The sequence below is a fragment of the Chiloscyllium punctatum genome, chromosome 6 (assembly GCF_047496795.1).
Source record: "Chiloscyllium punctatum isolate Juve2018m chromosome 6, sChiPun1.3, whole genome shotgun sequence".
In the NCBI taxonomy this organism is placed as follows: Eukaryota; Metazoa; Chordata; class Chondrichthyes; order Orectolobiformes; family Hemiscylliidae; genus Chiloscyllium; species Chiloscyllium punctatum.
The window spans coordinates 81,883,471-81,991,272 of NC_092744.1; the positions used below are offsets into that span (position 1 = coordinate 81,883,471).

At 43.0% G+C, this 107,802-nt stretch overlaps 2 protein-coding genes across 3 annotated transcripts; one reads left to right on the forward strand and one right to left on the reverse strand.

Moving 5' to 3' along the window:
• Positions 1-562: 562 nt before the first annotated feature.
• On the reverse strand, positions 563-80,310 carry LOC140479134 (serine/threonine-protein kinase PAK 2-like). 2 transcript variants are annotated; one of them, XM_072573084.1, is made up of 15 exons: positions 80,028-80,310; positions 36,528-36,737; positions 28,240-28,340; positions 26,670-26,814; positions 26,304-26,338; positions 23,920-24,027; positions 18,792-18,927; positions 18,442-18,505; positions 18,160-18,208; positions 17,446-17,558; positions 16,171-16,288; positions 11,150-11,249; positions 9,305-9,501; positions 6,009-6,146; positions 563-2,646 (listed from the first exon to the last, which is right to left on the reverse strand). In XM_072573084.1, exons 2-15 carry the CDS (start codon positions 36,715-36,717, stop codon positions 2,560-2,562), a joined length of 1,581 nt encoding a protein of 526 aa, XP_072429185.1. In that variant the 5' UTR covers positions 36,718-36,737; positions 80,028-80,310; the 3' UTR covers positions 563-2,559. The 2 variants fall into 2 exon arrangements, with proteins under 2 accessions (XP_072429185.1, XP_072429186.1); XM_072573085.1 differs by lacking the exon at positions 80,028-80,310 and adding an exon at positions 75,971-75,995.
• Positions 80,311-90,872: 10,562 nt separating this feature from the next.
• On the forward strand, positions 90,873-95,313 carry polr2d (RNA polymerase II subunit D). Its single transcript, XM_072573088.1, has 4 exons — positions 90,873-91,000; positions 92,096-92,276; positions 93,944-94,039; positions 94,866-95,313. The coding sequence occupies exons 1-4, from the start codon at positions 90,928-90,930 to the stop codon at positions 94,942-94,944; spliced, it is 429 nt and encodes a 142-aa protein (XP_072429189.1). The 5' UTR covers positions 90,873-90,927; the 3' UTR covers positions 94,945-95,313.
• The last annotated feature ends 12,489 nt before the right edge of the window (positions 95,314-107,802 follow it).

A 107,802-nucleotide genomic window follows, 5' to 3' on the forward strand; every position in this document is an offset into this window, starting at 1 on the left:
TGCTTACACATCACCCCTCTGTTTGCTGTTCTACAGTGTCTTAATACAGCAATGTATTAGTTTTGAAGTTCACAGGCTTAGGGCCTCACCTGTCCCCGTCTCTGCAACCTCCTTCAATCCTAAAGCTTCTCCAAGATCTCCATTTCTTCAGTTCTGGCCTTCTGCATATTTCTGATTTTCTTCATCCTGGTTTTGGCAGGTGTGTTATCAACCAGCTGGACTCCAAGATCTGGAATGCTACTTAAATCACTCTTTGACCAAGCCTTTGATCACTATATTTTGTGCCTTGATGTCAAGTTCAGTTTGATAGCACATCTAGGAAGTGTCTAAGAGGCATATTCATGTGAATGCAATTCTTGTTAGGCTTGGTTTCCTTCTTTTTCTGTGCACCAATCTCATGTTCAAACCTGTGTACACCAGTCTGTCAGAAGTTGCTCCAAAGTCAAAAGATATAACGTGCACTGACTTTCGCAATCAAAGTTCCATCAATCTACCAGATGTGAACTTGCTTCTATGACATTGCATTCTTACCAATGAAAATGAATGAACTCCAAAAATTGCATGTTTTTCTACAAATTTTATTTTTAGTATTAATTAGAAAAAAAAGAGTCCAAAACCTCAAATCTCCAATTGTATCAGACTCTACTGTTAGGCACTTTCAGAAATGTTTAGCCTTTTGTTAGACTTTCTTCTTTTAATACTGTAGTAACAAGCCACAGAATTCACTATCAGTCATGCTGTTTTGAGAACCATTAGTGAGTTGGGTTCTTTCAATTTGGCAGTTGTCACAATGTATTGAACAGTTGTGGTTGTGGCAATGCACACAGAAAAGGCAGCAGCTACACAAGCTCACGTGAGAGAGTAACTTCACAGGCTCTCCCCCAACCAAAATAATACCTCATTGTGGCCAAGTTCAAAAGTCTCACACCATAACTCTGTGGACACCATAATGCTGTGGCCCACTATCTACTACCACGCACACTTACCCCAGTACTACATTTCACTCTTGTGCCATTACGCCCAAGCACTATATAATGTGGTGACTGCAGTGTGCCTAATGCAGTGCAGTTTAAGGCAACAAGGTGCAGTACAGTGATAGGTTTGTAATGCACAACTACACGTGTAGGTTGAATGTAATGCAGAGTGGTTCAGCTATATGCACAGAAGTGCAACTGTAGACCATGCTAGGGGTATAGCTGATGCGGGGTATAGAAATCAGATGCTGCACAGATTAGGTATGGTGATGTTGTTGATTCATCCACAGAGGATGCATTCTACAAAAGACATGAAGCATTGATTCGAAGTTGACGGCACTTTCTAACATTCATGCTAATAAACTTTGAAAATAAATAGGTTTCTCAGGTACTGAAGGCCATAGGATTGTGCCATTCTGATTAGCACCTGCAGGCCCAATGAAAATACCGTTCTTTCCTTATACTGCTGGGAAATTCTGCTTAGTGTGTACAAGCCAGTTCACACACCAAAACATTCCACTCATTTTATTCGCAGAAGTCTTACTGGAACTTGGGAGTCAGTGAAGCAGTTAACAATGCATTTCAAATAAGACTGGAAATGCACTGTTGTGACTACAACACAAACAAGGTCCCAATGCAAAACAAATCACAACGTTCCCATGAATTGGGTCGCGTGTGTCTTAATGCAGGCCTGAATCCAGCAACACTCTTGGGGGATTACAAAGAAACAAAACCAGAATCATCAGTCAGCTCTGACTGCTGCTTTGAAGGTGCACACCAGTCAGAGGCGATTCGCTCAAAGGCTAACAACAACAACAAAAAAATCACACTGATCACAAATGTGGAGGAGGCTGCAGTCTCATTATCACAGAGCCTGCCACTGCAAGTAGCCAGTCAGAACTCCAGACTGTTAGTACAAACAATAAAAAGTTCTTTTTTCTTAAAAAAGGACAACTATATCAACTTCTCTCCTGAATTCTAACAATGCAATCTGCCACAGTTACATAATATACAAAAAAAAAGGCATCAAGCAAAACATCCCACAGCCCCGCTCACCCAGTACAGTACATAATGTCCATAAGAAGAGACAAGCAACGGGCAGAGCAAATCGCATCCTAGGGAGAGTCCAGATTCCACATTAGAGGCAGCTAGTTTGTCTTCTGATCTGCTATTCAAGTACTGAAGTGTATAGAGAGAGAGGGAGAGAGAGAGGGGGAAGAGGCGGGGGTGGGGGGAAAGAGAGAGAAAGAGAGAGAGAAAGAGGGAGAAAGAAAGAGAGAGAGAAAGAAAGAAAGAGAGAGAGAGAGAGAGAGAGAGAGAGAGAGAGGGAGAGAGAGAGAGAGAGGGGGGGAAAGGGAGAGGGAGAGAATGTATCACGGTTTCTTGAAAAATATATGAAAGCAGCATCGAACCTGCTTGCATGGTGGGCCGGCGACAGGGACAAGGAATTCCCCGACATGGGATTCCGCAGTTGCTCTGCCATATCAATGCAGACTGGGATACATGATTCCAATTTGTGGGGAGGCAGGGGAAGGAGGGAGGGAGGGAGGGAAGAAAAGAGCCGAGGGCTAAAGAAAAGGAGATCCTAGCGATTACTCTTCATTGCATCTTTGGCTGCCAGAATCAGCGGTGTCAAACTAGATAAGGGCTTGGCCAGCTTCAGGAACGGATGCTGCGAGAGAGAGAGAGAGAGATTAATGTATGAGCTCACAGACACAGATTGTAGTCAACTCAAAATAGCACCAGGTACCACACCATATAAGGACTAGGGGCAGGGGCAGGAGCAGGCCACCTGACCTTCGAGCCTGCTCAGCCAATCAATAAGATCATGGCTGATCTTTTCAGGGCCTCAGCTTCACTCACCCAACCTCTCACCCCACAATTCCTTTGCTGTTCAAAAAATTCTTAGGTTTAAAAACATCTTCTGAGGAAGCCTCAACCCACTTTACCGGACAGGGAATTCCACAGATTTACAACCCTCTGGGTGAAAATGTTCCTTCTCAACTGAATCCTAAATCTGCTTCCCCCGAATTCTGAGGCTATGCCCTCTTGTGCTAGTTTCACTTCCCTGTGGAAACATCCTCTCTATGTCTACCTTATGTATTCCCTTCATAATTTTATACGTTTCAAAAGACTCCCCTCTCATTCTTTTAAATTTCAATGAAAATAATCCCAGTTAACACAGTCTCTCCACATAAACCAACCCGCTCAACGCTGGAATCACAGTGAACCTCCTCTGCACCCCCGCTGGTGCCAGTACATCCTTTCTCAAGTAAGGAGACCAAAACTGCACCCAGTGTTCCAGAAAAGACAGATAAGAACTTCCAGTTGGTAGGTTATTTGCAAAACACAGCAGCTGGTCTTCACATTGAGAAGGAACAAGTGTGATGATCCCAGCTAACGGTAATGTTGGAACCCAGACAGGGGCCTGGTTTGATAAGACTAAAATATTTGTTTTGTTTTTGTTTGCCACGGAAGTGGTCAGTTACCAAATGCAGGCACGAGAAGCAAAAAAACTTTGACCAGAATTACTTTGAAATGGTCTCATTATAAATATCGAAAAGAATCAACCCTTTACCCTCAACAACCACCTCACAGATAGATAGTTTAATATGGAGACAGGGTCGCCATGAGGTTTAAGTCCTTTATTCAGTTGCCACTACTAACTGATTTCTGGAGCTTTTTTTAAAAAACAGACTTTGAAGTAACTTCAGAGCAAGTATAGGGGTTTTTGATCCACTAAGCTTCAGAGTGTGTTTTCTGGCTAATCTTTTTACTAGTTTAGCACTTCATCTTCAGAATGTCCAATACCCATAAGCCCAGATTCTGGCTTTTTGCACCTTTGTCTCCCACTGTCATTGGGTTGTTGGCCGATCCAGAACTAGAGTGGGCGGCACGGTGGCACAATGGTTAGCACTGCTGCCTCACAGCGCCAGAGACCCGGGTTCAATTCCTGCCTCAGGCGACTCTGTGTGGAGTTTGCACATTCTCCCCATGTCTGCGTGGGTTTCCTCCGGGTGCTCCGGTTTCCTCCCACAGTCCAAAAAATGTGCAGGTTAGGTGAATTGGCCACGCTAAATTGCCCGTAGTGTTAGGTGCAGGGGTAAATGTAGGAGAATGCGTCTGGGTGGGTGCACTTCGGCCGGTCGGTGTGGATTTATTGGGCCGAAGGGCCTGTTTCCACACTAAGTAATCTAATCTAATCTAGAGGATATAGTTTAGGGTGAGTGGGAGACAATATAAAAGGGACCCAAGGGGCAACCTTTTCACACAGGGAGTGGTGTATGGAATGAGCTGTCAGAGGATGTGGTGTAGGCTGGTACAATTGCAACATTTAAACAGCATCTGGATGGGTATATGAATAGGAAGGGTTTGGAGGGATATGGGCCAGGTGTTGGCAAATGGGACTAGATTAGGTTAGGATGTCTGGTCGGCATGGACGGGATGGACTGAAGGGTCTGTTTCCCTGCTGCATATCTCTATGACTATATCCATGGACAATGTGGGGAAAAAGACATCAAGGTAGTTAGCCAAGTTCTATTTGAATGGCAGAGCCCCCTTGAGGTGCCGAATGGATTGCTCTTATTTCCTGAGTTCACCTTGCTGAGACTGGTTGGGTGGTAATTGGCAGAAATGAAAACACAAATTGCTGGAAAATCTCAGCAGGTCTGGCAAGAGAAATCAAAGTTAACATTTCAGGTCCAGTGAGCCTTCCTCAGGACCTTTCCAGCAACTTCTGGTTTTGGTTCTGATTTGCAGCATCTGCAGTTTTTCTGGTTTTTATTTGGTAACTAGCAGAGTTGTTTCACTTTTCGCCGAAAGACATACCTGGGCAATTTACCACATTGCCAGGTTGATGTCATGTTGTAGCTCTACTGGCAAAGTTTGCCTAGTGGCATGGTGATCTCTCATGGTGCCCAGTTTTGAGTTGTTAGATCTATTTGAAGGCTGTCCCATTGTAACATGGTGGTAGTGCCACAATATGATGGAGGGTATTCTCAATGTGAAGACTTCATCTACAAAAAGACATTGGGTACTCCCAGTGATACTGGCATGGATGGTTACATCTGTAACAGGTAGATTGTTGAGGACAAGGTCATAGTTCTTTTCCCCTCCTCTTGTTAGCTTTTTACCAATTGCTGCAGACAGAGTTTAGCAGCTGTCTTCTTTAGGCCTCAGCCAGTTTGGTCCATGGTGCTGCTGCTGAGCCATCTTAACAATGGGCATCGAAGACCCCACCCAGAGCACAGCTTGTACCCATACCACCCACTGTGCCTCATCCAAGTGGTGTACTAATTCATCAGCTGGGAGGAGAGGTAAGCACGTGGCAATTTGCAGATTTTCTTACCCATGTTTGATCTGATACCAAAAGATTTCCTGGGGTCCAGCATCAATGCTGAGGACTCTCAGGGCAACTCTTCCTTTACTCTATACCACTGGGGCATTGCCTGTAAGGTCAGATTCCAGGAGAATCACTGCATCAGGCTGTTGCTTGATTAGTCTGTGGGAAAGCACTCCCAATTTTGGTACACAGTCCCACAGGTTGGTAAGGAGGTGGTTACCAGGTTGACATGGCTGCGCATGCAGTCACCATTTCTGGTGTCTAGGGTGCTGTGGAGATCCATTCAGTTCAGACTTTGTAGCGGTAGGGCTTGAGTGGCTCACTGGACCATTGCAGAGAACAGTTAAGAGTCAAACATGTTGCTGCAGGTCTGGAATCACATACAGGCCAGATCAGGTCAGGGCAGCAGACCTCCTGCCCTAAAGGACATTAGTTATCTGGGTGGAGTTTTACAACATTCAACATATTCAGCTGTGAGGATTAGGCTGGCTTTTTATTTTCAGGGTTCACTGAATTCTAATTTCACCGCAATGAAGCCACAGCCCCAGAATATTAGCCTGGGGTTCTGAATTACTAGACCAGCTACATTACCACTATGCCATTACCTGTTGTGAGTGTTAGAAATTCTCATGCAACCCTTGAACAGAGAAACCACAACATTCTGGAATTAGAAGTTGAGAGATAATCCGTACCTGCAGCAACTCTTTCCCAGATCCTCGTTTTTCCACATCCATCTCCAAGCAGCGGTTGAGAAAATCACGGAAGATCGAGGAGAGCTTCTCTGGGTTCTGCAGCTCTGGAGTACCATTAGTGGCAATCAGGTACAAGGCCTGCAATGATGGCAGATAAATGAAGCAGCAAAAAGAGTTGTGAGAGATCCAAGCTAACAATAAAAATGCCATGCCTATTCCTCATATTTACCAGGACTCCAATATGCTATGATCCAAAGTACATTTACACCTAGGTCCTTCTGTTCCTGTACACCCTCTGGAATTGTGCTATTTATGTTATATTATCTGTTAACGTTCTTCCTGCCAAAACGCAGAATTCCACACTTTTCCCGAATTGAATTGCCAACTATCTGCCTATGCCACCAACTTGTCAATTTCCGTTTGGAGTTATTCACTGTTCTCCTCCCAGTTCACAAAACGTTCAAGTTTCACATCTATAAACTTGGAAATTCTCCCCTGCAAACTAAGATCTCTATTTTCAGGACACATCAGGAAAAGAAATATTGATTCCTGGGGAGCTCGACTACAAACCTTCCTCCGGCCCAAAATAAATCCATTAACCATCATTCTCAGCTCCCTACAGCCCAGCCAGTTTTGTCTACACATTGCTACTGCCCATAACTTATAATTTTCAGCACAATTGAGGGGAGTGGTCTTGTGTAAAAACATCTTCTGGAAGTTCACATACACCATATCAACAATGTCAGCATCGAGTCTTTTACCTCATTAAAAAAACGGCAGCAAATTAATTCATCACAATTTCTCCTTCAAAAATTCACAATGGCCTTTTCTTATCAACTTAGCTTTTCCTATGCGACCACCAACTCCATCCCAAATAACTGTCTCTAGAAACTTCCCCATCACTGAACTGAAACTGATTGGTCTAGAATTTGTTGGGCATACCCTGTTGTGGTAAGAATGCAAGGAGGCTTCACTGCAACTGAAACAAATTGAGCGTGGGGGCAAACATAGCAGATGGAGTGCAGCCCGACTGGGCTGATATCAGGGATGGCAGGGCAATCCTATTTAGGAGAGATTGGTGCAACGGAGCCTGTACTGATAGGAGTAGAGAAGAAGGAGATGAAATCGGATTGGAATGTACAAATTTTTAACTGGGCTGGACAGACTAGATGTGGGAGGTGGGTTTTCCCTGACTGGGGAGGTTAGAACCATGGATCAAAGTCTCAGGATACAGTGCAGGCTATTTAAAACCCAGAGGAGATCCTTCTTCACTCAGAGGCTGTCAAACTGTGGAAGTCACTGCCACAGAAGGCTGCAGAGGAGGTTGATAAGTATATTCAATAAAAAGATTGATAAATTTTACGATATTAAAGGCATCAAGGAGTATGAGGAGAAAGTGGGATGATGGTGTTGAGGTGAATGACCATTTAAATGGAAGAGTAGGTGGAAGAGCTGAATAGCCTACTCCTGGCCCTAGTTTCGGTGTTTATGCTTACTGCTTTTCTGGAACAATTGCAGGACATTCTACAGTATTCTAGGGAAACAAAGATTAGGCTGGTAACCCTGTAATTTCCACTCTCATTTCCTTCAATACCCTTGGATGCATCTCCTCTGGTCTCAGTACTTTGTCAACCGCAAGGACGGAGAGTCCATCCAATACTGCTACCTTTCCAATTTTGAACCCTTTAGGTGATGGCTTTTCTTTTGCTTTGTCATCTTGGCTTGGGTACATCTACTTGCAAATCTTTTCATTTAATACCTCAACCAAACCCCCCCTGCCAAAGTGCACAAATCTCCTTTTTGGTCCCTAAAATTTTACCACTTTACCATTTACGTACTTAAAGATGAATTTGGGATTCCTCTTTATGTTCACAAGGCTTTTCTCATAACTCCTCTTTGCTTCTCTAAAAAGCCTTGGCACTTTCCCTCTAACTTCTGTGTTCAGCTTGGTTTCCATTTGCATTTGCGACCCAACACATGCCATAAGCACATTTGTTTTTGCTTAATCTTAATTTCCATCTCATAAGAAATCAGAGCAGGAGCAGGCCATTTGACCACTCAAGTCTGCCCTGCTATTCAGAGAGATCATGGCTGATCTGCTCCAGACCTCAGCTCCTCTTTCATGACTGCTTCTCATAGACCTCAACCTTCAACCAAGTTGAGAACAAATCGTATGGATGGAGGATTCCAAGCAATACTGGCAACTTGAAACACTGATCACACCCCTCCATGGCACTAGACATTAGCAATGAAGCAGATTTGATTGGAAATGACTGCCCAGGTTCTATAAAGAGCAGTCTTGGCCCCCCAGAAGCCCAATTTGAAGAAAATGCCAACCAAATTTGAGAGATCTTGGTTCACACTTCAAGGAACGTAGAGTAGATTGTAAGAATGCTCAGTTGGAAAATGATCTGCAATCCTTTAGCTAGGCCTACAGACAAACAACCCCCACAATCCTCCTAAATGGTTTCTAATTCTCCATTAGTTTTTCTGACACCAGCTGTCTCCACTACCTCTCTGTACAGTCTTTTCACTATATTTATATTCCTCTGATTAATCCAAACTGCACATTAATCTTGTTTAGACCTCCAACAATCATCACTAGTCATGGGGTGGCACAGTAGCTCAGTGGTTACAGTGCTGTCTTACAGCGCCAGGGACTCGGGTTCGATTCCATGCTCAGGTGACTGCCTGTGTGGAGTCTGCACATTCTCCCAGTGTTTGTGGGGGTTTCTGCTGGATGCTCCGGTTTCTCCCCGCAGTCCAAATATGTACACGATAGGTAGACTGACCATGCTAAATTGCCCATAGGGTCCAGAGATGCATTAGCCATGGGAAATGCAGGGTTACAGGAATAGGGTAGGAGGATGGATCTGGGTGGGATGCTGTTTTGAGGGTTGGTCTGGGCTTATTGGGCCAAATGGCCTGTTTCCACACTGTGGGATTCTATGATGAATCCAAGCAATGGACCATTTCCCTCCTCCCCCCACCCCCTTCCAATACTAGTTGATTCCGGCTTTGCTGGGACTCCTTGACGCCACACTCAATTGGATGAAGCATTAATATGGGTGTCACTTTCACTTCACTGCTGGAATTCAGCTCTTGTCCATGTCAGAACCATAAAGTGATGACACCTTTGTTTTGGAATATGAACAAAGCTAGCACATTGAAGAGACCTGACTACTTTTAATAATAGCGTTAGACCATGAAATACAGGCTCATCAATCACTTCATACCTTGAACCATTCATTTCAGACTCTACATGTGCAATGAAATTTGAGAGATTGAGGACTCACCCTCAGTGGATTCTCGTTTAGGTAAGGGGGCTCACCCTCCACCATCTCAATGGCCATGATCCCCAGTGACCAGATGTCAACCTTGGGGCCATACGCTTTCCTGGTGACCACCTCGGGTGCCATCCAGTAAGGTGTGCCCACCATGGTGCTGCGCTTGCTCTGCTCCGGTGTGATCTGGGCACAGAACCCAAAGTCAGCTATACGGACACAAAACAAATATGGCATCAACAGAGTGTTTACAAAGCTTCAACAATGAAGCTAGCACAAATGTGACAGATTTTAGAAAATTATTGGAAGCTCAACTTGGAGTTGATCGTTTTCACATGAGGTGGATAGTACACCCTATTGTTTCCTCTGTAGATGGGATTTAAGCACAAAGAGTGAATATAGGGACTGGGTAGGGCTACACATAAAGCTCATAACATGTCACTAGATTCAATCCAGAGACCCGAATGTTTTGGGAGATTAGGGTTCAAAATGGGTATCAACATGGATTGAAATTTGAATTCAATAAGATGTCAGATTAAAAGATAGTCTAATGACAACCATGTACCGTTGCTGATTTACATTAAAACCCACCTAATTTACATTCTTAAGCAATCTAGTCGACAATCTGAGGCAGCACAGTGGCTCAGTGGTTACCATTGTGGCCTCACAGCGCCAGGGACCTGGGTTGAATTCCACTGTCTGTGGAGAGTTTGCACATTCTCCCAGTGTCTGCATTGGGTTTCCCCCGGGTGCTCTGGTTTCCTCCTATGGCCCAAACATGTGGATTTGTAATGCTAAATTGCCTGTAGTGTCCAGGGTTGTGTAGGTTAGGTGGATTAGCCATGGGATATGCAGCGTTACAGGGACAGGGTCAAGGGATGCGTCCAGGTGGGATTGTCTTCAAAACTTCTGGTCAGTGTCGACAATGGCCAAATGGCCTACTTCCACAGTGTAGAGATCCTGTGAAGCGTAAACCTCCAGGCCAATAACAATGTAGTTGACTCAACTACCCTCTAAAATATATTAGAAGAGCCAATCTGCTCAAAGACAACGAGGGAGTAACAAGTGCCAGCTTTGCCAGCCCACATTCCATCTAAGAACATTGGATCAGATGGTAGTCTTTTAGCTTCTTCAGTCAGCCAATAAGATCAAGGCAGATCTGTAACCCAACTCCACAAGTCTATCTTTGGTCCACAGCCCTTAACAATCACTCCTCATAGTTAATTCTGAGTTCAGGTACCATTCTGGAAAATCTAAACTTCACAACCTCCAAGGCATGTTACCTAGAGTGTTCAGTGACTCTATATGTGGCCCAACAAGAGCTTTGTACAGTGGAAGCACAGCTTCTCTACTGTTATTTTAGTCCTTGAGAAGTAAAAGCCAAAACGTCAATGAACTACTGGCTAACTTGCTGCATGGGACATTTTAAATGTTCATGCGCTGAGACATCAAACCCTCCACTGCATCCCAAGGCTCTACTGACCTTCACAAATTTTCATCATTTACAAAAGGAGGATTTATTTTAGATTTACAGTTGATATCCTCATATTTGTCTACGTTGAAATCCATGGATTTACCCATTTGCTTAATCTGTTAACATGTATGTGCCTTTATTCTTTCCCTTGCATTTGCTGAAATCTTGATCTTCATTCAGAACTGCCAAAGTTGGCATCACTGCTTCATGTATCATACATCTCCTTACACTGGAGAATCAGCTAAATGCCACTTTAATTTTTTTTCCTCAAGTCACGATATTTTGTGTCAGCTACTAACAGTGCAGTTTATGAATTCTGCCTCAGTTTAATCACAGGAGTATGCAACTTTCAGCACAAGGGTGAGGGTAAAACTTTTACTCACTGAGTTTCACAGATCCATCCATGCCCAGTAGCACATTGTCGCTCTTGATGTCTCGATGGATGACCTGGTTTGCGTGCAGGAACTCCAATGCTTGTAAGCACTGCCAAGAGGAATAATAAAGATCGAGAAGCATTACACCAAGTAAGGAGTTAATTTGTTCAAAGTTCTGAAAAGAAAGGACTGGCAGCAAGATTTTCTAACATGCAGACACAGTCCTATTACGTTATGCATTTGAAAGAGCAAGCTATGGGGAATACTGACAACATTAGCAGCAGTAATGATGTCTGTGCAAAACCAGTGCTATACTCCAGAGTGAGACTGTTACATCACACAAACATGCAATCTTTTGTTACCCCCCCCCCCCCCCGCATCCACTTGACGACAGACTCCTGACAAGAGTACAGTTTGAAAGGCATCAGTTGCTTTCCAATTCCTGACCTGGGAAGTCACTCGACAAGAGCTTGGGTAGGTATTTTGACCAGCTTCAAAGCTCAGTGGGAGACATCATGACCAAGCCTGAAATTGTCCCCATGTGCTTTCCAGTAAGGGTTAGCTGCTAGCAGTTAGGAAGAGGAGCAGAGACCTGACTGATAATTACCATAATACATGCAGGGAACTGAAGACAAGTATAGCAGTTTTAATGCCATGTCAGTTGAGGTCAGGCATCAGTCACCATGACCTGGAGCATCAGGGAATGTTTTAGAAGTCATTTGCTTCAAAAGACTGCAGGGTTGTAACTGCTTACAGCACAAGCCCAGGGGTCAGTTAGCTGGATGGCTGGTTTGCAATGCACAGTGACTTCAAAAGCACAGGTTCAATTCCTACACTGGCTGATGTTACCATGAAGGGCTCTCCTTCTCAAACTCTCCACTCACCTCAGGCATGGTGACCCTCAGGTAAACCACCACCAGTTGTTTCTCTCTAATGAGAGCGCAGCCCCATGGTCCTCAGCAATTGCCCTGATTTTCAGGGCATATTATTACATTTAAAACTCTCCACTATTTGCATGGCACTACCACAGTTCCACAAACTCTGTTGACTCTGTCTGTACTCTTCACTTCATTACTGCTTCATCTCTCTTTTCCACCATCAGTGGCAGAAAGCCCTCAACATTCCGGGACTCTCCCACTTTCTACATTTAAAATTGTGCTTTGTTAGATTCCAACACGATGTTAATGGCATTATCAATGAGTCCTCCAGACTGAGACTGCCATAGCGTTGAGGGTTTAGATGGAGAGGAATTTGTAAGAGTGTACGAAAAAAATTTCTGATTCAGTATGTGGATTTACCTACTAGAGAAGGTGCAAAACTTGACCTACTCTTGGGAGATAAGGCAGGGAAGGTGACTGAGGTGTCAGTGGGGGAGCACTTTGGGGCCAGCGACCATAATCTTATTAGTTTTAAACAGAGATGGAAAAGGATAGACCAGATCTAAAAGTTGAAGTTCTAAATTGGAGAAAGGCCAATTTTGACGGTATTAGGCAAGAACTTTCAAAAGCTGATTGGGGACAGATGTTTGCAAGTAAAGGGACGGCTGGAAAATGGGAAGCCTTCAGAAATGAGATAACAAGAATCCAGAGAAAGTATATTCCTGTCAGGGTGAAAGGGAAGGCTGGTAGGTATAGGGAATGCTGGATGACTAAAGAAATTGAGGGTTTGGTTAAGAAAAAAAAGGAAGCATATGTAAGGTATAGACAGGATAGATCGAGTGAATCCTTAGAAGAGTATAAAGAAAGTAGGAGTATACTTAAGAGGGAAATCAGGAGGGCAAAATGGGGACATGAGATAGCTTTGGCAAAGAGAATTAAGGAGAATCCAAAGGGTTTTTACAAATACATTAAGGACAAAATGGTAACTAGGGAGAGAATAGGGCCCCTCAAAGATCAGCAAGGCGGCCTTTGTGTGGAACCGCAGAAAATGGTGGAGTTACTAAATGAGTATTTTGCATCAGTATTTACTGTGGAAAAGGATATGGAAGACATAGACTGTAGGGAAATAGATGGTGACACTTTGCAAAATGCCCAGATTACAGAGGAGGAAGTGCTGGATGTCTTGAAATGGTTAAAGATTGATAAATCCCCAGGACCTGATCAGGTGCACCCGAGAACTCTGTGGGAAGCTAGAGAAGTGATTGCTGGGCCTTTTGCAGAGATATTTGTACCATTGGTAGTCACAGGTGAGGTGCCGGAAAGACTGGAGGTTGCCTCACGTGGGTGCCACATTTTAAAGGAGGGCGGTAAAGACAAGCCAGGGAATTATAGACCGGTGAGCCTGAACTCGCTGGTGGGTAAGTTGTTGGAGGGAATCCTGAGGGACAAGATATACATGTATTTGGAAAGGCAAGGACTGGTTAGGGATAGTCAACATGGCTTTGTGCGTGGAAAATTATGTCACACAAACTTGATTGAGTTTTTTTGAAGAAGTAACAAAGAAGATTGATGAGGACAGAGCAGTAGTAGATGTGATCTATATGGACTTCAGTAAGGCGTTCAACAAGGTTCCCCATAGGAGACTGGTTACCAAGGTTAGTTCTCACGGAATACAGGGAGAACTAGCCATTTGGATACAGATCTGGCTCAAAGGTAGAAGACAGAGGGTGGTGGTGGAGGGTTGTTTTTCAGATTGGAGGCCTGTGACCAGTGGAGTGCCACAAGGATCAGTGCTGGGTCCTCTACTTTTTGTCATTTACATAAATGATTTAGATACTAGCATAACAGGTACAGTTAGTAAGTTTGCAGATAACACCGAAATTGGAGGTGTAGTGGACAGCGAAGAAGGTTACCTTAGATTACAACAGGATCTGGACCAGATGGGCCAATGGGCTGAGAAGTGGCAGATGGCGTTTAATTCAGATAAATGCGACATGCTGCATTTTGGGAAAGCAAATCTTAGCAGGACTTATACACTGAATGGTAAGGTCATAGGGAGTGTTGCTGAACAAAGAGACCTTGGACTGCAGGTTATAGCTTCTTGAAAGTGGAGTCACAGGTAGACAGGATAGCGAAGGCAGCATTTGGTATGCTTTCCTTTATTGGTCAGAGTATTGAGTACAGGAGTTGGGAGGTCATGTTGCGGCTGTACAGGACATTGGTTAGGCCACTGTTGAAATATTGCGTGCAATTCTGGTCTCCTTCCTATCAGAAAGATGTTGTGAAACTTGAAAGGGTTCAGAAAAGATTTACAAGGATGTTGCCAGGGTTGGAGGATTTGAGCTGTAGGGAGAGGTAGAACAGGCTGGGGCTGTTTTCCCTGGAGCGGAGGCTGAGGGGTGACCTTATAGAGGTTTACAAAATTATGAGGGGCATGGATGGGATAAATAGACAAAGTCTTTCCCCTGCGGTCGGGGAATCTAGAACTAGAGGGCATAGGTTTATGGTGAGAGGGGAAAGATATAAAAGAGACCTAAGGGGCAACATTTTCACACAGAGGAAGTGGTGGAGGCTGGTACAATTGCAACGTTTAAAAGGCATTTGGATGGGTATATGAATAGGAAGGGTTTAGAGGGATATAGGCTGGGTGCTGGCAGGTGGGACTAGATTGGGTTGGGATACCTGGTTGGCGTGGACGTGCCTAATACCATCAAAATTGGCCTTTCTCCAATTTAGAACTTCAACTTTTAGATCTGGGAGGGTCTGTTTCCATGTTGTACACCTCTATGACTCTACGTCACTTTGGGTGGGGGTTACCAGTGACCAGAAACTCAACTGAACTTGCCATACAAATACAATGACTACAAAAGCAAGTCAGAGGCTAGGAATACTGCACTGAGTAACACTCCCAGACCCCCCCAGAGCCTGTCCACCACCTACAAGGCATAAGTCAGGTGCGTGATGGAAAACTCCCCACTTGCCACAGCTCCAATGATACAAAAAGCTTGACATGAGGGGACTAAGTAGCCTCCCCGATTGAAACCACGTCGATAAGCATCCACTCCCTCCACCAAGGCTAAGCAGTAGTAAGATGTACAATCTACAGAGCTCCTTAACACTCAAGTTACTTAGACAGCATCTTCCACACCCATGATTACGTTCAGCTAGAAGGACAAGGGCAGCAAATACATGAAATCACCAGCAGCACCTGCAAATTCCCCTCCAAGCCACTTGTTTCCTGACTTGGAAACCATAACTTCACTGTCGCTGGGTCAAAGTCCTGAAATTCCCTCCCTCACAGCATTGTGGGTCAAACCACAACACATGGACTGCAGCAGTTCACCACCACCTTCTCAAGGACAACTCAGGACAGGCAGTGGATGCTGGACAGCCATGAATGGCCACACCTCGCAAGTGAAAATGAACAGCTCTTTGATATTTTCCAAATGTTCTATAAACACATGCAGTTCTTGCCTTATTTTGAGACTCTCTCACAAGCACATTTTCAAAATCAGAGTGGAAACCATATCCAAAATTCAGGCAACACGAGAAGGAATTTCCTCAGGTTTTTTCAATCTAGCAAATGTGTTTTGCTTTTCCATTCAGTCCAAAGCAGAGTACAAGGCAAAAAAACAAACTTCCACTGGTGCAAATTTGGGTGACAAGAAAGCTCAGACTCTACTGATGACAGTCAGTTAACAAGGCCTCACAAACAGGGATCATACAGATAGACAGATGTCCTGCAAATATAGTACCCCGTGGATTTTTGCAAATGTCAATGTCAAAAATTACCAAGAAAGAGAAAAATTAGTATCGAGAAGTGAACATGCCGTAAAAACAGGTGCGAATCAAACTCTATTTCAAAATGAGCAACCAAGGAGAGAAGCTGAACTCCCCAATGCAGGATTGAAGTTCTGATATAATTGTTCCCATAAACCTGCTTCAGGAAGCTGTCTAATCTGCCAACATTTGCAATTTCTTTCCCCACCACAGCGAAAGTGTATACAAACAAATATTAAATAACTTATACCATCAGTCACCGTACCTACTGGTGACAGCACAAATGATGAATTAGTAGGAGCTGGCAACCCACCCTGGCCAGAAGATGGAATATATGGGCAAATTGGAAGGGGCTTTTAGTTGTGCACTTACCTCCCTACATACTGCAGCAATCTGTGCTTCATCCATACAAGTTTCTGTAACAACATCAGTCAGTGAACCGCCAGCCAGATATTCCATCACGACACACAACTCATCACCCACCAGGTAACTAGGAGAAAATAAAAGCTTTGTACTTTACTTGTTTACAAATACAAGTAGGGAAAATTTATTACTAGATAGGTCAACACTAAGTATTGATCCTCTCTACCTTTGTGTGCACTACACAGGTGGGTAGTGAGGTGACAATATAGATTTATCATATTGGAAGGCATCACACCATTGACAATCATGTATTTTCTAACTGTTACTTTAAACATAAATGCCGTGCTTCCACACCCTCTGAAAAGGCATTTCTCCTCATCTTGCTCCCATCCACCGTCCTTGAAATTGTGACCTTGATTCCAGTCTCATCAACTAGGGGCAACATCTTAACATGCATCTATATTGTCTGTCACTTCAAATATTTTGTAGATTTCAATGAGAACATCTGTCATTCTTCAAAACTCTCTGGTTATCACTCTTTTGGACATGAAGAAAGTTTAAATTTATAATTGACCATGGACAACTCTGAGGATTTCTAATGAATATTTAAACTAATTTGAATGAAATGGATATGACAGAAAAGTGAAAGTTGCAGATATTCCTCGTGAGATAGAAGTGCTGTGGATAACAGGTTTAGCATATAGAAACACCTTTTGGAGGTGTACAAAATCATGAAGGTGAATAGCTAAGGTCTCTCTCTCCACACACACACACACACACACACACACACACCCTCTCCCCAAAAACAAGGTGGGGGGAGGGAAGAGTCCAAAACTCAAAGTGCATAGGTTTATGGTGAGGGGGGACAGATTTAGAAAGGACTGAGGGGTAACTTCTTCAAATAGAGGTTGGTGCATGTATGGAACGAGCTCCCAGACGAAGTGGTTGAGTTGAGTATAATTATAGTATTTAAAATGATATATGATTAGGAAGGATTTAGAGGGCCAAATGCTGGCAAATGGTACTTGGTCAGATTGGGATGTCTGGTCAGCAGGGACGATTTGGACTGAAGGGCCTGTTTCTGTGCTCTAAAACTCTGACTCTATGATAGAAAGCTAGTTCAAACCAGCAAGCAGAGAAGAGGTTAATGGCTTGGTTTCAGGGGAGGCCATTGCAGTAGAGTAGTCTCCAATGAGGAGCTCATTATTTACCAGGCTTTAATGACATGGATACATTGTCCTAAACAGTAGAGGAGCACAGTTGATTCTGAGCACGCCCAGTTACCTGTCCAGGAAGTTGACAATGTTGCTGTTCTTCAGCTCCTTCATCACCAGGATCTCATTGATAATTAGCTCTTTCTTTGGCTGTTTCTGCAGATTGATCTGTTTGATTGCCACCTGCAAGAGAAAACACACAACTTGCAAATACTGGTTCACCATCCCACTGCACCAGTTACAAATACAGGCAAGGTGTGCACTCCAAACTGATGACAACCGATCCCTCTCTTCTACCATCCATACATGATAACAAAAAGTAATAGATGGGTGTTTTCATCTTCTCACAGCTTCATTTTGTGAAATGGATGGAAGGAGACTTTGTTGTTTGGCTACCTAAGGGGTAAGAGAACATTTATGACATTTCCTGATTGGACTTCACAGAAATTTCTCAGAGTTGGAATATCGCAATGAGATTAAGCAGTTCTATGGTCACTTTGACTTGGAAACTTTGTCAAACTTGTCACAACCCCTCCATACAATCATTAGCCTAATTTGCTCCCAATGGGCAACAAATGAATTGTTACAATTACTGCCCCTTCGTCAAAGTGATGACAGGCACTGTCCAAGCCAAACACCCTTCCTGCACTTGCAACGCTCAGTTCATGAATACAGAGCATCTTCGTGCTCAGTAATAAACATGCCCATCGTGTGCTTGAAAATAGACAGCCCTCAAGTATTCAGTCAGACAGATCGCCAGGTTTAGTGTCTCTCAGCGACGTACCTCCTGTCCAGTTGCTACATCAATGGCTGTGAATACTGTCCCTGAAGCACTGTAAGGAAACACAGTGATAAAAATAACACATGACTTCTGTATCAATCATCACCCCTGTTCATTGCAAGATATAAAATGAATTCTGAACTGGAAAGGGTTTGTGCTAAAACGCGATGGTTGTCAGCCTTAGAGGAGAGATCAGCGTGTCAAAAATGCTGTATCCATATTCAAGCAGTAAAGCAGGACCTTCAAATGAATAATGATTCACTTCAGTGTTGAAGCAGCACTCACCCCTGGCCAATTTTCTCAAATCTGGTGTATTTTTTCTTTGGATCTCCAACACTCACAATAGTTCCTGAAAAAAAAAGATGTATAATGTAGTTATCAAACAGCTTTAGGACTTTCAGACAGATGACACAGATAGCTATGACAAACTGCACCATCTCCACCGAGATTCCCCACTTGATCTAACTCATACAATACTGGTATCAGTACCTGTGCTCAAAATACACGAAAGCAACAGGGGACTCATCAAAAATGTGTCATTAACAGTTCAACATTGCTTCAGACCCACACTTAACTACAGTGACAAGGTATTTGACGCAGAGGGTCTCTCGTACAGTTAACTACTGAACACTTACTCAGTTTTTCCATAATCTCGTCATCTGTCATCTTTGCCTTCTTTTTTGTTTTGTCCAAACCCTTTGAAGTGCCATCACCATCTGCTTCTCTGCTGGCAGGTGGAGGAATCGGATCAATCACAGATCGCGTGTAAACCTGAAGAAAATGGTACAACAACTGATGCTGATATACAGACACAGTGTACAATTATGCTCATGTGCCCTTGTGCGTGAGCAACATTATCCACATACACAATCATTCCTTTTTAAAAATTTCTTCTCATCACACTGAATATAGCCCATATGACTCCCAATACTGTATACATCATCTGAGTGAGTACTTTTCACCTATGATAGCCTGGTGTCAGGATGGCATAACAACAGAGGTTAACTCTGTCCTCTCCTGCTGCCCAACACCAATTACTGGATAATGAACAAGAATGGCAATCTAGATAGAATTGCTGTCTCCCTAGATCAGGGTATCGAGGCCAAATATGTTGCCTTTCATGCTGCTTCAGATAAAAGACTAACTCGTTGTGGTCTATGTAGATCATAAGACCATGAGATACAGGAGCAGAATTAGGTCATTCGGCCCATCTAGTTTGCTCTGCCATTCAATCATGGCTGATAAGATTCTCAACCTCATTCTCCTGCCTTCTCCCTGCAATCCTTGATCCCCTTACCAATCAAGAACCCATCTGTCTTACAAACTCTCAAATGACTTTGTCCCCACAGCCTCTGCACCAATACATTCCACAGATTAACTACCCTCTGGCTGAAGAAAATTCTCACCTCATTTCTGCATGGTGCCCCTTCACTCAGCACCTGTTGCCCTCAGGTCCCAGTCTCGCCTACTAGTGGGTATATCATCACCATGTCACTCTGTCAAGGCCTCTCAGTATTCTGTAAGTTTCAATCAGATCCCCCTTGTCCTTCTAAACTCCAAGTACAGACCCAGAGTACTTAACCACTCCTCACATTACAAGCCCTTCACCCCAGGACGATTTTTGCAAACTTCCTCTGGTCCTTCCACGGCAACATGTCCTCCCTGAGATACAGGTCCAAAGCTGCTCTCAATATTCCAAATGCAGTCCAATGAAGCCTTACACAGTCTCAGCAGTACATCTCTGCTCTTGAAATGAATGTTAGCATTACATTTGTCTTCCTAACTGGCAACTGAATGTTCATGTTATCTTTAAGAGAATCCTGAACTAGGATTCTCAAGTCCCTAGGTGCTTCAGATTTCTGAAGCCTTTCCCCTTTTGGAAAATAGTCCATGCCTTTATTCTTCCGACCAAAGTGCATAACCTTACACTTTTCCCACAACTTCGAGGCTGGGGCTGTTCTCCCTGGAGCGTCAGAAGCTGAAGGATGACCTTAAAGAGGTTTATAAAATCATAGGGGGCACAGAGAGGGTGAATAGCCAAGGCCTTTTTCCCCCCCCAGAGTAGGGGAGTCCAAAACTAGAGGGCCTAAGTTTAAGGTTAAAGATTAAAAAGGGACCCAAGGGGCAATTTTTCCCCACAAAGGATGGTGCATGTATGGACTGAGCTGCCAGAGGAAGTGGTGAAGGCTGGTACAATTGCAACATTTAAAAAAGGTATCTGGATGGATATATGAAGAGGAAGGATTTAAGAGGAATATTGGCCAAATGCTGGCAAATGGGACTCTGATGGGCATGGATGAGTTGGACCGAAGAGTTTGTTTCCATACTGTACAGCTCTATGACTCTATTATATTCCATCTGCCACTTCCGTGCCACACTCCTAGCCTGTCAAAGTCCTTCTGCAGCCTTCCCACTTCCTCATACCACCTATGTGTTATCTGCAAATTGAGCAATGACGCCCATCGTCCAGATCACTAACGTATAACCTGAATAGTTATGATCCCAGCATGGATCCCTGCAAAACTCCACTCGTCACCAGTTGCCATCCTGAAAAAGGCCCCTTTATCCACACTGCCAGCGTTCTGTCAGCCAGCCAATCCTCTATCCTTGCCAGTTCTTATCCTATTTAGCAGCCTCCTGTACAACACATTGTCAACTGCCTTCTGGAAATCCAGAAGCAATGCTGACTCCACCCATTTTATCATGTACTTCCAAATACTCTGCAATCTTATCCTTAATAATGGACTCTTAAAATCTTACCAATGTTCGAAGTCAGGCTAACAGGCCTATAGTTTCCTGTCTTCTGCCTCCCTCCTTTCTTAACTAGGGATGTTACCTTGGCTATTTTCCAGTCCTTTAGGATCCTGCTTGACTTCAGTGATTCCTGAAAGATCATCACCCACGCCGCCTCAATCTCCTTTTGAAATCTTAGGTGTAGTCCACCTGGTCCAGGTGATTTATCCACTTTCAGATCTTCCAGCTTCCCCAGCACCTTCTCCTTCATTATGGCCACTACACTCACTTATGTCCCCTGACTCTCTCATTGCTGATCAGGTATCCTGCTTGTATCTTCCCCTGTGAAAACTAATGCAAATTACCTATTCAGTTCCTCTGCCATTTTTGTTCCCCATTACTACTTCTCTGGCCTCATTTCCAATGGCCCAATGTCCACTCTGGTCTCAAATATTTAAAAAACTCTTGCAATTTTTTTTCTACTACTAGCTAGTTAATCTTAATTCTTCTCTCCCTTATTGGTTTTCTGGTTATCCTCTGGTTTTAAAATGCTTCCCAATCCTCTGACTTTCTGCTAATCTTCCTCACATTGTATGCTTTTTCTTTTGCTTTTATGCTGGCTCTGACTTCCCTGGTCAGCCATAGTTACCTCATTCTCCCCTTTGTACATTTCCTCTTCCTTGGAATGATTTCCATTGTGCTTCCTGAATTACCTCCAGAAACCTGTCATTGCTGCTCCATCGTCTTCCCTGCTAGACTCCCTTCAAATCAACTCCCTTATTCTTTACTCAATTGTAACACCATTACATGTCTGATTTCAGCAGCACGCTCTCAAACTGCAGGGTGAATTCTATTAGGATCATTGCCTTCTTTGGACTCCTTTAAGTTCCCAACACAAATCTGCCTCATTATCCACTACCAAATACAGAATTGCCTGTTTCCTGGTGGGTCCTGCCACAAGCTGCTCCAAAACAAAACCATCTTGCAGACATTCCACAAATTCCTTTCCTTGGAGTTCATTATTAGCCGGATTTTCCCAGTCCACCTATGTAATGAAGTACCCCGTGATTATTCTAACAGTATCTTGATAGATCATCTTCCCCACATCCTGACTACTGCTAGGATTGTACACATTTTTGTTTCCCATGAGGTGCTGCAACTCTACCCTGACAGATTCCACACTTTCTGACAATTTATCACTTCTTGCTATTGGTTTAATTTCATTTCTTCTTAACAAGATGATGCTGCACATCTATCAGGTCAGTCCAAATAGCTAGGCTAATAGACAGTCTGTGACTAATATAAGTGATAGCAATAATTCCAAATAAAAATGTACTTATCCACAGCCCTACTTGGACAGTAGTCAGATAGTGATCACCAGCTCACATCTTCATCTCACAGAGTCACCAAAGCTCCATTCACAACACTCCCAGCTACCCTTGAACATCCCAGTGATTACTCCACAAAAACAGGAAAACTATCAAGTGTTTAAAAATAAATCTGACATGAACAGGGTACGCTGGAAATGCAGCAGAAATTCTGATAATATCATTACCAGTCCTCCTCCTCCTCTGGAGCAGACTGATGGGTTGTTTCTCCAGCATTGACTAGTTCCTTCTCACCTGAAGAGCCAGATTGCAGACTGACAGTCACTACTGATTCACTAATACTTCTATGAAAATTTAGTTTTACACTGTCACTGCTAATAGCACAACTGTTTATAGTTCTAGAATCCCTATAGTATAGGAGGCCATTCAGCCCCACAAGTTGGCACCAACCCTCTGAAGAGCATCCCGCATTTACTACAGTTAATCCACCAAGCCTGCACATCTCTGCACACTGCAGGCAATTTAGCATGGCCAATCCACCTAACCTGCACTACTTTGGACTGTGGGAGGAAACCCATGCAGACACAGGGAAAAGGTGCGAGCTCCACACAGACAGTTTAACCCTCCAATCACCTGCTTCAGCAAGTTTTCATTCCTCGCAATATGGTCAACTCAACTTGGTTGATAAAACATGGAGCTGGAAAAAAAACAAAGCAGGTGAAGCAACATCAGAAGAGCGGGAGAGTTGATGTTTCGGGCAGGAACTTTCATCAGTCCTGGTGAAGGGTCCTGCCTGAAACGTCAACTCTCCTGCTATTCTGATGCTGCTTCATCCACTGTGCTTTTTCCAGCTCCACATTTTATCGGCACTGATTTTCCAGCATCCACACTCCTCACTATCTCCAATTCATATTTGTTGCCTTTTCTCAATGGCATTCACTTGATCACTTCGTTTCCACCATCCTGAGAGCTTGTTTATTCCTCATGTTTACTCCAAATAAGTCAGTCAATCTACTCTTCGCCAGAATCATATTTCACAATTTTCCTGACTTTGGATATCCATTTTCTACACGTCCACCTTTCAGGCCCAATATAACAAGACCCAAATCACAACATTGATAACTTTTTCCTTCAAACCTTGACTCATTCTTATACAGAACATTTCTTTTTATTTGGAAAATGAACCCTTTCCCATTGCAATCTTAGCTCAAATTTTTTTCGAGTGATAAGATTCTCCCAGATTCTTAAATTGAGATCGCTCTTTCAGTTGTTATTGATTTATTTCTTTTGGAATTGTAATTTCTTTCATTCTCCAAGACTCTCACCTGCTTTTCAATCATTTTCACCACTTCAATTCACTGAGGATTACCTTCTACTGTGGGTGACAAATCAGCCTACAAATTCCACTAACTTTACCAACTCACCTGCACCAATTTGTACTTAACTATAAACATCGGATATGGAAGCATTAGGGTATTAGAGAGACACAGTATCATGTTTGATATTCATATCAAATTTGATGTAGACTGAACTCAGTAATAAGAACATAACGGTCTATTTTTGGCTGACAAACACAAAGAAAGAAAAAAAATCTGAAGATAAAATGGAGAAAGACTTCAGGAAGCAATAGGGATGCGATATTGGAGGGAGGTTATCTGAGTGAGAAGCTTTTACGACATGACTCTGTTCCCATAATACTTACAGATTTGGTGCAATCTGGCCGTGGTGCGATGGCTGGGGGTGGAGCCTCATCATCATCCTCCTCCAGTACTGTTTGTACACTCGATGGCTCAGTGCTCTTTGTAATATGCTAAAGGCAAATATTTACACTTTAATCAACTTGCATACAAACTAGTGTAAAGACTGTTGGCTCTCCTTGTGATTTTGGGGACTGAAATAGGAAAAGAACTGCTGCATTTTGTAAAAACAAGTAAACCGATACTCATTTTAAGTACTGTTTACACAGTTGTTTGCCTGCCCAGCACTGCAGGTGAAGGAAAATGGAGCTTTGGCTGGTTGCAAGTCACGGGTGGATCTGTGGCCTTGCTGTCAGTGACCAAAGTGTTCTGCCTGCCAATACATACACAACTGGCTCCCAGGTAGCTGAACAGCTTAAGAGAATGAACAGTTGGGATAAGCAAATCAGACCTTTGGAAAGGAAGGAGCTGTTTCTTTTCTTTGCAAATAAAAAAAATCTTAAACCTCAAGAAAGCAAGTTTAGTTTTCCTTCAGCAGTGCTGTGAACTCTGGCCCTTAACTAGCAAGCTAGTCCAAAGCGTGAAGCAGCCACCCTGCCTATTCTATAAGTGGAAGTATCTGATGGAGAATCAAGGAATGGGTACAATCTGACAAACCAAAAGTACCGTGTCAGCAAACCCTCCAAAAACAGGGACCACTGAACTGTCTTCCAAAACTTTCCCTCTGCCCATAACACTGGTGCTTGAATGGCTTCAATCAGTTTCAGCTAGTTACGAGTTACATTTTTAGCCATATTTTAAAATCAAATGGGAACTAACAATATGCAAAGGCAGCCGACGAGTGCAGGAGCTGCAGTATTAACAAGATCTGAGTTCTGCCTTGCATGAAGTACAGATAATACTGGTGAAAACTGTGGAGGAACAATCAGTAAATAGTGCAAGACATCTGGACAAAGAAACTTGGGGATTGTAATATGTATAGTGTAATATTTTGTATGAAGCTTGAAGGTGTCTGTAAACTCAGCTTTATACTTTATGATAATAAGATTGGCTCTCCTTTAACATGCATAATTGTTTGACCTGATTTCAAGTCCTCTTATCAAATTGTTGAGTTGTCCAAAAACAAACAAACAGTCTGTGCGCATGCATGAACTGGGGTAAGTTTATAAGCAGGTTAGAATTTAACAAGTTAAGTCTTAATAGTTCACATTTGTTTACCTGTAGTTAGAAACTATTTGTTTAAAAGAAAGTCATTCTTGTCAAATACAAAAACCTGGTCTGTGCTTTGTCAACCTTGGTCTAAACGACAGGGAGCTGAGGAATTGTGCATACTTTTTAAAATCTTTAACTTTTTTGATAACCCCGAGAATAACGGACTTGATTCCCGGTTTGCCACCCAGTGAAACCTGACACTGCATTACATACGGTAAAAACAATGACTGCAGATGCTGAAAACCAAATACTGGATTAGTGGTGCTGGAAGAGCACAGCAGTTCAGGCAGCATCCAACAAGCACCTCTACCCTCATCTATAACATACAGACATATGTCACACAGTCTTCTCCAGTCTGTAGACTAGAGAGGAGTCTGCATCCTGCTTCCTCTTCCCTGTTTAAAATTCAGGTGTCAGAGGTTTCAACACTAGGTGATGTTACTCTTCAAGTAAGTTACATGATCGACTACCATAAGTTTGATTACTTTAGAGAGGGATCTGAGAGCACAAGTCTCAGTGTACAGCCTCTGCATCAGCAAAAACCCCTAGACTGACCCCAGCCAACCTGGCACTGCATGGATCATTCTGAACAGCAGAAGAACTGAAAGGGACTCCCCTTGCATAGAGATACATATGATCACTGATACGTGGCCACATCCTGACATTCATCAACCAGCTCCCAGCAAACGATCAACTAGAATCTGCCGAGTCTAGCCTGGAGAGTTAAAGGAATTTGAATGGACTTCTGTAGGTGGCTTGCAAACCCGAAGTAAGCACTTTTCACCAACTTGTGCAACCAAGTGGGTTCCAGGCACAAAGGGTCCTGCCTCTCCTCCGGATCCATGTCGAGGAAATACAGGGGCTGGGCAAATTAGTGTCTCCAAATCCTGTCCAGACCATGTAGCAACAAATACAGTCAACCAACATACATAATCTAAAACTTCCAACATGTTCCCTCACCTAATTAATACAAGGCCTTGTATCCGGACTTTACAGTGAATGTACAGCACTGCGTGGTCTTTGAATGAATCGTATCAGATCTTTTGTATCAGTCTCTCAAAGGCTGGACCAACATGAGGTCCATAAGATGCAGGAAAACATGCGAGTGGTAGTTGACTTGTTTAACACAATAAAAAGAACAGGATGCTACAAGCAAAGTTAAATATAAGATACTCACTGCAGGCGTAACTGCAGGAAACCTGTCTGGTTGCTCTGTTTGAAAGAAAGAAAAAGAATAAGTTTAAGTCAGAAGGTTTAAGATGTAGTCTAGGAGAAAGTGAGGACTGCAGATGCTGAAGATCGGAGCTGAAAAATGTGTTGCTGGAAAAGTGCAACAGGTCAGGCAGCATCCAAAGAGAAGGAGAATCGCGAGGAAGGGCTTATGCCTGAAACATTGATTCTCCTGCTCCTTAGATGCTGCCTGACCTGCTGCGCTTAAATGTAGTCTACACAAACTACTTTGGTCATTAAGTCAAGACTGCAACAGGAAACATTTTTTTTGAAGAACACATTCAGCCCACTGGTTTCTGCTCTATCGTCTTACCTGTGAAGCTCAGGTATTTCTGTTTCGCTGTATCTTTGGAATCGTAGAATTTGAGCACATCGAGCACAGCCTGAGGATTTTTCTTCTGTTCCAGTTTGGTGATGTTGGATGTCTGTAATAGTCGAGCCCATTGTTCGGGCATTCCCTATAAATACAAACACACCAGATTCAAGTAAACCAATGACAGTGGGAACTGAAATACGCACAAAGGTTGCAGCAAGACCATAAATTTAACTCTATTCAGTCAACACCACATTCAAATTAGAAGCAGGTGTAAGCCATTTGTTCCCAAGAGTGCGCAACCATTCAGAAGATTGCAGCTGTTCTGATTGCGACAATGTTCCCACTTGACAACCGTCCCCAATGATTATCAACTCCTTGCAAAGGTTGGATGTACCGCCCTTTCATTTGCTCCTCTCTTCCCTACATTGACAGAACTACCCTCAAACAAAAAAAACTCACGGAGCATCAAATAATCAAAAAGGCCCTTATCTAGGAGGCTGTTAAAAAAAAAAGGGGGACTGCAGCAATTCTTCACATGGAATCGAAACAAAGTTCTGTTAAACTGAAGTACTTGTTCAGTTCTGGACTCAGGGAAGATATACAGCCTCAGACGGAGGGGCAGTTTAAAATTGATCAGATTGAAATCAGGGTTTAAAGCTGGAGGACAGGTTCCAGAACCTTGCGGTGCATTCTGTTGTGTTTACTCTTCAAAAAAAAATGAAAACGAAAATACTCCTGCTAGGATGGTTGAAATCATAACCAGATTTTGTTTGCTAAATAAAACTACTTGCTCTGTTGGAAGAACAGTAACAGAATAAAACAATGGAAAGCATTCGGCCCATCTAGCCTGTATCATCTGAAGTAGGAGCTATCCTGCCTAATCTCATGTCCTAGCTCTTGGCACAAAGTGCATATACCCAAGTATTCAGATATGCATTCAGAGAGTTTTGTTCTGCCATCCTTTCAACAATGAATTCCAGACTCTACCAGCCTCTGGGTAAATACATTTCTCAACTTTGACCTTACCCTTTTCCCAAATACTTGAAATGTATGCTCTCTGGTTATTGATCTGTGAATAGAGATAAAGTAGATAGGATGGATCCCCCTGTCCCTCAATTTCACACTCCTGAATTAAATCAGCCCTTGGCTTTTAGCATTCCAAAGAAAATGACTCCAGTCTATCTAGTCTTACCATGTAGTTAAAACCTTCCATTCCTGGAAGCATCCCATTAAGTCTTTGTGCTCACTTCATGCTAAACACACCCAGAGTCAGGGTCAGAGTCAGAGGCCTTAATGGGTCAACAGGCTAGACACGAGAACATTAGGGAAATCTCGGATGGTAACGTGTAAAGTCTGCAGCAGCAAGCTTGAAACTAGCTTGGCAGGACAGCAGTACTCAATGGCTGTTACTGCAAACATCCCAAGGCAGAAGGCTGGTGACCCTTCCACAGAATGATGCACCAGGAGGGGGCCACCAACAAATTCACTGGAATAGGACAAATTCCAAATTGACCCACAGTAAAGCCAACAAAATAATTCATTGCAGATCATGGCATCACATACATACCGTGAATTCCCCTGTCACAGCATCGAACCCAACGTGGATCGTGTGCTCAAAGTCTGACGGAGGAGATATTTCTGGCCGTTCCTTTTCTCTCTTCTTATTTGCTGTACAAACAAAACAAATCCTGAACAGTTGTCAACCCATCAAAACAACAAACAAATGCAACCAATTCAAAGGAGAAAGGATTCCAAGTGATCAGAGGTGGACGGACAAATTCACTCTGAACTGACTCAAGACACACATTCCACATGGAACTACTGACAGAATATGACACAGCAGAAAGGGCATATGGCAGTGGTTAGAATCCTGAACTAAGGGCAGAGGGGTTGAAATTCAGACACAAATCCCTCATGACTAGATACTTGAAGTGCAAGCGCACAAATCTGGCACCAGAGGCCCAAAAACGCAAATGCTGAAAAGCCAAGTTAATTTTTATGAGCTAAGTGGGTGTTAGAACAATCAACCAAAACATTCCACCTCAGTCTGGTCAATATTTGACTACACATTACACGATTGGGAATCAATGCCTTCAAGCACTGAAGGATAAGCTGTGCACATGCCAAAAAAGAACAACAGAATGCATTGCAGCACATGACATATTCAGGTCATGCTGAGTCACAAGAATCATAGGCAACTCAGAGCCACTGCCCTCTTATGTACACAAGTAAATTCGATACCAACTAAATATGCAATCAGTTTTAAAACTGGCAGACTTGCTACCTTCAGCTTTTCCAATAAATCTGAAATAACTCAACCCCTCTTAATGAGTTTCACAGCCTTTACAGCAAGCTCAGACTCATTCTCAACAGGTTCTGAGTAAGTCAGAGTTACCCAGTACTTAAAACATGCCAAACAAGTATAGCAAATTACTGAAGAGTAGAGATTGTCTTACTGTCAATGTTAAAGCATCTAACCAACCCAAACCAAACCCAAGGTCCAATGCCTTTCCAGTTGATTTTCCATCACAATACCATAAAGATCTGCCATCTTTTCCAATCAATCAGCAGAAAGAAAATAGAGGGCTGAACTGATGGGAGTCTTTAAAAAGGTCATAAAAAGGGCTTTAGTAGTCTACACACTGTTCGAGAAAATATTTCCACTCCAGTCCAAACTAGGGTCACAAAAGGAAGCTTGCACGGAGTATAAAAATGCAAGCATGGAACATAGTTGGGCTGAACGGCCTGTTTCTGTGCAGGACTTTTATTGCAATTCCACGTAAAATCAATTGAAACTAGTTTCTAAATCTAGATCTCGATTTGAATTTATTTGATACCAAACATGGAAGCATCAATGTGCAGAAACGAGAGAGGGTCCCCTAAAAAGGGTCTTAAAAAGGAAGTCATCTGGGTCTAACTTAGAAATAAAAGAAAAGGCAATTACTTTGCTAGGATTATAGTACAGGCCTCCCAACAGTCAGAGGGAGATAGAGGAAATATATAGACAAATCACAGAAAGGTGGGAGAGAAACAATGTGGGGGAAAGAATTGTGGGGGATTTCAACTTTGTTAACATTAACCAGAATTACCTTAGTGTGAAAGGATTAAACAAGATGAAATGTTTAAAGTGCACCCAGGACAGTTTTTCGGTGTCAGTACATAGTTAGTCCGATTCGAGATGGGGCAGCGTTAAACCTAATCCTAGGGCATGAAGCTGGTCAAGTGGTCGAAGTTTCAGTGATTTTACATTTTGGGGATATTGACCACAATTCTAAGTTTCAACGCATTATGGAGGGGATGGCATAGTGCAGAAATTAAGAGTCTAAACTGAGAAGGAAGGAGGGCAACTTCAACATAATTAGACAGGATCTGACAAACAGACTGGCAGCAGCTATTTGCAGATCAGATAACATTTGGAAAGTGGGAGTCTTTAAAAGGTAGTAGAGTGAGAATTAGCCAGGCAAAAAAAAAGGAAGTAATAGAGTCATAGAGATGTATAGCACGGAAACAGACCCTTCAGTCCAACCCGTCCATGCCGACCAGATATCCCAACCCAATCTAGTCCCACCTGCCAGCACCCAGCCCATATCCCTCTAAACCCTTTCTATTCACATACCCATCCAGATGCCTCTTAAATGTTGCAATTGTACCAGCCTCCACCACATCCTCTGGCAACTCATTCCATACACGTACCATCCTCTGCGTGAAAAAGTTGCCCCTTAGGTCTCTTTTATATCTTTCCCCTCTCACCCTAAACCTATGCCCTCTAGTTCTGGACTCCCTGACCCCAGGGAAAAGACTTTGTCTATTTACCCTATCCATGCCCCTCAATTTTGTAAACCTCTAGAAGAAGTCTGGTTATAACTTCATAAAACATTGTTTGGGCCACAGAGGGAATACTGTGTGCAGCTTTGGCTGTCACACTATCAGAAGGACATTATTACACTGGAGGTGGTGCAAAGGAGATTTACCAGGATATTGCTCAGGATTGAGGAGAGATTGGATAGGCTGCGTTTGTTTTCCTTGGAGCAGGGGACACTGAGGGGATATCTGATTGGAGGTTTACAAAATTGAGAGAGGCACAGAGAGTAGATTGCGAGAACCTTTTTTGCTGTGGCAGATGTGTCCAACATCAGACGGCATAAACTTAAAGGTGAGTAGCAAGTGGTTTAGAGGGGAAAAAGATTTTCACTGAGGATGGTAGAAATATGGACTGTGCTGCTGGAGGGAGTGTTTCAGGCAGGCAACATTTAAAGCAGCACCTGGATGAGCACTTAAAATGCCAGGGCAGTGTAGGCTATGGAACAAGTGCAGGCAAATGGGATTAGTGTAGTTCGGTGTTTGTGGGCCAAAGGGCCTGTTTCTATGCTGTATGACTCTCATTAAGATTTTACTATAGAGAATTATTCCTGCCCCTTGTTCTTCACAGCCCTCGTTAGAGGTCTACCCGGTGAAGATATTTGTCTACGAGCAGTGAAAGATTTCACTCTTGGGATCAATCAGAAGCTCCAAGAGATGCAAACAGTCATAAAAAAGCACCCATAGTGGAGGGGACGCCTCCCTTCACAGAGGGTTCATTGGAGCTCAGACAACAAAGGAGAGAAACAATACAAACAGTACTTTGTCCCAAAATCAAGGGATCAGATTCCAGAACTGTTTAAAAAGCTGGCTGTTTGGGTGGTATGGCTGGAGACTCTGCCCCCACTGACCGCTGCTGAAAGCTCAACTTTGTACCACCTCTTACACAAGAGCATCACAAGAAAAACCGGAACACTGAATAGAGCCACAGAGATGTACAGCTACAGGAACAGATCCTTCTGCCCAACTTATCCATGCTGGCCAGGTATCCTAAATTAATCTAGTTCCATTTGCTAGTACTTGGCCCATATCCATCTAATCATATACCCATCTAGATGCCTTTTAAATGATGTAATTGTACCAGCCTCCACCACTTCCTCTGGCAGCTCATACCAAACATGTACTACCCTCTGTGTGAAAAAGTTGCTCCATAGGTCCCTTTTAAATTTTTCCCCCTCTCATCCTAAACCTATGCCTTTAGTTCTGGACTCCCCCATCCCAGGGAAAAGACCTTGTCTATTTATCCTATCCATTGCCCCTCATGATTTTACAAACCTCTAAGATCCACCCCTCAGCCTCCAATGCTCCAGGGAGAATAGCCCCAGCCTGTTCAGCCTCTCCCTTTAGCTCAAACCCTCCAACCCCTGCAACATCCTTGTAAATCTTTTCTGAACCCTTTCAAGTTTCACAACATCATTCCAATGAGGGATAACCAGGGTTGCACATGAAATTCAAAAAGTGACTTAATCAATGTCCTGTACAGCCGCAACATGACCTCCCAATACATATACCTGACGCACTGACCAAGGAAGGAAAGCATACTGAATATGCCTTCTTCACTATCCTATCTACCTGAAACTCAACTTTCAAGGAACTATGAACCTGTACTCCAAGGTCTCTTTGTTCAGCAACACTCCCCAGGACATTACCAGTGTATAAGTCCTGCTAAGATTTGCTGTTCCAAAATGCAACATCTCATATTCATCTAAATTAAACTTCTCAGCCCATTTATCCTCTGGTTAAGATCTTCTTGTAATCTGAGGTAACCTTCTTCACTGTCCACTACACCTCCAATTCTGGGTCATCTGCAAACTTACGAACTGTACCTCTTATGCTCGCATCCAAATCATTTATATAAATGACAAAAAGCAGTGGACCCAGCATTGATCCTTGTGACAAACCACTGGTCACAGGCCTCCAGTCTGAAAAGCAACCTTCCACCACCACCACCCCCTCATTCCTACCTTTTTAGCCAGTTCTGTATCCAAATGGCTAGTTCTCTCTGTATTCAGTGAGATCTAACCTTGCTAACCAGTCTATCATGAGGAACCTTGTCAAATGCCTTACCTGAAATCCGTATATATAATGTCCACTGCTCTGCCCTCATCAATCCTCTTTGTTACTTCTTCAAAAAAACTCAATCAAGTTTGAGATATGATTCCCCACTCACAAAGCCAAGTTGACTATCACTATTCTGTCCTTGCCTTTCCAAATACACGTACATCCTGTCCCTGAGGATTCCCTCCAATAAACTTGCCCACCACCGATGTCAGGCTCACTGGTCTATAGTTCCCTGGCTTGTCTTTACCACCCTTCTTAAACAGTGGCACCATGTTTGCCAACCTCCAGTCTTCCAGCACCTCACCTGTGACTATAGATGATCTAACTATCCCATTGAGGGACCCAGAAATCACTTCTCTAGCTTCCCACAAAGTTCCTGGGTACACGTGACCACGTCCTGGGGATTTATCCACCTTTACCCGTTTCAAGACATCCAGCACTTTCTCCTCTGTAATATGGACATTTTTCAAGGTGTCACTATTTATTTCCCCACATTCTATATCTTCCATATCATTCTCCACAGTAAACACCGATGCAAAATACTTGTTTAGTATCGACCCCATCTCCTGTGGTTCCACACACAGGCTACCTTGCTGATGTTGAGGGGCCCTAGTTACCCTTTTGTCCTTAATAGATTTATAGAATCCCTTTGGATTCTCCTCAACTCTAGTTGCCAAAGTTATCCCATGTCTCCTTTTTTGCCCTCCTGACTTCCCTCTTAAGTATACTCCTACTGCCTTTATACTCGGCTAAGGTATTCACTTGATCTCTGCTGTCTAGACTGAACACCTGCTTCCTTCTTTTTCCTAATCAAAACCTCAATTTCTCTAGTCATCCAGCATTCCCTACACTTAAAAGCCTTGCGTTTCACCTAACAGGAACTGAATCCACATTTGATATGTGAGAGGCTTTCAAAGATAGGTTGAAGATAGTGCAGAATAGGCATGTCCCTTTGAAAACAAGGGATAGGAAAGGCAAGATTCATGAACCGTGGATGACAGGAGAAATCCTGCGAATAGCCAAGAGGAAAAGGGAAGCATACATAAGGTCCAGGCAGCTAAGAACATAACAGGCCTTGGAAGAATATTGGGAGAGTAGGAGCAATCTTAAACAAGGAATTAAGCAGCCTAAAACCGGTCATGAAATAAGTTTAGCGAACAGAATTAAAGAGAATCCCAAGGCCTTTTATTCATATACAAGCAGCAAAAGAGTAACTACAGAAAGGGTTAGTCCACTAAAGGATAAGGAAGAAAGGTTGTGTGTTGAACCTGAGAAAATGGGTGAGGTTCTCAAATGATTACTTTGCATCAGTGTTCACTGAGGAGAGGGACATAATGAATGTTGAAATTAGAGATAAAAGTTTGTTTACTCTGGATCATGTTAACATCAGGAGGGAAGATATGTTAGATAGGCTAAAGGATATTAAGGTGGACAAATCCCCAGGACTGGATGGGATCTATCTCAGGGTGCTGAGGGAGGTGAGAGAGGAAATAGCTGGGGCCCTGACAGATATCTTTGTAGCATCCTTAAACACAGGTGAAGTGCCAGAGGATTGGGGGATTGCTCATGTTGTCCCCCTGTACAAGGGTAGTAGGAATATTCCAGGTAACTACAGACCAGTGAGCCTAACGTCAGTGTTGGGAAAGTCGCTGGAGAAGGTACTGAGGGATAGAATCTATTTATACTTGAAGAGAATGGACTTATCAGTGATAGGCAACATGATTTTGTGCAAAGGAGATCGTGCCTTACCAACTTAATAGAGTTCTTTGAGGAAGTGACCAAGTTGATAGATGAAGGAGGGCTGTAGATGTCATGTACATGGACTTTAGTAAGGCGTTTGATAAGGTTCCCCATGGTAACTTAATGGAGAAAGTGAAGTCACATGGTGTGCAGGGTGTTCTAACTCGGTGGATAAAGAACTGGTTGAGCAACAGGAGACAGTAGTAGTTGAAGGGAGTTTCTCAAAATGGAGAAAAGGTGATCAGTGGTGTTCCAGAGGGATCAGTGCTTGGGTCACTGTTGTTTGTGATATACACAAATGATCTGGAGGAGGGCATTGTTGGTCTGATCAGTATGTTTGCAGATGACACGAAGATGGGTGGAGTAGCAGAAAGCATAGGGGACTGTCAAAGAATACAGGAGAATATAGATAGACTGGAGAGTTGGGTGGAGAAGTGGCAGATGGAACTCAATCCAGGCACATGCTAGGTGATGCATTTTGGAAAGTCTAATTCTGGAGCAAACTATACTGTAAACTGGAAATGTTGATGAGCAGAGAGATCTGGGAGTTCAGGTCCATTGTTCCCTGAAGGTGGATAGTGTGGTCAAGGCGGCACATGGTGTGCTTGCCTTCATCAGATGGGGTATTGAGTACAAGAGCTGGCAAGTCGTGTTAAAATTGTACAAGACATTGGTTCGGCCGCATTTCGAATACTGTGTACCGTTCTGGTTGCCACATTACTAAAAGGATGTGGATGCTTTGGAGAGGGTGCAGAGAAGGTTTACGAGGATGTTGCCTGGTGTGGAAGGTCCTGGCTAGGAAGAGAGGTTGAGGTGGTTAGGATTGTTTTCATTAGAAAAAAGGAGATTGAAGGGGAACCTGATTGAGGTTTACAAAATCATGAAGGTTATAGACAGGGTGAATAGAGGTAAGCTTTTTCCCAGGGTGAAGGATTCAATAATGAAAGGTCACACGTTCGAATTGAGAGGAGAAAGGTTTAAGGGGGATACACGCAGCAAATACTTTCCACAGAGAGTGGTAGACACCTGGAACGCATTGTCAGTAAAGGTAGTGGAGGCAGGCACGGTAGATTCATTTAAGGTGTGTGTGGACAGATGCATGAGTTGGTGGGAAGCAGAGGGATCCAGCTCCTTAGGAATTGGGTGATAGATTTAGACAATGGATTTGGATTGGCACAGGCTTTGAAGTCCGAAGGGCCTGTTCCTGGGCTGTAAATTTTCTTTGTTCCTATACTGTCTCTAGACTTTGGTTATCACAGTTTTGAAGGCTTCTCATTTTCCAGCCATCCCTTTACCTGCAAACCTCGGCTCCCAATCAATTTTTGAAAGTTCTTGCCTAAAACCATCAAAGTTGGCCTTCCTCCAATTTAGAACTTCACCTTTCAGATCCTGTCTTTCTTTTTACATCACTATTTTAAAACTATTAGAATTATGGTCATTGGCCCCAAATTAATCCCCCTCTGACACCTCAGGAAATAAGGCAGGGCAAGTGACTAAGAGGTGGTCAAGTTTTGCACCTTTTGTCAGTACATTCACATACTGTATCAGAAAATTTTCTTGAACACACTTCAATTCCTCTCCATCTAAACCCTTAACACTATGGCAGTCCAGTCTATAGTTGGACCATTTGCCAGCTTGCTTGCACTTCTGGTAAGGTGAAGTCTGGAGCCAGTCAGCCCGCTGTTTACTGGACACAAGTGCATCACTTATTGTTAGATTTAATCCGATGATGCCAGCTTCAAATGTTTAACCCCCAAATAGATAGGCTTTATCTGTTCTGAGAATCACACCACAACCTTCAATCAGATAGTAACACAAGAAAACAAATCGCAACTCTGCCCAGATTTCCAGGGGAAGTCCAACAGCTATCAGCTTTGTTGGAAATTAGGGGAAGCAAACATTAAAAGCATTCTTCTGAAGGAAAAGCTTTGAAGACAATGAGTTGTGTATTGACTGCACCAGCCCTTATCCATCTCTCGCATAGTAAATGTAATACACACTAGCCCCATTGCTGTATCACATGCGTTATAACCGTCACATGCCCAAACACATCATTTCTTGCACAATTTCCTCATCTGCCTTGCTTTATGACAGTTTCACATATTCTTTCATCACTTTCACACATTCCACACCACCCTAGAATACATCTGATCACAAAATCCGTCCATTACTCCTTTGTTGGATCCTTTGCTTTACCTTTTTCTCCAGTGTTTGAGAAAATAGACTTGAGTTTTGTCCGCTTCTGTTTCTCTTCAGGTACAGATGGCAGTGGCTTGGCATTGTGGTTAGTCAACAGCGTGTCCTTGCTGCCCATTGGGAAACTAGTGCTACTCACACGTACAGGGGGTGCCGGTGGTTTGTCCTCCAACTCTCCGTTATTGGACATTATTCCAGGTTAAAACAACCCTAGACAAAGGACGCAAGAGTTAGCATTGAAAAGGCAACTCAACATACATTGGAAAAAAGCATTGTTGACTCAGTGTAGTGACCCAATACCAATGCTGCAGAGCTTTTCATCAAAAGGAAACCTATTATAGAAATCATGCCACTGAGTGATCTGCGATGAAGTGTTTTCTTTGCATGTTACCGGTGATGCTTGTCTTTATTGCCCATCCCTAACATTGTCCAGGGCAATTAGGGATGGGTGATCAAGTTGGCCTAGCCAACAAAGCCCCCATACCATCAAATATTACTACAAAGCTGCTCGACGGCTCTCTACTGACAGTAAACTCCAACATCCAGGAATTAATTTATATTCCAGCTGTCACAATACTACATTGTGCTGTAGTTCATTGTTGTTGCACAATCAGCCATCTGTTTTGGGGGTGTTAAATTCTTAAAGAAACATCATTCAAAAGTTAGCAAATTTTGCAAAAGCTGATCAGTCAGAAAGAAAATGAAGAAAAGCCCTCATCTGTTCCAGTATGGAATTCTTCCACTCAAATTCTGGGGTGAAATCCCATTTCTATTCTTCATAGCACAACAAGGCTGCTGTTAATTCTCAGTCATAGGTTCCCACATTATTCCTGGACATCAGTCAGCCAGAGGAAACCCAAGGACAGTTCAATCCATTCAAACGAGCTTAAATGTGAAAATTTGCACCATTTTGTTATCTTTTAATTTTCTTTCATGGGATGTGGATGTCACTGTCTGGGCTCCCATTAGTTACCTATCCCTAATTGCTTTAAAAAATGGTGGTGAGCTGCCTTCTTGCAGTCTGTGTGACTTGGGTACATGAACCGTGCCACGAGGCTGGGACTTCCAGGGTTTTAATCATGTTGCTCCCACTTCACAATGGCATACATCCACACACTGGATGACATAACCATGGTCCCCAGAAGTGCCCAGGGCACGTTGAAGCACAGCAGACTCATGCATGTCACAGAAAATCAATCTTTGTCCATTCCTCACGAGGGCTTTCACTCACAATATACAATAGGGGAAACACTTAGCGCAGAATTCCCTCACCCACTCTTGCGCACCACACAGCTCAGCCCTGATACAGCATCCAGTCTTCACAAACTCACTTTCCCCCAACACACACACACAGGCCTGCTGCACGCCACCTCAAACCAAGCAAGCTTAGAGCTCAGCACAAGCACGTCAACTTTTGACAAACACTCATAATATATCAGTGTATGGAGAAAGCACAAACTGGCACACAGTCACCCTTACGTTTGCAGCCAAGACAACTTCACTTACAGGAAGAATTGCAAGGTTCAAGGTTTAATGGTGTGATTGGCCAATTGGCATATACTTGAGGGGAAGATGCTACATGCACCCAGCAACCTATCAGTCAAAAAACTTCACGATTCACTAAACTGAGAGCTCACAGTTCCAAAGTACAATTTTATTTTCTAAATTCTTTCATGGGAACAAGCTTCGCTTGTAAGACCAGCATTTTCACGTCCAACCTCAAATGCCTTTGAAATAATTTCTTAGGGCAGTTTGGAGTCAGGAGTCACATGTAGGCGAGTCCAAATAGGCAAGGCAGAAACAGGATAATGATCCAGATAGGTTATGATATTCCACAATAGCCACGGTTACCATTACTTAAACTAACTTCAGATTACAGATTTTGTTTTAAAAAAAACCTGAATTGAATACAAATTCAACCAGTTACCGTCCTGAGATTTGAGCCGTTGTCCCCTTGGCACTAGTTTGGGCTTGTAGATTACAGTGACACTACCACGGTGCTACCTTCTCTTCCAGGTAAAGTCAGCCAATTTACCTCTCCAGAAATATCGACTGGAAACACAAAAAACTTTACCACTAAAAAGTCCCATGTCATAAAAACTGAATTTCACATTCGGTTGGTATCAATAAAAGTTCTGAATCACAGTCAGAGATCACAAGTACAGAATCACAGAATGGCTACAACACAGAAGAGACCATTCAGCCCACTGTCTGCACTGTTGCTTTTGAAAAGCAATTTACCCAACGCTGTTGCCTCGCCTTCTACCTGTAACTTGCAAATTCACTTTTCTGATTTTGATCGAATCCCTTCTTGAATGTCTAGATTGAACACTTGGGTATTGCATTCCTGATTGTAACCACTTTCACTTGGAAAAAGTTCGCTAGTGTCACCATTGCTTCTTTTACACGTTACCCTAAATCTGAGCCTAATGTGTTCAAAATGGTCGCTAAATGAGATCAGCTTCTCGCTCCCACCACTGCCCAGACTTTGCATCAAAGTATTCAAAATTGTGAAATCTACTCTCAAATCCCTGTCCTCCAAAAGAAAAAAATGCCCCAATTTCTCCAATTCTTAAAGCAGAATGTCATAACTTGATTCTGTCACCATCTGGTCATATCCAATAGCACCACACTGTGTCAGCACAGCTAACCCACTGGCATCTGCCCAGAATCAGTTTAAAAAAAGATGTTCTGCAACACGAGTCAAACAAATTGCATTTGTTGATGGGGAGAAAGGTCAAGATGACACTGAACCCTATCAGTGTTCCAACTTTCAATGGGACAAGATTAGTCATCAGTAAAACAAACATAAGTCAGAGGACCCAATTGAACCACACTGTTCACAGTCAGGATCTATTGACCAAGAGAACACTAAGCAAACACTTGCAGCTTCATGACACCATTACACACGTGTTTGTGTTAGCACCTTCTATTCAGTAAAATATTTTCAAGGACTTCATCGGAGCCCTATCAAATAAGCTTTGCCAACAAATTACGTAAGGAGCTATTAGGGCAAGTGTCCAAAAACTTCAGTCAGAGATAGGCTTTAAGAAAAAGGAAAGAAATACAGGCACCTCAATATGCTCAAGAAGTAGTAATTATTTTAGAGTACAATCACCACACTTATTTCTTGTTATCTGCTGATTTGCTATCCATGGATCTGGGTAATCTCAAGGTCAGCCCCTGACCCCTTTTTTACCTTTGAGTTGTCTGATCTGATCACGTGATGCACGAGTGTGTTACACAGAAGTGGCATCCATGTTTTTTGTTACCCAAAGGGAGTTGGATGCTCATTCAGATTTACCGAAAAGTCATTGCTACTCCAATTTCAGTTTATAAAGTACATCAATGCAATCTGTGTTCTAGCACAACAAAGTTAACAATTTCATCCAAACCTGGAAATGCCACTGACTGAAGGGGTGGTGTTATTTTCTTTTTTTGGGGGGATTGCAAACTTAAATGGAATTTGGACTGCGAAAACAAATACCAGGGAAGTTTTGCAATTTAATAATCAAATGCTGCATGTTTTTTGAGCTGTGTGATATAATGATGCCTTGTGAAGGGGGGGGGGTAGGTGTAGGAAAACCAAACAAATAAAAACAGGAGTCTTTCCAGTGATAGAAACACTGGCTGACAATAGCCTCATGGCAGTTTCAACACTCAATAGCTTAACTGAGAAGTGCCAGCGCAACACAGAAAAATTGAAATCTTACAGACATCTCACCCACTCTGTTTTTTGCCCACACAGAGGAGAAAATAGACTTTGAAAGAATTCTAAAAGATTTTGATTCAGTGGTTGATTGGGTCAACCATTACACTGAAAACATTGAATTAGAATTAGAATCCCTACCGTGTGGAAACGGGCCCTTTGGCCCAAAAGGTCCACACCGCCCCTCCGAACAGTATCCCACCCAGACACATTACCAAATATTTCCCGTGACTAATGCACCTAACCTATACATCCCTGAACACTATAGGTAATTTAGCATGGCCAGTTTACCTTACCTACACATCTCTGGATTGCAGGAGGAAACCAGAGTACCTGGAGGGAAATCACGCAGACATGGGGAGAGTGTGCAAACTCCACACAGACAGTCGCCTGAGGCTGGAATCGAACCTGAGTCCCTGGCGCTGTGAGGCAGCAGTGCTAACCACTGTGCCACCATGCCACCCATATGCATCATCAGTACTAAAAATTGCAAACGGAGACAATTTAACACACCCTTCAAGTATGGACTGGTAATTCTCAGAATATTTTTTGTCATGCCCATATTGCTTTTCCACCCTTTGTATTGGTGTTAAATTGTTTATCTTGTCTGTCTTAATTATGGTCGAGTGCACTCGAGAGTTTTTGAAGAGGTACGGTTTAAGATGCATAGTAAGAGCTTAGAAGTCTTCTTTTCTTTGCTTGTTGTTATTTAGTGTTACATTCAGTTTTATTTTGTTACTAATGAACCTGGGCATGCATTGCTTTTGTCTTGATTAAGTCAAAAGTATAGTGGTCTCATTTGTGACAACGTATGGAACAATGGGACACAATTAGCAATGCACTGTTTTCAGGTTGTCATAACATTGGAAATCTGAGGACTGATCAGCGAAAACAGCTGCTTCCTTGGCCTATGTACTCAAACTATTTAGTTAAGTGGCACTGGTTAGGGACAGAGTATTAAACATCACACTTCTCTCAAAGAGGTCAACATAATGTTCTAATCAGGCTGTCTTTGGCAGAATTGCTTTCCTTTATTGGTCAGAGTATTGAGTACAGGAGTTGGGAGGTCATGTTGCAGCTATACAGGACATTGGTTAGGCCACTGTTGGAATATTGCGTGCAATTCTGGTCTCCTTCCTATTAGAAAGATGTTATGGAACTTGAAAGGGTTCAGAAAAGATTTACAAGGATGTTGCCAGGGTTTGAGGATTTGAGATATAGGGAGAGGCTGAACAGGCTGGGGCTGTTTTCCTTGGAGCGTCGGAGGCTGAGAGGTGACCTTATAGAGATTTACAAAATTATGAGGGCATGGATAGGATAAAAAGACAGTCTTTTCCCTGGGGTCAGGGAGTCCAGAACTAGAGGGCATAGGTTTAGGGTGAGAGAGGAAAGATATAAACGAGACCTAAGGGACGGCATGGACAGGTTGGACCGAAGGGTCTGTTTCCATGCTGTACATCTCTATGACTCTATAATTAAGAAATGGAGCAAATCTCCATTCTCCACACAAAGTGACAGAAATATTGTGAGGGCATTTATTAAGATCTAGAATTCAAGTTTGTTGAGAAGCTGATTTTGTTTGGTAGACCTATTACTTGATGTCAGTGCCGATGATCACTTTAAGTAGATGATACAAATCAGATCAGTCTGAGCTGTTCAACATCTAGAAAACTGTAGAAGCTCTTAAAATGTGTTGCTGGAAAAGCGCAGCAGGTCAGGCAGCATCCAAGGAACAGGAGAATCTACGTTTCAGGCATCAGCCCTTCTTCAGGATGCCCGAAACATCGATTGTCCTGTTCCTTTGATGCTGCCTGACCTGCTGTGCTTTTCCAGCATCTGCAGTCCTCACTTTCTCCAACCGTAGAATGTCCCCAATCAAAAAAGAACATGTGGTTATCTGGCTTACTAGAAATATCACATCCTTAATGTGACAACTTTTTCTTCATCAGTAATTAAGATACACTTCATTATTAAATATATTTGTCATTTGGTTTCTGAACTGACATGCCTAGCATTCTATATTCCAGACAGCTATCGAAGATGCTTCTGACAGAGTAACTCTGCATTCAAAACCTGCTGGCAATAATAACCATTTTTAAAAACTGTCAAAATGTTTCATTTTTGTCATGCGGGATATATTTGGCTAGACTGTTAAAAATTTTAAATGGGACAATTTTCTTACCTCAAAACTTCCCATCACAAACACCGAGACTGAGGTTTCTCAAGAACGTTCATTTGCTCTAACCTTTAATGAATCAACTTCAAAGATGACACTTCTTATGTTCTTAACACAGCAACTTCAGAGGGGTGACATGCTATCTAAGTAACAACTAACAAAACATGGTTTCTCATCCCCTGCTGAGACAAAACGAAACAATGAAGAATGTTCTACAAAGCTGTCTCCCCAACCTCTATGACCCAAAGGCAGCAGGTTGTGTACAAATCATCTATTCTTTGGAATTTTCTTCCAGTATTACAGAGGTAAGTAAAAAGTCAGGAGGCTTTCAATCCAGGAACAGTGGAAATCACTCAAAAATAAAGGGCCTTCACCTCACTACCTTCATATATTAGAGATCATGTTTGCTACCTGAAAAATATTATACACTATTAAGCACCTGGAAAAACCCATTTCATGCTTCAGCTTAGGATGGGTTTTCACTACACATTTAGTGACAGTGGTAGACTTTGCACAGACCTCAGGATTTATTACAGTGCCAGCTTAGGGCTTCATGTTAAGATAATGCAGAGTGAAAATCTCTCCTTCAGGGAATTTCAACTCCACTCAGGTTTCAGAATGCCATTTCACATAACCAACATAAATTGGCTCCATCTTTACTTGGAGTATGTCCTTTATCTAATTGGAGAAACATGACTGGGCTACAGGTTGTATTCAATTCAGCCAAACCAGTGCCATGCGCAATGAGCATTTAATCCATGTTACACCAAGAATATACATGCATTGTGTTCTGTTTATAGCCAATGATCAATATGTTGCCCCACCACCACTGACTCTTCAACCCTGCCCAAGTTTCTCCATTGCTCCTTGTTCCATGAATTGAGCATCATGACAAGAGTGGTTAGAACAGTTGTGACCAACCCAATAAGGAGCAACAGGTTTTGGCACAGAAAGAATAAGCTATCAAATATCTCACACTAGATCGGTGCACAACCATTTCCAAAGTAAACAAACTACAGTTGAACTATAAACATAGTAGGAAATTGCTTATGGCTTTGCTGTGCATTAAATCAGACAGTTACAATATAAATGCATAATATGGACGTGCTGGTGTTGGACTGGGAGCAGTGCTCCGGAAGCTAGTGCTTCCGAATAAACCTGTTGGACCATAACTATAAATGCAGACACAGGAACTTATCATTTTAGAAGATCTGCACTTCTATAGCAGCTTTCACAACTCTGGGGAATCCCAAAGCACTTTAAAAGCCAATTAAGCTTTTTTGAAGTATAATTATGTCTTTAAAAGGAAGCATGGCAGTCAATTTGCACAGAGCAAGCTCCCACAAATAATAACAAGATAACGACTAAATAAAAATTGGCTTTTCGAGATGTTTATTAAGAGCTAAATACTGAACGAGAAGATTTCTCCAATTTTCATTGAAATTGTGCCAAATAGTTCTTTCACAACCAATCCTGTGGGCAAATTAGGCCCCATTTGCAAGTCTGGACTTCTCAGTACTGCAGGAGTATTTCCACTGCAATATGAAAGGAGCAGATAAGCATATAGACAAAGATTTTTAACGTATGTTGAACATAATCTTTTTTTTGGATGAATCCTTACTAAATCTGAAACTAAACCCTGAAACTCAAACTCTGCCAGAAGCCAGCTTGTCCTTTTATTTTCTTTAGTATCTTGGCACTTACTGCATCATCTGATGACAAATTTTACATCAAACTGCATTCACAGAACTGATACCACATCCTTTAATCGTAAATTTCAAGACTCAACCGGCTCCTTTAAAATTTATCAGAAAGGTATGAGATAGAAAGGAAATAAGGTCACAGCCAGATAAGTATCTGGAACTGATGTAACTCAGAAGCTTGTTCAACCTCAGAAATCCGAGCGTAAGTAGGCCACAAGAGGTATTCAATATCATGACAGAACTCTAATCCCACTTCACCCAAAATCTATTTGAGTCTTGAATACACCCAACAATACAAACATTCACAACTCTCAGGTATAGCATTTCAAAAGATTCACGATCCTCTGGATAGAGTAATTTCAGCCCTAAATTGCTGACCCCTAGTCCCAGAGTTTCCAAAGAAACAGACTCAAATCGTCAGAACAGAAATAGTCCATTCAGTCCATTGAGCATGCTCCACCATTCAACAAAACCACGTGTTCCATCATAAGGTTAGCAAGCCAGGGCAAACCAAACCAAATCAGCTTCATCATCACTGAATTTGTAACAATGAAATTAAAACAACAATCCTCAAAATTGCTCAACTGTCCCAAACCAGACGTTGCAAGTAACAAATCCTGGACACCAAATTAATTGTAAATTGATCATTTTTGTTTAAGAATGTAAACTTTGGCAGATCATAGATATTAATTCGATTGGGCTTAGATCAGAGATAAACTGCAGGTCAATCTCCTTTGAACAATAACCCCACTCATAAATAGATAGCTGTTGTTAAAATTTGAAAAAAGAATTTAATTAGGCAGCTGGATAACTGTTTCAACTGCAAAATACCAGACTTGCATGACATCTTGGACAAAAACGATTGTATTACAGGCACAAAGCATTCTATATCTTGCTTGAATTTGAAGTCAGTCAATGCAACCAGCTTCCATAGATCGCTGGAAACCTTTCAGTTATTTCTTACGACTGGGATTCTTTTCTCAGAACTTTCAACATGTTTATAAGCGTACAGAGCAAAAGCAAAAACAGCTTCAGTCCGGCAGCTTCCAAAGCAAAACTGCCTCCTGTCCAAAAACTCAATCAGCACCTTGTACTTTGTCAACATTCTGCGGTAGGCTGACTAGAACCAGCCCTCCCTTGACTGGATTTTGAAATAGTCAATCAGCTGACAGTCCCTGAGCATAACATCTCAGTGTAAAAACGTCGACACTGTTCTTAGAATAGTAATTAACCTGTATCATCTTTCCAGGTCAATTCCCAACAGCAAACATCAGTCTTTTGTGCTCTCCTTTTTAAAAAGAAAAACAAGCTACTGTTCAAAGTTTAGTTCTCAGCTGTAACTAAGAATTCCAAACCAAAATGAGAAAAATAGTGATAGTCTCAATTTATGACTGAACTGATTATCCTCAGCTGCACTTTTCTACATTTACCCTATAATATTTCATTATTGATTAAAAATATGCTCATTTCAGCCTCGAATATAGTTTGTTAATGAGCTAGCCTTGGCAACACTGCAGTAAATAATTCCATAAATTCACTATCCTCAGAGAAGAAATTCCTCATCTTGTCTTAAAATTTGCAACCCTGATTCTAAGAGTATACCTTCTGGCCCTAGACTCTCCCACAAGGGAGAAAGAATCTTTCTGCCTCTGCTCTGTCAAGTCCCCAAAAGAATCTTATATGCACCTATCCTTGTCCAGCACTCACGTTTATTTCATTAAGGTCACTTCAGGTCAAAAATGTGATGGAATACTCATTTGCTTAGATGAGCTCTGCTCTAACAACTTCAGAAGCTCAATGCCATCCTGGACAAAGCAGCTTGTTTAAACAGGACCCTATCCATTGTCTCCTCTATTGTTGCAGTGGCAGTAATGGCCAACATTTACAATGTGCCTGAGAGAGCACTTTTCAAATCTGTATTGCCTGCAACTAGAAGGACAGCGGCACACCATCTACCAAGTTCCTACCAAGCCACACTCCATCCTGACTTGAAAATGTATCACCATTCCTCCAGTGTCGCTGAGTCAAAATCCTGGAATTCCCTTCCTAACATCAGCCAATATCAAGAGTGGCAGCAATTTAAGAAGTCAACTCACCACCACCTCCTTCAGCAATGGGCAATAACCAGATACCAAGCTCTCTCAAAGCAAATAATAAAACTTTCCTCAGAACTCCAAGAGATAGAGGTCCATTCTACTCAAATCTTTCCTCATAGGACAATTCCCTCATTTCCAGTGCTTCCCCTCATTCGAAGGCATATTTATCCTTCAATAGGTAAAGAGACAACAGTTGCATAAAGTAATCCATTGAGTTGTCAGTAAAACCAAAGAAAATTTTCCCTTCATGTCTTTTTTGAATCTCTCTCCTCTCACCTTAATTGCCCCCTATCCTAGGGGGAAGACAACTACCATTAACTCTATCACCACCGCTCATTTTAAAAACTATCAAGGGGTGACCCAATAAAAAAAGGTTGTTAAAGTTACAAAAGATTTTTATAGAATGGTTGCAGTGACAATGTGTCCTCTTGTGGGAAAGACTATCTACACACTATCAATTAGTTCACCAAGAAGAAATTAAATGGGGGTAACTGAAGAAGTTTTTTTTAAAATGCCAATGAATGGCAGAATATGGAAAGGAGTGATTTAAGGGAGTAGTAAAAATGCATTCAAGAGGAACAAGTGCAAGGGAAACATGAATCAAGGGTTACGGTGGCAGGTTCAAATGAGGACAGGTTGGAAGACAGCTTGAATGGATCCCAAATACCATTATGGCTGCGCCAAATGGCCTGATTCTGCACTGATTCTGATTCTGTCCAAAGTAAACAAGGGATTTTCAACTTATGAAAACAAGTCATTTCATAGCTAGGAAAATTATTTTGTAGAGTAGCCCCAAAGACTGGGATGAATTCGGAATCCAAAAGGAAGACTAAAATAAAAACTACAAAGGTAAACTAGCAAGGAACATAAAAACTGACAATAAGAGCTTTGTTAAACATAAGAAAGGGAAAACATTGGTCAAAATGAACATGGGCCCCTTAGAAATGAATCTGAGATGTTATGGGGGAAAGGAAATGCCAGGAACTGATATTTTGCATCAGTCCTTAAAGTGGAGGATACTTCAAACGTCCCATTAATAATGAAAGAATATGGGATGGGGGAGGAATCAAGTACCATCACCATAACGTGATAAGTAGTATTAGAGAAACTAAATAGGCCAAAGGAAGATAGGTCCACTATAGAGATAGTGGATGTATTGGTTGCAGCTTTCCAAAAATCCTTGGATTCTGGAGAAGTACTGGAGGATTGCAAAACTGCTAACGTGACACGCCTATCCAAAGGGAGGGAGGCAAAAGACTGATTACCCAAGCATCTCTTATTGGAAAATGTCAGAACTAACTATTGAGCAAGTAATAGTAGTAATTTGGAAAATCAAGATCTAATCAAGGAGAGTCCACATGATTTCCCTTTCATGAAACTGTATCGCACTAATTCATTAGAGCTTTTAAGGAAGTCTCAACCTGAGTGAATAGAGGGAAACAGTAGATGCATTATATTTAGCCTTCCAGAAGGCATTCGATAAGCTACCACACAAAAGATTAAGTCATAAGTTAAGAGCCCATGACGCTGGAAGAACCATATTGGCATGGGTGGAGAATTAAAAATGTGTTGCTGGAAAAGTGCAGCAGGTCAGGCAGCATCAAAGGAGCAGGAGAATCGACATTTCGGGCATAAGCCCTTCTTCAGGAATGAGGAGGGTATGCCAAGCAGGCTAAGATAAAACGGTAGGGAGGAGGGACTTGGGGGAGGGGCGCTGTGAATGCGATAGGTAGGAGGTGGTTAAGGTGAGGGTGATAGGACGGAGAGGGGGTGGGGACAGAGAGGTCAGGAAGAAGATTGCAGGTCAAGAAGGCGGTACTGAGTCTGAGGGCTGGGACTGAGAAAAGGTGGGGGGAGGGGAAATGAGGAAGCTGGAGAAATCCGCATTCATCCCCTGTGGCTGGAGGGTTCCTACGCGGAAGATGAGTCGCGCTTCCTCCAGGCATCGTGTTGCCATGGTCTGGTGATGGAGGCGGCCAAGGACCTGCATGTCCTTGGCGGAATGGGAGGGGGGAGTTAAAGTGTTCAGCCTCGGGGCAGTTGGGTTGGTTGGTGCGGGTGTCCCAGAGATGTTCTCTGAAACGTTCTGCAAGTAGGCGGCCTGTCTCCCCAATGTATCGGAGGCCACATCGGGTGCAGCGGATGCAGTAAATGATGTGTGTGGAGGTGCAGGTGAATTTCTGATGGATATTGAAGGATCCCTTGGGGCCTTGGAGGGAAGTGAGGGGGGAGGTGTGGGCGCAAGTTTTGCATTTTTTGCGGTTGCAGGGGAAGGTGCCAGGAGTGGAGGTTGGGTTAGTGGGGGGTGTGGATCTGACGAGGGAGTCACAGAACGTTTCAGAGAATATCGCTGGGACACCCGGACCAACCAACCCAACTGCCCCGAGGCTGAACACTTTAATTTCCCCCCTCCCACTCCGCCAAGGACATGCAGGTCCTTGGCCACCTCCATCGCCAGACCATGGCAACACGACACCTGGAGGAAGAGCAACTCATCTTCTGCCTAGGAACCCTCCAGACACAGGGGATGAATGCGGATTTCTCCAGCTTCCTCATTTCCCCTCCCCCCACCTTTTCTCAGACTCAGCACCACCTTCTTGACCTGCAATCTTCTTCCTGACCTCTCCGCCCCCACCCCCTCTCCGGCCTATCACCCTCACCTTAACCTCCTTCCACCTATCGCATTCCCAACACCCCTCCCTCAAGTCCCTCCTCCCTACCTTTTAGGTTAGCCCGCTTGGCACACCCTCCTCATTCCTGAAGAAGGGCTTATGTCCGAAACGTCGATTCTCCTTCTCCTTTGATGCTGCCTGACCTGCTGCGCTTTTCCAGCAACACATTTTTAAGCTCTGATCTCCAGCATCTGCAGTCCTCACTTTCTCCATGGATGGAGAATTGGCTAATGAACAAGAAACAGAGTGGGGCTTTTCAGGTTGGCAACCTTTAACTAATGGGGATCAGTGCGAGGACCAGAACTGTTTATAATGTAGATCAGTGGCTTGGAATAAAGGAAGCAAATGTACTGTAGCCAAAATCTGCAGACAATAAGGCAACTTGTAAAGGAGTTACAAACAGTTTACAGAGAGATACGGATAGATGAGAAAGTGGGCAAAGAGCTAGCAAACAGTATAATGTAAGAAAATGTGAAGATGTTCAGTTTGCAAGGGAGAACAAAAAGAATAAAATATTATTTAAATGGAGAAAATCTGCAACATGTAGAGACTTGGGGGGGACTTGTGCACAAAACAAAACTCGCACACAGGAGCAGCAGGTAATCAGGAAGGCGAATGGAATACTGGTCCTTATTTCAAGAGGGTTGGAGTATAAGAGTGGAGAAGCCTTAGTGCAATCACACATGGTGCTGGTGAGACACACCTGGAATACTAAGAGTGGTTTTGGTCGCCTTATTTAAGGAAAGATATTATCAGTTCAAAACATGTTCACTCAGACAATTCCCACTATGGAGGGGATTGCCTATGAGTAAATGGTTGAAAAAGGTTGGAATTGTACCCATTGGAATATAGAAGAATGAGAGGTGATCTTATTGAGACATATCAAGCCCCTTAAGCAGCCTATAAGGTAAATACTAAAAGGATGCTGCCCTTATGGGAGAGTCTAGGACCAGCAGGTACTGTCTTAGTCTTAAACTGGTACCCCTTTATTCTGAGAAAGAAGAATTTCTTCTTAAAAAGGGTTGAATGCCTTTGGAACACCACGCCACAGAGCTGTGGGACAGAGCATATTTAAGTGTATACTTAAAGTCTGAAACGGGTTGATTCTTGATCAGTAGGGGAAAATCAGAGGTTGAGTAAATAGAAGGTCAAATCAGCCCTGATCCTACTGAATGAAGGAAAATGCTTGAGAGGCCAAACAGCCTACTGCTGTTCCTATTTCATGTGGTCTAACTCCTCTTCATCAAACAAAACCAAATACTAACCAATTCCCCACTTGAGCGACCATTACCATCCATCTAGAGCTAAGTAATGAATACTAAACAAAGTGTTCATTCCAACCAGACATCCCAACAAAATGCATCATGCATTCATGGAAAGCATCTCACTCCACAGAGCTGGGGGGGGGGGGGGGGGGGGTGGGGGGAGCCCAGCAATGAGGCTACTGAAGTCAATAATATCCATCATACCCAAGAGAGTTGGAGTTAAAATAAGAGGAATGCTTCTCGGCAGAGGGAGCCATTCAGCCAAGTAGTCATCCAATCCACACGGAGGGAATCACAAACGTGACCCGCATTTACACTGAATTATATAGCATTATATAGATTTGCAGATAATGCCTCTGCAGAGCAGCAGCTGAAAATGCCACTTTTTATTTTAATTCAATCCATAAAATGACAACAGTAATTTATGCAGGCTCAGCTGGCATAAGCACTCTGTGGAAAGCAGAGGCAAGCTGTGAAGGAAAAGTCACAATTGTAACTGTTCTCAAGGATTGTCACCTTGTTTCTATAAAGTGACAGTTTACACTGTGATGAGAGTGACACAAGTTTAATTGTAAACACATCGACAAGAAGCAGCCGTCAGTGGATCCAGCAGAGTAATATTTAGTTCTGCATTGCTTAAAAGGGACACATTAGTTGCAATAACAGTCAAATAATCTGTTTAAGCAGGTTCACCGCTTCACTCTCCCCAATACTTGTGCAGCATAGCTCCAAACATTGTGTACCAAACAGCAGAAGCAGCAAGTGACAGAGCTAAGTGACCTCACAACCAGCAAATCAGATTGAAGCTCTGCAGTACTGTCCCATCCAGCCGTGAATTAAACAACTCACTGAAGGAGGAGGCTCTACAAGTATCCCCAGCCTCAATGATGGGAGGGTCCAGCGCATTCAGTGCAAAAAGATAAGGCTGAAACATCTGCAGTCATCTCCGGCCAGCAGTACGGAGTGGATGATCCATCTCGGGCTCCTCCAGTGGTCCCGAACATCATAGGTACCAGTCTTCAGCCATCTCGAATCACTCCATGGGAGGCGCTACATATTCCAAAAGCAACACCAGCATCTGAAATTGCCCAGGTATGTCCACAAAAAAGATAAATCCAACCCAGCCAATTATCACCTCAGTCAGTTCTTGATCATTAGTAAACTGATGGAATGTTTAAAAATAGTGCAACCAAGGAGCACCTGCTCAGCGACGCCCAGTTTGGGTTCCGCCAGGGCCATTCAGCTTTTGACCTCATTACAGCTTGGCTCAAACACGGACAGAAAAGCTGAATTCCAGACGTGAGGTGACAGCCACATCATGGTTGTATTCAACCAAATGTGGCATCAAGGAGCCCTAGCAAAACTGGAATCAATGGGTATTGGGGCAAACTCTCTGCTGATTGCAGTCATACATGACACACAGGAAGATGGTTGTGGTTGCTGAAGGTCAGTCACTTCAGCTCTAAGACATCTCTGCAGGAGTTCCTCAGGGTAATGTCCTAAACCCAACCATCTTCAGCTGCTTCATCATCCCTCCATCAGGGTCAGAATTGGGATGTTCACTGACGATTGGACAACATTCAGTGCCATTTCAAATACAACAAGCTCTGGACAACATCCAGGCTTGGGCTGAAATGTGGCAAGTAACATGCGCACCTCACAAATGCCACGTAATGACCATCTGCATTAACAGACAAATCTTAACCACCACCCCCTGACATTCAAAAGGTGCTACCATGACTGAATCCCCCACTATCCACACCCTTGGGATTACCACTGACCAGAAACTCAACTGAACAAAAAAGTCAGGTGTGTGATGGAGGACTCCCCACTCGCCTGGATGGCTGCAGCCCCAGCAACAATATCCAAGACAAAGCAGCCCACTTGAATAGCACTACACCCACAAGCATCCACTCCCTTCAACACCACTGTGACTATTATCTACAAGATGCGCTGCAGGAATTCAAAAATCCTTCGATAGCACCTTCCAAACCCATGACCACTTCCATCTAGAAGGGCAAAGACAGCAGCTATATGGAAACAATACCATCTGCAAGTTTCCTTGTAAGCCACTCACCGTCCTGACTTGGAACTATATCACGGTTCCTTCACAGTCACTGGATCAAAGTCCTGGAGTTCCCTAATTGCATTGTGTGTCAACTTATAAACACATGGACTATAGTGGATAAGATGACAGCTCATCACCACCCTCTCAAGGGCAGCTGGGGACAGGCAATAAATGCTAGATGACTAGCAACACCCATGTCCCATGAGTGAATTAAAGAAACTTCCAACAGCCAGTGTTAGAGAGCGGCTATTTGGCTCAGTACAGAAATGACCAAGGCTGCTGACAAAACGTCCCTCTGCGCCAGGGATCACTTTACATTTATTGGCTGATCACCTTCTCAAGGGCAATTGAGAATGGGCAATAAATGTTGGCCAACCAGCAATAACCATGTCTCATGAGCAAATGTTAAGAAAACCTATGTTGCTCTGAACTGTCGCGCGCACCATCTTGCACTGAAGCTGGTTGAAGAGCCACTTTGAGGGTATACTAAAAATATCTATTGATGGGAACAGTCAGTACATCCACCTTCCTCTCAAAACTAGATGCTTAGCATCTCCTTAACTGGTCTGCTTAGCCCTGACTTTACAGCTCAAACATTTTCAGAGTAAACAATGCTGATATGCATCATCTCCCTGTTCTAAATTTTTAAGAACATTGTTCCTGTGAAACAGCACAGATCACAGTTCACATCCCACCACATGGTAACTTCCTTCCCCAAGGAGCAGGTTGAGTTGGGTTGGGTCCAGGGGCTTCCTCACTTTAAGAGCCAAAGTGACTGCGTCATTTGCTGATACAATGAATTACTAGAAAGCATCAACAGGAGCCCAGGCAAACGCAGAAGAACCAAGGTGGCCTGATTTTATTCACAGTTGTGCAATCCTCCAAATAAAAGGCCAGTATGAGGAAGAGGTACAAGCTGCTCAAAATATTTATGCAGTGCTATCAAATTTGCATCTGCTGAGAAACTCTAAGAACACACAAACTGACTAACAGAGATGTAGATCTATTCCCTTTTGGCTAGTTCAGTTTCTCAATCTCCAACTTTGGTGCCCTTTTCCTGTTGAGCACACATCATCTGGTGTTGGGGCAGCAATTGCCCTCATTTACTCCTCTCAGACGGTCACATGACTGACTGGCATGCATTAGAAACCGATCTCTTCCCTCCAATACATGTCACTTTAAATTACTCAAGAAATTGTTTACTTCTCACAACTGAACATTGATAGTCTTGATCGACCTACCCAGATACCGATCCTATTATCACTGAGCAACGGCAGGAAAGATCCACAGTTTTTAACAAAATGTTTAAACCTGCTCACAAAAGAGATACTTCAAATCTGATATTCAAATGTTCTTGAATATCTGAAGTATGAGTTGAAATAAGCAGTGAATAAAACTTTGGAGAACAGGAACACAAAGAAGCAAATCTAAAATTAGCTCGATGGTAAATATACACAGGTACAATATAAATGCAAGAATTAATAATCAAAACAATTAAAATTCCAAATCAGAAAAGATTGTAACTTGCAAAGATGATCCATCTCATGTCCTTTTGATGGCGTGAGAATAGGCCTCATTTCCACAGCATTCCACTTGCTGCTGATACTGCTGTCATTGAACATTAGTTGAATATGCACTACTTTGTGTAGGCCTAACCACATCTGAAAACCGCTTTTCCTGTATAGTTACTGAACAGAAACACAGCAACCAATCAGGGTCTCATTAAAATGCACCCATCACAGCCTAGTCACAAACCATCCTTTTTTGGTTCCATCAACTGCCAGTTCAGCGACATCTGTCTGAACGCACATCCCAAGCTACAAAATTATTGATCGTGTTAAAATTGCTTCCTGTGTAGATATAGTATTACTTATCTAGTTGGACTAGTCACCCATACTAAACAGAGGAAGAATATCTGTCACTGTACCTGTCTAGGAAGCAACATGAACACCATAAAAAGTGATTGATTGTGTTTAATATGCTCCTGTACAGAACCAATGACAATGTGCATATATCATAAAAACATTTATAATGAATAAAGTACATTTTTGAAATAAAAAAGGATTTCACAACCAAGTGGCACATTTCAAGGTCTAGGACTTTGCACTGATGGATGCACTAAAGCTTGGGATAGCTGTCACCAAAGAGCAATGGGAAAGACCACGATCGCAAGTCTTTCGGACAAAGCACAATGGGGGTCCATTCAGTTATCAGACCTGCCCAGTGCCTCAAATATAGGTAAACAGAATCTTACCTTGGAAAAAGTGAGGACTGCAAATGTTGAACAGTCAGAGTCAAAAGGTGTGGCACTAGACAAGCACAGCAGGTTAGGCAGCATCTGAGGAGCAGGAGAGTCAACATTTCGGTAGGACATGCAGAAATGCAGGGCTTATGCCTGAAATGTCAACTTTCTTGCTCCTCAGACGCTGCTTGACCTGCTGTGCTTTTCCAATGCCACAACTTTCAATCAAGAAATGCCTCGGGTTCGTTTGGCGGAACTGCTGGAAAAGTCAACTCTAAAATTTGTTTATTCCCAATATGCGAAGACTGTAGAGAGCCAAACTGCTTGAGTGACTATGCATCTACGTAAAGGTTTTTTTTGTGAATTAGAAATTTATGGAAAAAAGACGTTTCACAACCAACAGATCTCAGTTCTCTACAGGCTGTTCCCTAGGATCTGCGCTTAGAGGACCACTAGCTTGGTGAACAGACGCTGTTTGGTCTGCCCAAAATTTGGTTTTCCACTGCCAAGAGTTGACCTCTACTGTGTATTGCAGAATAATCCATTTCAGGACTACATGCCAAGGGACACTAAAACTTGGGGTAGCTGCCAAGTGCTTAGAGGGGTTAGTCATGGCTCACATCAACTCCAGTCTCCCAGATTGCTTTGATCCCTTGCAATTTGCCTACCGATGCAACAGGTCCATGGCAGACACCACCTCTCTGCCCCATACTCATCTCTGGAACAACTGGACAAGGATACCTACACCAGGCTCTTATGTATTGACTACAGCTCCGCTTTCAACACCATAATTCCATGGAGTACAGGAAGGAGAGTGCTTACTGGCATGGTGTAAAAAGACAACAATCTCTCCATCAACATCATCAAAACAAAGGAGCTGGCCTTTGACATCAGAAAGCAGAGTGGAGGACACAGCCCTGTCTGTTGAGGCAGAGATGGTCAACAGCATCATGTTCCTGGGAGTGATGATCACCACCAATCTGCCCTAGTCAACCCACATTCATACTACAGCTTGGAAAGCACAGCAATGCCTCTACTTCCTCAGGAAGCGAAGGAAATTCAGCATGTCCATAAAGACTTGCAAATTTTTAATCAATGCACTACAGAAAGCATCCCACCTGGATGCATCAGAGCTTGGTATGGCAACTGCTCTTCCCAAGACAAAGTACAGAAAGCTGTGAATCAGCTCAGTCCATCACACAAACCAACCTCCCATCCCTCGACTCAGATTTTTGAATAGGCCTCTAATGTTAATCTCTCTCTTGCTGGCAGCTGTAATGCTGTATCCTGTTTTCTGTTCTGTTATCCTGATCCGCTAGTATCGTACAATCTGCCTGTAAAGCAAGACAGTACTTTTCACTGTACATGTGACAGTAATAAATCAAGTCAAACTAAACCAGGGTACAGTAAGAAAAGACTGCCGTCCAAGGTCTTTGTGCTAAAGTGACGATCTGTTCAGTTATCACACCCTCTCGTTGTTTCAAGATGTATGTGAATAGTGTTCTGCATAATTAGCAAATGCTTTTGATTTTGTAACTGCAGGGAATGTCAAATTCCAATGTTTGATTTTTCTTTGTATGTAAAGATGGTACAGAACTGCGTTTTTAGCTACGTCCATAAATTCTGAATGAAAATTATGTCTACAAAAAAGAATACACAACTAACAGATCAAGTCAGAACTCAGTTCTGCTACAGCTAATTGCAAATGGTAGAAGACAAAAAAAAACAAATAGGAAGAACACTGAACATCCTCAACAGTGGGGGCAAGCAGCTCTGTGAAAACAACAAGGCCAACTAGTGTGCAAATGTCTTCAGTCAGGAGTAATGGATGAAAGTCATGGTTCAGTTGGAAACTCTCAGCTCGGAGCTCGAAGATTGAGAGTTCAAGTTGCACTCCAGAGATCTGTGCACAAAATCTAATCTATGCAGTCACAGTAAGTTTTACACTATCATCCTCCTATTTTTCATATGAAACATGAAAACACATCTCTGTCCTCCCAAGAGGACAGGACTTGGAAAAAAAAGCACAGGAGTTTATTGCTTTACCTTCAATATACTTATACCTCAAGGCCTCAACTATACAACTTAAAAAGCAGTAAAATAAAACACTGAACTGCAGATGTTGGAAATCTGAAACAAAAAAAAATTGCTGTATGAATTCAGCATCTGGCAGCTGTGGAGAGAGAAACAGAGTTAACATTTCAAGTCTAGTTGAAGAAGGGTCGCTGCACTCAAAACGTTAACTCAGCTTTTTCTCCACAGTTGCTGCCAAGCTTGATCAGTTTTTCCAACAAGTTCTGTTTTTATAACTAAAAAAGCAGGAGTCTTATTGTATGCAAATTCACTGTCAGCTTTCCCACAGTATATCAGTGGCCCCTCTTTAAAAGTTCTTAATTGGCTCTAAAAACACTTTGGGACCTTGCAGTAATGAAACACATATAGCTTTCTTACAATGTTTCAAGGCTCTTGAGGCACAACAGTCATGCTCCTGCCTCTTAAACAGGATTCCATCTTTGCTAAAAATGTCTGACAACCTGTTTGAACAGGCTAATTCAAAACACTTATTAAAACATTGCCATTCTTTTCACAGCCTCCTCCTGTGGTCCCCAACATCACAAACGCCAGTCTGCCAAAAAGATTCACCCCTTTTAATAATCAAAAAACAAAAATAATTGAAAAACTCAGCACGTGGTGTCTGTGGAGCAGAGTTAATATTTCAGGCCCAGTGACCCTTCTTCAGAACTGGTCAGTGGACCCAACACATTAACTCTTCTTTCTGTCCATGGATGTTGTCAGACCTGCTGAGTTTTTCCAGCAATTTCTGTTTTTGTTTCTGATTTACAGCATCCGCAGTTATAGAGTCAGAGTCCTACAGCACCGACAAATGTCCTTCCACTCTAACCCAATTTCCCTGCACTTGGCCCATAGCCTTCTAAACATTTCCTATCCATGTATTTGCCCAAATGCCTTTTAAATGTCAATGTATCCACCTCAACTACTTGGATAGGCACATGGAAGATAGTACAATGAAGGGTGTGTAGGTTAGTCTGATCTTAGTGTCGGATAAAAGGTTTGGTTCTCTACTGTGCTGTACGGTTTTATGTTCTATGTTCCACTGGCAGCTCACTCCACGTGCACACATGCTATATTAAAAAAAAAGTTGCATCTCATGTTCCCTTTTATAATTTCCCCTCTAACCTTAAATTGATGCCCTCTAGTCCTCAATTCCCCAACTCTAGGAACAAGACTGAGTGCATTCACCTATCCATGCCTTTCACTTCTATGATATGCCCCCTCAGTCTCCTACGCCCTAAAGAAAAAAGTCCTAGTATGTCCAACCCCTCTCTATGACTCAGACCACTGAGTCCTGGTAAAATCCTTGTAAATTTCTTCTGCACTCTTTCCAGTTTACTAACATCCTTCCAGCAGCAATGTGACCAGACCTAAACACAAAGCTCCAAGTGCAGCCTCAACAGCGCCCTGTACAACTGAAACATAAACTTCCCAACTTCTATACTCAACACCCTGACTGAAGGTCAGTGGGCCAAAAGTCTTCTTCACAGCTCTATCTGTGACTCCACTTTCAGAGAACCATGCACCTGAACCCCAAGGTCCTTCTATTCCACCATACTCCTTAAAGATCCACAATTCACCATGAAATTCCGACCTTGATTTGACTTTCCAAAATGCAAGACCTCACACCTATCTCTATTAAACTCCATTTGCCATTTCTCAGCCCACTTCCCAAGCTGATGAAGGTCCTGCTGCAATTTCTGACAACCTTCCTCACTGTCCACATGATCGGCTATTTTAGTGTCACCTGCAAACTTATCATGCCTTGTACATTCTCATCCAAATTACTGATATAGATATTAAACAAAAATAATAGTTCATTGTATTCCCCCCTGCTTATGGTCCCCAATGGATGTGGTCAACCTAGATTTCCAAAAGGCCTTTGATAAGGTTCTGCTCAAGAGGCTGCTGCATAAGATAACGATGCATGGCATTAGGGGGAACCTATTTACAAGGATAGAGGATTGGTTGACGAACAGGAAGCAAAAAGAGTGGGGATTAATGAGGGCTAATCTGGCTGGCAATCAGTGACTAGTGGTGTGCCTGAGGGATCAGTGTTGGGACTGCAATTATTTACAATTTATGTAGATGTTTTCAAATTGGAGACCACGTGTAGGGTGTCAAAGTTTGCAACGGACACAAATATGAGTGGAAGAGCAATGTGTGCAGAGGACTGAGAAACTTTTCAGAGGAACATAGATACATTGAGTTAGTGGGCAAAGGTCTAGCAGATGGAATACAATGTGAACAAATGTGAAGTCATACATTGTGGTAGGAGCGACAGTAAAAAGGTTTATTACTTTAATAATAAAAGTTTGCAGCATGCTGCTGTGCAGAGGGACCTGGGTGTCCTTGTGCATGACTCTCAGAAGGTTGGCCTGCAGGTGCAACAAGCAATTAGGAAGGCAAATGGAATTTTGTCCTTCATTGGTTCAGGGATTGAGTTTAAAAGCAGGAAGGTTATATTGCAGCTGTATAGGATGCTGATGAGGCCACACCTGGAGTACTGCATGCAGTTTTGGTCTCCTACTTGAGAAAGGATGTATAGGTACTGGAGGGGGTGCAGAGGAGGTTCACTAGGTTGATTCTGGAGTTGAGGGGGTTGGCTTATGAGGAGAGACTGAGTAGATTGGGATTGTATTCATTGAAATTCACAAGTATGGGGGGGGTTGGGGATCTTACAGAAACATAAAATTAGGAAAGGAATAGATAAGAAGTAGAGAGGATGTTTCTACTGGCAGGTGAAGCTACGACAAGAGGACACAGCCTTAAAATTAGAGGGAACAGATTTTGGATTGAATTCAAGCATGTGTATACAATATAAGCAGGCAGGGAAAGAGTTAAAATTCTGAGTTTTGCGAAACAAGAGGTTCAGCTGAGCATGATTCAGATCAGATAAGAATTTGCAGTTAACAATGGGGTGCTGGAGACAAGGGTAATGGGTTAATGAGGTGAAAAAGCATTCATTATGTCGAGCCATTTAACAATATTGCAAGCATTCAGTATGTAAGGTCGGTTTAACAAGATGGAAAGTATTCATTACATGAAGCCAGTTACTCATTGCGTAACAGCAAATGGCTTAATCTTTAAGATTGACACTCGCTGATTGTAAGTCACCCGATCAATATATATGTTGCCTTATCTGGATGCTCTTTCCTGTAAAATGACTGTATAATTCATTAAGAAACTGCCCTTCCAGAGAAGACCGTGTACTCACTTGCGTGTGCACATGGGCGATCATTGTCTCTCCCTCCAGGGCCCAGAATAAAGATGAAGGAGATTAAACTATACGGCGTCTCTAAGCATTTTGCTTCGACTGAAGGGGAGAAAATGGGAGACAAATTGAAAAGGAACGTCTTCACCAAGAGGGTTGTTAATCCATGGAATTCCTTGCCCAGTGAAGCAGTTGATGCTACGTCAGTAAACAGTTTTAAAGCTAAGGTAGATTTTTTTTTGAACAAGGGATTAAGAGATACAGTGAGAGCGCAGGTAAATAGATCCTACTCCACGAAAAGATCAGTCACAATCTTATTGAGTGGTGGAGCGGGCTCAAAGGGCCAGACGGCCCCCTCCTGCTCCTAGTTCTTATGTTTTATATAATATCTGGAAATGCCTGACTGGCTGGGCAAAGGGCATGGACCACATTAAGCTGTAACTTTTGCCAAACCATTTCAGTACAGCTGCAATACTGGTATCTAACCTGACAACATGAAACATTGCCCAAGTCTGCCCGAGCCACAAGAATCGGACAAATGAAACCCAGGCAATTGCATCCAATCAGATGTATGGTCCAATTATAATACTTTGTTTAGGTTACTGTCCAGAAATAAGCCATTTTATCCCACCAATACAGGCTGACACTCAAGCATTCTTCAACATTTCATCATCAGATTCTAAGAATCAGTCTCAATTTCTTTCTCCTTGTATACTGAATGGAAGAGTCAAATTCCCAAAAGATGTGGAAAAGGGACTGCCCTCAACAAAGTGTGGCAACAGGGAACCAGAACCAACATGAAAAAAACTGAATCAATGCACTGTGCGCATCTGCAATGCCCTTTCATGCATTGCAATGGAATAAAAACTTTCAAAATGAAAAGGAATGAGAGGAATGTGGGGAAAAATTAAGAAATCAGAGGAATAGGACAAAGTGGATCCTTCTACTTGAGCCAGCACTGACACAATGAGCCACATGGCCTCCTTCTGAACTATATAATTCAGAAACTTATCAAAACTTCAGATTTGGAGCTGGCACTAAAGTAGATGGCTCATCTGCTGGAGGACAAATATTTGACCCAAACCTCGGCAGAGTTGCTCAGGGTAGTAATCCAGGCCTAATATTGATCAACTGTTTCAACAACTCTCTCGCCAACGAGGCCAGAAAAATGGCAAATAATTGCAATGTTCAGCTCCAATTGCAGTTCTTTCGGTAACAAAACAGCCCTTATCTGCAGGCAGCAAGACTTACATAACATGCTCTAACTGTGACAAATGTTACTTCCCAAAAGTGCCACTGACTATCCCTCATAAGACAGAATCTGAACGCCTTTCTTGATATTCAGTGATAATACAGATCACAAAAATCCAGGATGTCCACAAGGAGCAGAAAGACAACTGGACCAAGTACATAGTATCTCTAGTAGCCAAGACATCTAACATTTTAAGTTGAATGGCTCACGTTCTGAATTCCCAAAGACACTTTGTTACAGATGAGGCACAGGTCACAACAGCAATGAAATGCTGCACATTTGCTTAAAAGATGACAGTATCAAATAGGCTAAACTCAACCATCCAGGACTAAGCCACCCATCTGATCACAAATCCATTCCACCACTGACAGCAGTACCAACTACAAGATGAATTGTAACCATTTGCCACGGCTTTTTCCACAATGCCTCAGAAACCCACAATCTTCAACACACAAAAGAACAAGAACAGTTGTGCATGCAAACATCACATACATGTCCCTCACTTCATAAATCATGTTGTGTTGATTACATCCCTGGCTCAGTTACTATCAGTGACAGTAATTGATAGCACACTATCCCCAGAACAACCAGGTTAAGGCTAGTACTGAACTGCAAACTCAGCATAGACTTTTTAAATCAGAGTTCACCATCAATATAATTCTTGTCAATGATCCCAATGTTTCCTACAATCCAAACTGTCTTCATTGACACTTATTTGGTAATTTCGTGAAAGGTTATGGGGATGGGGGGGCTATTGTTGTAGATGGGAATTTGGAAGTCAGACAGATGAGCCGTGACCTTGTTGACTGGTAGAGTCGGTTTGAGGGGCAAAATGGCCTATTCCTGCTCCTCACCTGGATGTTGGCATGCACTTTAAGTTATTGGTTAGCCTCCTGAATCTCTGTAGATTTTCTTAGTCACTATAGATGATAATTTAGTTATCAGGACATATGACAGATACTGACAAAAACTAAAGCCTACTGGGCGGTAATCCAGATTCAATGCATTGAGCATTAAACAGGTTAATAAGCAGCACACTCACAATAAGCACAAAATTCCTCGCAAAAGCAAAAATACATCATCTGAGCTCACCCTCAACATAACTAGTAGACACAGTCCTAGCTTCAGGCTGTGTAGTCAGAGCCCCCCCCAACAAATACATTAGTTTTTGCCCTCCCAGAAGATAGAACAATAGAACATAGAACAATACAGCACAGAACAGGCCCTTCGGCCCACGATGTTGTGCCGAACTTCTAACCTAGATTAAGCACCCATCCATGTACCTATCCAAATGCCGCTTAAAGGTCGCCAATGATTCTGACTCTACCACTCCCACGGGCAGCGCATTCCATGCCCCCACCACTCTCTGGGTAAAGAACCCACCCCTGACATCTCCCCTATACCTTCCACCCTTCACCTTAAATTTATGTCCCCTTGTAACACTCTGTTGTACCCAGGGAAAAAAGATATTACTGGATATTCTCTAGCTTGGGCCAGTAATAGCTTTTTTGTGTGTCCTGGAAGTGCTGTCCCTTTTAGGGATTGAATGCAAACAACAAGCAAGTCAGAATGCTGAGACACAGTGTCTACTAATCAGAGGCAACAACTTGTGAGTCTGACTAGACTAGTCAATACTGATCGGTCCCCATTCTAAATCAAATAGTTTTGTTTTTTAGCCTTGTTTCATGGTTTCACTTCAAATGCATACTATGCTAGGTATCACTCCCCAGGCCAGATATTAACTCACGGTCTCGATGCTTCTTTTCAGCTTTAAGTCAACATTAAAGTCCCAAAAGAACTGATGGAAGGATGGAGTTTTCCAACATTTGCAACAATTAAGATCAAAGGCATGAACAGCTTAGATGAGATTGCAGTGTCTGCAGAGTTGGGTGCAATCAAAAAGCTATTACTGGCTTTAATGACCCAAGCCGGAGAATATCCAGTAATACCTTCTGGGAAATGCACGCACAAGGACGAGATCAATTAAGTTAGGATGCCACTCGGTCAAGAACTGCCAACACTCAATACAATTTCAAATATCCAGGGTTACTGCAGATTTGGAGGCAAGTTCACATAGGATGCCAAATGCAATAACATCTTTTAAACTTTGCAGAGCGGCATTCGATTGGCAAAGATTTGATGTGTTAAATGTAGTATTTTAGTCCGAAGAATAAAGTGGCCACCATACGATTTAGGCTGTAACAGCCAAAACAGTGTACGCAGAGGGAGAAATTCACAAATTACTAAGAGTAGTGAGCTGGGTTAAGAAAGGGAATTTACCTTGAATAAGAGTCTCCATGATATAAAAAAAAATCACATGGAGCCATAAGAGAAAGTGCAAAGATGCCAAAAGGACAATTCCATAACTATGAGAATCTGTGGAGCTCTTCTCCATAGAAGAGAAAGTTGATGAGTAATCAAAGAAGTTTTTAAGGTTCTGAGAAACACATGGTTGGCAGAGATAGTTGTTCCGTTGACGGGAGAGCCCAAACCCAAGGTTCATTAATCTAAGGTAGCCACTAATAAATCCAATGAATAAATCCTCAGACAGACTGTGTTCAAATTCACATGAAGCAGTTTTAGCAAGTTGCACGAATTTAGGAGAAAGCTGGATCAATGCAGTAGTAGGAAAGGAATAGAAGGACATGCCAACTTGGCTTAAATAAATATCGAGATATGAGTGGAAACTCATTTACGGCATAGAACCGGCACAGATCAAAGAGGCCGAGTGACCACTTTCTGTCCTGTGGACTTGTCCGAACACTATTTGGGTGTATTTGGGAAGAAAGCAACATAGGCCAGGCACCAGCAACTGCCAGTATCTTAGGAACCAGATTCCAACAGGATTCAGTGTTTCCAGATGCAGGAGAAAACAGGCAGAGCTCCTTCACCCAGCAGATTCTTTCAATTCCACTGCAGTTTGAAGGAGCATTCGTCCATTTACTACCAGGCATCTAATTATACATGATGAAAAACTTCAATGAAAAGGAAGTGACTGAACAAGACCTATCCTGTCTGATCAAGCAGCTTACAGCTATCACAGTAAGGTGAATGCTTCTTCCCCCACACCCAGCATCATGTACAGGCAGGCAGGCAGGCACCCCTCTAGCACTAGGGTCTGGTGTGTAGCTGTCTCACATGTCAAGACTTATCTGCCTCTTTCATTGCACTTCTTGTTCTCAACACAAGTACTCAGGACTCAAAGAATCTGTACAATCTGCTTCAAGCAAACATTGCAAATTCTTGATTAAAGAGTATATAATAATCTAATCTGGATAGATGATTTCTTTGAGGCAAGTTGCAATTTATTTCTTCATAGGACAACTGTAACTTAACTCCTTTCAAAGTTGTGACAATCTTACGTTCTCTCACTACCTGCAGTTCATTCTGCTTTCACAATTGTCCTCCTACTTCAGTCTCGATCGTGGATTTTGTCCTGCAACGGCCAAACCTTTATTTCAGTGTTCGCAGGTTACACAGTTGGCTTCACAGCAGAAATGAATTTGGGAAGCAGGAATTAGATTTTATGACAACTTGCAGCTTCCAAGCCCCTAACAAGCCAGTAGAGAACAGTGGAAGCTGTGAAGGCTGCAAAGAGCAAGCAAAACAATGCAGTAAATCAGGGCTCGGTGAACAGCCTCAAAATACAATGCTGATTAACAATATTTAGTCCCAGCTGCAAGCTTCCATCTAAAACCAGACTCTTTCCACCACAAATTTAGCAACCAGGTGAGTAAAAAGTAAAATTCAAAATTATTGTTAGTCTTTATAAACATCAGTCCAATATTAAAAACAAAAAGATTTATCAACTGCTCTAACTCAATTCAATACCTATCAAAATACCATGACTGCTGGCTTAGAGTACTTGTCATCCTGTGTTGTAGACCTCACAGCTTCAGACTGATGAGTAAGTTGGCTGGAGATAACCAATGTCCACACAACATGGCATCAGACTTCAAAGAAACCTGTCAAAAAGGAGTGACAAAGTACTGTGGCCCTAATCCTTTCACAAACAGTTTTCAACACAATGGAATAGTTAATGACTTAAAGAAAAGACAATAAAAACAGAAAATGTTGGTTAGACTCAGCAGGTCCAGCAGTATCAGACAAAGAGTTTTAGGTTGATGACATTTTAATCAAAATAGACGCGCAAGCTGTACTTTTGACAGTGTGTGCGCCAAAAGGAGTAAGTAAGCATTTGAGGGTTTGGAAGGAGCTGTTTAAAGGAACCGTGAAGATTTGCAGCACTGCATCTTATCGATGGTACACACCACGGCCACTGTCAGAGTTAGACAGCATGGAAACAGACTCTTCAGTCCAACTTGTCCATGCCAACCAGATCTCCTAATCTGATCTCATCCCATTTGCTTGCATTTGGTCCATATCCCTCTAAACCCTTCTTATTCATGTACCTATCCAGGTGCCTTTTATTCGTCATGACTTGGAGGTGTCGGCATTGGACTGGGGTGGACAAAGTTAAGAATCACAACACCAGGTTATAGTCCAACAGGTTTATCTGGAAGTACTAACAGACGTCCAGAGATAGTATGTTCCTGTAAGGTGAAAGGCAAGGCTGGTAGGTATAGAGAATGCTGGATGACTAGAGAAATGGAGGTTTGGGTTGAGAAAAACAAGGAAGCATATGTCAAGTATAGACAGGATAGATCTAGTGAATCCTTAGCAGAGTATAAAGGCAGTCGGAGTATACTTAAGAGGGAAGTCAGGAGGGCAAAAAAGGAGACATGAGATAGCTTTGGCAAATAGGGTTAAAGAGCATCCAAAGGGATTCAATAAATAGGTTAATAACAAAAGGGTAACTAGGGAGAGAATAGCGACCCTCAAAACATCAGCAAAGCAACTTGTATGTGGAGCCACAGAAGATGGGGGGGATACTAAACGAGTACTTTGCATCAGTATTTATCGTGGAAAAGGAAGACATAGAATGTGGGGAAATAGATGACATCTTGAAAAATGTCCATATTACAGAGGAGGAAGTGCTGGATGTCTTGCAACGCATAAAAGGACCTGATCAGATGTACCCTAGAACTCTGTGGGAAGCTAGAGAAGTGTTTGCTAGGTTTCTTGCTGAGATATTTGGATCATCACTAGTCACAGGTGAGGTGCTGGAAGACTGGAGGTTGGCGAAGGTTAAGAAAGATAATTCCCTGGCTTTTCCTTACTAGATACCGGTGAGCCTGACATCGGTGGTGGGCAAGTTGTTGGAGGGAATCCTGAGGGACAGGATGTACATGTATTTGGAAAGGCAAGGACTGATTAGGGAGAGTCAACATGGCTTTGTGCGTGGGAAATCATGTCTCATGAACGTGATTGAGTTTTTTGAAGTAACGACGAGGATTGATGAGGGCAGAGCAGTGAACTTGATCTATAAGGACTTCAGTAAGGCGTTAGATCTCATGGAATACAGGGAGAACTTGCCATTTGGACACAGAACTGACTCAATAGTAGAAGACAGAGGGTGGTGGTGTCGGGTTGCTTTCCAGACTGGAGGCCTGTGACCAGCGGGGTTCCAAAAAGGATCTGTGCTGGGTCCACTGCTTATCACCATTTATATAAATGATTTAAATGTGAACAAAGTTACTAAGTTGGCAGATGACACCAAAATTGAAGGTGCAGTAGACAGTGAAGGTTACCTGAGAGGACAATGGGATCCTGATCAAATGGGCCAATGTGTGGCAGATGGAGTTTAATTGAACTAAATGTGAGGTGCTGCATTTTGGAAAGGCAAATCAGAGCAGGACTTATACACTTAATGGTAAGGTCCTGGGGAGTGTTGCTGAACAAAGAGACCTTGGAGTGCAGGTTCATAGCTCCTTGAAAGTGGAATTGCAGGTAGATAGGATAGGGAAGATGGTGGTTGGTTTGCTTTCCTTTACTGGTCAGAGCATTGAGTATAGGAGTTGGGAGGTCATGTTGTGGCTGTACAGTAAATTGGATAGGCCACTTTTGGAATATTGCATGCAGTTCTGGTCTCCCTCCTATTGGAAGGATGTTGTAAAACTTGAAAAGATTTACAAGGATGTTGCTAAGGTTGGAGGGTTTGAGCTTTGGGAGAAGCTGAATAGGCTGGGGCTGTTTTCCCTGGAGCATTGCACGCTGAAGGGTGACCTTATAGAGGTTTATAAAATCATGAGGGGAGTGGATACGTTAAACAGTCTTTTCCCTGGGGTGGGGGAATCCAGAACTAGAAGGGATAGATTTAGGGTTAGAAGGGTAAAATTTAAAAGGGACCTAAAAGGCAACATTTTCACTAAAAGGATGGTGCCATTTCGGAATGAGCTGCCAGAGGAAGTGGTGGAGGCTGATATAATTACAACATCTAAAAGGCATTTGAATGGATATATGAAGAGGAAGGGTTTTAAGGGATTTGGGCCAAGTGCTGGCAAATGGGACTAGACTAGGTTAGGATATCTAGTTGGCATGGATGAGTTAGACTGAGGGGTCTGTTTGTTAAAGTTACAGATCTTGATCAGATAGGCCAAGGGACCGAGGAGTGGCAGATTGAGTTTAATTTAGATAAATGTGAGGTGCAGCATTTTAGAAAGCAAATCACAGCAGGTCTTATGCACTTAATGGTAAGTTTCTAGGGAGTGTTGTTGAACAAAGAGACCTTGGAGTGCAGGTTCATAGCTCCTTGAAAGTAGAGTTGCAGGTAGATAGGATAGTGAGTAGAGTGTGATGTTGGAAAAGCACAGATCAGGCAGCATCCAAGAAGCACGAGAATCGACGTTTCGGGCAAGAGCCCTTCATCCAGAATGAAACTGGACAGCTGAGGGGGGTAGAGAGATAAATGGGAGGAGGTAGCTGAGAGTGCGATAGGTAGATGGAGGTGGGGGTAGTGGCTATAGGTCGGAGAGGAGGGTAGAGTGGATCGGTGGGAAGGAAGACTGACAGATTGGACAGGTCATGAGGGTGGTGCTGAGTTAGAAGGTTGGAACTGGGATAAGGTGGAGGGAGGAGAAATGAGGAAATTGGTGAAGTCCACATTGACGCCATGTGCTTGGAGGGTCCCAAGGTAGAAGATGAGACATTTTTCCTCCAGGCGTCGGGTGGTTTGGCTATGACGATGGAGGATGCCCAGGACCTGCACGTCCCTGGCAGAGTAGGATGGGGAGTTGAAGTGTTCAGCCATGGGGCAGTGAGGTTGGTTGGTGTGGGTGTCCCGGAGATGTTCTCTGAAGCGCTCTGCAAGTAGGCGTCCTGTCTCCCCAATAAGACCACATCGGGAGCAACAGGTACAGTAAGTGATATGTGGAAACGCAGCTAAAACTCTGACAGTATGGAAGGCTGCCTTGGGGCCTTGGACAGAGGTGAGAGGGGAGGTACGGGTGCAGGTTTTGCAATTCCTGCGGTGGCAAGGGAAGGTGCCGGGGGTGAGGAGAGGGAAGGGTGGTTTGTTGGGGGAGCGTGGACCTGACAAGAGGGAAGGGTCTTTACAGAAAGCGCCAGGAATGGAGAGGGAAGTATATCCCTGGTGGTGGGTGTCAGAAATGGTGGATGATGATGCTGTATATCTGGAGGTTGGTAAGGTGGAAGGTGAGGACTTAAGGGGGTTCTATCCTTGTTGCGGTAGAGGGGTGGGGTTCAAAGGCAGAGATGCGGGAAGTGGATGAGATGCGCTGGAGGGTATCATCGACCACGTGCGAGGAGAAATTGCAGTCTTTGAAGGAGGAGGCCATCTGGTGTGTTCCGTGGTGGAACTGGTCTCCCTGGGAGCAGATGCGGCAGAGGAATTGGGAATAAGGGATAGCCATTCCCCTTTTCCTCTGCTACACTGACGACTGTATTGGTGCCACCCTTGTGCTCCCACGAGGAGGTTGAATAGTTCATCAACTTCACCAACACATTCCACCCTAACCTTAAGTTCACCTGGACCATCTCAGACACCTCCCCTCCCCTTTCTGGACCTCTCCATTGCCATCAACAGTGACCGACTTAACACAGACATCTTCTACAAACTCACCGACTCCCACAGCTACATGGACGACATATCCTCCTACCCTGTCTCCTGTAAAAATACTTCCTTATTCCAATTCCTCTGCGGCATCTGCTCCCAGGAGGACCAAGTCCACCACAGAAGACACCAGATGGCCTCCTTCTTCAAAGACTGCAATTTCCCCTCCCACATGAATGATGATACCTTCCATCACAGCTCATTCACTTCCCGCACTTCTGCCCTCAAGTCCCACCCCTCCAAGTGCAACAAGGACAGAACCCCCCTGGTCCTCACCTTCCATCCCACCAACCTCCGTATACATTGCATCATCCTCCGCCATTTCTGCCACCTACAAACGGACCCCACCACCAGATACATATTTCCCTCCCTACCCATATTCGCTTTCCATAAAGACCATTCCCTCCACGACCCCCTTGTCAGGTCCACACTCTTCCCCACACCTCCTTCCACCACCCCCCCACCCCCAATCAACCCACCCTCTCCTGCTGGCATCTTCCCCTGCCACCACAGAAATTGTAAAACCTGCACCCATACCTCCCCTCTCACCTCCATCAAGGCCCCAGAGAGGCCTTCCACATCCATCAGAGTTTCACCTGCACTTCCACACGTCATTTACTGTATCCGTTGTTTCCAATGCTGTGTCCTCTACATTGGTGAGACAGGATGTCTACATGCAAAGCACTTCAGAGAACATCTCTGGGACACCAACCAACCCCACTTCTCCATGGCTGAACACTTCAACTCCCCCTCCAACTCTGCCAAGGATATGCAGGTGCTGGGCCTCCTCCATTACCACGACCTAACCACCTGACATTTGGAGTAAGAATGCCTCATCTTCCACCTTGGGACCCTCCAACCACACAGTATCACTGTGGACTTCACCAGTTTCCTCATTTCCCCTCCCTCTACCTTATCCCAGTCCCACCCCTCCAACTCGGCATTGCCCTCATGACCCATCCATCTTCCTTCCCACCTATCCACTCCACCCTCCCCTCCAATCTATCACCATTACCCCCACCTCCATCTCCTACGGCACTCTCAGCTAGCTACCCCCCAGACCCACCCACTACCCATTTATTTCTCCACCTCCACAGCTCACAAGCCTCATTCCTGGTGAAAGGCTTTTGCCCAAAACGTCGATTTTCTTGTTCCTCGGATGCTGCCTGACATGCTGTGCTTTTCCAACACCACACTCTTCACTCTAATGTCCAGCATTTGCAGTCCTCACTTTCTCCTAGCTGATAAGATAGTGAAGGCGGCATTTGGTATGCTTTCCTTTATTGGTCAGAGTATTGAGTACAGGAGTTGGGAGGTCATGTTGCGGCTGTACAGGACATTGGTTAGGCCACTGTTGGAATATTGTGTGCAATTCTAGTCTCCTTCCTATCAGAAAGATGTTGTGAAACTTGATAGGATTCAGAAAAGATTTACAAGGATGTTGCCAGTGTTGGAGGATTTGAGCTATAGGGAGAGGCTGAACAGGCTGGGGCTGTTTTCCCTGAAATGTCAGAGGCTGAGGGGTGACCTTACAGAAGTTTATAAAATCATGAGGGGCATGGATAGGATAAGTAGACAAAGTCTTTTCCCTGGGGTGGGGAGTCCAGAACTCGAGGACATAGGTTTGGGGCGAGAGGGGAAAGATATATAAGGGGCAACTTTTTCACAGGGGGTGGTACATGTATGGAATGAGCTGCCAGAGGAAGTGATAGAGGCTGGTACAATTACAGCATTCAAAAGGCATCTGGATGGGTAAATGAATAGGAAAGGTTTGGAGGGATGTGGGCCAAGTGCTGGCAAATAGGACTAGATTAGGATAGGATATCTGGTTGGCATTGACAAGTTAGACCGAAGGGTCTGTTTCCGTGCTGTATATCTCTAGGACAAACTGTTACACCTAAAGCACTTGTTTGCTCCTGACACAAAACACTGACTGAGCTGTGTGTTTACACATTCTGTTTACATTTCAGATTAGCAGTAGTTGTATTTTGTCATGGTCTAATTGAAGGGCACAGCTTGACTCACTGATCACTTCTGAAGTTTTAATGAACACAGGACCCCAAACAAGGGCAGCAATTAGTCTACACCCAGCAAGACCTTGCTCTGTGAAGTGCTTTATCAGTTCAGACACAATTGCAACATTGCTCGAAGTTTTCAACACTTTTAACCCAGTGTGTCCCCTGATCAGCAAGGAAGAATTTAGGTAATAACTCCTTGCAAACGAAATAGCTGCAGTGTTTGACACAACCACGGTGAACACTTAACACACATTCAGAATAAACTGAAGCATGCAGCAAGAACAGGAAAGAAACCCAGCAGACAGGAACCTGCTCCATCAATAGACCAGCCCACCCAACATATTACTGAAATCCCAGATTCAATCTGTAGACACTGGGCTAAGCTCGACCAGAGGTTAGGAAGACTTTTGAAATCTGGACATGCTCATGGCCAGTAAGGGAGTTCAAGGTTGGACTGGTGGCCCTGATGCAACATGATCCCAATGAGGATTAACATTTTCAGACAGTGACAGCAAGCCCAAGGCTGTTCTTTTTGGCTAAAGTGGCTTGGTCTTTAGTGACGTAGCCTGGCAGTTTTATCCGGCTGAATGTGGACTTCACTTGATTTTGAATAGAGTTGTAAATTGCAAACAGTACATTTAGACAGCAAGACTACGGTCTCTCACACAAACTAGAGGAAAGCCCTCATTCCAGAATTGTCTCTCTACCAGTCCCTCACCTGGATGGAACAAAGTAGTCTATGAAGGGACATGCAAGAAATCCAACAAGTATGGGAAGTCAAACAAACAGCAAAGCTATTTCCAACTGCATTATGCTCAGCAAACCTCACTACAAGATGCTACTGCAACAGTCAAACTTCAATTTTGGCTCTGGAATTTTACTTATAGGCTTATAGCACTGTTACAGCTCACCTCAAAACACCAAGTCCAGGTTCAAGTCCCAGTCAGGACTTTGTACAAAAATTAAAAGGTTGACACTCCAATGCAATTCTGCATTGAAGATGATGCATTAAGCAGAGATTCCCAACTGTCTGTTTCAGTGGATGTAAAAGGTTGTACCGTTTAATTTCAAAGACAAATTGGTGAGCTCCCCCCCACCCCACCCTCAGGGTTGATGAGAAAAAGCTTTCTCACAAGGAGCTGTTAAGAGTCTGGAATGTACTACCCGAGCATGTGGCAGAGGGAGGTTCAATTGAAACTTTCCAAAGAAAGTTAGATCATTATATGAAAAGGAACAATGCACGTGCCTCTTCCCGCTCACCTTTAGTGGCCTGTATTGCCATTAAGAGGCTTTGCATGTAAATTAATCAATTGGAAAACACAGTTGATTGACTGGGGTGGCAAGGAGATGTGCAGCAAGGAAACTGATCCTTCAGTCCAACTCATCCATGTCAACCAGATATTCTAAAGTAATCTTGTCCTACTTGCCAGCACCGACCCCTATCCCTCCAAACCCTTCCTATTCATATACCCATCCAGATGTCTTTTAAATGTTGCAATTGTACCAGCCTCCACCACATCCTCTGGCAGCTCATTCCATACACATACCACCCTCTGCGTGAAAAAGTTGCCCCTTAGGCCCATTTTACATATTTCCCCTCTCACCCTAAACTTATGCCCTCTAGTTCTGGACTCCCCCATCCCAGGGAAAAGACCTTGTCTATTCATCTTATCCATGCCCTCAATTCTAAACACCTCTAAGGTCACCCCTCAATATCCAACGCTCCAGGGAAAATATCCCCAACCTATTCAGCCTCCTCCTATAGTTTAATTCCTCCAATCCTGGCAACATCCTTGTAAATCTTTTCTGAACCCTTTCAAGTTTCACAACTTGCACACAATTTTCCAAAAGTGGCCTAACCAATGTCCTGTTCAGCCGCAACATGACCTTTCAATTCCTGTACTCAATACTCTGACCAATAAAGGAAAGCATACCAAACACCTTCACTATCTTATCTACCTGCAACTCCACTTTCAAGGAGTTATGAACCTGCACTCTGAGGTCTCTTTGTTCAGCAACACTACCTAGGACCTTACCATTAAGTGTAGAAGTCCTGCTAAGATTTGCTTTCCCAAAATGCAGTACCTCGCATTTATTTGAATTAAACTCCATCTGCCACTTCTCAGCCCATTAGCCCATCTGGTCAAGATCCTGTTGTAATCTGAGGTAACCCTCTTTGCTGTCCACTACATCTCCAATTTTCACAGAATCATAGAATCCCTACAATGTGGAAACAGGCCAACAAGTCCACACTGACCCTCCGAAAAGTAACCCATCCTGACCCATTCCCCTACTCTATTAGTATACATTTATTCCTGACTAATGGACCTAATCTGCACATCCCTGAACACTATGGGCAAACTTAGTAAGACCAATTCAGCTAACCTGCACATCTTTGGATTGTGGGAGGAAACCCACACAGACAGACAGTCACCCGAGGCTGGAACTGATCTCCGGTCCCTGGCGCTGAGAGGCAGCAGTGCTAACCACCGAGCCACACTTAAATCTTAATGGATGAAAAAAATACCACAATGATTTGGTCATCAGGAAGATAAGAGAACACGTTCAGTGGTATGTAAGAACACTTGTGAATATAAAGGCAAAGAAAAAAACATGCAGGGTTACAAGGAGAGGGAGAACGATAATTATTGAAAAGCTCAGAGAACCAGTGTAGACAATGAGCCAAATAGCCTCTTTCTGCACTATAACAATTCTTTGATTGTGTCCTGACCATTCCTATCCCCTAGTCAACATCACAAAAACAGGGAGGATATGGACATTAATACATTGCGATTCGTAAACTCCCACAAGCAGCAAAAAAATAGCTGCTGTATTTCCTACATTACAGTCGTAACTGCACTTCCAAAGTACCTTAATCTGCCTGCTTGTCCTGTAAAAGGAGGTACATCTTTCTGTTGCAAACCCAAAATTTCAAACTGCATTGATAATAATATCTCAGAACTAGTTACTGCAGAGACAGGAATCTGTACTGAAAACAACAAATGCTTGTGATCACAGCAGGGTCAGACAGCATGCATGGAGAGAGAGTTGAGTCTAGATGACTCTTCATCAGAGCACAATAACAATGTCTTTGCTACATCACAAATTTCTTTGAAGCAGCAGTCATTGTTACTGATAAATCATGTTTTCGGTGCTACAGATGAGAAGAACCATCCCACAAAGTCTTCAAAGCAGATAACTATGGCCCCGCTTTAAAGATTTATCAAAACAACCACCAAAGCAGCATCGACTCAGTTATCAGAAGGAACATAAATTCATTTCAAACTCAAAACCCTAGCAAACAGTAGTCCATTTGTACACCAACAAGCATTCAAACTGAGCCAGATTGATAGGTGCTCTTACTCCTAGATATTCATTACATTCAGGGTGGCACAGTGGCTCGGTGGTTAGCACTGCTGCCTCATAGCGCTAGGGATCCAGGTTCAATTCCCGCCTTGGGCAACTGTCTATGTGGAGTTTGCACATTCTCCGTGTCTGCGTGGGTTTCGGCAGGATGCTCGGGTTTCTTCCCACAATCCAAAGGTGTGCAGGTCAGGTGAATTGGCCATGCTAAATTGCCCAGTGTTCAGGGATGTATTGGTTATGTGCATTAGTCAGGGGTAAATGTAGGGGAATGGGTCTGAGTAGGTTACTCTTTGGAGGGTCGTGTGGACTTGTTGGGCTCAATGGCTTGTTTTCATACTGTAGTCAAAATGTGGTGCTGGAAAAGTACAGCCGGTCAGGCAGCATCTGAGAAGCAGGAGAATCGACATTTCAAGCATGAACCGTTCATCGGAAGCCCTCATTGATTGCATACTGTAGAGAATGTAATCTACTCTACATCAGATATATACCAATAGGATAGCACCTGGTTAGATTCCAGCTTGAAATTCTCTCCTAAGTTTCATTACTGGGTCTGTAAAGTAACAGAAACAAAATAAAGGTGATACTACAAAAGTAAAACTGAACTTGCGGGGAAACCAAATAAATTCACGTCTTATATACACAGTATCAGAGGTCTCAAACCATACATTACATCCACTGAGCAACAGAAATTGTAGGTTTGATGTCACAAGTTCTCAGGATCACTCCAAGGAACTTTCATCACATTTGAGCTGTATATGGCAGTCAGTTTAGCTATCCACAGCATCCCTCTGTCTCACTTTGAAAACCCCAATCCCATATAGCCCAATGCTTTTCTTCTGACACATTTACACATCATGGTAGCAGATAATGACAGAATTCTTCAGAGGAACTATAAGGCAACTGAGGAGAACTCTTGGGGCTCAGGTGAGATCAACGCAAGAACAAAGCTTGAGCACCTTAGATCCCTGACAGACTGAAATCATCCCCTGTCCATCGCACTGGATTCCACCTCCCACTCCACCCCTGCCTGGAAACTGCCAATGTACCAACACCAACTGACATCCCACTAAATAAATGCTATCTCATTGCTCAATGTGACCTAAAGCTGAATCCAGTGTCAAAGTAAAATAAAACTACAGTGTCATTTAATACTATACAAAAATACATTCATTCAAACCAGTCAAAATCAAGAAATATCAATATTCACAAATATGGTCAACGGACAGTTGAAATAAAAGAAAATTGAAAGAGACAAAGGATTAAGATCACTGCTCTTGTGGAAATATCAGTTGATTGGGTTGATAGAAAGTACAGCAGGGGATAGTGCCTTTGTAATTCTCTGCCAGTCCTGGCCTGACATTCAAATGCACTACTTCCTGGCTCAGAGACAACTAGGCTACTGACTGAAAGAAACAAACGTTTTCACAGCAAAGCAGGAGTGCTAATTACAGATGGTGTACACTGCAAAACATGAACAGCAAAACGTTTATCTCAAAATAATCTTCAAACACCTTGAACTTTGTGAAACAAACTGTAATAAGCGGTAAATAATTAACTTTTTGTTAACAGGATATAGGTAGGACTGGTAATCTTTCAAACCTTCAACAAAATACTGACCTTTGGCCTGCAGAACAGCTGGAGACTCAAAATAAGTAAAAGCAGGTCCCTAAAAGAAGGATGAAAGGAAGTTGTTCACTCAGAGCAGGGAGTACAGGAGGTTCTGCAATCAAGTAAGCAGGTCGCCTGCTTAGTTTCCACAAATGTTAAATCCAACAGGAGTTTCTATTTAGACTTCCCCAGTTGCCTCCAGGTAAAGGATCAGCATTTCTCCTAACTTAACTTCCTACTCTTAAAAACTCTCCACTTGTGCAAGGGAGACCAAAGAGGAAGCTGTGCAAGTACACAACAGCACAAAGCCGTCAGTTCCTGTTAACGACATCCTGCCCATGTACAGTCAAAAAAAAGAACTGTATTAGGTATTGTAATAAGACACAAAAAAATGTGCCGCTGGAAAAGCACAGCAGGTCAGGCAGCATTGAGGAGCAGGAGAATCAACGTTTTGGGCATGAACCCTTCATCATAAATGTTCCCGCTCCTCGGATGCTGCCTGACCTGCTGCGCTTTTCCAGCACCACACTTTTCAACTCTGACCTCCAGCACCTGCAGTCCTCACATTCTCACAGCAATGAGACTGCAAATCAATGGCACAGTACCCGTTGCACCATCACAAAACATATGCTCGGGCCTTGCTCACATCAGCCACTCCCAGTGATAAAGCAAATCAGTGCCTCTAGACTTAACTATTCCTATGCACGAGTACTCCGTCTCCCTTCCATCACCCAAAACTCTACTGCCCTCATCTAAACTTGCAACTCCCATTACCCTGCTAACCCTGCATTCACTGACCTAATATTGCTCCTGGAAAAGCAACATCTTAATTTAAGATTCCGATCTTTGCTTTCAAATCCTTTCAAGGCCTCACCCCTTCCAAGCTCCTCCAGGTCCACGACCACCCTGCCCAGACAAATCAGTTTACCGCCAAATCTTATGTCTTCTGCTTTGTCAGTTGTAACGATTCCCCATTGATGGCCATGTTTTCAGTTGCTTAGGCAACACAAGTTAGCATGCTGTTGACACCACATCTGGAGTACTGTATACAGCTTTGGTCTCATTTAAGAAAAGGAGTAACTAGTCAGAGGCAGTTCAAAGAAGTGATACCTGGACCAGGGCTAGTTCACGAGGAAAGACTGGATCGGCATCAAGTGGTGGTATTTAGAAGATCAAGAGATGATCTTATTGAGAAAGTGGATGCCAAAAGGTTTCCCTTTGTGGGAAAGAGAAGAACGAGGGGAGAATTTTAAAACAAGGGATTATCCATTTAGGATGGAAATGAAGTTACACTGTCCAAGTGTTTGTGGGTCTTTGGAACTCTCTTCGCCAGAAAGCAATGTATCTGTACGTTGGTGAGGTGACAGGATCCTTTCAATCTGTCCCATACAGGTGGGTGTTTATCTTCACTGTCGACAACTCAGCACATTTCTATTGTGCCCCCATCCACAACTGGACAAAATCCTGGAAGGTTTTTCCTCCCCGAGTGGTCCCTAGTTTTACACCTAACTCACTCCCAACTGATGGAACGGGTTCCGCCAGCTCTACCTTGCCTAAATACATCTAATTAGTGACCGGAAGGCTCACCACCCCCCAACACACATTATGCTCTTTTGGTGTTGAGGGCCATGCCGTGCTTCAAAAAAGCTCACCAGAGCTCAACTGAATTGTTAGTCAATTCCCCACGTGACTACCATTCAACCAGCAAGATCATTAACTTTCTAAAGGCAACATTCCCAAAGAATAATGAAGGCACGTGCTGTTTGATTCATTACTGACAATTCTCTCAACACATTTAGTGGTGTTGAGATCACTAATTGCAGGACCCAAGCCCAGAGGAACACTCACACAGCCTTTCGATAAAAGTGCCAAGAAAAAGAACTTCCATTGAGAGCTGATATTTGATGCTGCCTGCTGCTGTGCTTTTCCAGCACCACACTCTCAATTCTAACCTTCAGCCTCTGTAGTCCTCACTTTCGCCTAGCTGACATTTGAGGTTCACTTGGTGATTTTAAAAGTGGGATCTACTCATAACATTTATTTTAATTTTTTAAAAATCAAAAAGGATGGACAGATCACAGCCAGACAAATGTGGCAAGTATTTTCCCTCGATACTCAATCCAGAATACTTATAAAGCCACCTGTGCCTCACTGAGAACCTACAACTCCAGGCTGGACTGGACCTTGCAAACCACACAGTGTACTCACTACCTGAGGCAGAGCTTGTCTAAAACAGTTATCAAACGCGAGTTTCCCAACACACAGTGCAATGATTGAAGATAGATGAATACGAGGATGAAGGCAACAAGGTGTTGGAAGTAAAACTCAAACAACAGCTTGGCTCAGTCAGGAATACTGTTGCACTGTCAAGAATACTGCTTTGCCAATTGAGACATTAAACCAAGACCCATTGATCCCATTTCACTATTCAAAGTGTTCTGGAGAAAATTCCTCTCAATCAACAGCACCAAGGCAACAAACTGTCAATGATCTCAATGTTGTCTTTCTCACAGCAGAAGTCCCTTTGAAGTCTTAATTGGGACAAGAGTGTAAAAGGTGCTGTCACATAATGCAATTCGTTCTTTCATTCTATCGATACACTTTCTGCTCAAAGCTAATAATATGACTTCACCACAATTTCACTAAAATGAATAGACAGGGGAATTTCAGTCCCTTCATTTTCACATCCTTGTATTCTGATAAGTAGTTCATGAAAATTTGAGGAACTAAACCAAAGAAAAACGGAGCAGGTTTAGGCCTGTATACCCTGGTTGGAATGTTCCAAATATTCATGTCTTGACTGAACATGAACACACTGCTTTGCTCCAACTCTGACAACACCAGAGCAGCAGCTGCTGCTACAAAATTAGAGCCCTGTTTAACAGCTCAAGTGCTTTACGGACAACATGTCACCTTTACGCCAGTGACTACCAGATCGACAGGGGTCAGGCTGCCTTGAAAGAATGCATTTATATGTTTTGTGTTGATAAGTCCTAATCTTCTCCCAGCTTTCAATTAAAATCATGTTTCTTGATTAAATCAATACTTGCTCAAATCACACTAACACTTCAGAGTCAATGTTGCAGATTATACACACGAATCAGATCAAATCACAAATATTTCTCATCTACTATACACATAAACACAGCCCATATTAACCACTTCCTTCAGTTAGAATTCTGGTCACTTGCCACAATTTTCCACACAAGATTCTAATATAGCCATCTCTTATTCAGAAATGAAAAGTTACACTACTCTGTTGCACTTCCGCTCAAAGTATCCCAGTGCTAGCGTGTCAGGAAATGGTAGAGACAGATTCAATGCAGTTTGTAGGTATAAATATCTAAACTTCAAATTTGTTTCACAATACCAAGACAGTAGTACATACAAATTTTCCCCACAATTCCACAAACTTTCTCCTGAAAGAATTCAGTTCCTCTCCCCAAGACACCTCATCACGATTTGCCAACAATTCTGAAGACACCACCATTCAGCTTCCCCTGCACAAAACCCACCAGAATACCCTCATTGCTTCAGAGACCCTCTTCCAATTTTAAAATTCACACGCATTACTTTCGCCTTCCATCCAAAAAAAAACTCAGCCTCATCCAAAGATGCGCCAACACTTGCACCTCCACCTCAGCTCAAAACACATCACATCTGGACCAGGGATCACACAAACCCTTTCGAGAAGCCCAGTCACTCCCATTTGACAAACACCGCACACCCATCACCCTAACACAAACCCTCCCTAACACCCCCCTTGGCCCTCCCCAATTCTAACCGCCCACACCTGGATCCCCATTGCACCTCTGCCCAATTTCACCCTCTCAACCTTCCCCTACACTCCGTCCCCTGACCTCCCCAATCCCAACCCTCCCACCTCATTTCCAACCCCCCAACATCCCAAAATTCCTCCCCCCACCAGCTCCCAGATGACCAGACTTTCCACCCTGCACCCCCCCCCCCCCCCCCCCCCCCCCCGAGCGGCTCTCCCGGGATCTAAAAAGAGAGAGCCGGCAGGTGCGGTGCAGGGGGTCAGGCGGGGGAAGAGGCCTACACTCACCGGGACTGCAGCGCTGGGTCTCCGGCGGTAGGGGCCGTGCAGCCTTGGGGGCTCCCCCCTGGGCGGGCTGGGACACACAGAGTGAGAGTGAGAGAGAGAGAGAGAGAGAGAGGGCGAGCCGTGGCGGAGGGAAGCGGAAGTGAAGCCCGGCCCCGGCCCACGAGCAACAAGTCAGCAGGGGTCGGAGGACGGGGCGGGGTGGGTAGTGGGCAGGACCGAGAAAGTGTTCGTCCCAGTCACCGGCTCCACCTCCTCCTCCCGCCGCGGCGGCCGCCGCCTGTTCGCTTCCCGAGCCACCCGCTCACTGTCGTCCCCCGCTGCCTGCTGGGGATTGTAGTCCAGCACCCGCTATGCGGTCGCACCGGCGCACTCCCTCCCCCCACAGACTGGACTGCAATCCCCAGCATGCATCGCGGCCGGCAGCCCGCCCGTCCCGCGCTGTCTGATGGGATAGGAAGCCGGTCTTCCCAGCAGTCGGAGGACTACATTGGCCAGGCGGCTCCGCTGCTGGTACTGTTACCATAGGAACACGGCGTGGCCTCTGTTGCTAAGGAGGGTGGGGAGCAGCTGGATCATCCCTCACTCCCACTCACCGTGCACCCCCATTTGGGCTCAGAATGGGGCTGCAGCAAACCATATTCTTAGTGGAGGCAAGCCCTTAAGAGAATAAAGTTAAAACTCACACGACCCCAGGTTATAGTCCAGCAGTTCAGGCAGCATCCAAGTAGCCTGAACTGCTGTGCTCTTCCAGCACCACTAATCCAGAATCTGGTTTCCAGCATCTGCAGTCATTGTTTTCACCAGGTTATAGTCCAACGGGTGTATTTGCAAGTATACCCGAAACTTTGACTTTCCACCTCCTGATGCTGCCTGGCTTTCAATATGGTCATGGTTGATCATCCTGCTTTCTCCTGCTTTCTCCCCATACTTTTGTGACAGTGTGGCTCTCTGTAGCAGGAGTCTGGAGCTCACCATCTGAATACAGTGTCAGTACCTCCTGTTTGTGCTCCTGACCTCCTTTGGCCAGGAAAGATTCATGTTGTGCCACTTTGACAGCGTCCTCCATCACCTGGACCAGGTAGGTTTCTTGTGGCGCAGTGTGTGTGGTGTCCCTGCCTCCAGGCTGGCAGCTCTGAATCCAAGTCCCACCTGAACTCTTGATGGCCGTGGAAAATGTGAAAAATGTGGCGCTGGAAAAACACAGCAGGCCAGGCAGCATCCGAGGAGCAGGAGAATCAACGATTCGGGCATAAGCCCTTCTTCAGGGCTTATGCCCGAAACCCTTTCCTGAAGAAGGGCTTATGCCCGAAATGTCGATTCTCCTGCTCCTCGGATGCTGCCTGGCCAGCTGTGTTTTTCCAGCACCACATTTTTCAACTCTGGTACTCCAGCATCTGCAGTCATCACTTTCTCCTAGGCCATGGAAAATATGTCAGAAGAAGACCCAGAAGGTTGATTATCAAAGTATAAACCTTTATGATTTCGCAAGAACAAATGTGGGACAGTTTCCTGGTCAGCCAGATTCAGGTGCTAGCAACAGTGTAAGGCTCCCAAGGTTAAAAGACACAATGCCATGATCAAACGTTATCCTTGCTATGGGGGTCTAACACAGACAAACACACTCTCTGACTTCACCAGAATTCTCCTACCCAGTACTCCTGTGATGGACCAAACTTGCAGTTCCACACATTTCTTTCTACTCAACCACCTCCTCAACTCTCCAACTGAACAGGTAGCATTCAGACCCACAATAACCTGCTGTACTGTCACACCCATCTTGTACAATCACCCTCTACAAACATTCTCATTCCATTCTTATCACAATTCAAATTCACACATTCATAACTCTCCACTTAAGAGGTGAAAATAAGTTTTGAATTTTTTTTTTGAGGGTTACATTTTGATTTCCTGCTGTTACCAGTCGCTCTGCCAGCCAGGAGGTCTACTGTCATGATATGTCACGCGCATCTGCCTTACACCATCCCCTCATATCCCCATGAAGCTCATCTGCAGGCACTCTGTGATTTCCATTATCTACGTACACCTAGGTTGACCTATCTTCTGCAATTCTAGGCTTTGTGCTTGGAAAGAGATCTCTGCAGCTTTCCTGCTTTGATCACATGCCAAAACACTAACAGTTTTTTTCTAGATGTAATTTTTAGAATCCTTTTTTCACTTGTGACTTCAAGTACCTTTTTATGCCTGTGGTCTGCATATGGAATTTTTTAGCGTGAGATCTTAGTGTCCAAAGGCTTCTATTTTCTCCCCACACATTTTTGCTTATTGTCTGGATTTCTGATGCATACAGGATAGCGAATTGAATCTAGGATTTTATATTTTTTCTTGCAACATGCTTGACTTTTTCGTTATTAACACATCCTTGATTTTTAAAAAATTACTTCTGCCTATCTCCATCCTTCTTGTTACTTCTGCATCCTATCTGTCATCCAATACAGACTTAGAGTCATAAACTCATAGAGATATACGGCACGGAAACAGATCCTTCAGTACAACTCATCCAAGCTGACCAGATATCCTAAATGAATCTAGTCCCATTTGCCATCATTTGGCCCATATCCCTCTAAACCCTTCCTATTCATATACCCATCCAGATGCCTTTTAAATGTTGTAATTGTACCAGCCTCCACTACATCTTCTGGCAGTTCATTCCAAATACGCACCACTCTCTGTGTGAAAAAGTTGCCCCTTAGGTCGCTTTTAAATCTTTTCCCTCTCATCTTAAACCTTTGCCATCTAGTTTTGGACACTCCACCCCAGGGAAAAGACCTTGTCTATTTACCCAATCCATGCCCCTCATGATTTTATAAACTTCTATAAGGTCACCCATCAGCGTCCGACACTTCAGGAAAATAGCCCCTTAAGAAGTATTTAAGTTAGAAGCAGAAGTAGCCCACTCGGCCCCTCAAACCTGCCCTCCCACTTAATGAGATCCCTTCGATCTAATAATTCCATATTTCCACATACCTTAATAACATTCACTGCCTTTCAGTATCTCTGCATCATGATATTTAAAGGCTCTTTTCTTATATTTATTAACAAATGCATTTAATTTGATTTTATATTCCAAATATTTTACATTGATTTTTAATCATTAAGTGAATTAAAGTTATGGGAAATGCAGAAAATGAGGATTGTCAGATTGACCATGATCTTGACAAATGGTGAACCAAACTTGATGGGCCGAATGGCCTACTTCTGCTCTTACATCTTGTGTTCTTTTACCTGAAATGGCATAAAAATTTTTATTGGTTAGCCCTGCTGCTTGGCACTTTTTAGAGATCATTTTATTAGTCGCTAATTTATTCAAATTATTGCTTTGGAATTTTGTTTCAAATTTTATTTACTATTTATGACCTCATCTTTCCGAAATCTGTTGGCTGGCCATTTGTGAGAGAAAATTGGGAAGATCCCTGATATGGACGAATGCCTCAGGTGAAGGAACAAAAGGTATGGCGTAGGTCAAAGTAAAAGATGACAAAAAGATAGGTAGGAAAGCATGTCAAGAGAAAATTAAGAGTCTACAAAGGGATCTATTAGGGGAAGTGAGTGGGCAAAAACTTGAGAAAACAAACTTGCAAAAATAGCCTGGAGGATGTGTTTCTAGAATATATTAAGGACAGTTTCAAAGACAATATGCACTGAAAGCAGCAAGGGAACAGCTTTTATCGAGCGGGTAATGATACAGAATAAAGTAATTTTATTAATTTTACAGTAAAGGATGCCCTAGATAAGAGTGATCATAACATGATAAAATTTCACATTTGGTTTGTGTAAGAAATATGGGTCCATAACCAATGTCTTAATAATGGCAATTGGAAGGATGAAAGCCAATCGGTCTTCACGGTCAAAGATAAAAAGACACCCCAAGAAAACTAAAAAAAAATCAAGAGGCAAAATAGAGGAAGTGACAGAAAATTATCACCAAAAACAAACCAGAAATCAAAAGCTGACAAGTCCACTGGATGTGATCATCTGCATCCTGTGGATTAAAAAGGAAATAGCAACAGTGAGATGGTGAATGCATTGGTTGTAATCTTCCAAAATTCCCTAGATTCTGGAAAGGACCCAGCCCTGTGGAAAATCAGAAATGTACAAGATCGGAAGAAGAACAAGAAATGAAAGACTGGTTACTCCAATACTGGATTAGTGGCTCTTCCAGCACCACTAATCCAGTATTTGCTTTCCAGCATCTGCAGTTATTGTTTTTACCTGGTTACTCCAATGTCTGGCATTAAGAAAATGCTAGAATTCACTACTAACGAGGTAGTGGAAGAATATTTTGAAAATTAATACTATCAAGAAGAGTAAACATAGTCTTATGAAAGAGAAAAGTTGTTGATAAATTAGTGATAAATGTAACAGGGGTACATTTAAAGGGGAACTAGTAGGTGTAGCGCATTTGGATTTTTTGAAAGGCATTTGATAATTCGCTGCATAAAAGTTAATGACAAAAGGTAAGCATTCGTGGTGTTCAGGGTGTTTAGTATGGATAGAGGATGGACTAACTAACAAGAAGTAAAACATTGAGGTAAATGTGTTATTAGAATGATGGCAAACTGTAAATTATGGAGTACCACAGGGAGCAACACAGGAAACTCAACTACTCATCATCTATTTCCGTGACTTTGATTAAAGGACTGACTGTGTTATATCCAAGTGTGCTGCTAATACAAAGATAAGTTGGGAAGTAATTTATGAGGAGAGTGCAAGCAACAAAGGGTATGGATAGGATGATGGAGTGGTCAGAAATTAGCAGATGTCATGCATGTAGGAAAATGTGAGGCCATCCAATATGGCAGAAATAGTAAAGCATAATATTTTTTAAGGCAGAGAGATACTGCAGACTTCTGGATTACAGAGAGATATGGGTGTCTTTATACTTATCACAAATAATCATCCAGCGGGTGTGGCAAGTCATTAGGAACACAATGGATTATAGCTCTTGGTGTCCTTGTGGTGCATTGGTAGTGTGTCTACCTCTGAGCCAGGAGGCCTGGGTTAAAGTTCCTCCAGCTCCAGAGTTGTGACACCTCTGAACAGATTGATGAGGCAAATGTTTGGAATGTTGGCATTTATTACAGGAGGTATGGAGTATAAGGGTAAGGAAGTCTTAAATCTGTACAGGCCGTGAGTGAAACCACATCTAGTGTACTGTGAACAATTCTGGTCAGCATAAGGAGGGACATCGTACTTACATTGGAAACAGTTCAGAGGAGAGTCACTTAATTGATTCCAACGATGAAGAGGCCTGTCTGAAAAGGAAAGGACAAGCAGATTGGGCTCGTTGGAGGTTAGAAGAAAGAAACAAAGATGTTTCTGAGGAGGCTTGACAGGGTGGATTCTGAGAGGTAGGTTCCTCCCACCAACAAGAATTAGAAGCCACCAGATTTAAATTAATGAATCTCCCATTTAAAATGGAAATTTTTCCTTCCGTTAGAGACAGGTTGACCAACATTAGGGTAAAAGTGTAAGGGAGGTTCACCAGATCTCAGTTGCTGCTGAGCCTCTAGGGGCAGAGTGGAGCTGAATCTGAGGAGGGAGGTAGTTGTTGATACTTTTCCTCGGATGAAGTTATTGAGTGGTTATGAGAGCAGAAGACCATCAGATCATTCTGTGAGTGAACCAATGCCACAAGCTACAAAAATCACATATCTCTAAATGGCACACCTTTGGGAACCATTAAGTTTTTGGGAGTCCAGAACAGAGCCCACAGTGTTGTACATACATATTGGCATGAATAGAGATTTGACCTGTGGGCAGGAAACAACAAGTGGGGATAAGAGGTTCTTTTTCAGGTTGGTGACTTGTAACATGGACCAGTGCTAGGTCTGCAACTGTTCACAATATATATTGATGACTCGGAGGAAGGAAGCAAATGTACTGCAGTCAAATTTACAGACAACACAAAAATAGGTGGGAAGGCAACTTGTGAGAGGGATACAACAGAAATATTGATAGGTTAAACGAGTGGGCAAAACATGGGCAAATGGAGTATAAGGTGGGAAAAAGTGAAGTTGTTAGTTTTGGAAGGGAGAACAAAAGAACAGCATATTATATAGATGGAGAAAAATGCTGAAAGCTATAACATAAAGCGACTTGGGAGTACTTGTGCATGAAATGCAGAAAGCTAGCACCTAGAGCAGCAGGTAATCAGAAAGGCTGATGGAATGTTAACCCTTATTTCAAGGTGATTGGAGTATAAGAATAGGGAAGTCTTACTGGAACTGTACACTGTGCTGGTGAGACCACACCTGGAGTACTGTGAGCAATTTTGGTCCCTTGATTTAAGAAAATTATTCATTGGAGGCAGTTCAGAGAAAGTTCACCAGGGTGATCCCCGATGGGAGCAAAGGTTGAATAGATTGGGACTGTACTTCGCGGAATTTAGAAGACTAAGAGGTGATCTCATTGAAACATATAGGATTCTGAAGGAGCTTGACAGGGTAAATACAGAAAGCCTGTTTCCCCTCATGGGAGACTGTAGGACCTGAGGACACAGTCTCAGAATAAAGAGGCACCATTTTAAGACTAAGACGAGTGGGAATTTCTTCTCTCAGCGGATTGAGAATCTGCCATGGATTTTGGGACTGGGTCCTTATGTATATTTAAGGCTGAGATAGATTCTTGGTCAGTAGGGAAATCAAGGGTTACACAGGAAAGTGGAGGTGAGGAATGTTGAATCAACTATGATCCTGTTGAATGGCAGAGCCGGCTTGAGGGGCTGAACAGCCGACTCCTGTTCCTATTTCTTATCACCCTATGCAGAATGTAGTCTGTGCTTTGAATTTACATGGAGAGCAGTGTAAGTTGGGCCATTTAGTGCACTCAAGGCTGAGTTAGTTATTGATGAGGAAGTCAAGCATTCTGGAGAGGTCAGGCAGGAAAATAGAGTTAAGGCCACAATCAGATTAGACATATGTGGTGAGGCAGGCTCAGGACTGACTGGCCATTTGGATATGTTCTTACTGAGAAGGACATTGACCTTCCTCAGGGAGTAGACCCACAGAATCAGGTTTTATGTAGACAGGCCAACAAGAGGTGAGGCCATACTGGATTTGGTTCTGGGTAACGAACCAGGCCAGGTGTTGGAATTGGAGGTAGGTGAGCACTTTGGGGACAGTGACCACAATTCGGTGACTTTTACTGTAGTGATGGAGAGGGATAAGTGTGCACTGCAGGGCAAGAGTTATAGCTGGGGGCAGGGAAATTATGATGTGGTGAGGCACGACTTAGGATGCATGGCTTGGAAAAGTAGGCTTCAAGGCAAGGGCGCAATTGATATGTGGAGCTTGTTCAAGGAGCAACTATTGAGTGTCCTTGATAAATATGTACCTGTCAGGCAGGGAGGAAAGGGTCGTGTGAGGGAGCCGTGGTTTAATAAGGAATCGGAATCCCTTAGGTTCAATTGGGGCGATTGAGAGTTATAAGGTAGCCAGGAAGGATCTGAAGAGAGAGCTAAGAGCAGCAAGGAGGGGACATGAAAAGTCCTTAGTTAGTAGGATTAGGGAAAACCCAAAGGCTTTCTATAGGTATGTCAGGAATAAAAGAATGACTAGGGTAGGAATAGGTCCAGTCAAGGATAGGAGTGGGAAGTTGCGTGTGGAGGCTGAAGAGATTGGGGAGACACTGAATGAATACTTTTCGTCAGTATTCACTCAGGAACAGGACATTGTTGCCGATGTGAATACTGAGTCACAATTAAGTAGAATGGCAGCTTTGAGGTATGTAGGGAAGAGGTGTTGGAAATTCTGGAAAGGGTGAAAATAGATAAGTCCCCTGGGCCTGATGGCATTTATCCTAGGATTCTCTGGGAAGTAAGGGAGGAGATTGCAGAGCCATTGGCCTTGATTTTTATGTCCTCATTGTCTACAGGAATAGTGCCAGAAGACTGGAGGATAGCAAATGTGATTCCCTTGTTCAAGAAGGGGAGTAGGGATAACCCTAGTAACTATAGGCCGGTAAGTCTCACTTCTGTTGTGGGCAAAGTCTTAGAGAGAATTGTAAGGGATAGGATTTATGAACATCTGGATAGGAATAATGTGATCAAGGATAGTCAGCATGGTTTTGTGAAGGGCAGGTCGTGCCTCACAAACCTTATTGAATTCTTTGAGAAGGTGACTAAGGAGATGGACGAGGGTAAAGTGGTAGATGTGGTGTATATGGATTTTAGTAAGGCGTTTGATAAGGTTCCCCATGGTAGGCTACTGCAAAAAAAACGGAGGTATGGCATTGAGGGTGAGTTGGAGGTTTGGATTAGGAATTGGCTGGCTGGAAGAAGACAGAGGGTAGTAGTTGATGGTAAAGGTTCATCTTGGAGTGCAGTTACTAGCGGTGTTCTGCAATGATCTGTTTTGGGACCAATTGCTGTTTGTCATTTTTATAAATGACCTGGAGGAGGGGCTAGAAGGTTGGGTGAGCAAGTTTGCGGATGATACGAAAGTCGGTGGAGTTGTTGACAGTGAGGAAGGATGTGGCAAGTTACAGCAGGATATAGATAAGCTGCAGAGCTGGGCAGAAAGATGGCAAATGGAGTTCAATGTGGGTAAGTGTGAGGTGATTCACTTTGGTATGAGTAACAAAAAGATGGGGTACTGGGCTAATGGTCGGATACTTGGTAGTGTGGATGAGCAGAGGGATCTTGGTGTCCATGTACACAGATCTCTGAAAGTTGCCACCCAGATAAATAGTGCGGTGAAGAAGGCATATGGCGTACTGGCTTTTATTGGTAGAGGAATTGAGTTCCGGAGTCCTGAGGTCATGTTGCATTTGTATAAGACTCTGATGCGGCCACATCTGGAGTGTTGTGTGCAGTTTTGGTCGCCATACTATAGGAAGGATGTGGAGGCACTGGAACGGGTGCAGAGGAGGTTTACCAGGATGTTGCCTGGTATGGTAGGAAGATCGTATGAGGAAAGGCTGAGGCACTTGGGGCTGTTTCATTTGGAGAAAAGAAGGTTTAGGGGTGACTTGATAGAGGTGTACAAGATGATTAGGGGTTTAGATAGGGTTGACCATGAGAACCTTTTTCCACGTATGGAGTCAGCTATTACGAGGGGGCATAGCTTTAAATTAAGGGGTGGTAGGTATAGGACAGATGTTAGGGGTAGATTCTTTACTCAACGAGTCGTGAGTTCATGGAATGCCCTGCCAGCAGTGGTGGACTCTCCCTCTTTATGGGCATTTAAACGGGCATTGGATAGGCATATGGAGGATAGTGGGCTAGTGTAGGTTAGGTGGGCTTGGATCGGCGCAACATCGAGGGCCAAAGGGCCTGTATTGCGCTGTATTTTTCTATGTTCTATGTTCTAATCATATAAGTGTCAAGGTGTAGATGGAGCCATTCAGCCCATCATGCTGACAACAGCTTATAAGACGTGCGCCATTACCTAGTGCCAATCTCTTGATTTTTCCTCATAACCTTGAATATTATTTATATCGCCCTCTTGAATGCATCAATTGAATGTGCCTTCATCACATTTCCATGATGTGGAGGTGCAGGTGGGGTGGACAAACTTAAAAATCACAAACACCAGGTTCTCGTCCAACAGGTTTCTTTGAAACTCGAAAAGTGTGGTGCTGGCAAAGCACGACATGGCAGGCAGCATTCGAGAAGCAAGAGAATCAATGCTTCAGGCATAAGGCCTTCATCAGAAATGAAGGGCTTCTGCCTGAAACGTCAATTCTTCTGCATTTCGGAAGCTGCATGACTTGCGGTGCTTTTCCACTTGCCACACAATTCAAAGCATCAGCAGTCCTCACTTTCTCCCAGGTGTATTTGAAAGTACAAGCTTTCTGATGCTGCTCCTTCACAGATATCTAGCAGGACAGGATCATAGGACACAAAATTTATAGTAAAAGATCAAAGTGTCTTGTGACTGATGCGATGTATTGAACTCACATTTCGCGGCAGTGCATTACAGACCGTTAACTATTCACCGTTTGAAAAGGTTTTTTTTTCTCATTTCACCCTTGCTTCTTTTGTAGATCACTTTAACTCTATACCCTCTTCTTACATAAAAATAAAAGAACTGCGGATGCTGGAGATCTGAAACATAAACAGAAACTGCTGGAGAAACTCAGCAGGTCTGGCAGCATCTGTGCAGGGAATGCAGACTCAAAGTTTCGAGTACAGTGATCCTTTTTCTTCTTCCGAGCGGGAGCCGCTGAGTCATTTAGAATCACGATGCTGACTGACCCACTCAAACCAAAATGTTTTCACGGAGGGGAATGCAGAGGGGTAAAAACAATGACTGCAGATGCTGCAAACCAGATTCCGGATTAGTGGTGCTGGAAGAGCACAGCAGCTCAGGCAGCATCCAAGCAGCTTCGAAATCGACGTTTCGGGCAAAAGCCCTTCATCAGGAATAAAGGCAGTGAGCCTGAAGCATGGAGAGATAAGGTAGAGGAGGGTGGGGGTGGGTCATTGTTTTTACCTCGTTGATTTTAACCCTACTGCGAATCCTCTTGCAAGGATGCCTGCCTTGAAGAAGTTTTCCTCCTCTCTCTACAAGAATCTCAGGGAGTCCCTCTCCCACTGCGCACTATGCTACTTTCTCCCCACCCCCACCCTCCTCTAGCTTATCTCTCCACGCTTCAGGCTCACTGCCTTTATTCCTGATGAAGGGCTTTTGCCCGAAACGTCGATTTCGAAGCCACTCGGATGCTGTCTGAACTGCTGTGCTCTTCCAGCACCACTCATCCAGAATGCAGAGGGGGTCCAGGCCGGGCAGGAACCACACCGCTCCCAGTCCGTTCAGGGGGGGAAAACAAACCAGGTTCCGCCAGCATCAAACATGACAGCGCCCAGGGCAAGAGCAGCCTCGGCGCATGCGCCGGCGCAGGGGCCGGGTATCTGATTCCGGGTCAGCGGGGAGTTGCAATGGCGGCCTGCGGGAGCGAGGCCAGGGTCGGGGATGTGGAGGAGGACGCCTCTCAGCTGGTGTTCCCGAAAGGTACCAGCGGAGGGGAGATGAGAGAGAGGGACAGACAGAGAGATAAAGATAAATCATTGAGAGTTCCTGCGTCTACTTGCAGTCAGTCAGACAGCCACTCCTCACTCTCTGTGCTTTCGTTTGTCCAATTCAGTTTTAATTTGTCTTTCAAAAGACTCTGCATGAGACGTGAGGTGAGCTAACAGGCCACCCGGCTCAGGAAGGAAGAGTAACAACAGCAGCAGCCTGAAAACCGAAAGAGCTGCGAGTCAGATACAAAACAGAGGTTGCTGGAAAATCTCAGCAGGTCTGGCAGCACCTGTGAAGAGAGAAATCAGAGTGTGACCCTTCCCCAGAATGGCAGCAGTCTGGTCAGGGAACATGGGGGTGAGGGGGTGGTCACTGAGCATGTCACTCTTATCCCCTGTTAAGAATCATAGAATCCCGACAGTACAAAAAGAGGCCAGTCGGCACCAAACCTCTGAAAAACATCCCACACAGGCCCACCCCATCCCTGTAACCCCGCATAGGGTTTTAACCATGGCCAATCAACCTATACTGCACATCTTTGGACTGTGGGAGGAAACCAGAACACCCGAGTCCCGAGTGCTGTAAGGCAGCAATGCTAACCAGATTCAGGAAAGCTGTGGAGTCATAGAATTGTGCAGTACAATAAAGGTCCTTTGGCCCATTGAGTCAGTACTGTGACAAATATACTGCTCCATATACTTAATTCTTTACTTCTTTAAAAAAAAATTTGTGAATTGCTTTCTGCTCAATTCCATGTGTATGCTGTACCTACTTGTCAGCAATTGTTCAACTGGGGAGGCATGTATTGGCATGGGGTGATTTAATCCACTGAAAATACCCTGCCCAACATGTGTGCTATACAGTACTCTTCATTCCTTCTTTCTCGGCTTCAGCTGTGGAAACTCAATGTGCAGGAATGGAAGGAGTAAACCTGATGTCTGTTGATAGATATTGGAACTTAAGTACTGTCAGTGTTTAATTTTAAAAAAAACTAAGTGTTATTTGAAGTGATTTGGTTGGGAGGGATATTGTTAGGTAACTGAACAGTTGGCTATATTTTGGATATTTTGTTTTATGTTCTGACAGAATTTGAAAGCTCAGAGACCCTGTTAAACTCTGAGGTCCACATGCTACTGGAGCACCGAAAGCAGCAGAATGAAAGTGCAGAGGATGAGCAGGAGCTCTCTGAAGTCTTCATGAAAACATTAAACTACACAGCCAGGTTCAGCCGCTTCAAAAACAGGGAAACCATCGCCAGTGTCAGGAGGTCAGTGCAGGACAATTTGAAAATATTAAGTGCACCTACGGTTTCAGAGTATTGTTGTGGCTGGGGTTAAGAGGAGTAAATTAATTCTTTTACTTGTCCCATTCCTCCCTGGTCTCAACAGAGTTGGAATTTAAAAGGGAGATGATGTTTTCAAATATTGTATATAATCCATATCAAAATAAGTCAGCCAAGGTCCAGTAAGTAACAAGCTACAAATTAACTAATTGATATAAAGTAGGTGAAAGTGAGGACTGCCGATGCTGGAGGTTAGAGTCGAGAATGTGGTGCTGGAAAAGCACAGCAGGTCAGGCAGCATCCAAGGACAAGGAGAATCAACATTTCAACCAAAAGCCCTTCATCAGGAATGAGATCTCACCAACCCCTCGGCTCACAGCCTCATTCCTGATGAAGGGCTTTTGTCTGAAATGTCGATTTTCCTGCTCCTTAGATGCTGCCTGACCTGCTGTGCTTTTCCAGCATCACACTGTTGACTCTTGTTACCTATAAAGCTTACTGAAGCAAATTGTTCAGATTGTTAACTTCAGGTTTAAGCTGTCAAATATATTCAACTACTCCTGAAAAGTAATACTCACTCTCTCAGACTAAGTCTGAAAGAAAAATTTGAAAACTTTGTAGTGCATTTTTTTTAAAAGTGTTTTAGCCAAACTACAATCAATTTTTTTTAAAATCACATTGTCCAAATGTTGGTCTGTAGCTGTCACTTTGCTTACAAAACATTGGCTGTAGGATTTCTTCCTGGATGAGCTATGACTGGCTGATTTTATTGTGAATCTGGAGGTAGGTTCTAATTCTCCTTTAAGAACTCGAAGAACGCAGCAATCAGAACCTTTCCCATTCAGAGCAAATACTTACCGTGGTGAAGTCTTCCAATAGGTTTTTAAGTTAAACTTTAAGGTGGGTTTTAGAGAAAAGAGAGATGGTAAAGGCTGTGCTCAAGGCAAATGATCTCACTGGCTCTCTGTGCTGAAATCTTTTCTTTCCCCAGAACTGTAAACTAGATCATTTGACTTTTTTGAAGGTGTTGTGGACTTGGCATCTTCATTGAAACAACTTATTCCTTCCTGGAGATCTGAAACATAAACAAAAACTGCTGGAGAAACTCAGCAGGTCTGGCAGCATCTGTGAAGAGAATGCAGACTTAAAGTTGCTGTGCCTTAACATTAATACAATTAACAGTCATATTCACATAAGTGCTTATATTTCCATATACCCAGTCCCTTGGAAAAAATGTTGAATGTCTTAAGGTTGATTGCAAGTCTTGTGAATTCAGGTTGCACACCTTACACCAGCAATAAGACGTTAAGCCTAGATTCAGTCGTTACTAATCCTCTTTGCCTGCTTTTAACTCAAAGGTTAGCAATTGTAGTTGGGATCTGTTGACTGTATTTGACAAGAAAATATTTCTTGGTACTTATCAAAATTGTCACTTTCCTTCAGTAATTATCTTATCCTTCAATTGGCTTGTCTACTACTAACTGTCTTACTGTTATTGTTTTATTACAGATAAGGATAACATGATCAATGCTATGTCTCACTCTTAGTTATGCTTCTCCTGTGCTTAATTACAGCGAGGCGCTTGTGAAGATATTACATTGAATCAGTGTGTTGGTTTAATTTGAAGTACAACTGCATTTTCTTTCTTGCAGTCTGCTATTACAGAAGAAACTGCACAAGTTTGAGCTGGCTAGTCTGGCCAATCTGTGTCCTGAGACAGCTGAGGAGGCCAAAGCCCTCATTCCCAGGTCAGTGTCCTTTCTGGACTGTTTCTGTAGAGCATATAGCCCACTGAAGGCACAGAGATCGATCATGACGCAACTATAGTTTAGAATGTGCAAGAGGCCAGAATTAGGGAAGTGCCGATACTTCAAAACATGTGAGACTGGATGAAGAGATAGGGAGTGGCAAAACCTTGGCAGTGATTTGAAAGCAAGAATGAGAATTTTAATATCAAGATGTTGGCTCCCAGTTAAGCAATCAGAGCAAATATTTCTTCTCTGTGGGATCCTCTATAGTGCTATAATTTAACTTTTGGGAGCTAATTTTCATTCTCTTTAAATCCTTTATTAGATGATGCAGTCACTTATTAACATTACTGCCTATATTTATGTTAATTTATATGGAACTTGGATTCTCTCACAGGCAGGTTAGAATAATTCTTCAATGTCCTCCTCTTGGAGAACACAGTATTTAAATGGGCACAAGACAATGACCTAAATTTGTTTTGCAAAATAAGTAAGAGAAGCACTTGTACAAAGGCAACCATCACCCTAAACACGTCTTCTGCATTGGTGAGGTCTTGAGTTCGCGTGTTTCCATTGTATGTTCACAAATCTGGAATATTTTAATTCGGATATTGGGGATGAACTGAACTGAGCTTGAAACAAATGAGTCTGTATCAATGTCACTGTTTGACCTCTAATAGATGTAGTTCTTCAGGGTCTGGTAGTTTTAAATCTGCTTCTGGAATAATTGTTTTTAGTTATCTGTCTGAGTTGGTGGTTGCAGAAAATTCATGTTCCTCTCTTTTCTTTCTTCCTGTGCTTCGGCTCTATTTTTTAAAAATTTCAGCTTAGAAGGTCGATTTGAGGATGAGGAGCTCCAGCAAATCCTTGATGACATTCAGACCAAAAGAAGCTTCCAGTATTAGCTCCAATATCTGCAAAAGCCCGGCACTCCCTGACGCTAACCTACTGAACAATGGTGCTGATACTTGTCTCTGATTGTACACTGATTGGAAGTGGAGGGACTACAGGCTGAAGCAAGCAGGTGCACCAAAAATGACTATAAACCCTTAGATGAGGTCTGAATCTAGAGTTGTTCAGTAACACGTTCCCTGACACCCAGAGTGCAAAGGCGGTCTGGGATCACAGAATGGGAATATGATCTTTTTTGTTTCACTGTGATGTTTTTTGTGACTTTTTTTTGTTCCATTTTTGAAAAACCAAAATCTTGTAACTCATTCTTATAGGTTATAAGCCCCATATTGTTTTATTAAAGTGAAGGCCCATATATTGGATCCTGGTTGAAGATTGATTCTGTTTGAATGAAGTCAGAAGAGGAATGAAACTGTTCCTTATATGTAGACTTAAGAAAACCTAATAACAATCTATTGATAATGGTTGCACATAAAGCACATGGCACTGTTTTTGGAAAAATGGTGTCTTTTACTGAACTGACCCTTTATTCCATTCTGTCCATCTATGTATGTTATCTAATTATCTATGTAGGTCTGCCTTGAACCAGTACTTCAATAATATGCAACAGGAAAATGAGAAAGGGAAAGCTCCTGGTAAATGCACCCGTATCTCTTTGTAGTGAAGTTGGATTTGGTTTCACTTTTCTTTTGATATGTGAACATGGACAGAGAGTGGTGTCAGCTTTATTGATTCAATGGGCATCATCACATCTCCAGCAGGAAAGGCTTAGTGGTAAACGGGATAAGAGGTAGTTGTAAGATCATCTGTGCACCTTATTGCAATTGTCACTTTAAATGAGAGCGACGACCTGAGTACAGACTGAGTATTTGAAGCTGGTGTCACATCTACACAGTTAACTGGTAAGCAGCAGGCCAGATTAGGATTTCACTTTTGCTGGTCTGTTTGGGAATGGTAACTCCAGTACATCTTATGATATTCAGACCAGCTGAAGAATGAAATGTTTGCACCTCTGTTTCATACCCACAGCCTTCCCCAGTGCTTACCTAGTAAACATCCATACTGGGGGGGGGGACTTCCGGTCACATTCTCTGACGTTAAAACCCCAGAATGTTTGGGTTATGGTAAAAGTATTGGAGACTGAAATCTGCCTTGCCTTTCAGTGCAAGTTTGTTCATTTCAAAAACTGTATTGGTATGGAACCTTTGCATCTTGAGATGGAATGAAATGGAAAATGGGTGGAATGAAAGTGCGATTCAGTGTGCCCATTGACACATGCTCTCCCATCTATCAGTGTTTCAAACTGAGTTCTCTCAGATCTGTAATGGACTTTGTTTAGTCACAACTTGTCCTTCCCTATTGCTATGTTAGCTGATCTCAGCAGTTGAGACACAGCATTCAGGTCTAAGGAAAAAACAGCAAAGTGGTGTAGGGACACAACAGGGCCAAATAGTCTGCCATGCTGAAACATGGATGTTTCAATAGATCAGGTAAATAGGCTATGAATATATTACTTTTAGTTTGAATGTGGGATTTCTGTTCTTCATGCAAGCTATGGCCAAACCTTGAGGATTCTTTCAATAATAGGGTGGCACGGTGGCTCAGTGGTAAGCACTGCTGCCTCACAGCACCAGGGTTCAATTCCAGCATCTGGCGACTGTCTGCATTGAGTTTCCTCCCGGTTCACCAGTTTCCTCCCACAGTCCAAAGATGTGCAGGTTAGATGGATTGGCCGTGCTAAATTGCCCATAGTGTCCAGGGATGTATTGGCTAGTTGGGTTAGCTATGAGAAATGCAGGGTTACAGAAATAAGGTAGGGGTGTGATTCTGGGCGGAATGTTCTTCAAAGAGTCAGTATGGACACAATTGGGCCGAATGGCCCACTTCCACACTGTATGTATTCTGTGGTGAATATTTATCAACAATATGTACATTTTGGAATGGCAGCTGTGCTCCCTCCTCTGGGCTGCATTTGTTCTAGCTCCCCGCAAAGACTCTCTCACATAACAACTGTCATCACCATTAACATCACAGCATACCTTGGATGCTTGCCTTTAAACCCCATCTCTACACTATCCAATGGCCTTTTATTGTGAATACTCCTTTCCAATATTACCTGCAGACCTTTGGAGTAAATTTAATTCTATATATTAACATTCCCTCCATTTAATACTCATTTCTTCAATTCTGCTTTGTGTTCTCTGCTAAGTACACATTCTTTTCTTTATCCTATCATTAGATTTAATTGCTAACCTTTTATCCTGTTCTCTCATCTTGACCCTGATCTGTGTGGCATAAGGCCCAGTTTAAACCCACACTGTTGGACCAGAGATTGTGGAGGTATGGCTTGAAAGGACTGAGTCAAGAAGTACAATTAGGTAGGTGAGTGTTTTGGAATAGAGACTACACTAAGATGAAGGAGAAAATCAGCACAAAGATCAGTTTTGGTCAGAATTTAGCTGTATGAACTAGCCCACTTGGCACAGAAACTAGAATAAGATGCAATGTCTTACGAGATGGTTAAAAAAAACAAGTAATTAAAGAGAAAACAGAGACTTTTAAAATGCTAAAGATAAACAGAAGCCAATTAAAACTGAGCAAAAGTTCTCCCGCACAATAGTGAGAGGAGAAAATAGGAAATTGAGAGGATAATTTTGAAAGGTAAGAGAAACAGAATTTTTAAAAATATATGAAAATGAATAGGGAAAGTAATTCTCTTCTACCTCTTGGTTGGCAGCAACAAAGATTTTTAAATTTTCTTTTGCATGCATCTTTAATTAGAATGTAGTCAAAATATCAAAATTAAGGAGTAAATTGTGAAGTTTTCTTGAATGAAAGAAAGGAGTATTAATACTTACTCTTTAGGGTAAAATATGTCATCCAATATATTCTGTCTCACATGCAAAATTTTACGCAGCACAGACTATAGTACAACAGGAAGAAAAGGAAGGACTCATGCCCGAAACGTCGATTCTCCCGCTCCTTGGATACTGCCTGACCTGTGCTTTTCCAGCATCACATTTTCAGTTCTTATCTCCAGCATCTGCAGTCCTCACTTTCTCCTCTGTGTCATAGAGTCATAGATGTCCTGGAATTGAGAGGTGAACAATGGCTGTATAGTTGATAACTTTTATCCTCAGTGGTCGTGAAATTTCTGGAGTCTTTGAGTTCTCAATAGCTAGGTGTTTATTGATTTCTGTGTCTTTAAGTTAAAGGCCATTTCTCTTGAGACAACTTCATTCCACATTGGCTTCCTCAACTCACCTCAGGTAATTGTAGCTAGCCATTTTTAGGAAATTCTTGAGTATTAAAATCAGATGATGGTAATTGATAGCTTTGACTATGAATGCTGACCACACAATGGCACAAGTATTTAGCCAGTTGTTTCTCCTCGCCTCTAATAAAACGTACAGAAAAAAGTGGTGAATCCTGAAGTGGCTGATAATAAAATGAGGAATATTCTGAAGGAAAAAGTCAAATTTTTTTTAGTTTGATCAAAGGAAGGCAAATTTCTGCCTAAACTCTGAACATTATTTGCTGCTTGTCGGCCCAACTTTCTCCTTCTGAGCCAATCCCCAACCTGTAGACTTTAATGGTTTTCTTTTTGTCGGCCAAAAGAATTGTGCTTAGTGCAAACGACAATAGCCTTGGCACTGAGCCCTCAGGCTTCCTGTTACTTGCCTCTTCCATTCTCATGTGTGGACAACTTCCTTTTTGTTTCCTCTAATGCATTCAATTTACAATGGACATCAAAAGTTCCTCCCCATTCCTGGCATTCCATCAGCATGGGCTAATCTCCTGTGTGGCACCGTGTCAAGATCTTGACTAAAATGTAAACATGCGAGTTGATCTCCAGTGGAGACACTCCTCCTGAGGTTGACAACATGGTGTATATTGAAATGTTGCTCACAGTGTGAAGAAATTAATGCAGGAAATTATTGTGGCACATGAAATGTATAAGCAATGATTGATCTGTGGCATTGCCTGTGAAAGCTAAGACATGGTGATTATACCTCTGTGTATTCAAGATATTAATGTATGTAACTATTGACAGACAACTTATGCAGCTCCATCCAGTGGCAGAGAAATGCAGCAGCAGATATGATTGAATGACTGGTAACGTGGTACATTTCCACTTGCCAAAAGTACTGCGGATGCTGTAAATCAGAGACGCAATTAGAAATTGCTGGAAAAGCTCAGCCAATCTGGTAGTATATGTAGAGAATGAGAGTTAACTTTTTGGGTCAAGTTCTGAGGGAGGGTCACTCAACCCGAAATGTTAACTCTGATTCTCTCCACAGACACTGGCAGACCTACTGAGCTTTTCCAGCAATTTCTATTTGTGTGTGACTCATTTTCATCCTCTAGGAAAAAAACACTTCATTGTTATCTAGAAAACATACAGGCTTGAGCAGATCAATAACCAATAACATTCGTTCTGCCTGTCCCAGGGATAACCATCTCTCCTCAACGTTTAATACTTTTGTGAGTCTCCACCCACAACAGCCTGAGGGGTACTATTGAGGAGAAACTGAAATGAGCACACCACACAAATACTCTGACTGCTAAACAGACCAAAGACGGGAAGTAATGCACTGCTTGTTTATCTGATGTATGTATAGCGTGTATGATGTACAAGTAAGGAGGGTGATTCTTCACGACTGCATGAGTGCAGTTCCAACAACACACAAGTAACTCAATTCTAAAAGCAACCTGCCTCAGCCACACCTAATGTATCTCCTTTACCATTCACACTGGGTATCACTGGCAGACTAACAGCAGTGTGTAATATCTACAGTGTGTCATATGCACTCCAGCAGGTTGCCAAGGCTGCTTTCAGTAGCACCTTGCAAACCCATGACCTCTACACCAAGAAGGACAAGGTATGAGGGGACAGCAACACCTGGAAGTTCCCCTTCCATTCTCAAGCCATCCTAACTTGGAAATAAATTACCTTCATTGTCATTGGCTCTAAATCCTGGAACTCATATTCATGGCACTGAGTGTATATCTACAATAGACAAACTATAGTGACTCAGAAGGTGGCTCACCACTAACTTCTGAAGGGCAATTGTGGAGAGGTAATATTTTTGGCCTTGGCAGAGGTGTTGACATCCCGTGAGTGAATAAGATTAGATTAGATTATATTACTTACAGTATGGAAACAGGCCCTTCAGCCCAACAAGTCCACACCAACCCGCCAAAGCGCAACCCACCCAGACCTATTCCTCCACATTTACCCCTTCACCTAACACTACGGGCAATTTAGCATAGCCAATTCGCTTAAGTTGATCTTTTTTTAAATAATGTATTAAAATACGGAAACTCTTGAAAAGCCAGTGAAAGGGTTGCAGAGCCATGATGCTTTGAATGAGAAGTGTACAACCTAAGTTGCAAGTTAATCTACCTCTCATGGCTTTACACAAGATAAATCAGTGACTATGCCCTCCTTTTTAACTTATTTCTCTTTCCTTTGGTAAATTCCCTCTTTAATTCGTGTTTCCTTACTGCTTATGCCTATCTTTTGACTCAAGTGGGAAGTTGAGATTATTTTGATGCTGCAGTAGGGCAGCATTTTAGTTTGGGACTGGGAAGTGTGGGAAAGTTTGTCCTCTATCCCCAATCAGCTGTTAACTGGCCTCCACCCCTTCCATATTATATACATGTCATCTTCCCAATATCCCCATCAACATACTACCTCATCTCCCTTGAACCACTCAGTCAATCATTATAATGTTCCCCTCCCTGCACTTCCTGCTCACTCTCCTCATTTTTAATCTACTATTCATTCTGTCAATCCCACTCTCTCTATCTGAGGTAGATGGTAAAAGATTCCTCCTTTTTCAAATGATTTCTTCAAAAGTATTTCCTTCTGAAGTGTTGTTTGCTTTCGTAATTCAATTAAAATCAAACCAGAATGAAAGCAGACACACTCCATCTTTCTCTCCTGACGTACTTTCTACGTCTCTCAGAAATGTAAGCAATGAGCATTCACACTAATCAACTGTGAGCTAATTATAGTTGCACCAATTATTTGGGTTCAAAATGTATTTATACTTTTGAAGCTGCAGTATTAGCACAAAGAAGGAAAGCACTCTCACATCTCCAACAAAATCCGCAACAAATGAGTAATCAGTAGTGCTTTTTCTCAGTCATGCATACAAAAATGTTTTTTTATAAACATCCATCTTCCCTAAATACAAACCTTGAAAAATGTTACGGCAAATTTTAAATAATTTTGAAAATAGTGAACTAGAAATTATAGGTGGACAGTCTTTCATTGATAAGTTCAATGAATATATCTCAAATTAGATTGGGTTCACATGCCCAGATGATATATTCAAGATTTAACATAAAGATAAATAAAGACAGAAAATAAATATAAACACTTTGCACTTTCAAAACAATCTATGGAGAGAGAAGCAAGAGCCAGAAGTTGTGGGTCAGCCATCATCATCATCCTGAAAGATGAACTCAGTCAGAATCACAGAAGTATTATGGCACAAAATGAGACTATTTGCCCTATCATACCAATGTCAAACCTTCAAATGAGTATCATTACTGTGTGCCAATTTCATGCTTCCACACCCCCCCCCCCCCCCCCCCCATACACGTGAACCTTATTCTTAGCTCATTTTTTAAAATTTCAAAAACATACTTTATTCATTAAAATATCTTTCTATACGTACATAGTCACTAAAGCAGTTTGGTTCTGTATGTTAGCATATGAAGAAACAAATAAACATTGGAGTTTGACTCTATCGAGCAAACAAATCAAAGGCGTGTTTTACTTGTACAAGATTAAAATTACGTATATTTGAGGCATCGGGAGGGTCCAATAACTGAACAGACCTCATTATACTTCAGCAAGAAGACCTTAGACAGTGATCTTTACCTACAGCGCTTTGGAGGCAGCTGTCCCAAGCTTTAGTGCATCCCTCAGCATGGAGTCCTGGATCTTGGAATGTGCCAGTCTGCAATATTTGGCTGAGATCAATTCCTTGTTCTGGAAGACCAACATGTTTTGGGCAGACAAAATGCATCTTTTACTGAGTTGATGGTCCTCCAAGTGCAGTTGATGTTTGTCTCAGTGTGCGTCCTGGGGAACAGACCGTAGAGCACATGATCCCATGTCACAGAGCTGCCTGGGACAAACCTTGACAAAAACCTCTGCATCTTTCTCCAGAATCTCTTTGCAAAGGTACATTCCAGCAGGAGAGGTGTGACAGTCTCTGCTGTCAATGCTCACTTGAATGCCTCAGTTGAACCAACTTCCATCATACTTCCCGGTACTGCATTTCATACTACGACTAACTCACTGTGTGAAAATCTTTTCTTCTTACCTCACCTTTAATTATTTTGCAGATCACTTTAAATCCATGCCCTCTTGTTCTTGTTTCTTTATCTGCCTAGAGGTCAGACAGTATCTGAAGAGAGGGAAAAAAGCTTAATGGGTCCAATTTGAACTCCTGTGCAGATGAATCGGTTTTGATTGGGTAACTTTCAAAGAGGACGTAGTTTGGGTACAGTCAAAGTACATTCCTTCAAATAATCCTTTTCCGGCCCACTTATGACTTTGAAAATCTCTACCAGGTCTCCTCTTAGCCAACCTCTCTCCAAGAAAAACAGTCACAACTTCTTCAATCTCTCCTCATAGAGATGTATAGTATGGAAACAGACCCTTCAGTCCAACCTGTCCATGCCGACCAGATATCCCAACCCAATCTAGTCCCATCTGCCAGCACCTGGCCCATATCCCTCCGAACCTTTCCTACTCATGTAACCATCCAGATGCCTTTTAAACGTTGCAATTGTACCAGCCTCCACCACTTCCTCTGGCAGCGTACCACCCTCTGTGTAACTGAAGTTTCTCACCCTGGAACCATTCCTATGAATTGCATTTTTATTTAGTTCTTTCACTGGATGAGGGTGTCGCTGGCCAAGCCAGCATTTTATTACCCATCTCTAACTGCCCAAAGGGCAGTTAAGCATCAACTACATTGCTACAGGTGTGGAGTCACATATAGGCCAGACTGGTTAAAGATGGCAGTTTCCTTTCCTAAAGGGCACCATCTGCCATGGCAGGAATTGATCTCGGGCCACCAGAATGTTACCAGGATCTCTGAATTAATATTCAACGATAATAACACTAGGACATCACCTCCCCGCTGTGTTTCTACACTCTCTCCAGCATATTCACATCTGCCCTACCACCTTTAATGATCTGTGAACATATATACCCATGTCCTCTGCTCTTGCATCCCCTTTAGAGGTGTACCCCCTATTTTACCTTTTCCTTCAATTTTCTTCCAACCTGTCACTTCTTTGCATTGAACCTCATCTGACATCTATCTGTCCACTCCACCAACTTGTCTATATCCTTCTGGAATGCCATGCTGTCCTCCTTACAGTTTAAAATTCTTCTAAGTTTTGTATCATCCACAAACTTTGAAATTATCCTTTGCACATTAAGATCTAGATGATTAGTTCAAATCAGGCAAAACAAGGTTCCTAATACTGACACCTAGAGAGCTTCACTACAAACTTTCTTCCAGCCTGAAAAATATCCATTGACCATTATTCTAAGAATTTCTTCTCACTCAGCCAACTTGTCTCCATGTTGCTACTAAATCTTTTATGACATGCCCTGTAAATTCACTCGCAAGTCTTTTTTGTGGCCTTCTTGCACTACGTTTTCTCCTTCTTTCTTCTCAGCGATGTCTTGAGCTTCTGGCCTCGCTGTGAATTCAGACCCAGCATGGCGATCTCTCTGCCTGGTGTGGTGGTCTTCTGGCCCAATGTGCTGGTCTCTCAGCAGCTCAGTGTGGTGGTCTCCTAGCCTGGCGTGACCATCTCTCAGCTGCCCAGCACGGCTGCATCTCGGCAGCCCAGTAAGCCGGTCTCTTGGCAGCCCAGCATGGTGGTGTCTCAGCAGCCTGTAGAGGCCACAGCATGGAGTTCCAGTCTCAAGACAATTCCAGAGCAGTCTCCCAGCCTCGCAGGTTCGAGGTGGAGTCCAGCGCAGTCTGGAATCAAGGCCTGGTGTGGACTGGGTTGGAGGAATGTTATTCTGAACTTTTATTTCTTTATTGTTCTAACTTTTTTCCCTTAAGAATGTGTACTTAAGAATCTGTACCTTGGTATGTTTGGACCTAAGATGACACTATAAGTGGTAACTTGTCAATCTTTCACTGTACTCACTTCAACACATGTAGCAATAAAGCTAATTCTCATTCTAAATCTAAAGTCTTTCTGTTACTTCTTCAAAAAAAAGCTTCAGCAAGTTAGTGAATGCCAATTTTTTCTTTAGACTGTTCCTAATCAACCCACCTTTTTCCATGTAACTACTAATTCTATCCCAAATAATAGTTTCAAGAAGTTTCCCCACCACCGATGTTAAACTGACTTGTTTATAATTGCTGGCTTTATCCTCATAAAGTTTTGTGAACTAAATCTCTAGTCTCTGGCACCTTTCCCCTTGTCAAGGGAAGACTGAAAGATTGTAGCCAGTGCCCATGCAATTCCCGATCTCACTCACTTCCTTCAAATTCCTCAGATAGATCTCCTCCCCTCCCAGCACTTTTTCAACTTTAAGATTAGATTCCCTACAGTATGGAAACAGGCCCTTTGGCCCAACAAGTCCACACCGACCCTCCAAAGAGCAACCCACCTAGACCCATTCCCCTACATTGACCCCTTCACCTAACACTACAGGCAATTTAGCATGGCCAATTCACCCAACCTGCACATCTTTGGACTGTGGAAGGAAACCCACACAGACATGGGGAGAATGTGTAATCTCCATACAGGCAGTTGTTTGAGGCAGGAATTGAACCCAGGTCTCTAGCGCTGCGAGACAGCAGTGCTAACCACTGTGCCACCATGCCACAATCTATGCAACGCTTCTACCTTAACAATTTTAATCCTTCTAATGACTGAGTTTCCTCCACTGTCACCATGGCCTGCACAGCATCTCTCTCTCTTTGGAAAGTACAAATGCAAAATATTCATTTAACCTCTCAACCGTGCCCCCCTGCCTCCAAGTGTAAATCCCCTTTGGGTCCCTGATTGGCCCCACTCCTCCTTTATCATGTTTTTACCATTTAAATGGCTGTAGAAGACCTGGAGACACCTCTATGGTTTGTTGCCCGTCTTTTTTCATAATCCCTCTTTTATTTGTGTTCTCACCTCCCTTTGATATTCCTCTTGGTTCAAAATTTTATTTTCAACCTGCCATTAGCACATTTTTTCTTATTTAACTTTCTACCCCCTTTGTCATCCAAGGAGTTCTGGATTTGTTTGTTCTACCATTCCTGTTTGTGGGAACATACCTTGCCTGCACCTGAACCATCTCCTTTTTGAAGGTAGCCCAGTCAAAACCCATTCACTTGCATATGGATTCAAATTGAACCTGTTTCCCTCTCTATAGATGCTGTCTGACCTCCAGAATATTTCCAGAATTTTCAGCTTTATGTCAGATTTTGAATATCAACATAATTTATTTAATCTCATAACCACATCTAAGCCAACACTCTTGAGGGAATAATTTTCAATGCAGGAGAATATGATGCACATCTTTCCATTGAACACAACCGTCATCCTCATCTCCTCCACAGTCATGCTATAAAGTGAATACGGGAGGCTTCTAGGGAATTAAGATGCCAAAGAGGGGAAAAAAGAATTAACAACACGAGAAATATAAGCAAGAGTAGATGACATGGCTGCTCAAGACAGTTCCATTGTTCAATCAGAGTCTGATCTGACCTGAGACTGATCTGATTGTAGCCTGAAGCGCACTTTCCTGCCTAAACCTCCTTCCCATAACAACATTCATCAAAAGTTTGTCTAACTTAGCTTTGAATATATTCAATGACTCCACTGTTCTCTGGGGAGGACATTTCTAAAATATAATGACTCTCTGAGACTCTTCCTCCTTGTCTGTCTTAAATGAGACACCCTTATTTGAAACTGTCCCCCTGAGTTCTCGGTTCCCCAACAAACTTCTACTTTGTTAAGCCCCTTCAGAACTTTGTGTTTTGTTTACATTATCTCTCATTCCTTGATACAGGTCCAACCTGCTTAACCTTTCTTCAAAAGATTCCTGATCCCAGCGATCAATCCATTTCTCTGAACTGTTTCCAAAGCAAATATATCCCCATGTAAGAAAATCCACAGCCCTCCAGGTATAGCCTCCTCGATGCCATATCCAGTTGTTGCAAAACTTCCCAACTTTTATAATTTGCAATGAGGACCAGCATTCTACTTGTCTTCCTAATTACAGGTTGTACCTCCTTAATCTGGCATTTTCTGGTTCAGCAACCTCTGTAGACTGGCATATTTTGCAAGCACAATCTCTGCAATACTTCTGTGCTTCTGGTTTCTGCCAGAGGAAGTGATAGGTGGAGGTACAGTTACAACATTTAAAAGACATTAGAAGAATCCAGAGAAAGTATATTCCTGTCAGGGTGAAAGGGAAGGCTGGTAGGTATAGGGAATGCTGGATGACTAAAGAAATTGAGGGTTTGGTTAAGAAAAAGAAGGAGCATATGTCAGGTATAGACAGGATGGATCGAGTGAATCCTTAGAAGAGTATAAAGAAAGTAGGAGTATACTTAAGAGGGAAATCAGGAGGGCAAAAAGGGGACATGAGATAGCTTTGGCAAATAGAATTAAGGAGAATCCAAAGGGTTTTTACAAATACATTAAGGACAAAAGGGTAACTAGGGAGAGAATAGGGCCCCTCAAAGATCAGCAAGGCGGCTTTTGTGTGGAACTGCAGAAAATGGTGGAGTTACTAAATGAGTATTTTGCATCAGTATTTACTGTGGAAAAGGATATGGAAGACATAGCTGTAGGGAAATAGATGGTGACACCTTGCAAAATGTCCAGATTACAGAGGAGGAAGTGCTGGGTGTCTTGAAATGGTTAAAGATTGATAAATCCTCAGGACCTGATCAGGTGTACCCGAGAACTCTGTGGGAAGCTAGAGAAGTGATTGCTGGGCCTCTTGCTGAGATATTTGTATCATCGATAGTCACCAGTGAGGTGCCGGAAGACTGGAGGTTGGCAAATGTGGTGCCACTGTTTAAGAAGGGTGGTAAAGACAGGCCAGGGAACTATAGACGGTGAGCCTGACCTTGGTGGTGGGCAAGTTGTTGGAGGGAATCCTGAGGGACAGGATGTACATGTATTTGGAAAGGCAAGGGCTGATTAGGGATAGTCAACATGGCTTTGTGCGTGGGAAATCATGTCTCACAAACTTGATTGAGTGTTTTGAAGAAGTAACAAAGAAAATTGATGAGAGCAGAGCAGTAGATGTGATCTATATGGACTTCAGTAAGGTGTTTGACATGGTACCCCATGGGAGACTGATTAGCTCGGTTAGATCTCATGGAAAAAAGGGAGAACTAGCCATTTGGATACAGAACTGGCTCCAAGGTAGAAGACAGAGGGTGGTGGTGGAGGGTTATTTTTCAGACTGGAGGCCTGTGACCAGTGGAGTGCCACAAGGATCAGTGCTGGGTCTTCTACTTTTTGTCATTTACATAAATGATTTGGATGTGAACATAAGAGGTATAGTTAGTAAGTTTGCAGATGACACCAAAATTGGAGGTGTAGTGGACAGTGAAGAGGGTTACCTCAGATTACAACAGGATCTGGACCAGATAGGCCAATGGGCTGAGAAGTGGCAGATGGCGTTTAATTCAGATAAATGCGACATGCTGCATTTTGGGAAAGCAAATCTTAGCAGGACTTCTACACTGAATGGTAAGATCCTATGGGGTGTTGCTGAACAAAGAGACCTTGGCGTGCAGTGGAGTCACAGGTAGATAGGATAGTGAAGAAGGTGT

Bases quoted from the DNA above. Each gene is read 5' to 3' on its own strand.
- LOC140479134 (XM_072573084.1), bottom strand. From the start codon at position 36,717: ATGTCCAATAACGGAGAGTTGGAGGACAAACCACCGGCACCCCCTGTA. The intron at 16,289-17,445 runs GTAACTGGGCGT...ATTTTCTCCTAG, and splicing joins ATTGTCAACTTCCTGGACAG to TTACCTGGTGGGTGATGAGT. The intron at 2,647-6,008 runs GTACGGATTATC...TCTCTCTCGCAG, and splicing joins CTGGGAAAGAGTTGCTGCAG to CATCCGTTCCTGAAGCTGGC.
- polr2d (XM_072573088.1), top strand. From the start codon at position 90,928: ATGGCGGCCTGCGGGAGCGAGGCCAGGGTCGGGGATGTGGAGGAGGAC. The intron at 91,001-92,095 runs GTACCAGCGGAG...ATGTTCTGACAG, and splicing joins TCAGCTGGTGTTCCCGAAAG to AATTTGAAAGCTCAGAGACC. The intron at 92,277-93,943 runs GTCAGTGCAGGA...TCTTTCTTGCAG, and splicing joins ACCATCGCCAGTGTCAGGAG to TCTGCTATTACAGAAGAAAC.